The sequence below is a fragment of the Vombatus ursinus genome, unplaced genomic scaffold (genome assembly GCF_900497805.2).
Source record: "Vombatus ursinus unplaced genomic scaffold, bare-nosed wombat genome assembly UNPS02014793.1, whole genome shotgun sequence".
NCBI classification, from domain to species: Eukaryota; Metazoa; Chordata; class Mammalia; order Diprotodontia; family Vombatidae; genus Vombatus; species Vombatus ursinus.
The window spans coordinates 18,224,821-18,368,999 of record NW_020954571.1 but is presented as its reverse complement, the minus strand read 5'-3'; the positions used below and the strand labels follow the sequence as shown (position 1 = coordinate 18,368,999).

The window sequence follows — 144,179 nt, the reverse complement described above, 5'->3', positions numbered from 1 at the left end:
GAAAGGTCTGTTGCACCAGGGCAAGAGAGCATCGCCATCCCCCACAGGCCATGCCAGTCTAGACCTGACTCCAACAAATCAAGAGTAGGACTCCGGGCAACTGAATCACTGGTGGAAGTGGTGATTTCCAGACCTCTCAGACCATAGACCTCAGAGACAACTTAGAAGGTCAGCAGGAAAGGTCTGTCAGACATGAGTGAGAATAGAGCACAGTTCAGTGCAGGGTGTGGCAGCAAAGCCCCATACGTAGCAAACTAGGGGCAGGCCTTGGTAGACACTGAATCAGCACTAGCAGTGGCTACTTCCAGAGCTCTAATACCACAGATAGTAAGGGGTATTTAACAACTGGTAAGAAAAAGATTACAGTTTTATTTTGTTTTATTTTTTTTTGCACTAGCACTGAAGCAGGACTCTGTTGCTTTGCTGATACTGAGATCCAAGTTGCAGGCCTAGGTGGCAGTCCCACTGCAAGGAGGAGTACTACCACAGGAGAGTTTATGGCCACAGTGGAGAGGAGACTCTTATCACAGTTCTAGGGCAGAAGAGAGATTGTGGTCAATCACAGACCAGAGATTAGACCAGGAGAGTAGTAAACACACCTCTCCTTAGATCACGCCACCTTGGAAGAATTGAAAACTTGCAGGCTCCTAGAAGTATCTCTAAAAACAGCTGCACAAGGCCTGAAGCTTGGGACAGTGTGCCCTCCACCCTAGAAGCAGAGCCCTACCTTAACAAAGAGTTAAAAATAAAAAAAATAGGCTGAGGAAATGATCAAACAACAGAAAAGAAACCTCTAACTATAGAAAGTTACTGTGAAGGGGGCAGAGCCAAGATGACAGAGTAAAAGCCATGATTTACTTGAGCCCTCCCCCAAACCCCTCCACATACCTATAAAAATAGCTCTAAACAAATTCTAGAGCAACAGAATCCACAAAAAGATAGAGTGAAACAAATTTCTAGCCCAAGACAACCTGGATGGTTGATTGGAAAGTCTGTTGCGCTGGGCTGGGAGAGGAATACAGTTCACTGTGGGCATGTAGGCAAAGACTAAGCCTCAGAGAACCTGGAACAGTACTCAGGGGACTGAATTATAGGCAGCTGTGATGGTTTCCAGACTTCTCAACCCACAAACACCAAAGACAACTTAGAAGGTCAGTAGGAAAGGCCTGTGACCATGGTGAGAGAGAAGCTTGGTCCGAGCTCCAGTCCCAGTGCAGTCCTGGGGGTGGCTGCTTCTGGAGCTCTTGGCCCACAGACTGAGGAGGAATCGAGTACCTGATCAGAGGGGAATTGCAGGGATCTCTCTGCTGGTGCAGGATTCTCTTGCTTTGCCCGTGCTTGCATCTGGGTCACAGTTCTGGGTGGTGGTCCTAGGGCAAGGAGGAGCACTGGTGTGGTGGAGTTTGTGGTGACAGTAGAGAGGGAATCCTCCTCACAGTTCCAAGGCAGAAAAGAATGCTTGTCATCACTCATAGACCAGAGCACAGGCCAGGAAAGGAGTAAACACCTTACCTTTGATCATACCACATTGGAAGAACTGAAAATTTACAGGTCTCTAGAAGTATCTCTGAAAACAGCTACACAAAACCTCTGAAATTTGGGACAGTACATTCTCCACACTAGAAGCAGACCTCTACCTTAACAAAGAGTTTAAAACTCAAGTAATTGGCTGGGAAAATGAGCAAACAGTGCAAAAAAAAAATCTCAGACCATGGAATCTTACTTTAGTGACAAAGAAGATCAAAACATACAACCAGAAGAAGACAACAAAGTCAAAGCTCCTACATCCAAAGCCTCCAAGAAAAATATGAATCAGTCCCAGGCCATGGAAGAGATCAAAAAGGATTTAGAGAAGCAAGTAAGAGAAGTAGAGGAAAAACTGGGAAAAGAAATGAGAGCGATGCAAGAAAATCATGAAAAACAAGTCAATAGCTTACTATAGGAGACACTCCAAAATATTAAAGAAAATAACACCTTAAAAATAGCCTAACCCAAATGGCAAAAGAGGTTCAAAAAGCCAATGAGGAGAAGAATGCCCTAAAAAGCAGAATTGGCCAAATGGAAAAGGAAGTCCAAAAGCTCACTGAAGAAAATACTTCCTTAAAAATTAGAATGGAGCAAATGGAAGCTAATGACCATGAGAAATCAAGAAATTGTAAAACAAAACCAAAAGAATGAAAAAATAGAAGTCAATGTGAAATATCTCATTGGAAAAACAACTGACCTGGAAAATAGATCTAAGAGAGATAATTTAAAAGTTATTGGACTACCTGAAAGCCATGATAAAAAAAAAGAGCCTAGACATAATCTTTCAAGAAATTATTAAGGAAAACTACCCTGATGTTCTAGAATCAGAGGGTAAAATAGAAATGGAAAGAATCCACCAATCATCTAAAAGAAATCCCCAAAGGAAAACTCATAGGAATGTTATAGCCAAATTTCAGAGTTCCCAGGTGAAGGAGAAAATATTGCAAACAGCCAGAAAGAAACAATTCAAGTGTGGTGGAGCTACAGTCAGGATAACACAAGATTTAGAGGCTTCTATATTGAAGGATTAGAGGTCTTGGAATATGATATTCCAGATGCCAAAGGATTACAATCACCTACCCAGCAAAATTGAGTACAATCCTTCAGAGGAATAAATGGATATTCAGTGAAATAGAGGACTTTCAAGCATTCTTGATGAAAAGACCAGAGCTGAATAGAAAATTCAACTTTCAAATACAAGACTCAAGAAAAGTATAGAAAGGTAAACAGGAAAAAGAAATCATAAGGGACTTATTAAAGTTGAATTGTTTACATTCCTACATAGAAAGATGATATTTGTAACTCATGAGACCTTTGTCAGTATTAGGGTAGTTGGAGGGAAAAATATATATGTGTATATCTATCTATCTATCTATCTATCTATCTATTTACATAGATATAGATAGATAGATAGATAGATAGATAGATAGATAGATAGATAGATAGATAGATACATAGATACATGGATACATAGATACATAGATGGCAGAGTGTGAGTTGAAGATGAAGTGGTGATATCTAAAAAATAAAATTAAGGAATGAGAGAGGATTATACTAGGAGAAAGAGAAAGGGAGAGATATAATATAGTAAATTATTTCACCTAAAACAGGCACAAAACAGCTTTTACAGTTGACAAGAAGTGGGAGAAAGTGAGAGGGAATGAGTGAATCTTATTCTCATTGGATTTGGCTTAAGGAGGGAATAAAATACACACTCAATTGGGTATGGAAATATATCTTACCCTACAGGAAAATATCGGAGAAGGGGTAAAGAGAGGTGGGAATGATAGAAATGAGGGCAGATTAAGGGAGGGGGTAGTCAGAAGCAAACACTTCTGAAGAGAGACAGGTCAAAATAAAATCAAATCAAATAAATGGAGGGCAGGATAGGATGAAGAGAAATATAGTTAGTTTTTCACAACATGACTACTATGGAATGTTTTGCATGACTACACATGTATAACCTTTATAGAGTTGCTTGCCTTCTCAATGAGGGTGAGTGAGGAGGGAGGAAGGGAGAGAATTTGGAACCCAAAGTTTTAAAAACAAATGATAAAAATTGTTTTTACATGCAACTGGGTAATAAGATATACAGGTAATGAGGTATAGAAATCTATACTGCCCTACAAGAAAAATAGATGGGGAAGAGGATAAAATAAGGGAAGGTGATAGAAGGGAGGGCAGATTAGGGCAAGGAGTATTCAGAATGTATGCAGTCTTAGGGTTGGGGGAGGGGTGAGGTGGGGAGAAAATTTGGAACTAAAAATCCGATAGAAGTGAATGCTGAAAACTGAAAATAAATTAATTAATAATAAAAAAGAAAAAAAAAGAAAGTTACTGTGGTGACAAAGAAAACTAAAACACACACTCAGGAGCAGATAAGAAAGTCAAAACTCCTACATCCAAAGTCTCCAAAAAAAATATGAATTGCCCTCAGGCCATGGAAGAGATCAAAAAGGATTTTGAATATCAAATAAGAGAAGTAGAGGAAAAATTGTGAATTGAAATGAGAGTGATGCAAGAAAATAATGAAAAATGCATCTTCAACTTGGTAAAAGGACACAAAAATTACTGAAGGAAATAAATCTTAAAATACAAACTAGGCCAAGTGGTAAAAGAAGTCCAAAAAGCCAATGAGAAGAATGCCTTAAAAAGCAGAATTGGCCAAATGGAAAAGGACATCCAAAAGCTCGCTGAAAACAATAATTCCCTAAAAATTAGAGTTGAGTTAATGGAAAGTAATGACTATATGAGAAATCAAAAACAATAAAACAAAACCAAACGAATGAAAAAATAGAAAGCAATATGAAATATCTCATTGGAAAAACAACTCACCTGAAAAATAGATCCATAAGAAATAATTTAAAAGTTACTGGACTTCTTGAAAACCCTCATAAAAAAAAAAGCCTAGACATCATCTTTCAAGAAATTATCAAGGAAAACTGCCCTGATATTCTAGAACCAGGAGGTAAAATACAGATTGAAAGAATCCACCCATTACCTGTTGAAAGAGATCCCAAAATAAAAACTTCTGGGAATATTACAGCCAGATTCCAGAGTTCCAGGTGAAGGAGAAAATATTGCAAGCAGCCAAAAAGAAACAATTCAAGCATGGTGGAGCCACAGTCAGGATAACACACAATTTAGAAGCTTCTACCTTAAAAAATTGGAGGGCTAGGAATATGATATTCTTGAGGACAAAGAAAGTAGGATTAAAACCAAAAATCCCTAATCCAGAAAAACTGAGTATAATCCTTTAGGGGAAAAATATACATTCTGTGACATAGAGGACTTTTAAGCATTCTTGATAAAAATGCCTGAGCTGAATAGAAAATTTGACTTTCAAATGCAAGACTCAAGAGAAGCATAAAAAGGCAAACAGGAAAGGGAAGTCATAAAGGACTTAAAAAGGTTAAACTGTTTACATCCCTACATGGGAAGATAATTTTGTAACTCATAAGACCTTTCTCATTGTTAGGGTAGTTAGAAGGAGTATATATAGACAGAGGGCACAGGTGTGAGTTGAATATAAAGGGATGATAGGTAAAAAATAAAATTAAGTGGTGAGAGAGGAATGTACTGGGAGCAAAAGAAAAGGAGAGGCAGAATGTGGTAAATTATCTCACATGAAAGAGGCAAGAAAATGCTTTTACAGTGGAGGAGAAGACAGAGGACATTAGGAGAAGTGAGTGAACCTTACTCTGATTACAATTGACTCAAAGAGGGAATGACATATACACTCAATTGAGTAAAGAAATGTATCTTATCCTACAGGAAAGTAGGAGGGGAAGGAGATAAGAGAAGGTAGGTGGGTGGTAGAAAGGAGGGCAGATTCAGGGAGGAGGTAGTCAGAAACAAAACACTTTTAAGGAAGAACAAGATGAAATGACTGCTCATCAACTGGATAATGCCTGAACAAATTGTGGTATGTGATTGTGATGGAATACTATTATCCTATAAAAAGTGATGAGCTGGATCTTCTTAGAAAAACCTGGAAAGACTTAAATGAGTTGATGCAAAGTGAAATATACTGTGTACAAAGTAACAGCAATGTTGTAAGATGATCACTTGTGAATGATTTAGCTATTCCCAGCAATATAATGATCCAAGACAACTTTGAAGGACTTATGATGGAAAATGTTATTCCTTCCCAGAGAAAAAACTGATGGCGTTTGAATACAGATTGAAGCATACTTTTTTAAATTTATTTTTCTTGATGTTTTTTGGTCTCTTTTTTGTTTCACAACATGACTATTATGGAAATATTTTGCATGACTGCACAGTATAACCTATATTGCATTGCTTGCATTCTCAATGAGGTGTGGTGTGGAAGGAGGAAAAGAGAGAATTTGGAAGTCAAATTTTTAAAAACTAATGGTAAAAAATTGTTTTTACATGTACCTAGAGGAAAAGAAAACACTAACTAAAAGAATTTATTACTTAAAGAAGTATTTTTAATACAAAATATAAGCCTTCAATTTGTTGGTTCTATAACATGTGGTGTCAAAGAAAACATTTTCTGTTTTATTTTTTTGTTTTATTTCTTTTTGAGCTGAAAAGTCTAGATCACTACTTTCTTTTGTTTTTTTATTAATAAATTTAGTTCTTTTTAGTTTTCAACATTTACTTCCACAAGATTTTGAGTTCCAAATTTTCACTGCATCTCACCCCTCACCCCACTGCAAGATGGCATGCCTTCTGAATACCCCTTCCCCTAGTCTGCCTTCTCTTCTGTCTCTGCCCCCCTTCTCTTATCCCCTTCCCCTTCTATTTTTCTGTAGGGAAGGATAGATTTCTGTACCCCATTTCCTGGATTTCTTATTTCCCAGTTGCCTGTGAAAACATTTTTTTACACATGAGTTTTTAAAACTTTGGGGTCCAAATTTTCTCACTTCCTCCGACCCCACCCACCCTCATTGAAAAGGAAAGCAACTCAATATATATTATACATGTTCAGTTATGCAAAATACTTCCATAGTATACATGCTGTGAAAAACTAACTCTATTTCCCTTAATCCTATCCCACCCCTCCATTTATTCTGTTCTTTCTTTTGACCCTGTCCCTCCTCAGAAGTATTTACTTCTGATTACTCCCTTTCCCAATCTGCCCTCCTCTCTATCATTCCCCTACTCTCCTGTACCTCCCCCCCATTTTCCTGTAGGGTAACATAGATTTCCATACCCAATTGATTGTGTATGTTATTCCCTCCTTAAGTCAAATCCTATGAGAATAAGATTCACTCATTCCCTCTCACCTTCCCCCATTTCCCCTCCACTGTAAGAGCCTTTTCTTTTCTGTTATTTTTTGTGAGATAATTTACCCTGTTCTACCTCTCCCTTTCTCCTTCTCCTAGTATAATCTTCTCTCACCCCTTAATTTTATTCTCCAGATATGACCCCTTCATCTTCAACTCACCCTGTGCCCTCTGTGTGTGTGTGTGTGTGTGTGTGTGTGTATATAATTTTTTATTATATAATAATACCTACATATAATTTTTTCCTTCCAACTACCCTAATACTGACAAAGGTCTCGTGAGTTACAAATATCATCTTTCCATGCAGGAATGTAAACAGTTCAACCTTAATAAGTCTCTTATGATTTCTCTTTCCTGTTTACCTCTTCATGTTCCATGTGAGTCTTGTATTTGAAAGTCAAATTTTCTATTCAGCTCTGGTCTTCTCATCAAAAAATGCTTGAAAGTCCTCTATTTCACTGAATGACCATTTTTCCCTCTGAAGGATAATACTCAGTTTTGCTGATAGGTGATTCTTGGTTGTAATTCTATCTCCTTTGCCCTCCAGAATATTATATACCATGCCCTGTGGTCCCTTTATGTAGAAGCTGCTAAATCTTGTGTTATCCTAATTGTGTTTCCACAATACTTGAATTGTTTCTTTCTGGCTGCTTGTAATATTTTGTCCTTGACCTGGGAACTCTGGAATTTGGCTACAATAATCCTTGGAGTTTTCCTTTGGGGAAAGACATTTTCTTAAAGTGAAAACAAACCTATACGCCAAGAAAGAAGAGCCCAATTCAGTGAGAACAGTGAGTGGTTTTCCAGCAGTTGTTAAAATGAAAATAGCTCTATAGGAAAGGAATCAGTCTGATCTCTTTTCACTACTCCTGTCCCCATCCTACAGCCAAATCAAAGGGAAGCTAGCAGCTGCTGTGTGTGCATTTGACCAAAAGAACATCTCTTTTTTATGTTGTTACCATGCTATGCTTCCTTAGAAATAGGTAACTCAGATTTGATCCCTGCCAATCCTATAGGCACCTGAAAGTATGTAATTAGACCTGAAGAAAAATTCAAGCCAGAGAAAATACTACCACTTAAGTTCGCATCACAGAAGCAATCCAACCTTCCTATAGCCACCTCAGGCCAGCCCAAGAGAATTCTTATCTGTCAGTTTCCATTACGACAACTCTGAGAAAAACAATATCTTAGATTAGACATCCACAGCAGGAGTGAATCACTAGGAATAGGCTGTATTCCTTAGTGTAAACAGAAGGCCCAGTCACTGGAAAGACAAGGAGATATCTCCTTTAATTGACTGAATGTTGCAGTCATATGGCCTATTGAATCTGGAGTTCTATCAAAAGTTAATTGGGTGACCTTGGGCAAGAGGCTTCCCCTCTATGAGTCTCAGTTTCTTCATCTGTAAAATGAGGGTTATTGGACTAAATGATCTCTAAAACTTATGCCACCTCTTAAATGCTCTGATTCTATGATTCAGTCTCCTCCTTAGGTTTTCTCCTTTCCCAGAAAACTATACAGTGAATTCCTTTCCATGCCACATAGACATATTATTGCACTCTGGAAAAGCCTTATCTTGAAAATGTTAGCTCATGGCTGAGCTGCATTTCTCTCTCCTTGTTTCTTCTAACTACTAAATCCCACTGGGAGCCAAAATTTACATGCAACTCCTCTGGCTTCAGCAGTTTCCTGCTGGCCTGTAGGTCACCTTTTTTTCCTTTCTCCTACCCAAAACACTGAAGAGGGCAATGTAAGAGGGTTTTTCACGTTGAGTGGATTGATAGCTGTCAGGGGTCATTCCAGTTATAGCCAAGCAAAAAACTGATACTTCAAGAGGACAGATATTTGGGGGCAGGGTGGGGTCAAAACCATGGACAGAGCCAGGTCTCTGTGGATTTCTCATGTCCTGATTCTCAAATCACTGCTGTTCTCCTCCTACTTTTCATTTCTCATACTAATATTCTTAGTAGTAAAGGAGCTTAGAGCTAGAAAGGACTCACAAGGTTCCCTGCCTTCAGGCAAGGTAAGTATAGCCATCCCTGAAGAGTATGAATGAAAGTTTTCCCTATCAGTTATCTCTATAAGCAACTAAAGCCAAAAGAAGTTATGACTTGTATTACCTGAATTATCTGCACACACATGTACACTGACAGCCTCATATGCATAAACATCAAAGCTTCTTGGATTTTTGATACCAGATAAAAATGAATTTGGACTCAATTGTGGAGTGTAAGTGACATTTTGGTATTTCTTTCTTTTTTTTTCTAGCTCTGTGATTTCATTTGTGTATGGATGATTTTGAAACTTTCCATTACTGGCTGTCAGAAATTTGTATATGAAAATTATATAGTTTTAGCTAGTCGTCCAGGGAAGGGAGAGTTTAAGTGATTTGCCCAGGTTTACATAGTCAATATGTGTCAAGGGCAGCATTCAAACTCAGCCTTGCTTACTCAAAGGATATACCATGCTACTTTTCAACAGCAAGATTACATGTTAAGTAATTCCTATCTTCTTAGGACTTTCTCCATCTCAGTGTATATTTTTGGTCTGCTTATCCCCAAGTACTAGTACAGGTACAGCGTATATTTCTATGTAGCATTATAGAAAGAGCACTGGAATAATAAACTAATTAGAATTCAATAACTGGAAGTGTCCTTACAAATGGTTTTCTGACTCCAAGGACTTGATCCACTGTGGCAACTAAATTTGGAATCAGAGGACTTGAGTTTAAATTCAAGCTCAGTACTAACTTCTTAACTCTTGGAACTTGGTCAGCTTTCTTCATCTTTTTGGGCTTTATTTATAAAATAAAGAACTTGGACTAGACCACCTCCTAGAACTTTCTTAGCTTTAAAATTCTAAGATCTTATAATAAAGCTTTTAAAACAAATGAAAATATTAAAACAACCTTGAGATATCTTTTTATACCTACCAGATTAGCTAAAGAAGAAAGTGACAAATGTCATGGGATGATGTTGACAAATTGGGACACTGATTCAGTGTTGGTGAGATTGTGAATTGATCCAACCATTTTGGAAAACAATCTGAAATTATGTCCAAAGAGTTATTAAATGGCCTATACTCTTTGATCCAGCAATACCACTACTAGTTCTATTTCCAAATATGACTAAGGAAAAAGGAAAAGAGCTTATATGTTCTTTTTTTTTTTGGCAATTGGGGTTAAGTGATTTGCCCAGGGTCATGCAGCTAGTAAGTGTCAAGTGTTTGGTCTGAGGCCGAATTGGAACTCAGGTCCTCCTGACTTCAGGGCCAGTACTCTCTCCACTGTGCCACCTAGCTGCCCCCAAGAACTTATATGTTCTGAAATGTTTATTGCAGCTCTTTGTGATGGCAAAGAACTGGAAATTACAGGGATGTCTATCAACTGGGGAATGACTGATGAAGTTGTGGTATATGATTGTGATGGAATACTGCCATGTTATAAGAAATGATGAGCTCAAGACATCTGGCAGTGGAGCCAAGATGACAGAGAAAGAGCAGTGACTCACCTGAGTTCTCCCCCAAACTCCTCTAAACACCTTTAAATGATGTCATGAAACAATTCCTGGAGCAGCAGACCCCACAAAGGGACAGGGCAAAATAATTTTCTAGCCAAAGACAACTTAGAAGGTCAGCAGAAAAAGTGTGTCACATGTGGGTGAAATGAAATACAGTCTAGAGCTCTCAGCCCACAGATGATAAGGGGGTTGAAAAACTGATCAGAAGGAGATTGCAGGGGTCTCTTTGCTAGCACTGAGGCAGGACTCTGTTGCTTTGTACATACTCAGATCCACGTCCCAGTCCTGGATGGCAGTCCCAGGGCAAGAAAGAGCACTAATGCACAAGAACTTGTGGCTGTAATGGAGTAGGGACTCTTATCACAGTTCCAGGGCTGAAAAGAGTGCTTGTGGTCACTCACAGATCAAAGTACAATCCAGTAGAGTAGTAAACACACCTCTCCTTAGATCATACCACCTTGGAAAAACTGAAAATTTTCAGGTCCCTAGAAGTATCTCTGAAAACATCTGGATAAAACTCCTGAAGTTTGGGACAGTACATCCTTCACCCCTAAAAGCAAAGCCCTACCTTAACAAAGAGTTAAAAGTCAAAAAACAGTCTGAGAAAATGAGCAAACAACTGAAAAAAATTCTGATTATAGAAAGTTATTATGGTATCAAGGAACATCAAAACACACACTTAGAAGATGACAAAGTCCAAGTTCCTACATCCAAAGCCACCAAGAAAAGTATGTATTGGTCTCAGGCTGTGGAAGAGCTCAAAAAGAGTTTTGAAAATCAAGTAAGAGAGATAGAGGAAAAATTGGGAAGAGAAATTAGTTATGCAAGAAAATCATGAAAAATGAGTCAACAGCTTGGAAAAGAAGACACAAAATTGCTGAAGAAAATAACACCTTAAAAAAACAGAGTAGGACAAACAATAAAAGAAGTTTTTAAAAAGCCAATGAAGAGAAGAATGCTTGAAAAAGCAGAATTGGCCAAATGGAAAAAGAGGCACAAAAATTCACTGAATAAAAAGAAAACTCCATAAAAAGACTAATTGACCAAATGAAAAAGGAAGTAAAGAGCTCACTGAAGAAAATAATTCATCATAGCCTTCTCAAATGAAGCAAATGAAAAGTAATGATTTCATGAGAAATCAAGAAATAATAAAACCAAAATAATGAACAAAATAAGACAATGTGAAATATTTCATTGGGGAAAAAAAAAAAAACAACTGACCAGGAAAATAGATTCAGGAGAGATAATTTAAAATTATTGGACTACTTGAAAGCCACAACCAAAAAGAGAGCCTAGATATCATCTTGCAAAAAATTATCAAAGGAAACTGCCCCAATATTCTAGAACCAGAGGGTAAAATAGAAATAGAAAGAATCCATCAATCACCTCCTGAAAGAGATTCCAAGATGAAAATTCCAAGGGATATTATAGACAAATTCCAGAGCTCCTGGGTCAAAGGGAAAATATTACAAGCAAACAAAAGGAAACAATTTGAATATCATGGAGCCACAGTCAAGATAACACAAGATTTAGCAGCTCCTATGTTAAAGGATTGGAGAGCTAGGAATATTCTGGATGACAAAGGAACTAGGATTACAATGAAGAATTACCTACCAAGAAAAACTGACTATAATCCTTCAGGGGAAAAATGGACATTCAGTGAAATGGAGGAGTTTCAATTATTCTTGATGAATAGACGTGCACTGAATAGAAAATCTGACTTTCAAATACTAGACTCAAGAGAAGCATAAAAAGGTAAACAGGAAAGGGAAATAATAAGGGACTTAATAAGGTTAAATTGTTTACATTCCTACATGGGAAGATGATATTTGTAAGTCATAAGAACTTTCTCATTATTAGGGGAATTTGAAGGAGTATGTATAGACAAATGGCATAGATATGAGTTGAATATGAAGGGATGATATGTAAAAATAAAGCTAAGGGGTGATAGAAGAATATACTGGAAAAAAGGGAAAGAGAGAGGTAGAATGAGGTAAATTATCTTACATAAAAGAGGCAAGAAAAAGCTTTTTATAGTTGAGGAGAAGAGGGAGGAGGTGAGGGGGAGTAAGTGAACCTTACTCTCCTCAGAATTGACTTGAAGAGGATATAACATACTCACTCAATTGGGTATAGAAATGTATCTTACTCTACAGGAAAATAAGATGGGAAAGGGATAAAGCAAAGGGGGGGAGATAAAAGGGAGGGCAGATTGGGAGAGGAGGTAGTCAAAGGCAAAACAGTTTTGAAGAGGGATGGAGTGAAAGAAGATAGAGGATAGAATAAACAGGAGGGAGAAAATAGGATAGAGGGAAATACAGTTAGCAAGAGTAATTGTGAAAAAATTTTGAAGCAAATATTTCTGATAAAGACCTCATTTCTCAAATATACTGAGAACTGTCAAATTTTTAAAAGTAATAGTCATTCCCCAATTGATGAATGATCAAAAGATATGAACAGTTTTCAGAAGAAGTAATCAAAGCTATCTATAGACATATAAAAATGCTCTAACTTACCATGCATTGGAGAAATGAAAATTTAAACAATTCTGAGATATTACTTCATACCTATTAGATTAAATAATAGGACAGAAAAGATAAATGAGAAATGTTGGAGGGAATGTGGGAAAAATGAGACATTAATGTACTGTTGTCGGGGTTGTGAACTGATTCAACCATTCTTTAGAGCAATTTGGAACTATGCCCAAGGGGCTATAAAACCATGCATACCCTTCAACCTACAATACCACTACTAGGTTTGTATCCCAAAAGAGATAGAAAACAAAAAAGGAAAAGGACCTATATGTACAAAAATATTTATAGTAGCTCTTTTCTAGTGGTAAAGAATTGCAAATTGAGGGGATGCTCATCAATTGGGGAATGACTGAACAAATTGTTGCATGAAATTATTGTGGAATATTATTCTATAAGAAATGATGAGCTGGATGCTCTCAGAAAAATCTGGAAAGACTTACATGAGCTGATGAAAAGTGAAAAGTACTATGTACAAAGTAACGGAAATATTATAAGATGATCAGCTGCGAATGACTTAGCTATTCTCAGCAATACAATGATCCAAGAGAACTCTGAAGGACTTATGATGAAAAATACTATCTATTCCCAGACAAAGAATTGATGGTGTCTCAATACATATTGAAGCATACTTTTTTTAATGTTTCTTGAGGGCTTTTTTTGTCTGTTTTTTTTTTCAGAGCTTGACTAGTATGGACATGTTTTGTATGGCTGGCTACACGTGTACAAGCTATATTAAACTGCTGACCTTCTCAATGAGGAGTGCTGGCAAGGGAGGAAGGGAGAGGATTTTGAACTCAAAGTTTTATAAACAATGTTAAAATTGTTTTTACATGTAACTAGAGAAAATAAAATACTAAATAAATTCAACAAAAAGGAAAAAAGACATCTCATTTTGCTACTAGTGCTTGATGAGATGATATTAAAAATTAACTTTACTAGATAAATGTGTTTAAAAAAAGAAATGATAAGATCAATGATCTTAGAAAAATATAGGAATATTTGCATGAAATAAAGAAGAATGAAATGAGCAGAACCAAGTGAACCTTGTATACAGTAACAACAATATTGTTTTAAGAATGACATTAAGTGAACAAGTCATTTTGACTATTATAAATATCTAAATTAACTATAAAGGATATATGAGGAAAGATTCTATCTAGATGCAGAGAAAAAAGGAATAAATAAATGTTTGTATATTTGTATAGAATAATTTACATATACATATGTATATGTTTATATATTGTGTGTATATATGTGTGTATAATACACACATACATACACACATAATATATACATATATTATAACATATATGTTATTATATATTATAACACATATAATATATGCACATATAATGCACATATACATACACACACAAGTTGTACATAATGGATTTGCAGTTTCGTGTGTGATGATATTTTTATTATACTATGTTACGGAAATGCTTGTTTTATTCCATAAATTTTTTAAAAATGTGAAAAAAGAGAAAACATACACACACATATATATATATATATATATGTATTTCTATTAACAGAAGAATCTTCCAAGGGAAAAATCTGCAGAGCAGGTTTCTTGTATACTCTTAACTGCCTGCAATGAAATAACCAATGTATTATAAGCAGTGAAACCACTAGATGGCACCAGAATCACATTATGCCACCATAGGCATTTCTTCCAGAGGCTTGAGAGGAGGATGATTTTTCAAACATTAAAAGAAAATATAGTTATTATTCCATGATGATAAACTTTAAGGTGAAAGATGATCCAAGATGTAAGACAGGGGTCTGGGTCTCAAAAAAGAACATTAATCCCAGGAAGACTTGAGACCACTAGGAACTGAGGATTACAGAGAAATGTTAAAGGCACAACAAGACTTTTGAGCTTTATTCAGAGCAAAAAGAAGGAAAGGTAAGCCCCACTACTTGGAAAAAATCAGGCAATGTTACCACAAGACATAGAAAAGGAAGAATTGCTCACTTCCTGCTCTAAGTCCATCTTCTTAATAATGAAGAATGATCGTCAGATTGGAAGGTATGGATAAAAAATGGACAACGTTGAGATTTGAAAACCAAGGCAAGTAGGAATCAGTCAACAAGAATTTCTATTGTATTTACTATATGTCAGTCTCTGTGCTGTGTGCTTTAGATACAAAGACCAAAAATTAACCAAGTCCCACTTCTGAGTTTACATTCAATAGGGTGAGACAATGTGTGTATTGATGTTTTCTGCATGTATAGTACATATACAAAATCAATAAAATGTAGTTACACAGAAGACAGTTTAAGAAGGTGAGCACTAGCAGTTGGGTGGAATTAGTAAAGACTTAATGAAGGAGATATTACCTGATCTGTGTGTTGAAAGAAGAGAGAGATTCTAGGAGGTGAAAGGAAGATGGATAGTGCAGGAAGACAATACCGCTTCTGAGAAACAGAAGGCAAATTTGTCTGTATCACAGAGTTGAAAGTGGAGTAAGATACTGGAAAGACAGGTTAAAGTTAGGCTTGAAAAGGTTTTAAAAGCAAAACAGAGAAGATTATATATTTATCCTTCAGGCAATTGAGAGCTACTGAAGCTTTCTGAGGAAGGGAATGACATGGTCAGATTTACACTTAAAAAAAAATTACTTTGGCAGCTACATGGAGGGTTTATGGGAATGAGGAATGATTTGTGACAGGGAAACTAATTAGCAGGGAATTACAATAGTCTTAAAAGATTCTTAATCTTTTACGTGTATCATAAATCACTTTGTAGACTGGTAAACCTATGGATCCTTCTCAGCATATTTTTATTTATTTTTATTTTTGGGGGGGAGCAATTGAGATTAAATGATTTGCCCAGTTAAATGAACTTGCCACATAGTTAGTAAGTGTCTGAGGCTGGATTTGAACTCAGGTCCTCCTGACTCCAGGGCTGGTGCTCTATCCATTTGTGCCAACTAGCTGCCCTGCAGCATATTTTTAAATAATTGAAGGAAATGCTAAATTTCATACAGAGATTAGTAAAAATAAAGATGCAGGTTTTTTCTATCCAAATTCACGGACCCCCTAAAATCCATAAATCTCTTGGTTGTCCAAGGACCCTAGCTTAAGAACCCCTGGGAGGAGTGAAAGGTGGTGAGAGTCTGAAATAAGGGCAGTGGCTCTGTTTATATATACTATACACACACACACACACACACACACACACACACACACATATATATGCTATGTATATATATATATGCTGTGTGTATGTATATATACTGTATTTATACTGTGTTTATATATATATGCATATAGTGAGTGAGAGTGACAAGTCAGTGATAACTCAGAATGGTAGCACTTTCAACAGAAATAGAGAAATTTGAAAAAAGGGTACATTTTGGGGAAAGATATTGAGTTCCATTTTGGACTTGCTGATTTTGACATGCTTCCAAATCATTCAATTCAATAGGCAGTTGGGGGAACCAATGCTCAGGGGAGAGACTAGGGCTGTATGCAAATGACATCATAGAAGATAGTATAGGGGCACCTAACTTCCAAATTAGTTTAAATCTCTTGGCCTTGAACTAATTATGTCCCAGAATGCTGAAATAATGTATAGATGAGACTGCAGAATCAATAACTTTTGAGAAAATTTAGAGAACAGTAATGGTGCTATGAGGCTAGAGGAGAGAATGTATTTTCTCTATTTCCAAAAATTCCACAAATTATTGACTGGTTAGTTAGTTGGATATAAATTTCTGATTGACATCAGAGAAAAGTTCAAGAATGGATTATTAAAGACATCACACAGATATCATATATGTTTATTCTGAGTATACTCATTTTTATCCCTTCCTCTTCTCTACCAAAGTACAGAAACAGCAAAAAGCAAACTTGACATTCATATATAGAATTTGAGTGAGCTCTCTTATCCCAGCCCAATGACAAAGCTATTGTCAGGCAAGAAGAAAGGAGAAAAAGGGACCGAAAAGATGCAGTACCAACTTCCTTCCCAAATGTATCCCTTTGTTACACAAAATTTTGCTTACATTGAGACGCAATATACTTTCTGGGGATGGGTCCTAGCCTTAACTCACATTTAATCTCCTCTTCTAATTTACTGAACACACAGTCTCAGCTTCTTCTTTCCCCAATTTAGATTTATTCTTTCTACTCCAAAAACCCCAATAAACTTTCAAAATACCCAAGCTATGAATACTTCACACATGCCAAACTGCTTCCCTCTGTGATATTCATGCTACTATTCTTTTTTCTTTTTCTTTTCTTTTTTTTCTTGCTTAGGCATTTGGGGTTAAGTGACTTGCCCGGGGTCACACAGCTAGTAAGTGTCAAGTGTTTGGTCTGAGGCCAAATTTGAACTCAGGTGCTCTTGACTTCAGAGTTGGTGCTCTATCTACTGCGCCACACAGCTGCCCCTCATGCTACTATTCTTTACACCAAATTAAACACTCTAATCAATCTGTCTAAACACTATGTTAGCTCTCAGTACTAGCTTCTCCTTTTAGCATATACCTCTCAAGAATACTAGGGTGTAGCCTCATCTTTCCTAAATAGGCCAAGTGGATAATTAATGTCTAGGTGGTGCATTGGGTAGAATACTGGATTTGAAGACAGGAAAATGGTTAACTCAGACACTTACTAGCTATCTGATTCTATACAAGTACTTAATTATTATCTGCCTCAGTTTCCTCATCTGTAAAATTGGGATAATAGTAACATCTACCTCCCGGGGTAGTTGTGAGAATAAAATGAAATATTTGTAAAGTACTTTACAAACAGAAAAGCACTATGTAAACACTATTTATTATTACTGCTCTTTGAGCCTTGTATCTATAGGTGCATAGATATTTATCCTTTGCTAATATTCTCAGAATCTATTAAATGGGATATTTTGCAAGCACTCAGAAAATAAAGAGGCAATTAGTAGGAACCAGCACGGGTTATACTTGTGGTTACTTCTCATCTTCCATGGTGATGTTCTTTGCTGACACCTGTAGGATTGAAGCTGCTACGTAGCTTCTGCACTATAGGGAGGGTCTACCAGGTCATGAGGTTATAACCCTAGGGCTATCCTTAGGTCTTTTGTGATTCAGACCCAGGCCAGTGGCACCTATGTATCTTGCTAGAGAAATCCTTAGGCATTTTAAAACTCCAGACTTCCCATATCCAAGAAGGTGGAGAAAGTTGTGAATTGTTGTAACTCTCCCATATATACCTCTAAATAACCATAAAATAGTGCCCAAAAACAAATCCTGGAACAGCAGAATCAGCAAAAAGATGGGATGAAACAACCTTTTAGCTCAAGAAATTTGGAAGATTGTCAAGAACACAGGTAAAAGGGAACACAATCCAGGATAAGAAGCACCCTAGCAAGCCAGCAGCCACCAGCAGCAAGCCCCACCTCGGCAAACCAGAGGGAGATCCTGAGCCCCTGTGTGGTAGAGCAGGCAAACACCAACACCAAGACACCCACAATGTGCCTCAGCATAGCCAGGGGAACTGGCAGACTCCAGCTCTAAGCACCACCTCATGGGCAGCATAGCGCCAGACAAAGAGACAAATGCCAGCAGCCAGACTCCATGTGCTTCAGTGTAGCCCCAGGAAATGCAGAAACATCCCACTGACCTCAGCACATACCAGACACCAGCACTAGGACTCCAGCTCAACAACAGGTAAGCTGTCAGACCCCTACAGTCTCCAGCAGCACCAGCCATACCACCATCCCACTCCCTCAGCACAGCACCAGACGTGTGTGGGTCCCCCATGGACCTTAGGACACCGGTGCAGCATCAGATAAATAGCAAGTGCCTATAGCCTCTAACACAAGAAGCCTGAGACAATGCCCCTTCCACCCCAGGAGCAAAGATCAAATTTAAAAGAAAGTAGAAAGATAAAAAAAGAGCAAAAAAAAACAATAACAAAAAACAATCTGAGCAGAGAAAGTTATTATGGTGACAGGGAAGGCACAAACTCATAAGAGAACAATAATGTCAAAACACCTATAGGCAAAACCCCAAAGAAAAACAAGAAGTGGTCTCAAGTCAGGAAAGTACTCATGGAAGAGCTCAAAAAGGATGCTAAAATCATATAAGAGAGGTAGAAGAGAAACTGGGAAAAAGAATGAGATTGATGCAAGAGAATTATGGGGGGGAAAAGAGTCAACATGTTGGAAAAAGGAAACAACTCCTTAAAAAGTACAATTGGCTAAATGGTAAAGAAAGTACAAAAGTTAATTGAGGAAAACAATTCCTTAAAAGTTAGATTTGGGCAAGTGGAAGCTAATGACTCTATGAGACATCAAGAATCAATCACACCAATTCAAAAGAATGGAAAAAAAATGAAAGAAAATGTAAAATAACTTATGGGAAAAAGAACTGACCTGGAAATTAGATCCTGGAGATACAATATCAGAATCACTGGACTACCTCAAAGCCATAATCAAAAGGAGGACCTGGACAGCATCTTTCAAGAAATTATCAAGAAAAAATGCCCTGATATCCTGGAACCAAAGGCAAAATAAGTATTGAAAGAATCCACATATCAACTCAGGAAAGACATCCCAAAAGAAAAACTTCAGGGAAGATTGTAGCCAAATTTCAGAACTATGATGTTAAGGAAAAAATACTACAAATGGCCAGAAAGAAACAATTCAAATATGAAGGAGCTACAATCAGGATTACACAGGACTTGGCAGCTGCAATTTAAAATATCAGAGGTCATGGAACATGATATTCCAGAAGGCAAAGGAGCTAGGACTATAACCAAGAATCACTTGTTCATAAAAATTAAGCATAATACATCAAGGGAAAAATGACCATTCAATGAAATAAAAAGATTTCAAACTTTCATAAGGAGAAGACCAAAATTAAACCAAAAAATTGATCTCCAATATCAATATCCAAGAGAAACATAAACAGGTAAAAAGGGAAAACATAAAGGACTCAATAGAGCTAAACTGTTTACACCCCTACATGAGAAGATGATATTCATAATTCTTAAAAATTGTGCCAGTAATAGTACAACAAGAAGGAATATACATAGAATGTAAAGGTATAAAGAGAATTTGAGGGAATGGAAAAATAATTAAGGGATGAGAAAGAGGTAGAATGAAGTAAACTATTTCACATGAAGAGGCACAAAAAACCTATTACAGTGGAGGGGAAGATGGGAGGAAAGCAAACCACTGGTGAGGAGGGAAAAGAGGAAAAGAGAGAAAGGCCAAACAGGAGGAAGAATGTTGTTTGTTGTTGTTTGTCCTTCATTCTCAAAGAGGACCATAACATCAGGAAAGTGATGCTGGACTGTAGGGTTGAAGCTGCTGCATAGCTTCTGCACTATAGGGAGGGTCTACCAGGTCATTAGGTTATAACTCTAAGGCTATCCTTAGGTCTTTTGTGAGTTGGACTTAAGTGAGGGAGGGCTGTGCAAAATTATCAGCCTTATGTCCACTATCAGAGCCATCTGGGTCCAGTGACCAGACATAGATCAGGATGACTGGAAATGGCTCCCAAGAGGAAGAAGAGGATGGAGGGAAATGCACAAGTAGTAGTCATAACTGTGAATATGAATGGATGAATTCTCCCATAAAATAGAAATGGATAAAGTGGATGAAAAACAAGAATCCTACAATATACGGTTTATAAGAAACACCTGAAACAGAGAAACCCTAAAGGTAAGGGTCTGGAGCAGAATCTATTATGCTTCAGGTGAAGTAAAAAAAAAAAAAAAGCAGGGATAGCAATCCTAATCTCAGACAAAGTGAAAAAAAATAGACCTAATTAAAAGAGATAATGATGGAAATTGCATCTTGCTAAAAGGTATCATAGACAATGAAGCAATAACAATACTAAACATATATGCACCAAGTAGTATAGCTTCTAAATTCTTAAAGGAGAAATTAAGTGAGTTACAGCAAGAAATAGACAGTAAAACCACACTAGTGTGGGACCTCAACTGTCCCCTCTCAGAACTTGATAAATCTAACCAAACAAAAGAGAAAGAAACTAAGGAGATAAATAGAATATTAGAAAAGTTAGTTATGACAGAACTCTGGAGAAAACTGAATGAGAACAGAAAGGAATATACATTTTTTCACAGCAGTACATGGCACCTACACAAAAACAGACCACATAATAAGGAATAAAACCCTCAAGATGAGTTGCAGAAAGGTAGAAATATTAAACGTATTTTTGGATCATAATGCAATAAAAATGACATTCAACAAAGGGTAGGGAAAGATAAATCAAAAATGAATTGGAAACTGAATAACCTAATCCTAACAAATAAGTGGGTCATAGCAAGATAAGGTCAAAATGGGTACATGATTCAGATATAAAGGGTGAAAAAATAACCAAATTAGGAGAGCAAGGAATAGTTTACCTGTTGGATTTATGGAGAAGGGAAGAATTTATGACCAAACAAGAGATAGAGAACATTATGAAATGCAAAATGGATAATTTTGATTACATTAAATTAAAAAAGATTTTGCACATGCAAAGTCAATGCAACCAAGATTAAAAGAGAAGCAGAAAGCTGGAAAACAATGTTTATGGTCAGTGTCTTTGATAAAGGCCTCATTTGTAAAATATATAGAGAACTCAGTCAAATTTATAAGAATGCAAGTCATATCCCAATTGATAAATGGTCAAAGGATATGAACAGGCAATTTTCAGATGAAAAAATTAAAACTTTCTATAGTCATATGAAAAAATGCTCCAAATCACTATTGATTAGAGAAATGAAAATTAAAACAACTCTGAGGTACCACATCACACCTATCAGATTAGCTAATGTGACAAAACAAGAAAATGATAAATATTGGGGATGTGGGAAAATTGGAACACTAATGCATTGTTGGTGGAGTTGTGAACTGATCCAACCATTCTGGATAACAATTTGGAACTATGCTCAAAGAGATATAGAACTGTGCATACCCTTTGATCCATCAATACCACTACTAGGTCTGTATCCCAAAGAGATCATAAAAAAGGGAAAATGACCCACATGTACAAACATATCTATGGCAGCTCTTTTTGTGGTGGCCATGAATTGGAAATTGAGGGGATGCCCATCAATCGGGGAATGACTGAACAAGTTGTTGTATATGGGTCTCCTTTAGCAAGCGGTTAACTTGCTTTTCATGATGTTCTTGCATCACTCTCATTTCTCTTCCCAGTTTTTCCTCTACTTCTCTTACTTGCTTCTCAAAATCCCTTTTGAGCTCTTCCAAGGCCTGGGACTGATTCGTATTTTCTTGGAAGTTTTGGATGTAGGAGCTTTGACTTTGTTTTCTTCTTCTGGTTGTATGTTTTGATCTTCTTTGGACTCTTTTTGCACTGCTTGCTCATGATCCCAACCAATTACTTGAGTTTTAAACTCTTTGTCAAGGTAAGAGTCTGTTTCCAATGTGGAGAGAGTACTGTCCCAAGCTTTGGGGGTTTGTACAGCTGTTTTCAGAGATAGTTCTAGGGACCTGAAAAATGTCAGTTCTTCCAAGGTGCTATGATAAAGGGCGAGGTGTTTCCTCTCCACAGCCATGACAAGCTCCACTACACCAGTGCTCCTCCTTGCCCCAGGACTTCCCCTCAGAACTGTGACCCAGATCCAAGTACCGGTAAAGCAAGAGATTCCTGCCTCAGCCCTGGCAAAGAGATCCTTGCAATCCCTTTCTGATCAGCCACTGGATTCCCCCTCAGTCTGTGGGCCAGAAGCTCAGAAGCCAGCTGCTGCCCTCGGGGCGGCTGAGATCTAGCTTCTTCTCTCACCGCAGTAACAGACTTTTCCCACTGACCTTCTAAGTTGTCTTTGGCATTTGTGGGTTGAGAAGTCTGGAAACCACCACAGCTGCCCACAATTCAGTCCTCTGAGGCCTGCTCCAGGGTCACCGAACTGTGCTCCTCTCCAAGCCCGGCGCAATATACCTTTATGATCTGCCATCCAGGTTGTCATGAGCTGTAAATTTGTTTTACTCTGTTTTTTTTGTGGGTTCTGCTGCTTTAGAATGTGTTTAGGGCCTTTTTTGTAGGTATTTGGAGGGGTTTGGGGGAGAGCTCTAGCAAGTCACTGCTTTCCCTCCCCAAGTTGTTGTATATGAATGTGATGGAATACTATTGTTCCATAAGAAATGGTGAGCAGATGGACTTCAGAAAAACCTGGAAAGATTTGCATGAGCTGATGCTGAGTGAAGTGAGCAAAACCAGGAGAACACTGTACAGAGTAACAAGAAAACTGTGTGATGACCATCTTTGTTCGATTTACTTCTTCTGAGCAATGCAATGATCTAAGACAATTCCAGGACTCATAATGAAAAACGCTATCCACATCCAGAGAAAGAACTATGGAGTCTGAATGCAGATTGAAGCATACTATTTTCTTTTTCTTTTGTTGTTGTTTTTTTAAATTTTTTTCTCACAGTTTTCCCTTTTATTCTGATTCTTCTTTCATAACATGACTAATGTGCAAATATGTTTAATATAATCATACACATATAGCCTATATCAGACTGCATACTATCTTGGGGAGAAGGGAGTGAAGGGAGAGGAGAATACTTAGAACTCAAAATCTTGTAAAAGCAAATGTCGAAAACTAAAAAAATAATTAATTAAAAACTAAAAAAAAAACCAAGCAAACAAACAAATAAGAACTCCAATTTTAGATATAACTGGATGTCAGTAAGGAAAAATAAAGCTAACTGTTGTCAAATTATAAAGATCAAACTTGATGCCCAGGGAAAAAAGATTAAAAATTGTAACTACTTTTCTTCATTAGTAGAGGTAGGTGACTATGGATTTGGAATGTTGCATATGTTGTCAAATGCAGTTAATGCCCTTTCTTTTTTGAACTGTTTTTTGTTTGCTTTTGTTTTTTAATCTTTATTGCAAGGGAAGTTCTCTTGAGTGGTGGTGGAAATGTATTTGCCTTCAGAACTCCATATCCAACATATTGCCTCTGAACAATTACTCAAGTATTCTAGGTCTCCATGTCTTCAAGTGGGAAGACAAGGAATGAAGTGCAACCTTTCCATAAGTAACTGAACAAGACTTACACTTAATTTAATTCCATAAATTTGTTGTTCAGCTATGCATACAAACTTCTAACAAGTGTGTTGGAAAGTTGTGACATCCTTTTGGAAACATTTGGAATCCTTTCAACAGAATTCATTTTATTTTAAGTCAGATCTTGATATTTTGAAGTCAGCAGCAGATGATTTTGGTTCATTTTTAAAGCTTTAAATTTTTTTTACAATTTTCCTTTGATTTCTTCTCCCTCTCCTCCAACTCTTTGATGCTTTATTTACTGTGTGTACTATTAAAATATGAGTATATTATAAAAAAAAGAACACTTAGGTCAAACAACAAATCATAGAAACAGTCAATAATTTAATTAAAGATAATGAAAACAATGAGGCAGCATATCAAATTTTGTGGGATGCAACCAAAGCAATACTTAGGGAAAATTTTATTTCTCTAAATTTTTACATCAACAAAATTGAAAAAGAACAGATTAATGAATTGGGCATGCAACTAAAAAAAAAACTAGAAAAAGAACAAATTAAAAATCCTCATTTGAGCACAAAAATTGGAAATCTTAGAAATCAAAGGTGAGATTAATAAGATTGTAAGTTAAAAAAAACTGTTGAGCTAATAAATAAATCTAGGAATAGGTTTTATGAAAAAATCAATAAGATAGAGAAGCCATTGGTTAGTTTGATTAAAAAAAGAAGAAACCAAATATCAAGTATTAAAAATGAAAAGGGTGAAATCACCACCAATGAAGAAGAGATTAAAGCAATCATTAGGAAATATTTTGCCCAATCATATGCCAATAAATCTGACAATGTGAACAAAATAGATGAATATTAACAAAAATGTAAATTACTTAGATTAACACAGCAGAAAATAGAATGCCTAAAGGACCCCGTCTTAGAAAAAGCAAAATTGACCAAGCCATTGATCAACTCCTTAGGAAAAAAATCCCCAGGGCCATATGGGTTCATTAGTGAATTCTACCAAACATTTCAAGAACAATTCATTCCTATAAACTATTTGGAAAAGTGGGCAAAGGAAGAGTCCTACAAAACTCTTTTTATGACACAAATATGGTGCTTATACTTAAACCAGGAACAGCTAAAAGAGAGAAAGAAAATATTAATAAAGCAATTATAGAAACATATCACAAGGATTATACACTATGACCAAGTGGAGTTTATACCAAGAAGGCAGGGTTGGTTCAATATTAGGAAAACTATCAACGTAATTGACCATATCAATAACAAAAGCAGTGAAAATCATATGATTACCTCAATAGATACTAAAAAAGCTTTTGACAAAATACAGCACCCATTCCTATTTAAAAGCATAGAAATAAATGGGTTTTTCCTTAAATAAATGACAAGCAGTATCTATCTAAAACCATCAGCAAGCATTATCTATAGTGGGAATAAGCTAAAAACCTTCCAAATAAGATCGGAGTGAAGCAAGAATGTTCATTATCACCCCTATTATTCAATACAGTACTAGAAATGTTAGCTATAGCAATCTGAGAAGAAAAAGAAATGGAAGGAATTAAAATAGGCAATAAGAAAACAAAACTATCACTCTTTGTGAATGATATGATGGAATACTTAGAGAACCCTAGAGAATAAAGTAAAAAACTACTTGAAATAATTAACAACTTCAGCAAAGTTGAAGGATAGAAGATAAACCCACATAAATAATCAACATTTCTTTATAACCAACAAAGCACAACAACAAGTGATAGAGAAATTCCATTTAAAATAACTGTAAACAATACAAAATACTTGAAAGTCTACCAATGAAACCAAGTTTAGAAGAAAAGCAGAAAGCTGGAAAACAATCTTTACAGCAAGTGTCTCTGATAAAGGCCTCATTTCTCAAATATATAGAGAACCGAGTCAAATTTATAAGAATACAAGACATTCCCTAATTGATAAATGATCAGAGGATGTGAATAGGCAGTTTTCAGATGAAGAAATCAAAGCTAGCTATAGGCATATGAAAAAGTGCTCTAAGTCAGTATTTCTTAAACTATGGCTCACAACCCCATATGGCACTGTGTAACTGATTGTGGGAGTCGTGAAAAATTTGGCAACAACAGAAGGTTTCTGAATATGCAATGACCAAAAATTAATTCAATACCAAACTCGTAATGTTTTCTGGCAGCACTTGCTTGTGTTGTGTCAAGCAACTTCACTGCATCCTTGTTTTTGAACATGCAACATGCACACTTTATACTGCACATGCTGTCATGCCACACAATGCCAATGAATGCTGCCTGAAATACCTTGGCTCTGATTTGAGATTATTGTATGTTATGAATTGCAATGTTTTTACTGCACACACAAAGTTTTCTGCTCTTATAGAAACATAATAGTTTAATTACAGAAAATAAAGACTTTTACTATTTTCCTACCATCATTCCTCAGCATGTAAGTTTCAAATTAGTATATCCTTCTATTGTAACATGTTAGAATGTTTGACTTTAAAAATTGCTGGTATCTCCTTTTATAGAAACATAAGTGTTTAATTGAAGCAAGTAAAGACAAAAGCCTTTTAATAATATTTCTCTACCATCACTGCTGTATGTGTATGTGAAAATCAATATTTTAAATTAAGCACAAATAAATGTAATTTTATAAGCTAAAGATAACATTTATTTGAGAAATTATTAGCAATATTTATTTATATTTTAGGACAAAATATTTTTTGGTTATGGAAAAGTGGCTAAATTTAGACAGATGAGGCAAAAATACTGATGGTGATGCAGCAGTCTTTGCTACCAGGTTGTAGTGCACTTAAATTGACAAGAAAAAGAAAATATGTCAAATCATTTTTGCAATATGGATTTACTTCTAATAATGATGGTGGTGTGAAAAAAACCTCTTCTCTTAATTTGTAATGAAATTTTGGCTGTGGAGAGCATGAAGCTAGCCAAACTAAAATGACATCTTAATGCCAAGCATGAAGCTTAATGCAATAAATCAAAGGAATATTTTGAACAAAGAGAAGAGGAAGTGCTGATGTCTTGGTAATGGAGTTTGCATTATTAGATTACAGATTGTGAGGCAAATGGGTGTGCTAGCGCCAACTCAAATCAGCTTGTGACTATTTAACTGTTGTTAAATTTTCATTTTGAGCATTTATACCTCAGGAATCTACAAATGCTACAAGTTAGAGTTTGATTTATTGTTTTGTTGATTTTCTAGATTTACAGTGACAGAGAAAATGTAAATAATGCAGATTAAACTTAAAAGCATGTCCTGTCAATGAGAAATGGTTGTTAGACATTTCCCAGCATATCACTGACATACACATATTTTTCTCTAAAAGTTGTCATCCCTAGGATGAGGTGGGAGGTAGGGAAGAAAAAAAGGGGGAAAAAAGAAAGTTATATGATAACTTTATTATATATTTAAAAGGAATAGCAAGTTCATAATAAATTTGCAGTTTGAGGTACAATCTTTTTTTTTTCTATTCTACTTTGTTATGGAAATGCTTGTTTTATTTCTTAAGTACAGAATAAAATAAATTTAAAAGTCCACTTAAATGGTTTGGAGTAGCTAAGAATGCAATATCTGAAATAATAATAAAAAAAAGACATCTAGTACAACTCCTTCATTTGACTGATGAGAAATAGGAGAAAAGAAGTAACTTGCTCAAGGTCATATAGGGAGTAGAAATGAGACTTGAACCCAAGTCCTCCATTTTTAAGTTTAGCTTTTTTTCCACTGAGCTATTTCTTCTCATAATATTAGTCCTTTGTAGATGAGCAGAACTTTCAGGTAATGGGTATTAATGATGACTATGTTATTTTAATATTTAACATTAAGGGCATATAATCTAATATGTTTGTTAACTTATTGAAGTCAAGAGAGAAACCAAAACTGTGTAATAGAAAATTCTTATAAGTTGCTGCTAGATTTTGTGCCTTATAGGACTGCTGATGTTCTATCCATTGTAGTGCACTCTGTGTGCACCAGGTGGTAGGACTTCCTTCCTCATTGTATGAGGCTGCTACACATTTGGATTTGTGAATCAGTTAAACTGACTCTCTCAATCTGTCTGTCTCTCACACAGACACACACACACATGCATACACATGCACAAAAATACACACATATATTCATACAAGTGCCTAAATTTTAAAGGGAATTTTAAATTAGAATATCATAAGATTTAAAGATGAAAGAATAAAGCATCTCATGATGTAATAGAAAGAATACTGGATTTGGAGTCAAAAGATCTAAATTCAAATCATAGGTTGGTTACACATAAGTTGACTTCCATGGTTGGAAGAAGTCACGTAGTCTAATCTCCCAATGAATCTTAGGGCAGGCATTTAACCTTGCCTTTAAGATCCCCTTCAAGATGCTTGGTTCGTTTCATTATTCTGAACTCAAGCCTCTTCCCCCTCCTGTATGTAGTTCCATATATAGAGTAGAACACAAAATAATATTGTACATTAAACTTGGAATCTCCACCTGATTGCTTGCTTTTTATGTATATGATAAATTCTACATACTACTTTCAACTTATCTTGCTTGTCTGTGTTTCTATCTATATTTTCTTCTGTTCTTTTCTGTGCATTTAAAAAAGTGTTTTGTTGTCTCTATTTGTTCTTTTCTTCTCTTTTTTGGTATTGCTATGGTTAGCCACACCTTATAAAATATTTCTTCCTCATTTAAAAGCAGAAAAAATTTCTTTTAACATGTAAGCTTAATCAACTAAAACATATCCACTTGTGATCATATCCAAAAATTATGTGTATTTGTACCCTTTGAGTCCATTTTCTCACAATTAGGAAGCTTCATGCTTTATCACAGATCCACTAGGTATATGGGTAGTCATTGCTTTGGTCAGACTTTAATCTTTCAAAATGTTTTTTATAATAGTATTATTATTGTATAAGTTGTTCTCTTAGTCCTGCTCGTTTTATTCTATATCAATTTCTACAAGTCTTCCTAGATTTCTCTGAAAACAATCTTTCTTACATGTCTTACTGTAAAATAATATTCCATTATATACACACACCATAATTTTTAGTACTTCAGTTGATGGGTGCCCCTTCAGTTTCTAATTCTTTCCTACAATAAAAAGAACTGCAATAAATATTTTTGTACATATAGGTCTGTTTCCTCTTTCTTAAATGTCTTTGGGGTATAGATCTAGTAGTGTTGTTGCTGGGTCAAAACAATGGGATAATGTTCTGGGCCAGATTCCAAACTGTTTTCCAAAGTGATTGGTATAATTCACAGTTATGCCAACAATACATTATTATGTCTGTTTTTCAAATCAATTGCATCTAGTATATCTTACATTTTCTTCCATTTTTCTATTTTTATTTTGTTGTAATATTTCTTTTTTCCTCCTAGAGACACTGATTTTTGTTTGGTATGTTTTAATTTTCAGTATCTCCATTATTTGGGTAAGATTTACAATTTTCTAAGCTATTTATTATCCTTTCAATTCTTTCCTATTTTGCTTTTTATCTCTTTTTTTCTTTTAGGCACTCATGTAATTCTTTTTAAAATTTTTATTTTAGTATACAATGTCTTAGCAATACAATGATTTGGAAATATAAGTGGTTTCTACTTATAATTCTATGCACTTATATTACTAAAAAAAATGCTCCCTTTTCATTCCCAATAACAGTAATATCAATAGTTGTCCTCCACTATTAAGGCTAACTACCCCAAAGAAATATTCTTTTTTTGGTAGCAAGACAATGCAGTGTATTTTCACTATTCTTCTTTGGCAATGTGATTAAATGCCTTAGTTTAATTCATTGCAATGCCATTGCACAACAATAAGTTAAAATAAAATTAATGTGGCATATTCTAGCATAAATATACTTTTCCTCCAGTTAATTGGTCCCTCTCAGTATCTTCTTCCCACTGGGCATTTTTTTTAAAGAAAGAAAAATGAAGCCATCAATACCTACATGCATAGTCCATTAAAACAATTTTTGCAATGGCCACGTTCAAAAATATATATCTCATCCTGAATTTTAAGTTCACTACATCTCTGTCAGAAAGTGAGTGAAATGTTTTTCTTCATTCTTTGAGACTTATAGTCTATGATTACATTAGTTAAAGTTCTAAAATCCTTCAAAGTTGTTTTTCTCTGTAACATTATTATTGTATAAATTGTTCTCCTGATTCTTCTCTCCTCACCCTATATCATTTCATAGAGGTCTTCCAGTTTTCTCTGAAACTGACTATTTCATCATTTCTTATGGCACAAAAAATATTTATATTCCACAATTCATCTAGCCATTCCCCAATAAGAGGGCATGCTCTTAATTTCCTTTGCTATAACAACAAGAACAACAGCAACAACAAAATATTCTCTAAATAATTTTTGTATATATGGATGTCTAGTTTGTCTATGATATATGGAATAATTTTAGAGACCAGATCTGTGATGTGATTGGTATAGGGAACTTTCATGTGAGGAAACATTATCTACCAATGCAGGTCAGCACTTCTCTGTAATTTAAAGTCTTAGAGACTAGCCTAGAGCACTAAGAGGTTAAGTGTCCTATCTGAAGTCATACAGTCAGTAGGTATTGGAGATGGAATTTTAATGTAGATGTTGTAGGAGCAATATCCTAATCTCTCCCCACAATGCAGGTTAGGCTAATTTTTCTTTTATACATGTTGGGACAATCCTTTAGATTTAGTTGACCCAAGGATAAAGACTTCACTCTACTGAAATAATTTCTTCATCCCATGAGTACAAAGTACCCACAGGAAGCTGAATGGGCCCTCCGATGTTAGTGACAAATCAGCTTAAGGGATTGCCTATCCTTGTTAATTATCCTCTTAAAGTAGGAGCAAATCCCCTTTTGTTAATGGTTGAATGGTTCACAAATGTTTCATTTTGTTCCAATATTGAATCAAACTAAACTAGTCTGAGTCATGTCTATACTAGAACAATTGGCATAGTCTTTCAAGTTTAGAATATTATGAGTTTCTTGAAGTGAGGGATAGGCAGTGCAGAAGGTCAGCCCAGAACGGCCTTCTGGCTTTCATGCTTCTTTTTTGTGTTGCTTCTAGAAATGGTGGTTGCTTCCTATGGGGCACCCCTCCCTATATCCCCTCTCCTGCAAGTCTAGAGAGTAGACTTCCTATAGCCATTCAACAAGAAGAGGACAATATAATTATGCTCTGAGTCCTGAAGAACCATACCATCAAGATGATTTTGGTAAACTGTGTTTTAGGCTGTATGGCTTTGTTTGGGCTTTCTTGACTGGTAATTAAAGCCTCCCCAAGTTCTACTAGGGGGTCTCACAAGAACTCAATTTGTTTCAAAGCAACCTGGAGGAACTGAACTTTTGGGATCAAGAAAGAGATTTTTCTCTCATTAGGAAAGAACAAATCCAAAGGAACTACTTGTGCTCAGCTATCATTGGCACTGGATGTCTTTGTATTTTTAATGATCATTATCACATAATTACTTTCCTGGAGGTCTCTAAAAAAGTCCCCCACCCTAGTTTTAATGGATTTACATGTATGCAAACTATTTAATTTGAATAGATTCTTGGAAATGGCAATGCAACTGTACAGGCAGTCTTCAGTACTATAATTACAGTCAGCCATTGAGGGATGGCATGAGGGACTTCAACAATGGGAACCAAGGAAAATCCCTGAAATTGTAGAATTGCCTAACAACTGAGCTGAAGAAACTGAGTTTTGTTTGTTTACTTTTTAATTGGGAATTAAGAGATCCAATAACAATTTTTAAAAGATATTTTTATTTACTTCATTAAATATTTTCCAATTACATGTAAAAAATTAAGATTCTTCTTTTTTTCAAATTTTGAGTTCCATGTCCAAAAGGCTATAAAAATGTGCATACCCTTTGACCCAGCAATACCACTTCTAGGTCTGTATCCCAAAGAGATCAAACAAATGGGAAAAGGACCTACATATGCAAAAATATTTATAGCAGTTCTTTTAGTGGTGGCAAAAAATTGGAAATTGAGAGGATGCCCATCATTTGGGGAATGGCTGAACAAGTTCTGGTATATGAATATAACAGAATACTATTGTGCTATAAGAAATGATGAACAGGCTGACTTCAGAAAAACCTGGAAAACTTGTGTGGTCTGATGCTGAGTGAAATGAGCAGAACCAGGAGAACATTGTACATAGTAACAGCAATGTTGTGTGATGACTAATATTGATAGACCTAACCCTTCTCAGCAATACAAAGATCTAAGACATCTCCAAAGGCCTCATGATGGAAAATGCTATCCACATCCAAAGAAAGAACTATAGAGTTTGAATGCAGATCAAAGCATACTATTTACTATTTTTTCCCTCTTCCATTGTGTTTTGTTTCATCTTTCTGGTGGTTCCTTCTATTGGTTCTAATTCTTCCTTACAACATGATTAATGTGAAAATATGTTTAATAGGAATATATATGTATAGCCTATATCAGATTGTGTGCTAACTTGGGGAAGGAGGAGGGGAGGGAGGGAAGAGGGGAAGGAGGGAGAGAAAAATTTAAAACTCAAAAGCTTGTGGAAGTGATTGTTGATAATTCAAAACAAATTAATTAAAAAAAGAATATTACTAAACCTAACTTGTGGAAAGAAATGGCAGAGAAGATATCATCCAGGAGTGTACGATCAGAAAAAGACATGGGTCAATCATAAAATGTGAACAAGGGGTAATAGATGGCCAACCTGAGTGCTATATTTATATAGCTGCTCTCAGCATGTAAAAAGACCTAGACAAAAGCTTCTGGTATATTGGAAGGATCCTCTGTGGAGAATTTATGGGAGGAGATTGACATTAAAAGAGCAGAATAAAAATATATAGATGGGTTGTGATCAGTATTCTGGGTGGGGTCTATATCATGGATCCACAGAAGTGTTTAGTTCAAAGACCTTTGATGACAACTGAAGTTGAAAAAACACTACCCTGGAAACCTGGATGATAATATAATTAGGTAGATTCTCAGATGGGGAATAATTGTATACTGTGCCAATTACTAGGTCATATTATTGTCAGCTAGAGATAGTACCAAGTAGTACCAAGTAGGACTGGCTTCTTTTTTTCCTGCCCCAGAAACTACTACCAATATTCCTGCCAATCAATCCTTTCCCTTTTTCACTTCCTGGCTGGACACTGACTTCCAGAGAGAATCCACAATCCCCTCCCCCTATTTCTTTCCCCACCATCATCATCAGTTGCTACTCATGGGGCAGGAAAGACACCCTGAGAGAGAGCCTGAAGACAGCACATAGCAAGTAAGTCAAACCAAACCACCTTCCCTTGGACCCTGGTGAAGACAACCCAGTACTTAGAGCTCCAAAGCCCCAGGAATTGCAGTGCCTCCAGTCCCTGGTCCTGCTTCCAACTTAGCCCCCACAGCCTTCATCAACCTCACAACCATCAATACCACCCACTGACCAGCTGCAACTGACAGAAAAGTAAGACCCACAGCCCTGGGAATAGCAAATACCTCCCTACAACCATCATCAGGATCAGTTCTTGTGAGATTGGACCTGTCACCAGTCTCTGTATATCATGCAGACCCTTACTCCTAAGCAGCCACAGCTACTGAAGACCAGGAAAAGAAAGTTATTTCCACTAAAGACCTTGGCATTGTCAAATGGTTCAATGTCATAGATAGATGTGTTTTATATCAATGGAAATGAGATGAAAGAAGATGCATGACCCCTTGCTTTACTGTTGCATTTGAAGGACCACTGGGCCTTTCCATTTGACTTGAAGTTGAAACCTTCAATAAGTGTTATTTCATGTGAGCTCCTTGAAAACAGGGCTTGTCTTGCTTTTCTATTTGTGTTTCCTGAACTTAGTAAAGTGCTTTATGCATAGTAAGCACTCAATAAATTAAAAAAAAATATTTATAGCAGCTCTTTTTGTGGTGGCAAAGAATTGGAAATTGAGGGGATGCCTATCAGTTGGGGAATGGCTGAACATGTTGTGGTATATGAATGTAATGAAATACTACTGTGCTATAAGAAATGATGAGCAGACAGACTTCAGAAAAACCTGGAAAGACTTATATGATCTGATGTTAAGTGAAGTGAGTAGAACCAGAAGAACATTGCACACAGTAACAGCCATGTTATATGATGACTAACTTTGATAGACTTCTCTTCTTAGTAATGCAAGGATCTAAGACAATTCTAAAAGACTCATGACGAAAAATGCTGTCCACATCCAGAAAAAGAACTATGGAGTCTGAATGTAGATCAAAGCATATTATTTGCTCTTTCTCTCTCTCTTTTGTTTCTTCTTTCTTGTGGTTTCTCCCATTGTTTCTAATTCTTCTTTACAACATGACTAATGTGAAAATAGGTTTAATATGAATCTATATGTACAGCCTATATCAAATTACATGCCATCTTGAGGTGGGGGAAGGGGAGAGATAGGGAGAAAATTGGAACTTAAAATCTTATGGAAGTGAATGTTGAAAACTAAAAATAAATTAATTAATTATGAAAAAGAAAAGAAATAAATAATGAGGAAAAAAATAAAAGTTTGAGTTCCAAATTCTCTCCTTCTCACCCATCCTTCTTCTTTGAGAAGGCAAGTCATTTAATATAGATTATACATGTGAAGTCATGAAAAACATATTTCCATATTAGCCATGTTGCAAAAGAAAAAACAGACAAAAAAGAAGAAAAATAAAGTTTAGAAATATGATTCAATATGCATTCACAGTACATCAGTTCTCTATCTGAGGGTGGATAGCATTTTTCATCATAAGTCCTTTGGAATTGTCTTGGATCATTGTCTTCAACAGAGTAGCTTAGTCTTTCAAAATTGATCATCCTTAAAATATTGCTGTAATTGTGTACAATATTCTCTTGGTTCTGCTCAATTCACTTGGCAACAGTTCATATGTCTTCCAAGGTTTTTCTGAAATCATCCTGCTCATCATTTTTTCTAGCAGAATAGTATTCCATCATAATCATAAACTACAACGTCTTCAGTCATTTCCCAATTGATGGATATTACTCTGATTTGCAATTCCCTGCCATCACACACACACACACACACACACACACACACACACACACACACACATGCAAAGCTACTCTAAATATTTTTGTACAAATAGGTCCTTTCCCCTTTTCTTTGATCTCTTTGGGATACAGATATAGTAATATTATGGCTGGGTCAAAGGGTATGCATAGTTTTATAGCCCTTTGGGTATAGTTCCAAATTGTTCTCCAGAGTGGTCGGACCAGTTCACAACTCCACCAAGAGTGCATTAGTGTCTTCCTATTTTTCCAACTTCCTCTCCAACGTTTGTTATTTTCCTTTTCCCTCATGTTAGCCAATCTGATAGGTGTGCAGTGCTATCTGGAGTTGTTTTAATTTTCATTTCTCTAATAAATAGTGTTTTACAGTATTTTTTCATGTGACTATTGATAGTTTTGATTTCTCCTTCTGAGAACTTCCTATTCATATCCTTTGTTCATTTATCAACTGGGGAATGGATCTTATTTTTATAAATTTGGCTCAGTTCCTTATATGTTGTATTTGAGAAATGAGGCCTTTATTAGAGAAACTTGCTATAAAAACTATTCCCCCCAGTTTCCTGTTTTCCTTCTAATTTTGACTGCATTAGTTTTGTTTGTGCAAAAGCTTTTTTTATTTCATGTCATCAAAATTATCCATTTTGCTTTCTCTGATCCTCTCTATCTCTTGTTTGGTAATAAGCCCTTTGCTTATTCAAAGATTTGACAGGTATATTTTCCCATGCTCCCCTAATTTACTTATAATATCACCCTTTATGTCTAAGCAATTTAACCATTTTGAGCTTATCCTGGTATACAGTATGAGATGTTGGTTTATGATTAGTTTCTGCCAGATTGCTTTCTAGCTTTCTCAGACTTTTTTTTATCAGATGGTTAGCTCTTACCCCCAAAACTTGAGTCTTTGGATTTATCAAACACAAGATTACTCTGGTCATTTACTATTGTATATTTTGTATCTAATTTATTTCTCTGGATCCATGGCTCTATTGCTTAGCCAGTACCAGATTGTTTTGATGATTACCACTTTGTAATACAGTTTGAAATCTGGTACTGCTAATCACATTTTTTCCATCAATTCCCCTGATATTCTTGACCTTTTGTTTTTTTTTCCAGATGAATTTTGCTATTATTTTTTCCAGCTCTATTAAACAATTCTTTGGTAGTTCAATTGATATGGCACTGAGTAAATAAATTAATTTAGGTAGAATTGTCATTTTTATTATATTGGCTTTGCCTATGCATGAGCAGTTGTTTGTATTTGTTTTTATTTGTGTGAAAAGTGTTTTGTAATTCTGTTCATATAGTACCTGAGTTTGTCTTGGCAGGTAGACTTCCAAGTATTTTATATTGTCTGGAAGTATTTTAAATGAAATTTTTCTTTCTATCTCTTGTTGTTAGGTTTTGTTGGTAGTACATAGAAATGCTGATGATTTATGTGGGTTTATTTTATATCCTACAATTTTGCCAACGCTGTTAATTGTTTCAATTAGTTTTTAGTTGATTCACTAGAGTTCTCTAAGTATACCATCATATGATCTGCAAAAAAAAAGTGATAGTTTCATTTTCTCATTGCCTACTTTTATTCCTTCAACTTGTTTAACCATTCCTCAATTGATGGGCATTCCCCATCAATTTTTATCCTTTGTTTTTTCTTTTCTTATCTTATTCCTGCATCTAGCATTTCTAGTACAATGTTGAATAATAGTGGTGACAATGGACATCCTTGCTTCACCTGTGATCTTATTGAGAAGGCTACAAGTTTAGCCCCATCACAGAAAATGCTTGCTCTTGGTTTTAGATAGGTACTTCTTCTCATTTTAAGAAAGGCACCATTTATTCCTATGCTTTCCAGTGTTTTTAATAGGAATGGGTGCTATATTTTGTCAAACGCTTTTTCTGCATATATTGATATAATCATATGACTTTTATTGTTTTTGTTATTAATATGGTCCTTGACTATTCATTTTGCCTTACCCTATATTAGTTTTCCTAATATTGAAGCAACCTTGCACTCTTCGTATAAATCTCACCTGTTCATAGTGTATGCATATTCTTTGTGATATATTGCTGGAACCTCCTTACTATGTTTTACTTAAATTTTTTGCATCAATATTCATTAAGTAAATTTGTCTATAATTTTCTTCCTCTGCTTTGGTTCTTCCTGGTTTAGGTATCAAAAACTTATTTGTGTCATAAAAGAGAATTTGGTAGGAGTCTTTTATCTATTTTTTCAAATAGTTTATTATAGTATTGGGATTAATTGTTCCTTAAATGTTTGGTAGAATTCGCTTATAAATCCATTGGGTCCTAGGCATTTTTTCTTAGGGAGCTCATTGATGGTTTGTTCAATGTCTTTTTCTAAGATAGAGTTTCATTAGTTGAGAACAAAAAAGGTTGCTGCACCAGTTTAAAAAACTTCCACTCTCACACCAAAGGTGTGAATTGAAATTTTCTCTCCCGGAAGCTTGGGAGGGGCTGTTGACATAGGGAGGGCGAGGGCACAGAAACTCAGCAGAGAACTCAGGCTCCAGAGTATTTGCCTAACCCCAGCAGAAAAGGCCATTGCTTTCACCTGAGAAATGTAACTCTTATATTGTCCGAGAGGAGTTGGGCCTAAATCAACTACTCAGACAACTGGCATTTATTAAGTGCCTTCTTTGTGCCAGGCACTGAAGTAGCATCCATAGTGTTCCCACTGAACACTGGCAGGCCCCTAGGAGCCTTCTGCAGGGGGTAGGGTAGGCTGGAAACAGGCCCTAGTAGTGTCAGCACATTAGTACTCAGGCCTATAGTTAACACTGCTCCAGTATAGAGCAGAAGAGCTCAGGTACTAGAAGTGGCCATTGTCTTGCCTGGGTACAAGAGGTAGCAGTTGACCCTTGCCTGGCAGCAGCAGACTCGGCCCCAGGGCCAGCAGCTAGCAGCAGGCAGTGGGCAAAGAAGCAGATTCAGAGGCAGGAGTTAGCATCTGGCAGAGACATGGGCCTCAGCAGTGGTGAACGATAAATGGGCTTCCAGCCACAAGGACAGACCAGTGGTAGGAGAGTAGGCACTGGAATATTCATTGGCAAAAGGCCAGCTGACCATAGCCCATTGCTTACTGCTACACAAAACTAATTGGCCTCTCCACATTGGGGGCCGTACAACCTCCTGTGATGTTTGTAGATTTTTCCAGGGTGGGCTTTGGAGGACCAAGGGATGGCACTGGAAGAGAGCTTTCTTTATGGAAATAAAAAGGAGCTGAAAGTGCCTAAGGAGCTCCAACAAAAAGAAGAGGAGCAGCACCTCAGAAGGCTCTCATAAGGCAAAGATTTTGTATTGAAACCTTCTCTCCCCAGCTCCCTTTCCCATGAAGCTCCTTGGGAAAGGAAAGGCCTGGCTGGTAAGCCAGAGAACGCCAAGTGGCTTGTGGTACAAGGATATTCTCCATAACCTGGAATAAAGATTGGGGACTAGGCAGGAAGTGTCATCATATTTGCAGTAGCCCTGATGTTCATGTAGCTGCTCTTGCTTTTATGGCAAAAGATCCACTGTAAACTGCAAAGATTAGGCATCACCCACATGAACCTGAACGTTTAGACTCAGGTTTCCTTGGACTCTCCCAAATTCAGTAGCTTTTTCAGAGAACTGTTACATTCCTTGTTTTGGTTATGTTTCAGTTTTTCTCTTTCTCATTGAATGCTGCTTGTATCAAACTTCTTGATTACTAGAGGTCAAGATTATCCAATAAAGGGTCTATAGTCATTTGAACATTGGAAGGTCCTCTAGAAGACCTTTAAGAAATTTGTCACTGCAGGGTAGAGTGTGTTGGGGAAATATTCTAGCTCAGGGGATTGGCCAACAATATCCTGAGGGCCATATCTGACTTATTTTTGTGTGGTATGTGAGGACTAGATGTGACTCTCAAGTTGTAATTTTCTGACCCCTGTCCTAACCTTTTCCCCTTTCCACCTCTCACCATTCAGGTTAGGTTAATTTTTTTTCTTAAAATATACTGAGATTCTTTGAGATCTGGTTGATTCAAGCAGACTGTGTCACTTTCTCATCTCCTGAAAGCAGGCATGAGGAGCTGGAGAGGTCCTAGATACTTGGCTGATGAATCACAATGGGAGTTGTGCTTGGCTGAATCAATTCAAGGGATTCTCAGTGCCTCTTGGTTTTAATATCCTCTCCTGCTAAGGCAGGAGTTAATCTATTTTTGTTATCTGTTGAATGACCTGTGACTGTTTCATTTTGCTCCCATATTGAACCTAAACTACCAGAACATTGACCTGAGTCAGAACAGACCCAGAAAAGTAGATCTTCCTGGCTTTGAGGTCAGTTCTCTATCCACTTCGTCAAGCTGATTATTTAAGGCTGCTTTGTATATTTAAGTCATTTATACATTTGGAGCTTGTCTTGGCTATTGAACATTTCCAGTTGGGTATCTCATAGGCATCTGACACTCACTGTGTACAAAACAGAATTAATTGCTCCCCTTCATTTTTGAGTCATTTTCAGTAATGTCTGACTCTCATTGACCTTATTTGGAGTTTTCTTGGCAAAAATACTAGAACAGTTTGCCATTTCCTTCTTCATCTCATTTTGCACATTAAGAACAGAGGCAAACAAGGTTAAATGACTTGCCCAGGGTCACACAGCTAGTAAGTGTCTGAGGCCAGATTGGAACTCAAATACTCCTGACTCCAGGGCTGGCACTCTATCTACTACACCACTTAGCTGTACCTTTCTCTCCCCCTACCCCCTGACAAAAATTTTTACTTTCCCTATTTCTGGCAAGGGCACCACCATCCCTCCAACCAGCTAGGTTTACAACTTCGTAGCCATCCTTGACTCTTTACTCTTCTTCATTCCCTATAAAAAACAGTTGCTAAGACTTGTCAACTCAAACCCCAAAACACTTCTCCTACTTGTTCCCTTCTCTCGGCTCGTATTCCTCATTTAGGACCTCATCACCTCTTACTTAAACTATGGAAATAGCCTAATTGGCCTCTCTACCTCAAGGCTTTCCTTTATCCAAACCATCTTCCACATGGCTACCAAAGTAATATTCCTAGAACATATGTTTGGCTATGTCACTCCTCTGCTCAATAAACTCTAGTGGCTCCTAGCATCAGGCACACAGGATTAATAAGTGCTTTTGGGATGAATGAATGAATGAATGAATGAATGTGGAGCAGAAAACTGAGGCCCAAAGATGTAGTAATTTGTCTGAAGTCACCTACATAGTAGGTATCAGAGTTGACTTTCAAACATAGGCCCTCTGACCCCCAGATCCTGTTCTCTGTCCACAACACTACTGGAACTACGATGCATACATTATTAGGGAAAATAGAATGGATTGTCATAATAACCATAAGTATTTCTTAGACTAAAATTTAGGTCATAAAGGTGGCCTAGGCCTTGGTTCAGGATTGGCCCTCAGCCAAACAATGCAATGGATAAAATTTATCTTCCATGTAATTTCAGTCAATTTTCCTGCTTCCCAATCACTTCCCTAGGTCCAGAATTTCCAACTTCCTCTTTCCATAGTCAGAGTTTTCCAGTGTAATGCCCCAAAGACCCAAGCAGTGCTTCATATATGACCCCCTCTTATTGCCAACAAAATTTAACAACCTGTGTCTCCTGCATTTAGTGCCCACACTCTACCTAAACAGCTTTATCAGTTGGTTTCTGAATCTAATCCAAGTCAGAACAACCTGACTAAATTTCTTTAGGGATTTGCTGTCCATCTTCCCTTTATCAACACTTCCACAGTTTAAAATCAGTTGGCACCCAGAAAAAAAAAAATATTGAGTCTGAATGAAGATGGAAGCATACTATTTGCTCTCTGCTTTTTCTTTGTTGTTTTGTTTTATTGCTTCATTCTCATGGTTCCTCCCATTAGTTCTAATTGTTCTTTATATCATGACTAATGGGAAAATATGCTTAACATAAATGTATATGTAGAGCCCAAATTGGATTGTGTGCCATCTGGGTGGGGGGAAGAAATGGGAGGGAGAGAAAATTTAAAACACAAAATCTTATGGAAGTGAATGTTGAAAACTAAAAATAAATTAAGACAAAAAAAAGTCATTTGACTTTTTCTCCAGAGGCCAAGGTATGAGATTTTACTTCTTGGGAGTGGAGTTTTGATGATTACAATAACTCATATTTCTAAAGTAACCTAAGGTTTATACAACTTCTTCATAACAATCTTATAAAATAGGTATTGTAGTGGATTTCAAAGGACTAATGGTGGAACATATCTTCCCTTTCTTGGCACAGAGGTGGTGGATTACAAGTGAGGAATGAGGTCAATGTGTTGACTCATTTTTGTTTTTTTGGCTGGGATACTTTGTTAACATGGGAAGATTTTTCTGGGGATAGGAGGAGACTGAATGGTCAACGGAGATTATTTAAGAAAGAAAAAAGCATCAATAATATGTTTAAGTATTATATCTATTTTACAGATGAAGAAACTGAGGTTTAGAGATGTTAAGGAATATGTTCATTATCAGAACTAGTAGGTACAGGAACCAGGATTCCAGTCCAGGTTTTCTTACTCTTGAGTTTAGTGTTCTAACAGCTCCAATAATATCTATGCTTTCATGGTTACAAGGAATGTATTTCTATCTCCTTTGTTAACAGAAGTTAGACTTGTGTTAACTCTAATAACATAGAAAAAATACTTTATTTGCTAACCAAACACTTAGTGGTTTGGAATGCTCAGTTGTGTTTCCCAACCTCACATTCCAGCTTCATTTGAAGTCCTTTCAGTTGGAAGGCTCCTGTCAAGGGCATTTTTTTGCCTTCCCTGGAAATAAAGAAAGAAGGACCATGCATTTTCCTTCTCTTGGCACAAGTAACTAACTCCATTTTAGTACTAGTCTTTACTTCAGCTTAGATTGAGCAAATCTACCCTCATTTCAGTTTTGTTTTGTTTTTAGTCAAAGTTCAGCATGGAGAAAGATTGTCCCAGATAATCATGGGTGAAACAAGTTGCTTCTCCACCCCCTACCCCCAACCCAGTCCTATCTTATAAACTTTAGCGAAAATAACTTGTCTTGTCCTGCCTATAGGCACTTTTAAGAATAGATTGTCTTTCTTGGTGCATAAAAAGTCTGCTTTCTGCAATCTTCAGTAGGACCCCTCTACTTTCTTCCCCATAGCCATGCATCTCTAGGAGTAGAGGTGAGGAGAGAGACTTTGCTTTAGAGTCTTTCCCATAGCTTTGTGTCTCTCTCTGAATAAATTTCTTCCTGGCAATTATTTCCCTGATTGTTTTGTTAGGTTGCACATTTTTACCCCCCTCCCTGCCCAAATCTCCAAAGCAATGCTATACTCCAGCAATTCCATTGTGAGGATACCTCCCCCTCAATATTTTTTTCATCCTCTTCTGCCACCCCTCTTGTTCCTCCTCCTCCTGGCTTCTTGCTGCATCCTCTCAGAGATTATGGAGCAGCAAATAGGTTTCAGGGACATCTTCAACTCTTTGAAATTCTTGCAGAAGAGAGTAAAAGACTCAGGATTCTTCAGTGTAGAAGGTCAGAGGCTGAGACAGTAATGACTGAATGCTACACAATCATGAGGAAGAAGAAGTAGAGAGAAGGAGATATGGCTTTGCTTAGTAGATCCTAAAATACTTTAACAAAGGGGCCCCTTCTTGAAGTGGAGAATCTATAAGATTTAGAGATCAACTTGATTGTATAGGCAAAAAAACTGAGATCCACAGAGGTTGAATGACTTTCCAGCTAGTAAATGGCAGAACTGGGATTCAAATCCAAATCTTCTAGCTACAAACCCAGTGTTCTTTCCCTTACTTCATAACACCCTACTTCATAAACTTTATGGAACTCAATACCCTAAGAAAGAGTTTCCCAAACTTTTCAGGTTCATGCTACCCTGTGTGTCTTAGTATTTTTTCATAGTGCTCCTAGAATAAAACAAATACTGAATATTTCTATTTATCAAATAGTTAGGTCTGAGAAACTCAATAATAACTAATAGCTAACATTTATATAGAGCTTGAAGAATTACATAACCCATTTATAAATGCATAGCATTTTATCTTCATGGCAACTCTGAGTGGTAGATACTATTATCATCTTTATTTTACAAAAGAGGGAGATAAGGCAAATAGAGGTTAAATTACTTTCCCAGGGTCACACATCTAGTAAGTGTCTGAAGTCAAATTTGAACTCAGTGTTCCTGACTCCAGATCCCAGTGCTCTATCTACTGCATCTAAATACTTAGGAGCCACATGAAAAAAATTTACATGTAAATTGAAAGAAAAATAATACTTTATTTCATTCTTAAATTACCACAATTATTTACTAAGAGGACTATTTCTCAAACCTTGGAATCAGATTAAACATGACCAACTCTCACCTGTTCCACATTTATTTTCATGTTGCTTTTTATCTCTGAAAATCCAGTCTTGTCTAAAGATATGATGTTGTGAGCACCAAAGTTTGGAGAAATTACTAATTTGTCAAAAGTATAAATAAACAAACATTTGAAACAGGGAAAGAAATGCAGTACAATCTGATGTTGAAACTGTGATTTAGGAGGGTGGAGCCAAAAGGATGGTGGGAATTGAGTGTTTCTGCTGAGCTCTCCCAACCCAAGTTGCTAAATAACTTGTAAAAAATGCTTCTGCACAACAATGAGCACAGCAACAATACTGTTATAACAATAAAATTAATAATAATAGCAGCAACAGCAACAAGAACAGTTACAGTATATTTTTTTTCCCCAAGCTCAGCCCAACCCAGCACAGCTTAGGAGAAACAAAAGACAATGAGAACAGGCAGGAAGATATGAGTGAGTAATTTTGTGTTCACACATCAACGGGCTGACAGACTCACAAATTTAGGGTTGGGAGGGAAGCGGAAGGGAACGAGTATTTATTAGGTATCTACTCTATGCCAAGGACTAAGTGCTTTATAAATATTATCTCATTTAATCCTCACAACAACTCTATGAGGTAAATGCAGTTATTGTCCCCATTTTACAGTTGAGGAACCTGAAGCAAACAGGGTTAAGTGACTTGCCCAAGGTCACACAGTTAGTAAATGTCTGAGGCCAAATTTGAGCTCAGGAAGGTGAGCCTTCCTGATTCCAAGTCTGATGTTCTGTTCACAATACCACCTAACTCCCTAGTCATAGGTAGTAAGCAGAAGATAAAGAGCCTAGACCAAGGGTGGGGAACCTGTGGCCTTGACGCCACATGTGGCCTTCTAGATCATTAAGTGCAGCCTTCTGACTGAATCTTTTAGATTCAGTCAGAAGGCCACACTTATTTATATTCAGTCAAAAGGCCTCACTTAAAGATCCAGAAGGCCTCATGTAGCCTCAAGGACGCAGGTTCCCCACCCCTGACCTAAACTGAAGTCCTCTGTCTCCAAATTCATGCTCTTTCTTTAGTATCACAATGGTTATGGCAGTTATGATCAATTTAGGGATCATCAGACTTAGAAAGAACAGCTGGAGAAGAAAAGGAAAATTTAAGTGGGGAGGCATTTGTCCCAAGGATTGGGACAATAGGACTAAAAATTCCAGCAGCAAAATAAAGGGGAAAATCTTAGAATGTGGGGACATGTGAAAAAGGTTGAAAACCTGTTTTCTAACCTAAGGTTAGCTGTCATTGTGGATAGAAGGCTGAACTTAAAGTCAGTTTAAATGAGGCTTCAGTTCCTTACTAGCTGTATGTCCTCAGGAGAGTCACATAGCTTCTCTTAGCCTCAGTTTCCTCATCTACAAAATAGAGATAATAATAAACACCTACTTCACAGAGTTGTTGTGTGGATCAAATGAGATAATGTGTTTAAAGTGCTTTGCAAATCTTAAAGTACTACATAAAGGTCAGTTATTATTATTATTAGTAAAGCGAGATAGATATAATTGAAATTTTACTTAGTGGAAAATCATGTAAAGAAAATTGTAGTTTTTAAATATATATCCATAAAAAAGGAGGAGTCCTTTCTAATAATGATTAAGTTCTATTTCACAGGGGCTGTGAAGCTGGTATAGAATCAGAAAAGTTGGTTATGTTTATCATACTTAAATACCAACTAGATTTATATTTGTCTAGGGATTTGGCACCATACTTCGGGCAAATGATTAGGAGGAAAGCTAGTGTTTGTACACTAAAACACAGAACTCAATGTTAAATCTGTTGATAGGTATGTGTATCAATCTACTGTTTAAATACATGTATAGTAGTGTATCAATGTGGCATGGGAAAATATGATATCTTTCAAAGATAAATGTAAGTGAAATCAGAAGTTACATGTGCTATCAACCATGTGTCTGTGTGTGTGTATGTGTGCGTGCGTGTGTGTTTGTGTGTGAGAAAGAGAAGATTGGTGAATATTTTCAGTGAGCAGGAAGGATCAAAAATTTAAAAAAATGAAGCAAAACAAAATCTAGTATACTTTCATGAAATTTTTGCAGGGCTGCAGTGGAGGCAAAGGGATATTTGAATTGGAAATCTACTGATCTTTTCAATTTGATAAGTAGGAAATTGGTTTTGGAATTTTAAAGTTTTAACTGATTTATCTCTTTGTAACAGGCTTATGATCATGTTTCAACCCCTAAATTAATTGTGAAGGTATATGTGAATTTGTTTCATCTGTTCATTGGGATATGAATTTGTCCATATGAATATATTTTCCCCACATAAGGGGCCAAGGACCATCTAAACCTTTAGCAAACAGGATGGCTTGGTATATATCATAATGGCTTCATTTTAAAACATATTTTGCATTTTGGTTTTATAATTCTTTACTGGTACAATTTAGTTTACAACTGCTACCTTCAATAACATAAGGAAGTTCTGCTTCTTGATTTCCAGTGGTGACTGGTCCTTACTTTTGTGCCAACTCTAGAGTTTCTTAGCAAATAATTATTGAGAGCCCTCAGTAGGGCATGGGAAGAGACAGTGGTATCAGTTCAAGTGGTAGAAATGGCCTCACAGAAATTGTTATGCAGTAGAAAGTGTTCTATATGGAATCAGAGGACCAGGGTACATGTCCCATCTCTCCCCCTTCCTATGTGAGTTTGAGTAAATGTTGTGGGTATGACTCAGGCTGGTCCTCTAGGATTTGGGGGAAGGAAGTGAGATACTCATAAGTCATGACACTTTACTAAAAGTAACTTTGCTTATCCATAGCATAGAAAAGGTAACTAATAAGGATGAATCAATGTCTCTATACAGAAATGGAAATAGTTTGGTCAACAAAGCAGAAAGTCTGAAGGTCTGCACCTGCAGGTGGGCCTTTTATGCCCTGAGGTGACCAAGAAGTCACATGAGCATGACTTGAGATCACTAGGAAGCAACAGCAGCTATGAGACTCAGCACCTTGGATTAAACAAGTCTTGTAGACAGCTTCTTTGCCTCTAGGGAAAGAACTAACCTATGTGGCATATTGCGGAGGGCAGTGGAGATGAAGAAATGGAAACCCTGGTTGACATTGATCCTCTCAGTGAAAGTCCCTTAACCTATCTGGGCCTCAGGGTCTTAATTTGCAAAATCAGGGGTTTATATCATAACCTGGAAGGTACGTTCCAGCTTTAATATAGAAATGGCATCAAGAATGCCATTGGATTTGATTGAGGTTGGAAAAGTAAAAGAAGAGGAGCATGGGAATGCCATAGGTTCAGGTTCATGAAATTATGACTCACAAGTGAGAAACAAAGCTGGGCCATTGGTTAAAGACTATACTTCATGCAATATATGATCATCAGGAATGCAGAAAGCAGTAGAGATATGGAGAGAATCTCAGACACATCAGAGAGGGAAACTGAGAGGTAAACAGTGATGAACACCAAAACCTGGGGGGTCCCCAAGATTTGGAGACTAGTTGTATCATTATTGTAGAGGTTTGAATTATACCAGCAACCAGGATTGCTTTCAGTGCCACCTTTGAAGTTTTATGGTGTTTTCCCCAGACAGTGAGCTGATTTCCTGTGAGTAGAGATGAGCATAAATCCTGATAGATTTTCTGGTCAAATAGTGATATTAAATAATAATCAGTCACTGGATATAGTGGTCCACAATTGTAACTCCTGCTTCTGGAAGACTTGAGTTTGTGGTTAGCTGGAGTTTGGGAATTCTAAGCTGCAGCAGAACTAAAACCAAGTGAGTATATCTGCAGTAAGTCTGGCACCAATATGGTAAGTCCTCAGGAGCAAGGGACCACCAGCCTGCCTAAAGAGGGGCAAAAAACCATGTTGAAAAAGGAGAGGGTCAAATCTCCCATGCTGATAAGATCAAACATGTGAATAGGTGCCTCATTCTCCATAATAGTAATAATGATGATGATGATGGTCATGATGATGATATTGATGTTGATGATAACAATAACAACAACAATAATAATAACAATAACAATAAAATAATAATAAATCAATGTATCATAGGTTTGGAACTAGAGGGGACTTCGTGGACGTATAGTGCAAATTCCTCATTTTACAGATGAAGTTGAGACTCAGTGAGGTTCAATGACTTGTCCGTGGTCACATATTATCAAAAGAGAATTTGAACCCAGGTATTCCTGAATTCAAGTTCAGTGCTCTTTCTACCATATTATTTGTCTGTGTGCCTCTTGTGATTCATAGGCATCAACACAATAGCATGAAAATGTCTGCTAGCATGTTAGGTTAAAATCTCATCGAGGATTTATGGGCAGACGTGGAAAGGCACAGATGATAAGAAGGTATAGTTGGATTGTAATCTGCATCATAGAAAGGAATGTCTCATTGATGAGATAACATTCATAAAGTCAAAGTAAGTCTATATCCATAGCTTTTAAAGGATTAACAAAGATCAAAAGCATCTATTTTTTTCTACTAGTCTTGTGTGTCCAATATTTAGCTATTATGTAGAAATTTACTGAGAGTTGATTTGATTTTAAAGTTATTCAAGGCTTCTAATAACTTGTATGGAAGCATTACTATCCCATTCCACCTTTGTTGACAACAAGCTAAGGACATTAAACTGTACGTAGTAACTCTTAGAATTGACACAATTCACAATAATGGGAGATACCTGGCATACAATGTAAGTATAAAATTGATGTCATCGGGCCAAGCCTGGAAGAAATTGTTGGTATCATCACTCAAGAAGGCTTGTGGTTATTTATTTGTCTTTCACAGTGTCTAGAAATAGATCATGGTTTTCAGGAAGGGAATAAAGGAATAAGTACTTGTATAACACCTAATATGTGTTATGCTCTGTGCTAAGCACTTTTTACAAATATTACCTCATTTAATCTTCATAATAATCTTGCAAGGTAGGTCCCAATTTTGTTCCCATTTTACAATTGATGAAACTGAGGAAGCAAAAGTTAAGTGACTTTTTCTAGGGTCACACAGCTGGTAAGTATCTAAGGCTGAATTTGAACTCAAGTTTTCCAGATTCCAGACCCAGCTTTCTATCTATTGTGCTTCCAGATGCTTTAGGAGAGGCAGGAGAAGGCAATTTCAAGAGAACCTGGCCTACACTGTGATATGAAATGTAAAGCATCATGACTTGTGAGAGCCAGCGTGAGAACTGATAATGTAGAGATATTGTGGGAAACTTATGCAATGTGGACTCCTGGATGTGAGTGGTTGGATTCCACTTAGTGATATCTTGCAATGGTGGTGGGGGCAGCTGAGCTGTTGGGCAGGGTTATCACTCCTTCTCTGGACTCCCATACTTATGGGCAACACTCCTACTTCCCAGTAATTCCCTCAATTTCTCCATATAAGCACAACTTTCTTCATAGCCACTTTGACTCTCAGACATGTCCTGACTTTCCTTTCAAGCTGTGAATAGGAAGAAGAGACAATGGAAAAAAGAACTGGCCAAGGGCCACCTCCTATACCAATCCCAGTTCATCATAGCCTTCTCACAAACAAAGTTACTGATTCTTTTAATTAGAAATATCCATATCAGTTTATCTCTTAATTTTCTCTAAGTCATCAGTCAGGAAAATTGCCTTGGTGAATAAATATCACAGTTGTAAAATCTATTTTTTTCTCTCTCTCCCAAATGCCTCCTCTATTGTCTTTCTCAGCTGCATTTGAGCTATGAAATGCAGAAATCAGTCATATAATGGTTAACTATTTATCTTGATCAAACTAATTTGAAAAATAAGGTAAATAGGAAGATATGTTAACTTTAAAGAAACAGATAAATTTCATGAGCAAATGAACATTGTCTCTTGAGAAAGAAGAGGCAACAGAGACGTGTGGGCAGGAATACCTAGCCTTGAGTCTGTTCCTCTGGATGAGCCCAGCAAAAGCATAATCTCCCCATGCACATCTCATGGCCCCCAGATCTGTGGTGGCTATTCCATTATCATAATTCTGCTTCTTCCATGACTGTGGTTCTTTGCAGCTTTGCTTTCTCACTCTCCTACTCTACTGTTTGTTGGGGCTACTCTCCCTGGGTTCCTTCTCCTTCTCCTGGGTGGCTTTTCTCATGCTGGGGACTAGTAAGAGTTTACCTTAGCTTTCATGAGAATTGCATCATCAACTCCTTTAGAAAAAGAAGGGGGTTGCTTGTCAATCAAGTTCTGGCCACATCAGTCCAGAGCCAGGGAAGTTTCCCAGGGTCTCAAACAAGGGGTGGGGGGACATTGATTGCAGTTTTTGTTTGAATCAGCAGACATTGCTTTCCAGAGGCCATATTTTTATCATAATCCCAAGAGGTATTATTAATAGTAGTAATAAAATGTAAGGTCCTTGAGGGCAGGGTCTGTCTCTAAGCTATATTGCAGTCATAACACAATGACTAGCACATAGCATTTAATAAGTACTTGCTACTGTTGTCTATACTGGTGTATCTTAAGTGTTATTGTTTTACTTCTTGCTGTTATGGGTCTTACACTTAGGTTTGGTTTGGTTGGTTTATTGTAATTATGTAAGAAATCATATTTGAATGAAATGTAGAGCTGAAGAAAAAAGAATGGAGCTGGAATCTTTGGCAATACCTGGTTGATTTGTTGACATATACTATTCTAAGTATGACAGCCAAGGCACTAGAATTCAAAGAAAGTATCTGCAAGCAAAGAATGGGCTACAGTGAAACTTTGCAAATAAATTACAATTTTCTTAAATAGAAATAAAAATAGGCAAGGAAACTGATAGCAAAAGAATGAAGCTTGGTTAAACCTAGCTTGGATGATCAAGACAACTCTGTGTAAGAACTGGCTTAGATCCGAAACAGATGTGGTTTTGAGTGGAAGTGGTATAAACTATTCCTCCATTCCTTCTCCAACCTCTGCTTTGTAGAGAAAGGGTCATCATACTAGGGATTAATTATTTGCTATTTTGGACCAAGATGGACTATTCCAGAAATAGGAAGAGAAAGAAGAACAAATAATGAAGAACAAAGATTGCTGCCTCTAAGAGATAAAGTCAGAATCAAGACAGAGAAGGTTGAACATAAAATGTATCAAAATGACCTTAAAGTTTAATGCATGTGTGTGGTATGGAATCTTGCTCCTACATTATGGTGTGTGGGTAGGGGGCTTTTTGGCAAAGGATAGTGATGATATAGGGATAGCCTGGATAGGATGATGCCTTTGGTCATTGTAAAGAAGGAGAAGATAAGAAGTTCTGTACAATTTCTAGCCAGTTGAATTAGATCATGAGCAAGAACATTCCTGTAACTAAGACAAGTCACCCTGATCAATAAAGCAACCTAGATGTGCCAATGCCAATCAAACTAGATATTGTACCCTCAAGGATTTAACCTTTTCATTTCCAAATCTCCTATTCTGATTGGTGAATGCCTCATAGGGCCCACTATATCAGGTCAGCTCTACTTATAGTTCATTTTACTCTCTGGCCATCTGTTCAACATACACCTTGCTGCTGCTTGTATAGCTTCTACAATATCCTTCCTTTGCCTGTCTAATTCTTTAGCCATAATTCATTCAGTACTACTATTGTTTTTGGAAAGGATGTGCCATTCTATTCCCTTATGCCTTTACTCATCACCCTTGTTACTTTCCGAACCAAAATACCCCTCCCTGGCCACCATTCCCCTTTATTTGTGCTCTCCCTCTATCTGCATGTAAACTGCTTTAGGGCAGGGACTATGGCTATGATTAGATATGTTCACATCTGTTATTGGGTTTGGCTTTACTCTTGTATTTGCAATCTAGTGCTTGGCTTGTAGGAAGCATTGAATAAATGCCTTTTAATTATTTCATTCATTAATATCTTAAAGTCTGAATCTATATGTATTAAATTGTAAACCCAAACCTCTAAAGTATATAGCAAAGACCATGACTGGGCATGAAGGATAATAGCTTTATTTCAGGGAAGGACTTATTCATCTCAATACCAGGGACCAAGACACTGACGCAGGCAGCAAGAATTCCAAGTAAAGTGGATTTTATTTAGTATGATACAAAGCCAGCCTCACCCACTAAAAACATTCAGAAGAGAAAGTAATCTTTGGCTCCTCATGGCCCCCAGTGCTTAAGTTGTGTTTCCTTCCTTTTATCAGGCTGATGTATGGCTATTTCTGTTTCTATTTCTTTTTTTTTTCCCCTCCACCCATTCTTAGGAGCTCTCTGACCACCAAAGGACTAGGCATCCATGCCAAGTAAAACAAAAAACTCTTGCCATTGAGGTCTACTGAGGCTTCTTTACTATGTGATGGCAGACCTCGCCAGATTAAAGCTCAACGTGTTCTCTCTTCACCCCAGCTGGCTCTTTTGACATGACCTCAGTCCAAAATTCCACTTCTTTCTCCTTCAGATTTTTGGCTGCTTTGGGGGTGATGTTAATTTGGAGGTAACCTTCATTCTGATCATAGCCAGGCCACTTTGGCAGTCCTTCCCCATTAGGGTTTCTGAAAAAAAAATCAATATTTTTAAAATAAAAATACTCATTGAATCAGCGGTGGTCGTTCAAAAACAAAAAAAAAAAAGGAGAGAGAGATACCTACAAAACATATTGAAGCAAAATCCCTAGTAGTTTCCCTGTGTTACCAATCTTACCCCTTCTTAGCAAAGTTGGCCCAATATTTCATCACGGTCCTGCTAAGTCTCTTCTCTTCCTCTGGTGAGCTTGCTGAAAATGAGAATTAAAGACATTAGAATGTGACTACAATATTTTTAGGGATAAAATTGAGAGGTACATACTCAGTGCCCATCTCATGCTCCTTTCACACCCATTTCCACTTGTGAGCTCTGCCATGACTCCTGCACTTTACAATGTTGCATACATCCTGGTGTGTCCTCCCCAGATATTGCTGTGACCCAATATCTCTCTATTTCTTTAACTTTTTTTGCTAATCCTACCAAGATTTTACTTTCCTTTTCTCTAGAAGTAATTTTAAGAAATAATCAAATAATACCTAATAAATGCCAGTACACGGGCATATATATTTAGAAAGAAGGCACTAACTATAAAGGAATTAGTCTCTAATGGTGGAATTTCAGGCATAAGCAATAGCTTAGCAGGAGAGAGCTTTTGGAGAGGATAATGAATACTAATAGCATCTAGGATCATAAAATTTTGCTTATAGGAACCATCTACCTTTCAATGAGAGTCAAAGGGCCACACTTGAGGACCTAGAAGGCCACATGTGGCCTTGAGGCTGCAGGTTCCCCACCCTTGGTCTAGACCCATCCCTTTATTTTACAGATAGTGAGGCTAAAGACTAAATGACTTATCCAAGGTCATATATGTAATAAGCAGCAAAGCTTAGATTTGACTTCTTCCTAGGCCTTCTGACTCCAAATCCATTTCTTTTATGTTACCCTATTTCCAGCTTGGTATCTAAGTCCTAGGGATCCATTGTGTTGAACATTCAACCTCAAAGCATTTGCTGAGAGTGGCATTTAAAATGTCAAGGTGGTCTGCATTCAGATTCTCTCTCAGAGCGGGAAATACGTAGAAATCCTCAGGAAGCCTAGTAAAGGTGGCCAGAACTGGCTGTGCTTGAAAGGAAAATGGGCATCCAGAGCATAGACCAGGGGTGGGGAACCTGCAGCCTTCAGGCCACATGTGGCCTTCTAGATCCTTCACAAACCCTTTTGTTCTATAAAATCTGGATTTAATCCAAAGACCACACTTAAGATCTAGAAGGTCACATGTGGCCTGAAGGCCACAGGTTCCCCAATCCTGGGTTAGACCAAAGCCCCTAGATGGAAGGATTGCTGTTACATGGTCATCATATAAATTAACCTTGAACACACTGGTTAACGTTTTGATTCTGTGGTACAAAGACTCCTCTAAAGTATATCTTTGCTATGCTCATGTTACTATGATGAGCCTCTAAAGCAGGGCAGACTATCAGTGAAAGCTAGGCTCCAGAAGCAGAGCTATATGAATGCTCTAGTGACAGGATATAAGCTTATTTTTGTCTTTGACCCCAAGTGTCTACTTCAGTGCCCAAAACATAACAGACATTCAATAAATGCTTATTGATTGATTGATTGTTCATGATATTCTTTCACTGCGAATGCTCTCATAATCAGAATTGGAATTTAGATGGACTTTGGATGAAGAATACCTAGTTCAACTCATCCTCAACAGAAATCTCTCCTACAACATTCTTAACAAGTGATTATTCAACCTTTGCATTGTTGTGGTTGTTGTTATCATTTCAGTTGTGTCCAACTTGTCAAAACCCCATTTGGGGTTTTCTTGGCAAAGATACTGAAGTAGTTTACCATTTCTTTCTCCAGCTCATTTTGCTGATGAGGAAACTGAGATAAATAGAGTTAAGTGACTCGCCCAGGGTCACACAGTTAGTAAGTGTCTGGGTCAGATTTAAATTCAGGTCTTCCTTATTCCAGGGCCAGTGCTCATCTACTGCACCCCCTAGTTGCCCTCAGCATTTGATCTCATGAAACAGAAGGACACTTTGGGACATTTCTAATCATTAAGAAATCTTCTTCACATTAAGCTGAAGTCCATCTCTCCCTGTAACTTTCATGCACAGCTCCTAAATCTCCCCAAGCAGAACAAGGTTAATCCTTCAAAATCTTGAAAAAGCTGTCAGATCCTACAAACTCTTCTCCTCTTCAGGTCAAATATCGTGCTTGTTTGCTTCAAGCATTCCTCATATGACAAATTCTGAAGGCCCCTCACTCTCCTGGTTCCTTTCCACTGGATGTTCTCCAGTTTGTCAATGTCTTTTCAAAATATGGTACCAGGACCTGAGCACAATATGCCAGATACCATCAGAACAAAGAACATTATAGGAATATTATCATCTCACTAATTCTATACACTATGCTTCTGTCAATTTAGCCCCAAATGCCATCTACTCTTTGTGGCAAGAAGAAACCCTTGTTCAGTGATGACACATATGACTTAGGATACATTGCCTAGTGAGATGAGCCTGGGGTAGAGAGTGGGGAGCCAAAAGACCTTCATTTTAGTTCTGGTTCTGCCACTAAATTTAGGGAATGCATTTCTTTTCTCAGGGCCTGTTTCCTTATCTGGAGGGAATGGCTAATAACCATTCCCATTTAAGAAACTCTAGTTGCTCTCTATCATCTCCAAGATCAATATAAAAATTCTTTGTTTGGCATTTAAGGCCCTCATTGCCTAGCCAACTCTTACCTTTCCAGTTTCCTTTATACCTAAATCTCCGCCCACCCACCCACCCACCCACCCCTATTTTCTCTGTGATCCAGTGACACTGGTCTCCTTGCTGTTCCTTGCACAAGACCTTCCATCTCTCTCAACAGTACATTTTCATTGACCATTCCCCTCCTATAAGTGGAATTCTCACCCTCCTGATAACTGCTTTGACTTCACTGTCTTCTTTCAAGTCTCAGCAAAAATTCCACCTTCTGAAAGAAATCTTACCTGGTCCTCCATAGTCTTAGTGCTCTTTCTCTGAGATGATCATCTCTAATTTACTCTATCTATCTATCTAGTTTGGATATAATTATTTGCATGTTGTTTTCCCTATTAAACTGTGAGCTCCTTGAGAGCAGGGGCTGTCTTTTACTTTACATCCTTCCCTCTCCATGCACCCCTCAGTGCTTAGCACAGTGCCTGGCACATAGTAAGTACTTAACAAACTCTTATTCACTTGACTTGACTTTCTGCTTCATAGAAGATTCTGTGAGAATCAAGTGAAATGATTGATAAATGAAAAGGGTTAAGTAATTGTTTAAGTTAAATATAATTTTCCAAATAACTAGTAAATAATGTTTTGATAAGGTTTTTGTAGCAAGCAGATATCAATCACCTTTCAAAAACGGAGCCCCAAAGACAGAAAGAATTTCATCCCCATGGTCTGCCTTCACTGTCTCTGGTTTCAGGTTGGTTGAGAAGCTTGGCCGATGCTGAAATTCATACATGTATGTTGGTGCACCTGATGCTGAAAGAAAGAATAGTAGAAAATTCAGTATATCAAGTTTTCTACCTCAGATGTATTTACTTACAAGGGAGTCCCTAGGGGCTGCTTGGTAAATATGAAAGAATTTTGCTCTGAGTTCTTAAGTTAGTTTAATTAATAGGGGACTCCAAGTTCTGGGTATATAAGAGACCTAGAGGAGCTGACAGAGATATGCAGAGTGATGGCTGGTATTGATAGACATGATTTTCCTAATGTTGAAAACTACCTTCAGTTCAGTAAAAGATCTGCAACCTTGATCATAGTATTTTAGTTGTCCAGGACCATCTAGTTCAGTCTTCCCTCATGTCCATCAGATGGTTCCTTATTCCTAGGCACATGGTAACATTATTCTACCCCAAGATGAATTAATGCTCCATAGAAGTTCATAGCTGAAAGGAACCTCAGGAGCTTTCTAGTCCAACCTATACTTGAAAAAGAATCCCACAACAGCCTAACCAACACATAAGCAACCATCATCTGCTTAAAGACCTTCCGTGAGAGGACTCCACTACTTTTCATGGCAGCCCATTCATTCCACTAGTTTATAATTCTCATTGGTAAGTAGTGTTTTATTTTTACATTAAACCTAACTTTCCCTTTTTGTAACCAATCCTTCACTCTTAACTCTTCCCTTTGCGGATAAACAGAACAAGCCTAATCCTTGCCTCCCTCCCTCCACCAAGATACCCTTTTAAATACTTGCAGAGAGATATCATGTCCTTCCTGAACCTTCTCTTCTCCAGGATAAAATCACCAGTTCTTTTAACTTATTTTCATATAGTTTAGATTTGATCTGTTTCTCAATGTTCATTGCCACTCCTGGAATATTCTCCAATTTATTAATGTCCTTCCTAACTGTGGCATCTAGAAATGAACATGATAATCTACGTATAATATGACCAGGGCAGAATATAATGGAATTAAACATTTTGTTAACTTAACTGGGCCCTCATTTCATTAAGGCAAACATTCTTTTTCTAGATGCTATTGATTCACTATCCCAACATTCTCATCACTCCTCAAGCCTCCCACATTTTCACCTGAAGACCTTGACTCTGGCTTCACTGAAAAATATTGAGAATATTTGTCAAGAACTCCTCCCTTCTCCATTTCTTCTTAAGTCTCACATCACTTGAATATCTCCTTCTACTTCTTTTTCACTCTGCTCTCAGATGAAGAAGAAGCTCTTCTTGCCATGGCAAATTCCTTTACATGCACCCTCAATTCCACCCCTTCAAAATTCTCCAGAACATTGCCTCCCACTTTTATCCCCACTCTCGTCTTCCAATATGTCCAGGTCTCTTCCGTCCTTAAAAACTAAAATCTCACACAATCTGATCATTCTCAGTAGCTATCATCTTATATCTATCTACTCCCTCATGACTGAAGTCCATGAGAAAGAAGACTACAATCAATGCCTCCATTTCCTTTCCTTTCATTCTCTTCTATACATTGTACAATCTGGCTCCCAACCTCATAATTTAACTGAAATTGCCCTTTCCAAAGTTTTGAATGTTCTCTCAACTGCCTATGAGAACTGGCCTTTTCTCATTCTTGATCTTCCTTGTTATCTCTATAGCATTTGACATGGTTGATTGCCTTCTCTTCTTGGATAATGTCTTCTTAAGGCTTTAGTGACACTGCTCTCTTCTAGTTCTTTATATCTGACTGTTCCTTCTTATTCTTCTATGCTGGTCACACTTACTAGCTTTGTGGCCTTGGGCAAGTAACTGTAATATCTGATCTTGGAGTTAATTGGGAGTTGCTGCAGTTTACTGAATAGGGAGATTACCTAGTCAGACCTATATTCTAGGATAAGCACACTATATCACAAAAGCAACATTTTAGGACATAAAGAATATATAAAAATAAAATGTATCCATACCTTTATTTAATCTAGAATTTTCAATGAATCAAAGCAAACTCATGGATTCACAATCTGAAATTATAGTGTGGCCTATCTAGGCCAAACAGTGTCCTTTGCTCACAAACTGTTCCTCTCCCTTACATCAAAAAATATATTGTCCTGTATCCTAATAGGAAATAGCAGAGTCAGAATTTGAATCAGATTCTCTGAATCTATCATTCTTTTTTGAAATTATTTTTATATTTCATTAAATATTTCCTAATTGCATGTCAAAAAATTTTAACAATCACTTTTTTAAACTTTTGAGTTCCAAATTATCTCCCTCCTAACCCTTCTCCCTCCATGAGAAGGCCAACACTTTGATTTTGATTACATATGTGTAGTCATGCAAAATATATTTCCATATTAGCCATGTTGAAAAAGAAAACACAAACAAAATAAAATAACAAAAATAAAGAAAGTTTAAAAAGTATGATTCAATCTGCATTCAGAGTTTATCGGTTCTTTCTCTGGAAGTAGATGACATTTTTCTTAAATTTCTTTAGAATTGTATTGGATCATTGTCTTGATCATAGTAGCTCAATCTTTCACAGTTGATCATCTTTATAATATTGCTGTTACTGTGTGCAGTGTTCTCCAGGTCCTGCTTACTTCAGTTTGCATGAATTGTATCCCTTCAATTTCTATTCTTTGCCACCACACAAAGAGTTGCTATTATTATTTTTGTACAAATAGACCATTTCCCCTTTTCTTTGATCTCTTGGAGATATAGACCTAGCAGTGGTATGGCTATATCAAAGGACATGCATAGTTTTATAACCCTTTGGGCATAGTTCCAAATGGTTCTCCAGAATAGTTGGACCAATTCACAACTCTACCTACAGTGCATTGGTGTTCCAATTTTTCTACATCCTCTCTAGAATTTGTCATTTTGCTTTTCTATCATGTTAGCCAATCTGGGGATGTGAGGTATCTCAGAGATGTTTTAATTTGTATTTCTCTAGTCAATAGTAATTTAGAGCATTTTTCTTGTGACTCTTGATAGCTTTAATTTTTTCTTCTGAAAATTGCCTGCTCATGTCCTTTAGCCATTTATTAACAAGGGAATGAATCTCATTTTCATGAATTTGACTCAGTTCCCCATGTATTTGAGAAATGAGACCTTTATCAGAAAAACTTATTGCAACTTCCCCCCACTTTCCTCTTTTCCTTCTAATTTTGCCAGAATTAGTTTTGTTTATGCAAAAGCTTTTTAATTTCATGTCATCAAAATTATCCATTTTACTTACTGTGATCCTCTCTGTCTCTTGTTTGGTCATAAACTCTTCCATTACCCATAGATCTGACAGGTACACTTTTCGATGCTCTCTTAATTTACTTAGGATATTACTCCTTATGTCTAAATCACTTATTCATTTTCTTCTTATTTTGGTATACAGTGTGAGATGTTGGTCTCTGTTTAGTTTCTGCCAAACTGCTTTCTAGTTTTTCCAAAATTTTTTTGTTAAACATTGAGTTCTTGGTTTATCAAACACTAGATTACTGTAGTCATTTACTACAGTGTATTGTGTATCTAATCTCTTCCACTGATCCTCTACTCTTTTTTTTTATCAAATACCAGATTATTTTGATGATTACCATTTTGTAATATAGTTTGAAATCTGGTACTAGTGGGCTACCTTCCGTCACATTTTTTTCATTGATTCCCTTAATATTCTAGACCTTTCATTTTTCCAGATGAATTTTGCTACTATTTTTTCTAGTTCTATAAAATAATTTTTGGTTGGTTGATTGGTACAGTACTGAATAACTAAATTAACAGGTTGAACTGTCAGTGAACTGTCAGGTATTGTAGTCCAATAATTCTTAAATTAGCTCTCCTCAACATATTATCTAGGTCAGTTACTTTTCCAAATAGATATTTTACCTTTTCTTCTATTTTTCCATTCTTTTGACTTTGTTTTAAAATTGTTTCTTGATGTATCATGGAGTCATGAGTTCTCCTTGCCCAATTCTAATTTTTAAGGAATTATTTTCTTCAGTGAGATTTTGTAGCCTCTTTTTCCATTTGTCCAATTCTACTTTTTAAGGAGTTACTTTCATCAGTGAATTTTCATACCTCTTTTTCCATTTGTTCAATTAAAATTTTTTTAGGCAATTGGGTTAAGTAACATGCCTAGGTTCACACAGCTAGTAAGCATCAAGTGTTTGGTCTGAGGTTGGATTTGAACTCAGGTCCTCCTGACTTCAGGGTCGGTGCTCTATCCACTGCACCACCTAGCTGTCCCTTCTTTAGGTTATTTTTGTGCCTCTTTTACCAAGTTGTTAATTGTCTTTTAATATTTTTCCCCTTTGCTTTCATTTCTTTACCTATTTTCTTTCCCTACCACTCTTATTTGATTTTGAAAAAAAAAAATGATTTTTCCACGAATTCTTGTTGGGCTCATGTCCAATTTACATTGTTTCCCCTCTACAGCTTTGCTTGTAGTTATTTTGATTTCATTGTTTGTTCTAAATTTGTGTTTTGATCTTCTCTATCACCTTAGCTGCTTTTTATGGTCAAGTTCTTTTTTTGTTGTTTGCTCCTTTTTCCACCCTATTTCTTGATTTGAAATTTTATGTTAATGTTGGGTTCTATTCTAGGCATGAGAGTTGGGAGGGGCTCTCTTTCAAGCTTCAGGCTTTTTCACACTACTGTTTTCATAGCTAGTTCTGGAATTTGGAAGTTTTTGGTGCTTCAAAGGTGGTATCATCTGGGGAGAGGTGTGGTAGTTGCTATCTTGGTCTGCACCCTAGTCTTACCCAGGGAGGGCCCCTGATCCCTTGGGATTACAATCAGTACTGATCCTCAGGGCCTCTCCTTCCATGGGAGTAGAAATGATACTGCATGTCTGGGTCTCTGATCTCTTGGGGTCAAAAGTGATACCTAAGAGTCGGTATCACTTTTGGCCTCAATCCCTTCTAGCAAAGAATGCTGCTCTCTGCCCTTGAACTTTGACCCTGAAGTGGGTATATGCAATGGAGTTGCCAAGCAACATCTGGTCTGGTATCTAGTGCTATCACAGAGGTACCCTGTAATCTCTTATCATTTGCCAGATCCTCGTACCATCTCTGGCTTAGGAGAGACTGAAGCTGCTGCTGCTTCTGTCTCCACTACCTAGTCCAACTAGTAGCGTTTCATCCACATGGTCTCCAAGCCAGCCTCATCCCCCATGTCACAGATCTCTCTTCCCAACCTCTTATGTTGTCTTGGCCTGGAAGAATATGTCACTTTGACCTTTTTTTCTTTTTTGGCTCTGCCACTCTAGTATTCAATTTGAGGTATTATTTTAAAGTTGTTTGGAGAAGAATGTTGGGAGAGCTCTGCTGAGGGCTTTTCTACTCCATCATCTTGGCTCTTTGCCCCTGAAAGTCCTAATGCTCTTTTTACTAAAAAGAGAGTCTCCTATTTATTCTGTCTCTGGGTAGGGTTTGAATATTGAGTATTCATCCTTGCCTAATTATTGGGATGAATAAGGTTGACTGTGTTACTACTTGCTGTTACTCAGGAACTCACCCATATGAAATCGAGCCAACCTCACAGATGGAATTCCAAATACCAAGTCTCCTAACAATTTTGTAAACAGTTCTTTCCTTTTCATAGGATCATTTGTCATTCCAAGATATTCCTTAGTTAAAACAGGAGTAAGGTCTTTGGGGATTTTCTGAAATGATAAACAAAGAAGTAAAGAGGAATACATGACTGGCTTTTCATGCATTCATTCATTAGTATGCATCACATAAAATTGTACTAATTAACACGTTTTCACAGCAACATCATTATATCATAACCAACCTGTACTATAAAGTTGTTACTTTGCTATAACATCATTTAACCAATGCCTATTTATAACACTGCCACTGAACTAAATGTCCTTTGAAATACTGTTTCACCTAATATTATGTTTCTATAAAAACATTGTTAAATTTTAGGTGAGATATCCTATTTTAAGTACTTGTATAATGTTTCTATGTTATGCATGTTAGAAGTTATAGAAGTGAATAAGATAATTCCTTTCCTCAAAGAGATTATAGTCAAACATATAATATGACAAGTATATAAGAGAGATGTAAACAACATGATATGGGGGTTCTTCAGAGAAGGATTAGAATTCTTCCATCTTAGGGGAAGAAAAAGATTGGAGAAGGCTTCATTATTTCACTACATGCAGTCTTTTACTGACTACTACCTTACAGTGAGGAAAATTATGCTAAAGTTTTCTACTTCTTAACCAAAGGAGGGAAATACAAAGTAGAGTAAAATTCGGTCTCTTTGAGTGATTTTTTTCTGCCTTAGGATGCTAGGCATCATAGTGAATTGAAAATCATATAGGATTAGGTGTGAGAATACTTTGACTTAAACCCTGGCACTACATATACATATACATACATACATGCATATATATATGTGTGTGTGTGTGTGTGTGTGTGTGTGTGTATGTATGTTTGTATTAGATTCTATGATCCTTTCTAACTCTGAAATTCCAAAGTCTAAGTTCCCTCCCAGCCCTGACATCATAAAGTTCTAAATGTCTTACAACAAGTGGGTAGGAGCTCCATAACAGTGCTGTTGCTGTTTCTTGGTCTGGTATGCCTTCTGAGAGAGGGAACTCCATCAACTGCACCAGTCATTTCACATAAAAGAAATAACAATTAACATATGAAATAAAGCAGGTTTTATGAAACAAGCAGGGAGAGTACTCATTTTATTTTGGTTTAAGTTGAGTTAAGCAGTGAGTTTACCTGGCTTATTAAATGTCCTAGGAAACATCTAAAGTGAAAATCAGGAAAATGTTTTTAAAAGTATGAAAACAGTAAATGCCTCACTTCTACCCAGCCAACAGGCATATCCATTAATATGAAGATCTCTATGGTGCTCAAATAATCAGAAAATATGAAGCTTCTAGATTCCTGTTCATCAGAGTTTACTTAGGTAACTAGGTAAGGGGGGAAACTGAACCTGCAATCGTTTTAGCAATGCCTTTAGAAGTCTCCCATGTGCCGTTTGTGATTCCTGAAATTCTGGCATTATTACAAGATTGTTTCCAAGTAGAATGTAAATAACACTGAGAAATTTACCTCTTATCATAAGCCATTTAAATTTGGGAGGATAAATTCAGAAAAGGATTTGGAAATAACCTCTAAGATCTCCTTGTTCAATGATCTCATTTTAAATATATGCATATAGCCCTGTTATGACCAATTACATAGAATAAGGGCAGAGACACTGAAATGTAAAGGGAAGGACTTTCAGGTGTAAAGGTAACATTCTGAAACTTGGATAGGATGGGAGGTGAAAATAGCATGTGAAGAAGCTATCAAGATAATGAATTTATCCTGAGAGCACAGACTATTTCAAAAGCTCTGTTTCCAGCCTTTCATCTTCATGAACTGGACTCTGGGGAGTGTAACGTGGCTGATCATAAGTAAAGGCAGAACTCCTTACTGAGAGAAGCCATCTTTGAATCAGAGAAAATGGTCGGTCAGAAATGAGTAGACCTCTCTACCCCCTGGCTGGAGGTCACAAAACTAAGACCTAAAGCTCTGAAGGAATCAAAGGTAAGAGACTTCTTTCAATCTTAGGCTAAGGGTTGTGGCCCTTGCTGAAAAGAGCACTGAAGTGTTACACTTCAGCTGAGAAAAGTGTTGTGACATAGCCTGAGATTGTTGAAGATTGCAATTGTCCACCAAAAAGCAAGCACAGGAAATACAGAAGATAGAACACACACAGGAGAGCCAAGCTCTGGGAAGAGTACAGTGGTCTAGGGATTTGCCTTACCCAGACCAGTAGTAGCTGATATTTTATTTACTTACACAGGTACATAAATAAAGTATGTGTCCAAAAAAATACACAGTGGTTGGGGGAGGATACTAATGAGGAAAGGCATATTGAAGGATGTGGCATTTGAGCTGAGTCTTTAAGGAAGTTGGGGTCCAAAGAGGTGGAGATGACTAGGGAGAGACAGGAATAAGTAAAGCTTTTCAAAGGCACAGAGACCAGAGATGTAATATTACGCAAGAGAAACAGCCAAGTTGGCTTAAGTGCAGTGTAGAGAATAGTGGATAACTAACTTGAAAAGATATGTTGGAGCCAGAGTATGAAGGATATAAAATGCTATAGGAGTTTGTATTTTATCCTAAAGGTATTGGGAAGTCATTGAAACTTATAAGATAGGGAAATTACATGGTTAGATTTGTACTTTATAAATATCAATTTAGCAGCTTTGAGGAAGATGGATTAGAGAAGGAAAAATTCTGGATATAGAGGGACCAATCAGGAGGCTATTAGATTAGTGTCTAGGCCAGACCTCTACAACTTCTCAGTAGGTACGGGCCAAAATTAAAATAGGCTAAACTTATTCTGGCTGCAGATGGGTTTTTAGCAGCTCACTTTCCAAATAAAGGTATAATTAATGATTAAATTATTTTACAAATAAACCATATTAACAAAAGGAAATTTCAATTAATATCAATTAATTATACATATTACTTGAGATTTTTATTTATCATGAAATTGCTTCTCTAAGACTAGAGACAGACTAAATGGTTGGTTGTTGTGGGTCACATAACAAACAGGAGAGATTGCACAGTGGCAACCCACCTCCCAAGTTACATGATGGTCACAATAGTGACTAGTGGAAGGTGGCTTAAGCGGGGCATGGACAAAGCACTAGTTACAGCTTTACTTTCTTTTACATCCTCTATGTTTTTCATGGGCTGCCCAAAATCCTTTGGCCAAATATTGTGCCGGCCTGGTCTAGGTAATAGGCAACAATGTCTTTGACTTGGGTGGTTATGGTATGAGTAAGGAGAGGTAATCATGGGAGAATTGTTGGAAAGGCAGAATCTTGAGGCTTGTTATCCTTTCCCTTGGACAAGGAAAGTAAGAGTGAAGAATCAAGGATGACTCTTAGGTTTTGGATTTATAGGATTGAAATGGTGGTTCTCTCAACAATAATAGGGGGTGGGTGAGTTTAGGGGAAAAGATAGCTCTGTTTTAGATGTGTTGGATTTGAGATGCTTACGGGACATTGAGATGCAGATGTGAATCAGCCAGTTGAAGATGTTGGACTGGAACTCAAGAGAGAAGTGAGGGCTGGATATGTGGACTCAGGATCCCTCTGTGGAGAACTATTAATTAAATCCATGGGAACTGATAAGATTGCCATGAGTATAGAGAGAAAAGAAGAAGATGAAGAAAAATAAAAAAGACCCAGTGCTAGGATATACCCATGTACTAGGGCAGGCCATGGATAATGAATCTCTGAATACAAATAAGAAAGATTAGTTCAACAGGCAGTCCAATGTCACACTGAACACACACACACACACACACACACACAATGGGATGAGGAGAGATATTCAGAAGAAAGAGGGATCAGTGGTGTCAGATTCTACAAAGAGATCAAAAAAAGATAACTTTCAGGGCAGCTAGGTGGTGCAGTGGATAGAGCACTGGCCCTGAAGTCAGGTAGGACCTGAGTTCAAATCCGGCCTCAGACCAAACACTTGACATGTACTAGCTGTGTGACTCTGGGCAAGTCACTTAACCCCAATTGCCTAAAAAAAAAAAAAAAAGATAACTTTCCTTTTGGCTCTATGAGAGACTCTAGTATTTCCCAACTCTAAAAGGAAGCAGATGGAAAAGACTATAAGATCACTGGATTGTGTGTCCATATTGGGGGCAGAGGTCAGTGGGAGAGAGGGTATGACAAAAAACAGGGAAACACCTGGGTTTTAATCCTAGCTATGCCACTAACTTATCTTGTCATTCTGGGTCTCAATTTTACCACGTGTAAAATAAGAGATTCGGATTAGATGGTCTCCAAAGTTTCTTCCAGGTTTAATATTCTATTCTATGAGTGAGAGTGCCAAATATCAGGTTTGCCTTTGCAACAATTTTACTGCTACCTAGAGCACCTATTGACGAATGAAGTTTTATGCTGGAGTAGGGGTGGGGGTGGGGGTGGGTATTGTAATTAGCTCAGAACCTGCAGCAAATTATCTCTAGATCAAGCTATAGACAATTTTCCCAATTTAACTAGAAGGAAGCCCTAGTCCTACAGACTGCAGAAGGAGAAGCATGAGATTCCAGAAAAAAAAACAAAAACAAAAACTTAAACAAACAAACAAACAAAAACACAATGTTCTCACAGTTGGAATAATCCAGCCAAATTCATGATTGTTAATTCCTATGATATAGGGAACGTGATTGAACTTCTTTTCAGCCAGGAGCTCTTCAGGACTTTTCGGCAAAAATACTCCATCAATGACTCCAGGTAGGAAAGAAATTTTCTGGAAGATGATTGAAAAAAAATAACATTCACTTTCCCTTAGTAGAATGGAGAAAAATTGATGACTTATTACTATGAACTATAACAGAGGGGTACTATGCTCTCATTTATCCAAGGATAAGATCAACAAGGAAGAGGATGTACAGCTTTCCTCTGGGCTTCTGAAACACATGGATATTTGAAAGCTAGTGCAGTTATGACATTACTAAAGCAAGATACCCAAGAGAGAACTGTTAGGAAGGCAAAATTCTCAAGATTTGTTCACTGATTGCATAAGGGGAGTAAGAGTGAAGAAATAAGGATGACTCAGGTTTTAGATTTATGGGATTGGAAGAATGGTAATTTTCTCATCAGTAATAGGGGATGTCTGTGACTCACAAATACTCAGTTCATCAGTGAGCTAATTACTTTCAGCTATATTAAAACCATTTCAACACAATGACACATTTGGAAAAGTTAAATTGAATTAACATATCAAAATATATATTTTTTATGAATTTAATGAACACCCAAAAAAGAGCATTTCCATATACAAAATAGAATTTTAAAAAGGATCATATGTGAAACTATAAGTTTCTATTACATAAAACTTGCTTTTAAAAAAACATTTAACTTGTCACTTTCAAAGCTACCTTGCTTGTCTATTTCTCGCTGAACTTCTTTGCATTTGACTCTCTTTTATTCCATTTCTTCTTCTTCTTTTTTTTTTATTTTTGGCAATTCTATCACTAGCTCCCCTTATTCCCCAAATAAAAAGGGAAAAATAATCATTATAAAAAAACAAATAGGCAAGCAAAACATATGTATGTATTTGATGTGCAAAAACTAAATGCTTCATTCTGCAGCTTGGTTCTATTATCTCTGATAAGAGATGGGTAGAATGTTTCATCATCAGTCCTATGGAGTAGTGTTGTTGTCACTGACCATAGCTGTTAAATCTTTCCAAGTTGTTTTTATTTTATAAATCGTTCTCCTGATTCAGTTCAGTCCATCTACATCACATCACTTTATACAAATCTTCTAAGGCTTCTCTGAAACCATTTCATAATGTCAAATGACACAAAAATATTACATAATTTGTTCAGTCATTCCCTAATTGATGGACACCCATTAGTTTCCAGTTCTTTGCTTCTTCAAAAGAAGCTTCTGTAAATATTTTTGTAGAAATGGGTTGGTTTTTTTATTTAAAAAAAATAATTTCAATAACTTCTTATTAAGCACTTACTATGTGCCAGGCACTGTGCTAACCTCTGATAGTACATATACAAACAGAAAAATGGTCCTTGTCTTCAAGGAGCTTACATTCTAATAGAAGTAGACAAAAAATACCAGGTGAGGTCAAAGGGAAAGGAAAGGAAGGGAGTGGAAATGAAGGTTCCCAGAGCAGAGGCATTGCAGAGAAAGTCTAGAAGGATAAGTATAGCCTGGGGAGAAATTAAGATGTAGCTGGCCTGGGCCTCCCTTTCAAAAGAAGATTTTGTGAGGAACCAGTCAATCAGAGGGAGAGTGCATACTGGTGAAGGGTACTTCCAATGTGTGAAGTCCAGCAATGGGGTGAACTTTTAGGATAAACAGGTTTTTGGAATAGAAGAGTCTGGGAGTGTCAGGAGTACAGCCTGGAGGTGTTCCTTTGGGGGTACAGGACTACTAGTAGTAGCTCTGAGTAAAAAAGTAGGCATAATTTAGTGGCTTCAGGGGCATAATTCCAAAATGATTTCCAAAATGGCAGTTTCACCAAAAATGTAGTAGAGTACCTGTCTTCCCCCAGTCCGCCCAATACTGTCATTTTCCTTTTTTGTCATCTTTGCTAATCTGATAGATATAAGGTGAATCCTCAGAGTTGTTTTAATTTTCATAGCAAAAAAAAAATGTTTTTAAAAATTAGGACATAAAAACAAATCCTTCAGGGTTGGGATGGCTGTGCAGAATGATGATCATCCTAGGGCTCAATGCTTCTCAGATAAAGGTTCCCTGTCTTTACATCTCTCCAACACCAAGTCAAGCCCTATCACTCTCCGGAAAGTCTTTCCTGACTTTGCCTATACAGATCTCTTCTTTTTCTAAACTCATATAGCACTGCTTTGGAGATGAAAAGATTGCTGAATTTGGAGCCAGACCTGGATTTAAGGTCTGGCTCCAACACATCCTAGTCATCTTACTTTCCTTAATTATAAGAGAGAGAAAGACACTTCCAACTGTCTAACTCATGGAATTGAGAGATAAAAAGTTAAAAACAAAAGTAGCCTGAACCAAATTAAAATGTAATTAGGAAATATTTAACAAAATAAATAAAAATATAATAGAACATAGATAATATTGATATGCTATTATACACACACATACACACACACACACACACACACACACACACACACACACACATATATATATTACCTCATATTAACATTATAAAGTTAATCTTCAACTTTCCCAGGGTATCTTTTCTAGAAAATGGTACAGAAGTCATAAACGCTAATGCTGATACATTGAACTTATGGGAAATAGGGAGTTAGGTTCCCAGGACTATAAAAACTCATTTTTTTTTTGCTAGAGATTGCTGAAAATATACTTTTCTGCATCCAATTGTTTTTTTTCAATTTATTTGTTTATTTTTAATTTTCAACATTCACTTCCACAAAATTGTTCAACTCTTCAACCTCTCCCCTTCTCCCCCCTCCATGATGGCATGCATTTGGATTACGCCTTCCCCCAATCTGCCCTTCACACCCTCACACCTTTTCTGGTCCCCTTCCCGTTCTATTTTCCTGTAGGGTAAGATAGATTTCTATATCCCATTGCCCATGTATTTTATTTCCCAGTTGCATGCAAAAAAATTTCCAACATTCATTTTTAAAACTTTGAGTTCCAAATTTTCTCCCTTCCTCCGTCCTCACCCACCCTCCCTGAGAGGGCAAGCAATTAGAAATAGGCTATACATGTGCAATCATGCAAAACACTTTCATAATAGTCATGTTGTGAAAGACTAACTATATTTCCCTCAATTCTATCCCACCCCCTGTTTATTCTATTCTCTCCTTTGACCCTGTCCCTCCTCAAAAGTATTTGCTTTTGATTACCCCCTCCCCCTGCATCCAATTCTTTATAATAAAACATTAATTTTGATGAAATAAACTTTTCCTAACATATTAACTAATAAATAACCCATAAAATTCAGTACACAAATTGAAATTGGTAACATAAAAAACATTTTTCTCATTAGTAATTCCTCAGAATTCTGTGACTTTTTGTGCTAACATCTCAATAAAAACAAAACAAAACAAAACCTTACTTTCAAACAATATTCACTTTTCATAACACATGAAATCCATAGTACCATAAATACAATTAAGTAAAGTAAACAAAATTTTTAGAGCTAAAACAGTTTTTAACCAGAATCTTTTATTTCACTGTGTCAGATGGTGGTGTGAGGCTGTGGTATTATATACTATACTAATGTAAACCTCTCTACCTTGGCTGCATTCGGAAAACCAAGGGAAAGGTTGCTGGGACTTCAGTCACTGCTGTTGGAAGAAGATAGGACTTCCAAGAGTTTGACATCACCTTAGAGCCCAAAGACATTATGCTTTGGAGGCATAATTGCAACACAAAACTTGAGTTTTAAAGGCAAATAATGAAAACATTCAATGAATGCATAGGTACTTCTTTACAATGGTAGGGTGAACAAGATCAGTGAAATATCTAATAGAATACCAGTTGCTCTACAGATCTACGAGCATCATACCTCTCATTTTTTTCTCTACTTGCACATAGCTGCGAATGTGAAAATGAGGTCACTAATAAAATCACACTGATACTTGAAGTCAGAAAAAATTAAACATGGTAATATTAAAGATTGACTCTGTGTGTGTGTGTGTGTGTGTATGTGTATGCATTATACAGTGCAGAGGACATTCCCTCCCCCAGAAGTGCCCCAGATCAATAAAATCCTAAGTCTACCTCCTTTCTGTATCTCTACCAACTAGCTCAGGAGTTTTACTTGTGTTTATTAAATGAATGGTTTAATTGGTAAATTGATAGAAAAAAAAAGTTTGGAGTCTCAAAAGAGACAGTCACGGCAAATGGTTTTGCAAAAGGCGCTAGGTTAATACTTGGTTCAAAGCAAAGTGGTTCTGTAGCAGTTACAAGTATTCACCTCACAAATTGGTAGGGATTAACTGAGAGCTGATTGTCTGATGCCTTGGCCTTATTTCTGAGAGCTACCGAAAGGATTCATCAGCCCAGCTCATGTATTTCCCTAGAGGCCACCATGAAACTGACAAAGCCAATCATAGCCTCAAGAAAGGGCATTTTTAGCAGTGGCTAATTATATGTGTGTTGGGGAGGAGGCAAGGTAAGAAAGGAAGATAGGCTGGTAGTGGAGGAATGGAACTGAAATAATTCCATTTATACTGGGCTTCCTCTTGTCTTTAATCAGTACTTGAAGGAACCAAGATTGAAAACCCATAATTAAGAAAACAAGGATGCTTTTTTTTTTTTACCTCTGTGGGGTCTCCCAAGAAATCCAGGCCAAATAATCCCTGTGAAAACAAACAAAAAGGGTAGGTGAGAGAACTTCACATAAAGAGCGGATCATGCTTTACGTGCTGTTCAAGTTCCTTCTTTCAGTGTTCTTATGGGATTAAGTGAACAGTTTCTGATCCCTTTCACACCAGGAGCAAACTGAAGCTGGGATAGTTACTGAGATAATGACAAGGTCTCTTGGAACAAAGCTAGGAATCACCATATGAGGATCTGGGGCCTCCATTTCTTACCTATCTTTTCCCCACATGCTAGGGCTCTGAAGGAGAAAACAGGCCTGTGAATAAAAAGTACTTTTTTTACAATATTTTTGAGAACACCTAATCTGTCAGCAGGCCTTCCCTGCCCTCAACGCATTCCTAGCTCCAGGATAGAAGCTGGGGAAACAAGAATGCATTGTTCATTTATATAACTCTGCAATTAAGATCATATTTGCATTTGGTGGAAACATTGCCAGTGGGCCTGGAACTGATCTAGGAACAGCCCCTTCATTGCTGTTGCACAAACCAGCTGGAGTTGATTCCTTCATTACTGAAAGAAATCTGGCTAGAACCTTGCTCTGGATCACTAGAATTTAGATTCTCCAGAATCCCACCAGCCTTATCAACTGAGCTCATATGCATAAAGCAGAGTATTGTTGATATATCCAAGTTATGTTCTAAGCCCTGAAAACCACTTTTGATTCAATTTCCCAAAAGTGTCTTGCTTAATTGTTGGGGGCTGGAGCATATGTAGTTAAATATTCTAAGGCTGTATTTTATACTGCATGTGTGGACAGAGAATTAAACAAGTGTGAACAGATGACTCCAACTGAGTAGGCCAGAGAAATCCCTGAGAAATGGGCACATTTAGTGAAGAATTCAGGGGTTGGGTCTCCATTCCCTCAGGGATGGGTTAAATAGCTCAGTTTCTCCTGAGAGCCAAAGTATATACACACCACTGGCCCCTGCCTTTGTCTTCTCTGCAAAGATAGATTCTCAGGAATATCTGACAATGAGGTTTCCTTGAGTGGGCAGGGAATTCAAGAGTTCTTCTGATCTAGCCCCTCAGGCAGTTAGATAAAACATCAAGTAAGAATGCCCGAAAACCATTTCTCTGGTCACATCTTAATCAAACAAGGTGAGTTTGAAGGACTTTTGTGAAAATATTTTTTCTTAAAATATGGCTGTCTGCATTTTTACAGATGAGAATTTCACATTCATAGAGGGTCATTCATTCTGTCTGAGAGAACTGAAAAGTCTGAAAGGATTATGGGCATTGGCAATGGGTGAGAATCCAAGGTAACCTACCATCTTCCGACCTGCATCCAGGATTTGCTCCTCTGATTTCTGTCGCATACAGTGAACCATGCTGGCTGAAGTGACTTTTTTGCACCCAGCAAAAGTCACTATTTTCTGCAACAAGATATAACAAGGATAATTTATTCTAAAGCAGTGCCTAAATCCATGTGTTCTTGGACCTGTGACAGTACAGCATAAAGTAAAGGACACTACATTAGGAGCTCAGGAGCCCTAAACAGAGGGTTGGGTAAGTCCATGTTGTCATCAATTGGCTCTGCAACCTTCAGCAGGTTACTTTCCTTCTCTGGAATTCAGAATCCACTTGTGTAAGATGAAGGGTTTGGGTTAGATGATCTCAAAGATCTAAATTATATGACTCTTTGAAGGGAGTCAAGGGTTTGGAATAAAATATAATGCAAAAGGCCTACCTCAACTGCTGCTGTGAGGCTGGAATTGTGCAAACAATCCATTAAGCTAACTCCACTCTGAGAAATAGCTCGGTGGAAAAGGTTCTTGGTCAAAGGAGATAAAACCTAAGAGAAGAAAAGAAAAGGGAAAAAAATTACATTTCAAGAGCAGAGCCAGAGTTAAGATGGGGTCACTATGGCTCTGACCCTGAGCACTGAAATTCAGAGGGCACTGACAGCCCTAACATTCCTTTTCCTGCATTAAAAACAAAACAAACACAACCTAAGAATAACTAAGTTCGGTATGTACATAGCAATAATAATTCATTAAAATGAGAAGCTGCCATTTGATGACGATTTTCCCCAGCTACCTTACCTCAGGTGAGCTCTTTCCCCATGTAGGTCTATCCTGTTCCTTACCGTACATTAGAAGTGGTTTCTGCACCAGCCTTGAGATATTCCCAGGATTTCTCCCCACCCAAGTCCTTTTTTTCTAAGGAAACCCTTCCTTTCTCAAGTGAATTTCTCTTAAATGGTTGATTTGAGGCAATCCTGGGAAGGAGGCTAAATGAGAAATTTCCTAGGAGTAGCTCTCCCTCAATTAGATTGAATAATAAAAATAAAGAACCACAAAATGCAAAAACAAAAATCTTCAATGACAATACGAGGAAAAATGAAGGGCATCAACACAAATTCTTAGGGAAAGATAACTGGAGACCAACTTATCTGCCTCTGATTTCTCCTGCTAGCCTTGTTCCGAGAATTCCCTTATCTTACAACCTGGATGCTAGCCCAGGGTGGAGAACTGCCATGCCCATGGCTGATCCCAGAGCAGATAGAAGTCTTACCATTCTGGTCCTGCACTCTCCCACAGCTAATGTCCTGGCCTTAATAGGCCCTTACTATAGGACAAGAAGAAACATAGAGGTAGCAGAAGGAATGAGAAAGAAGTGGAGAAGAGACCTAATTACAAAGACTTTCCAAACACCTCTTTCAGCATTGTCCTAGGGGCCCCTCTCTTGACTCTTTCAAGATTAGCTCCTGGGAGTCATATGTGAGAACAAAGATATGTGTAGAGAGGATAGTGGAAACCAGAAGAGTGAAACTGGTGAAGGTGGTGAAAAGTCTCCCTTCTGTGGTGTCCCAAAATTTGTTAACTTCACTTTCTGAGGGAAAGAGACCTCATCCATATCTAGTAGTCTGAGAGAATAGAGAATAGACAGTGAGGGCTAGAGTCAGGGGATAACAATACTGAATCTACAGGATGGAAAGGATTGGTTTACTAAGGCGCACATTTTCATTAAGGACATGATAGAAAAATCAGCCCAGTGACTGATAAAAACAGACAAAAACTTATTGAATAGAAGACATAAACATTAGAAAAAAAATTAAAAAAGGATCTTGCAACAAAGGAAACTGAGTAAATAATCACCTGAGCATTATGAAGTATTAAAACAAATTGTTTGAGAAGCTCACAAGTGACAGTTGAACAATTCAAAGAACAAAATGAAAATATCATAGAAATAAGAACAGAAATTAGAAATTTTAAGAAAGAAATCAGTGTCCAATCAAAGACTAAAGCGTTCAGAACGAAAGTCAGACTTTTCCCTATAGTACATCCTCTGAAAAAGGAAAAAAAAAAGAATTGGAATGTAAAAATGAAAGAGAAGGAAAAATAATGGAGCAAAAACTTGTTTTTAAATGGGGGGAAAACCATGAAAGTTCTACAAACCAGTAATACTGAACATGAGAGTAGGTATATAAAGAAACAAACTGAACATCATAGATTTTCCAGAAACACAAACACAAACACAAACACACACACACACACACACACACACACACAGAAAGAAAACTTGAAAACTTGAAAGCCTGAATATCATTTAAGAAGTCATTCAGAAATATTGGAAGGACACAACAAAGCACACATCAAGAAAATCCATAGAACAATAATAAAAAGACCCCCACTCAACTTTAATCAAGAAATCTTATAATCAAATTTTAGAACTGTAACATTAATAAATTTTGTAGGTAGCATGAGAAAAATGCTTTACATTCCTAGAATAATCAGAATAGCACAGAATTGCTCTATGGTTATAAGAAATTAAAAGAAAAATTGGAATATATTGTGAAGAGCAAAGAATATCTGTTGACACCCCCAAAATGGTATATCTTGCAAAGGTGAATCTCAATTAAAAAAAAACAAACAAAATTGATCATTCAGTAAAAGAAAAAGAAAAAAATTCATTCCTTCAAAGGGATCTCAAAGTGAGCTGAATATTTGACATGCAAACTAAGCAAACAGCATAGTTAAGTACTTTCATACAGTAATGAAAGATTAAGAAATGAAGTGTTTGCTTTCAAGAAGCTAGGGCTAGACAAGGATGTGAAGGTAGGCAGGGAGGGTGCTTTAATTATGTGATTTAATTTAAAAAAATACCATCTGAGAGGCAGGCAAAAGACAACAGAAATATGACATAACTAAGAATAAAAGATACAAAGGGAAAAAAAGGATAAGTAGAATGAGTCAATCAAAATTTCAGGGGAAAAAATCTCATCTCCTTGCTCTAAATCAATACTAAAGGTGATGAAATAATGTAGAAGAAAACCATTTGGATGTAGAGAGAGCAAAATTAATGACTGATCAGGATTGAAGAGGAGAGATGGAAGATCTGTTCAGTATCTATTCCCTCGACCACTGAGATCATGGAAAAGTAAGGATAAAAATCAAAACCTGACAGTTTGCATAAAGTAACACATTGAAATTAATGGGAAGAAAGAAAATCTTTTATGCTTCAGCCAACACTAAAAAAGTAGGAGTTGAAATTGTGGTCTCAAATAAGATAAGAATAAAATTTAAAGCCAGGAGTGATAAATAGTGAAATAACCTCATGCTTGGTCAGTAGAGATAAAGTCTGAGAAAAGAGAAGTACGATTTAGTAGCAGAGAGGTGGAGGGTGGGCGTGAATATAGCTTTGTTCCAGAGCACCAAAATTCAGAGAGTTCTGACAGCATTTTTCATTAGCATAGCCTCCATAAATAATGAAAACAATGAAAAATAACAATTCTCTTCATCTCTCTCCCCACTTTTCTCCTCTCTCTGTCTCTCTCCCTCTCTTCTCTCTCTTTGTCTCTCTGTGTCTCTCTGTCTGTCTGTCCCTCTCTCTCTCTGTATATCCTTCTGTCTTTGTCTCTGTCTCTCTCTGTCTCTGGTAGCTTCTAGGTATTTGTTTCTAATGAGCTTTGTTGCCTATCTTCTGGTGTCATCTTTTCAGTGCCATACAAATCATATTATACTCTACTAACCAAATTCTGGAGAAGTTGCTCAATGCAATTTTTGTAACCCACTTACTGGGAAAGAGATTGTTGGTTTCTCTTAAACATGGCTATCTAATTTAGTAGCAGCTGAGCATTCAAATGAATTCTAGCCTGAACAAAAGTTAAGATAAGAAGGTAAATTCCCAGTTCTTACACCTACCTAGTCTGTATTCCTGCCTTTATAGTACATATCTACAAGCTGACTTTGCATAGAAAAAGATCCAGTAAAAGAAATTGAGGAGTGATCACATGGGTAGGAGGAAAACCAGGAGAGAGCTGTACCATGTAAACCTAGAGAGAGGAGAGTATCAAGAAAAAGGTAATTAACAGAATCAAAGGCTGCTGAGAGATCAAGAAGGCTGAGGATTGAAAAGGTCATTGGATTTGGCAATTAATATGTGATTGTTAACCTTGGAAAGAGGAGTTTCGGTTATATGATGAAATCAAAAGCCAAATTGCAAAGATAAGAGAGGGAAAGGAGAGGAAGTAGAGGCACCTATTACAAATGGCCTTCTTAAGGAATTAGTCACAAAAGTGAGGAGAGATAAGTGATGATAGCTAGCTGGGACAGACAGATCAAATGAAGGATTTTTGAGGATGGGAAAGTCACGAGGGTGTTTGCAGTCAGTAGGGAAACAATCACCAGACATGAACAGATTGAAGATTAATGAGTAAGTTGGGATGGTAAAGGGTGCAATCTACTGGAGATGTTGAAATGGAGTTGGATCATGTATTCATGTAGAAGAGTTATTTTTGGAAATGAGGAGGGCCCACCTGTTCATGTGAGACAGGGGTGAAGGAAGAGATAACTGCAGAAGGCATCTGAGTGATGAGATAATATCTCATGATAATATAATCAATCTGAGTGATAAGAGGATAAGAGGGAGCTTTAGTAAATAACCTCAATTATTTTAGTGAAATAGGTGGAAGGGGAGGCATCAGAGGAACCAGGAGGCATCAAAAGATTTGGAAAAGCCAGTATTTTGAAGAGAATAGCGAGCCCATTAGGGAGGTATAAAATGATTGCCTCACTATACCAAGATCCTCACTGAGATTATGAAACATCAATTTCTAATGAACTCTGTTGGCACAATTATAACAATGCTACCTAACTTAATTTACATACTTGATATTATCTAATCAAATTACCAAGGGCACATTTTTATAGAGTTAGAGATAATAACAAAATTCATGTGATAGAGAAAAAGGTCTAACACAGGGTTCTAAACCATTTGTGTGTGTGAGTCTGTCTGGGTGTCAGTCAATCTGGTAAAGCTTATGGGTACCTTCTCAGAATCATGTCTATAAATACATAAAATGTATAGTATAACAAATCAATTCTATTGAAATCCAGACATCAAAATTAAAAAAAAAAGTTCATGAACTCCATGTTAAGAACTCTTTCTCTAGGTACAGGGGTGGGGAATCTGCAGCCTCAAGGACACATGTGGCTTTGCATGTCCTTGGGTGTGGCCCTTTGAATTCAAACTTCACAGAACAAATTCCCTTAATAAAGGGATTTATTCTGTAAAATTTGGACTCAGTCAAAAGGCCACACCCAAGGACTTAGAAGGTCACATGTGGTATTGAGGCTACAGGTTCCTCACCCCTGGCCAATGTCGGGGGAAATCATGAGAAAGAGAACAAATGACTGGGAAATATTACCAGAACTCAAACTATACAAAGTGTTCTAAAAGTCTTAGAGTGGCTTTAAGCCACCAAAGCTTGATAGGCTTACCTTCTTAAACCTCTTAAAGCTTTAATAGCTTAAAACTGCACTGAGAGTTTGGAACACCTTCTACTATAAAACAAATCTTTCAAACTATTGGATACTGTTTAAAAAAAAAACAGAAAATAGAAAAGGGGATAAGTGGAACTAACCAGAAAACCAAGACACAGAAGCAAATGAAAATAGCATCCCAGTGTTTGATAAACCCAAGGACAAAAGTTACTTGGGGGAAAGACTCTTTTTGACAAGAACTGCCAGGAAAATTGAAAAGAAATTTGGCAGAAATTGAGTTGAGAGCAACATCTTATTCTGTGTATCATAATATGCACATGATAGACATAAAAGCTAAACATAAAATGTCATAGCACAAAAAAAGTAGAAGAGAATAAAACTATGATGAGTGGGCTTATAATTAAGAGAATTATTAGCTGAATTAGGGATAGAGAAGATCATAAAATAAAAAAATAGGCAATGATGACTACATGTTTTTTAAAATCGTACAAATAGTATATATGAAAGTATAATTAGAAGAGAAATGAGAGAGTGGGGAAATATTTAAGCATCACTGATAATGAATTTTAAATCCAAGATGTTTAGGGAATTGATAAAAATATATAACGTAAAGATGTATTCCCCAACAGAAATGTATGTGAACAGTTTTCAAAAGAACTCAAAATCAATCAGTCCATCAACAAGCATTTATTAAGTACCAGAACCCTTAGGGGTAAGATGTGGGCTTTTGGGGAATGCAAAGACAAAAGTGAAATAATCCCTACCCTCAAGAAGCTTAACAGGAGAGACAATGTGCACATGTATTGGTACATATACAACACATACAAAGCAGATACAAGATAATCTGTGTGGGGAGAGCACTAACAAGGGGAGAGTCAGGAAAGGACTCATGCAGAAAGCGATGTTTCAATGAATCTTACTAACAACTAGAGAATGAAAAAGGCAAGCAGAGATAAGAAGAGGGAGCATTCCAGGCATGGGGGACAGTCAGTATAAAGGCACAGAGATGGGTGATGTAGTGAATCACTAATAATAAGAGAAATATAAAGTTACAACAGTGAGTGGACCTCAAACCATGAAGAATGGTGAAGATTAAGAAAAAAGTGATATAAATGTTGGAAATATGGATATGGAAAAACTCATACTAATACATTGTTGGTGGAGCTGTGAAAAGGTCTAGCCATTCCTGATATTAATTTGGAATTATATTAAAAAAAAAAACCTGTCTATATCTGTGAGGGACTGTCTGATGTTGGCAGCTACCAGGTTGGGCGCTGTGGCAAGGGTAGGGTAAGATCTGGGTATTTTGGAAGTCAAGGCAGGGGCTGTGGTAGGCAGAGTCGTGCTGAACTGGGATGGGCTGGATATGGAGAAGCCCTGAGGCAATGGGCAGTGCTTTGTGAGATAAGCTGGGTGCAAGGAAGTAGCTGGAGCTTGAGCTCCTGAGGCAAGGGGTGGTGCCACGTGGGAGTGGGACGGCAGAGGACTGAGTTCCCTTTGCTTAGTCCCCTCCCTATATGCAACGTCATCCCTAGACACCTCTTGTGACCTTCCTGACTTCCTGGGTCCCTTTGTGCAGCACTGACCCCAGACCCCTCCTGAGTCTGACTTCCTAGGTCACGTACTCTTGTCTATGCGTCATTCCCAGATGCCTCCTCCCTGTATCCGGTCCTGGCCTCCTACGTCACTCCCTCCCCCTTGGTGTGCTAAACTCAGACAGCCCCTTCCGGTATCTGACCCTACAATCATTGGCTAGTAAGCGGGCTGGGGAGGAGGGGCTAGGTAGGCTTAGGAACGAGCGTGGTCAGAACGCACGCGCTCTCTCCTGGCTCCTGCCCTGTTGCTCTGGCCTTGCTGCTTGGGCTTGCTATGATGGCTTGCTGTGATGGCCTCTGAATAAAACTCTGGTGTTGGCGCCTCCCAATGGCTCGTCTCTGTGTGGTTATCCGGCAGAGAACCGAAGACTCGAGTGTGAGTAAGACTCTGGTAGTGTGCTCCTTATAGGAGGAGCGGGTACCGGCGTATGGCCGGCAGCAGGTCGGTGTGCGGACAGTATATATATCCTTTGACCCAGACCTTACTTTATTAGGCACATAACCCTAAGGGAAATCAAAGATAGAAACAAAAGTCTAGTATATACCAAAAAAAAAAAAAAAAAAAATCAAAGCATGACTTTGTGGTGGCAAAAAGCCAGCAACAAAATGTCAGTTAACTTGTGGGGAAAAAACAAAAAAAAAAAAAGACAAACTATGCTGTGTGGATGTAATAGAATGTTGCTGTGCAGTAAGAAATTGCGAAAATTAAGAATTCAAAGAAACATGGGAAGAAATATAGGAACTAATATACAAGGAAATAAGAATTTCCTTCTGGGATTTATACATAGCAGTGGGATGTCTAGGCAAAAATGGATGGATAATTTGGAGTTACTTTCTTGGCATAATTCCAAATTGCTTTCCAGAATGGATAATTGGGAAGATATTATTCAAGGAAAAAGTAGTTTCCTTTATACAATATGTGAGGAGAAAAGGAACTAGAAAAGTTGTCTTAGCCAGCAAGTGCCCTCACCATTCCCACCACTTCCATTGCCAAGCTCAATTTAGAGAGGTAGAGAAAAATGGAGAGACAAGAGAAAGAAGAGAAAGAACCAAGAGGCATAAAAGAGAGAAAAGCGATGACAGAAAGAACAAGAAACAACAACAAAGAAAATGGAGGAGAAAAAGGCTTTTCTAACCTCCCCCCCCCCCCATTGACAGCTTGACCATGAAGCCTTTTTAATCTCCTGAGTCAGTCAATAACCTTCCCATCCCCTTGGGCCTCAGGCAGCTCTTTGGTCAGCGCATTTTTAATACACTTAAATGGAATATTTGTATATTATAGTCATCTGCGGTTGGGTCTTTTCCCTCTATCTGAGTATAGGGGCCATAAATTAAATAAATTTTGCATTTTTCCCATCACCTCAATCCTATGTACACGGTAGTCACCTAATAAATGTTTGTTGAATAAATGAGAAAAGGGGAAAATAGGTAGTTAAGAGGAAAAAAGGAGTAGACTGAATCCTCCTGAGCCAAGGTATAGTACCCCTGGAAGCTCACCAATGTCGAAACACTGACACCTCCTGCTGACTCCCCAAAGATGGTGACTGAGCCTGGGTCTCCTCCAAAATTGGCGATGTTCTTCTGGACCCATTGGAGTGCAGCCACTTGATCTAAGTAACCCCAGTTTCCTCGGGCATGTTCATCTCCAGTGCTGTAAAGGAAAGGAGACAAGAGGTATACATTGAACGGAAAAGACAGAGAAGGGATGTCAGAGAAACAGCCACAAGTTAATAGCAGGGCCAATAATCATACAGGCATGACAAACTTGGGTATCAAAAATAATGAGGAATGGTGAGTTTCCCCTCTAGTGAATCCAGTTCATTTCACCCACATTGGTTTTTTTGTTTCTGTTTTTGTTTTTACATATCTGTCATATATGTGAGTCCTGTTGACTTACTAACTGTAAGACTTTTGGCAAGTTATTTAACCACTGTCTACCTCAGTTTACTTAATTGTAAAATGGAGGAATAATAGCACTTAGCTAATAAGTAAGGTAAAAATCAAATGATAGAATATTTGGGGTTTTTTTTGCTTTTTAAAATTTTTTTATTAATTTATTTTGATTTATCAATAATCACTTCCATATACTTTTGAGATTAAAATTTTTCTTCACCTTCTTCCCCACCACCCTCCCCAATACAGTGCACAATCTGGTATAGGCTATACATTTACATTCATATTAAACATATTTTCACATTAGTGATGTTGTAAGTAAAAATTAAAACCAATGGGAGGAACCATCAGAAAGAGGAAACAAAACTCAACAGAAGAGAAAAAAAATAGCAATTAGACTTCCATAGTTCTTTCTTTGAATGTGGATAGCATTTTCCATCACAAGGCCTCTGGAGATGTCTTAGATCCTTGTATTGCCAGGAAGGGTTAAGTTTATCAATATTAGTCATCACACAAAGTGGTTGTTGTCGTGTACAATGTTCTCTTGGTTCTGCTCACTTCACTCAGCATCAGACCATATAAGTCTTTCCAGGTTTTTCTGAAGTCAGCCTGGTCATCATTTCTTACAGCACAATAGTATTCCATCACATTCATATACCATAACTTGCTCAGCCATTCCCCAATTGATGGGCATCCTCTCAATTTCCAATTCTTTGCCACCACAAAAAGAGCTGCTATGAATATCTTTGTACATGTGGGTCATTTTCCCATTTGTGTGATCTCTTTGAGATGTAGACCTAGAAGTGCTATTGCTGGGTCAAAAGGTATGCATATTTTTATAGCCCTTTGGGCATAGTTCCAAATTGCTCTCCAAAATGGTTGGATCATTTCACAACTCCAACAACAATGCATCAGTGTTCCAATTTTCCCACATCTTCTCCAACATTAATCATTTTCCTGTTTTGTCATGTTGGCCATTCTGATAGGTGTGATGTGGTACCTCAGAGTTGTTTTGATTTGCATTTCTCTAATCAATAGTGATTTAGAGCATGTTGTCATATGATTATAGATGGCTTTAATTTCTTCATCTGAGAACTGTCTGTTCATGTCCTTTGACTATTTATCAATTGGAGAATGGCTTGTATTCTTATAAATTTGACTTAATTCTCTCTATATTTTAGAAATGAGGCCCTTATCAGAGAGACTGGTTGTAAAAATTCTTTCCCAATTTTCTATCTTTCTTCTAATCTTAGTTGCATTGGCTTTGCTTATGCAAAAATTTTTTAATTTAATGTAATCAAAATTATCTATTTTTCTTTTTGTAATGTTCTCTATCTCTTGTTTGGTCATGAATTCTTCAGTTCTCCATAGATCTGACAGGTAAACTATTCCTTGCTTTCCCAGTTTGCTTATAATATCAGCCTTTATATCTAAATCACATACCCATTTTGACTTTATTTTGGTATATGCCTAGTTTCTGCCATATTCTTTTCCAGTTTTCCCAGCAGTTTTTTTCAAAGAGTGGGTTCTTATCCCGGAAGCTGGGGTCTTTGGATTTATCAAATAATAGATTACTATAGTCATTGACTACTGTGTCTTGCATATTTAACCTATTCTACTGATCTGCCATTCTATTTCTTAGCCAGTATCAAGCAGTTTTGATGATTGCTGCTTTATAATACAATTTCAGTTCTGGAATGGCTAAGCCACCTTCCCCTGCATTTCTTTTCACTAGTTCTCTTGATATTCTGGACCTTTTGTTCTTCCAAATGAATATTGTTATTATTTTTTTCTAACTCTATAAAATAATTTTTTGGTAGTTTGATTGGTATGGCACTGAATAAGTAAATTAGCTTAGGTAGAATTGTCATTTTTATTCTATTAGCTTGGCCTACCCATGAGCAACTGATATTTTTCCAATTATTTAGATCTGACTTTATTTGCATGAAAAGTGTTTTGTAATTGTGTTCATAGAGTTCCTGGGTTTGTATTGGGAGGTAAACTCCTAAATATTTTATATTGTCTACAGTAAGTTTAAATGGAATTTCTCTTTCTATCTCTTGCTGTTGGGCTTTGTTGGTAATATATAGAAACGCCAATGATTTATGTGGGTTTATTTTATAGCCTGCAACTTTGCTAAAGTTGTTTATTATTTCAAGTAGTTTTTATTTGATTCTCTGGGATTCTCTAAGTATAACATCATGTCATCTGCAAAGAATGATAGCTTTGTTTCTTCTTTGCCTATTCTAATACCTTCAATTTCTTTTTCTTCTCTTATTGCTAAAGCTAACGTTTCCAGTACAATGTTGAATAACAGTGGTGATAATGAACATCCTTGTTTCACTCCCGATCTTATTGGAAATGCTTCTAGCTTGTCCACATTACATATTATGCTTGCTGAAGGTTTTAGATAGATGCTATTTATTATTTTAAGGAAGAGTCCATTTATACCTATGATCTCTAGTGTTTTTAATAGGAATGGGTGTTGTATTTTGTCAAAAGCTTTTTCTGCATCTATTGAGATGATCATGTGGTTTCTGTTAGTTTTGGTGTTAATATGATGAATTATGCTGATAGTTTTCCTTATATTGAATCATCCTTGCATTCCTGGTATAAATTCTACATGGTCAAAGTGTATTATTCTTGTGATAAGTTGCTGTAATCTATTTGCTAATATTTTGTTTAAAATTTTTGCATCTATATTCATTAGAGAAATTGGTCTATAATTTTCTTTCTCTGTCTTGACTCGTGCTGGTTTAGGTATCAGAACTATATTTGTATCATAAAAAGAATTTTGTAAGATTCCATCTTCATCTATTTTCCCAAATAGTCTACATAATATTGGAATTAATTGTTCTTTAAATGTTTGATAGAATTCGCATGTAAATCCATCTGGCCCTGGAGATTTTTTCCTAGGGAGTACATCAATGGCTTGTTCAATTTCTTTTTCTGAGATGGGGTTATTTAGGTATTTTACTTCTTCTTCTGTTAATCTGGGCAATTTATATTTTTGTAAATATGTATCCATTTCACTAAGATTGTCAAATTTGTTGTCATATAGTTGGGCAAAATAATTCCTAATTGTTGTTTTGATTTCCTCTTCCTTGGTGGTAGCTTCACCCTTTTCATTCTTGATACTAGTAATTTGGTTTTCTTCTTTCTTTTTTTAATTAGTTTAACCAAATGTTTATTTTATTGGCTTTTTCATAAAACCAGCTCTTAGTTTTATTTATTAGTTCAATAGTTTTCTTAATTTCAATTTTATTAATTTTTCCTTTGGTTTTCAATATTTCTAATTTGGTGCTTAATTGAGGATTTTTAATTTGTTCTTTTTCTAGTTTTTTTTGTTGTATCCCCAATTCATTGATCTCCTCTTTATCTATTTTATTTATGTAAGCATTTAGAGATATAAAACTTCCCCTAAGAAATGCTTTTGCTGCATCCCATAAGTTTTGGTATGTTGTCTCATTATTGTTATTCTCTTGAATGAAATTATGGATTGTTTCTACGATTTGTTGTTTGACCCAATCATTTTTTAGGATTAGATTATTTAGTTTCCAATTATTTTTTAGTCTATCTTTCCATGGTCCTTTATTACATATAATTTTTGTTGCATCATGATCTGAAAAGGATGCATTTAATATTTCTGCCTTTCTGCATTGGATTGTGAGATTTTTATGCCCTAGTATATGGTCAATTTTTGTGTATGTGCCATGAACCACCAAGAAAAAAGTATATTCCTTTCTATCCCCATTCAGTTTCCTCCAGAGGTCTATCATACCTAACTTTTCTAATGTTCTATTCACCTCCTTAACTTCTTTCTTGTTTATTTTGTGGTTAGATTTATCTAGTTCAGAGAGGGGGAGGTTGAGGTCCCCCACTAGTATAGTTTTGCTGCCTATTTCTTCCTGTAACTCCCTGAACTTCTCCTCTAAGAATTTGGATGCTATACCATTTGGTGCATATATGTTTAGTAATGATATTACTTCATTGTCTATGGTGCCTTTTAGCAGGATCTAGTTTCCTTCTTTATCTCTTTTGATAAGATCTATTTTTGCTTTTGCTTTGTCTGAGCAATCAGAATTGTTACCCCTGATTTTTTTTACTTCAGCTGAAACATAACATATTTTGCTCCAGCCTTTTACTTTTACCCTGTATGTGTCACTCTTTTTCAAATGTGTTTCCTGTAAACAACATATTGTAGGATCATGATTTTTAATCCACTCTGCTACACGCTTCCATTTTATGGGAGAGTTCATACCATTCACATTCACAGTTATGATTACTATCTGTGTCTTTTTCTCCATCCTTTTCTCCCCTATTTATGCTTTTCTTTCTCCTTTCTCCTACCCCCCCAACTAGTGTTTTGCTTTTGACCTGCGCCTCCTTCAGTCATACTTCCCTTCTATTATCCCTTTCCCTTTTCTTCCCCTTTACCCTTACTACTTCTTCCCTCCCTTCTATCTCCCCTCCCTTTTCTTTCCCCTTTTCCCTCCTACTGCCTTATAGTGCAAGTTAGATTTCTATACCTAACTGATTATGTTAATCCCTTCTTGAGCCAAATCTGATGAGAGTAAGGTTCAAATAATGCTCATCCCCCTCCCTTCTTTTCATCTGCTCTAATAGGTTTTTGTGTCTTTTCCTGTAATGTAATTTACCCTTGTCTGCCTCCTCCTTTCTCAGTACATTTTCTTAGCTCAGACTAATCCATTTACTTGGATCTGTTTAACCCACTTGATTAAATTTTTTTTTTTATCATTACATCAAAGTCAACTTATATCTACCCCCTTCATGTATACTCTTTTAACATGGTATAACAACAATACAGTTCTCAAGAGTTGTAAGTGTCATTTTCCCTTGTAGGGATGTAAACATTCTGCCCTTATTAACAACATATTGTATCTTTCTGTCCCATTCACCTTTTTATGTCTCTCTTGAATCTTGCACTTGAAGATCAAATTTTTTGTTGAGCTCTGGTCTTTTTATCAGGAAGGTTTGGAAGTCCCCTATTTTGTTGAATATCCATCTCCTTCCCTGAAAAATTATGCTCACTTTTGCTGGGAGGTTAATCCTTGGCTACATTCCAAGCTCCTTTGCCTTATGGAATATCATGTTCCACAGCCTACAGTCTTTTAATGTGGAGGCTGCAATCCTGTGTAATCCTGACTGTGGTTCCATGATATTTAAATTGTTTCTTTCTGGCTGCTTCCAGTAATTTCTCTTTAGTTTGGTAATTTTGGAATTTAGCTATTATATTCCTTGGCATTTTTGATTTGGGATCTCTTTCAGATGGGGAGCGGTGTATTCTCTCCATAGTTATTTTGCCTTCTGGTTCTAGGACTTCAGGGCAGTTTTCCTTTATGATTTCCTGAAGGATATTGTCCAGGCTCTTTTTTTCATCATGATTATCAGGTAGTCCCATAATTTTTAAATTGTCTCTCCTGGATTGATTTCCCAGGTCAGTTGTTTTACCCATGAGGCGTTTTATGTTTTCATCTATTTTTTCATTTTTTTCTTTCTGTTTGACTGATTCTTGCTCTCTCATAGAGTCATTAGCTTCCATTTGTTCAATTCTAATTTTTAACATATTGTTTTCTTCTGTTAGATTTTGTACTTTCTTCTTCAATTGGTCAATTATATTTTTAAGGGATTTGTTTTCTTCAGTGTACATTTTTTTCCAGTTGGCCAATTGTGTTTTTTTGGGGACTTGTTTTCTTCAGTGTACTTTTTTTCCAATTGGCCAATTGTACTTTTTAAGGACTCCTCTACCTCTCTCATTTGACTTTTAAAATCCTTCTTGAGTTCTTCTAAGAAGGCTTTTTGGGCCTCAGATCAGTTCATATTCCCTTTTGATGTTGCAGATATGGGTTTGATGACAATGTTGTCCTCTTCAGAATTTCTGTCTTGATCTTCACTCTTCTCATAATATGAATCTATCGTATGTTTCTTTTTACTCATGGTGTTTCTTTATTCCCTGGTCTTTAAAGAGATTAAGCTCTCCTTCTGGGGAGCAGAGGGCACTGACCCAAGCTTCTTGTGTTGGGAGCCTAGGTCTTGGTCACTGGCTTTGTGTGCTGGGGCCTCTTATGTTGGCAACTGGAGGCTGTAGGGTTCTGGCAGCTTACCTGGTGTTGGGCTGGAATCAGCAAGGCTGGAACTTTCAGGCAAATCCAGGTTGCTTTCTTCAGCTCCTTTCAGAGGAATGCTGAAAGGTGCTTATCCACCTGGGGCCCTTTGTAGTGCTGCTTCCTTTATTTTTGGTGAGGCACTGGGAGACCCATTTGCTGTAGAATGCCAAGGCACTAGAATCTCCTCCTGGTGTGCTAAAGTGGGTCTTTCCACTAGCTTACTGGTTCTGTACTGCTCCCCTTCCCCCAGGGTAAGAGGGACCTTTCCCACTAATTCCTCTAGCTACCTGGGCTACTGCACTGCTGCACCCTGTCTTTCTTCTGGTTCAGCTGTTCCAGGGTTTTTTCTGGGGTGATATTTTCTGGGTTTTCAGAGGTTGATAGGGGAGGGTGAGAGCAACTACCTTTTTACTCTGCCATCTTGGCTCCATGATAGAATATTTGTAACAAGCACTTAGCACAGTGCCTGGCTCTTAGTAGGTGCTTAGTAAATGCTTATTTTCTCCTTCCCTCAGTTTCTATTTCCTTCCTTATATGTAAATTTGCTAAGCACTGGGAATACATGCTTGATTTCCTATTAACTCCATACTCCCATATTGCCCTCTGGGGGATCTATCAGTATTGTTAACTGAATCCCCCAAAAGGGTCAAAATGAAATCTCTCTTTCTTTGGTGCTCATCTCTTTGTAGTCTCATCATACCATGCTGATGCCCAGAGTCATAACTAGCATGAGGAAAATGGTGCTTTGCCTTACTTAGCCAACATGTAGGGCAGGGAGCATATTTCTTTCCTGGGAGTGTGTGTATGAAGGGTGGGTATGAGGAGCAGTAAGAGAAGCACCATAGTGCTTAGTGAGCACCATAACCATGTCTTGGCATCTCAAGGCTTCTCTCTTCATAGTGCTCTTCTCCCAGGACCACTATTCCCCCAACTCCCTTGGGGTGAAAGTTAGTGACTATTCTCTTTGTACAACTACACCCAAGGTTAGAGCATTCTCTTAAACACCACTGTTGCCCTCCACAGACACAATGGTTTTTGCTCAAGGTGAAATAATTCCTACTTTTGACTCAGAACATGCCTTTTTCTCAAGTTGTTTTCCTGCCCATAATGCCTTCTTCTGACCTTTATGCTTGTGTTCCAAATTCTTACTACTTCAGGCCATGGTGATTCCTCCCTCATTTGAATACCTATAACTCTGGAGCTCTGGACTTGGAGTCTGATGGCCCCAATTCAATTAATAACATTTATTTAATAACCTCGGGCAAGCTGCTTAACTACTCTGGGCCTCAGTTTTCTTATTCATAAAATGAGGGGTTATAGTACATGACTTCTAAGGTCCCTGCCAGGGATATGATCCCACTTAGCCAATTTTCTTTGTATTGTTAATTTTTTTTAGTGCACCTTGTCTTCCCAGCTAAATGGTGATTTCCTCCAGGTCAAGGGATAAATCCAACATTTTTATATCTGCTTCAGGGCTTACTTCAAAGCTAGACATAGAACCTTGTATCTGGTACTTAGAATTCAATATGTCAAAAGGGCAGCTAGGGTGCGCAGTGGATAAAGTCAGGAAGACTCATCTTCCAAATTTAAATCCAGCCTCACACACTACCTGTGTGATCCTGGGAAAGTCACTTAACTGATTAACTCAGTTTCCTCATCTGTAAAATGAGCTGGAGAAGGAAAAGGCAAACCATTCAAGTACCTTTGTGGAGAAAATCCCAAATGAGGTCACAAAGAGTAAAACAGGACTGAAGTGACTGAATATTACAAATATCAAAAGAGTTGTGATTTCTACCAGCATAGACTACAACCCCTCCTCACTTTAATTTTAATTTTAATCTTCACTTGATGTCCAGCAATGGTGATTTGCCTCTCTGAATTTACCTAAATTGTTCTTTAAAACAACAGCTTAATAGGACCTGTCAGAATTTATACTACACTAGCATTCAAATTAAAAACAAAAAACATCTGTTAAGCAACTACTTCAGGGAGAGACAAACATTTATTAAGCACGTTTTATACTCTATGCCCTCCCACCCCCATCCCCCCACAAAGTCCTGCTTATTTAGGGTTTTGCTTATTTTGCTTATTTTGTATTTATTTTGTATATAGACATGTTTTCTCCTCCAATAGAATGTACCCTCCTTGAGAGCAGAGGCTGTTTCATTTTGTCTTTTTGTCCTCAGGGCCTAGCAGCACCTTAATAAATGCTTATTAATTGGTCAAGTTAATGAATAGCAGGTATGCAATGCAAAACTCTTAATTCAATGATAGTAACTGGTACTCCAAGCTGCATCTCACCAATCATAGGATGATAAGATTATAAATTTAGAGCTCAGGGACCTTAGAGGCCATTTCATCCAACCACCTCATTATACATGAGGTAAATGAGACCAGAGGAAGTTAAATGACTTGCTGAGGGAGTAAGGGATGGAGGGAGAATTTGAACTCAGATCCTCTCCAAATTCAAAGCTCTTTCTTCACTACTTCATTTGTGGACAAATAGTGACCCTGGCTATAGCTGCGGGATGCTAATGATATGATAGATGTTATGCCACAGTCTGTGACATTAAGAAGACTAAATTAGAAAAGAAGTCAAATAGGACCCATGTGTAGGCCAAGTTCCAATAAAGCACAGGGACACATAGAAATGGTCTCTACTAGGATGAATTCACCATATTCATATGTCACATGTTTCTTGAGAGTAGTTGTCATGGGAGAATCACAGCATTTCAGATTTGGATAGTGTCTAGGGTAGGTTCATATTGCTCAGTGGGAGTTCCTAGGTGGTAGATCTTACCTAAAGAATCCAAAGATTCCCAGGCGATACTGAATGGTCACCACTATGACATTCTCAAGGGCTGAGAGAGCCAGCCCATCGTAGGCTGATGCAGCACCCACCAAAAGACCCCCTCCATGGATCCACACCATCACCTAAGTAACAAAGAATGGTACTATTTATAGGGGCCCAGAGTTGAGAAAGCTCTCAAGAGGTCACTTTTTCTAGCCCTACTTTCAGGAATATGAATTAATATTTAAATCACTCAGGCCAGGTGTTATACCCATAGGTTCACAGTCTTAGAATTGGAAAGGCCCTTAGTCCAACCCCCTCATTTTACAGATAATATAACTGATGCCCTGACAGGTTAAATGACTTACTTGAAGTAACAAGGACAGTGTGAGACCTTGGATTTCAACCTAGATCCCTCATCTACAAATCCAATATTATTTCCCCTGTCTCCCTTCCAGTGACATCTAGGGTGTCAGCATGGTGTAGTAGAATGGGCATATATCTAGGAGACAGGAGATGTGGGTTCTAGTCCTAACACTCCCACTAACTTATTATATGAACTTAGATAAATTCCCTTCCTTCTACAAGCCTCATTTTATACCAAAAAGAAAATGAGAATGTTATGCTAGGTGACCTCCAAGGTTCTTTTCAGCTCAGACATTCTGACTCAGAATGTCCTCTGACAGATAGATAGAAACAAAAGCCTGCTGGTAAATGTTTCACAATTAGCTTTCCCAATTAAAAAAAAATGTACACAACACACTCTTAACTTTAATCTGTTTGATTAATGTTTTCTCCATTACTTAGATCTAGACAATCAACAAAACAATCAAGCATTGTAGCATTTGTGGATTTCTGAAATGCATGAAAATGAACAATTGGCTTCTACTAGCCAGTCTGAGCAGGCTCCAGCACACCCTGAGATGGCAGGGAGGAAGAAATACCTCTAGGAAGTAATCCCTTCCTAGACACTGTTTTCAGTGTCTTTGTACCACACCCCTGAACCAGTTTGTTCTCTGGGAGCTCTAGTGTAAGATGATAGAAAGCAATGAACAGAGACAAATGAGGCACACCTTAGCTCTATGGGCCTAATTGGAAAGAAAAACCACTGGTGATGAAGGAAAATAGAAAATAATACTGTGCTTCCCATTCAAGTTTGTTAAAGAAATGTGATGTTTAAAAAGTTTGGGAGACATAATTTCTGGGTAATTTAATCATTTTATTAATAATACCAGCATGTTTATTAATAAAAGGATTTTATTTGGCCATCTCTGTCTTAGACCAAAGACAATCATGGCAGCAGGCTCATGGTTTATATGTCCTTTGGAAGAGGAGTGCTTCTGAGGGTGGCAATCAACTCTGATTGGTTAGCAATTAATGAGAGGTAGATTTTACAAAGAGAAGTGAGCTCACTGCAATAAGGGACTGAGAGTGACATCTTGTCACTCTTGGCCAGAAACACTATCCCTATACCCAGACCACACCCAACCTTGGGCAATCTAGACAAAGAATCTATATCCTCCATCTAAGCCTGAACTAGCTGGGTGGAGTAGCAATAACTAGACAAAAAAGAATGTTAATCCTATCTTTCATCAGCCTTGTCCTTGAGAGAATGGACAAGAAAGTAGGAAGAGGAGATAAAACTGGGATCTCCTCAATTTTAATAATTGTCCATTAATATGAGACAGAAATAATCATTTCTCTCAGAAACTAGCAATGTTTGCCCTGGAGAAGACTTGGGGGGGAGGTGAGACTAGATAGCTATTATCAAGTATATGAAGGACCCCGGCATGCAGAAAAAAAATAATAACAATAAACTTGTTCTGTGTGGCCCCAGAGGGCAGAACCTGAAGCAATGAATGGAAATTACAGAGAAACAGATTCTAACTCAATGTCAGAAAAAATTTCCCAACAATTTGAGTTCCCTAAAAGGTGAATGGGCTGCCTCAGTTGATCTCTCATTTTTCCTCATTGGAGGTCTTCAGGCAGTGGTTTCTTTACCATTTTTTCAGGTATGCTGTAGAGAAGACTCCAGTTCTGGCATAGGTTGACTAGATAATATCTGAGTTAGTTCTACCTCAGAAGTTCTGTAGTTAATCTGGAGAACCTCCAGATGTTAGTGACCATGGTAGAGAAAGGCCTGAAGACAAGATATCTAGCTTGGAGAAGATTCAGGCAGAATATGCTATTGTCATGTATATAAAAGAATGGCATAAGCTCATTAGTTCTCAAAAACAGAACTAAAACCAGAGGGTAACCTTAAAAGGAGTCAAGTTTGGTCTCAAGATAGGGAGCAACTTTCTAACAATTAGAGCTCTCCAACAATGTGCTGGACCTCATGGAGCAGTGAAGTGCCGTATGTTATCTTAAGCAAAACATTTTTGATCTGTATCTCATATTTTGGGAGTCAAGGGTTTTCCAGCAATCCAAATTAAATAGGAAGCAGGTAGATGGAAACATCATGTTTCAGGGCTGTTCAGGCAGCCTATCTTCCAGATTAGAATTGGATTCAAGTTTGGTTCCAAGCTACCCCATCTGGCCTCTAGGAGAAGCCATATACCTCTATATGCCCAAGGAATGCTATTCCATTTTCAGAGTTGTACAAATTAAAAAGAATTAAACAAGGAGTACAAATTTAGACCTGAGAGGGATCTTAGAGATCATCCAGTTCAAGCCCATAATTTTACAGATGGGAAAACTGAGGCCAAGAGAAATTATCTTCAAGAAAATTGCAGAGTACTTTCCAAAGTCAATCAGAATTCTTTTAAATTATTCATGCGGCTAGTTCTCTTTCTCATTGATGTGGATAATTGACAGTTATGAAGGAGGGGAGAAGTTACTAATCCAATGCAAGAGCCTTAAACAGAATCAGGAGACCAGATCTAAAGTATTGGTGGAGGAAATGAAAATATGTTCCATGGAGAATATATGATTTGGGATAAGGGTGGGAGTACAATCACTGTCTTTAAGCATTTAACAACCCATCATGTGGAATCGATGGAGCATAGTGTACAGATAGAGAGTTAGACTTCAAGCCAAGAAGACCTGGGTTCAGGTCCTGTCTCTGATGTTCTGGCTATGTGACTCTAGGCAAGCTAAGTTGAAGAGAAAGTGCTGGCCAACACAGGTAAAGGAAGATTCTTTACCTGTAAATTCTTTATATCAGAGGTGTCAAACACTTCAGCTGGCCTGAACCAGATTAAAATAAAATTGGGAAATATTTAAAAAGATAACTATAAATACAATAGAACAAAAATAATATTAACTTTAGGGCTGTTAGGTGGTGCAGTGGATAAAGTGCTGGACCTGGAGACAGAAGACTTATCTTTCTGAGTTCAAATCTGGCCTCAGAAACTTAGTAAATGTGTGACCCTGGGCAAGTCACTTAGCTCTGTTTGCTTCAGTTTCCTCATCTGTAAAATGAATTGAAGAAGGAAATGTAAAACCACTCCTTGCCAAGAAAATCCCAAATGGAGTCATGAAGCATCCAACATGTCTGAAATGACTGAACAACAACAAAATATTAATATGCAGTTTTCTATGGCCTAGAGAGATCCTTATATATGTTTTAGTCCTATTTCTATTTGAGTTTAACACTACTGTTCTATACCAAAGCAATCATAATTCTAGTCTTTATCCTTTATCCTTTATCCTATGGGATAGGGAATAGACTTTTTCTGTTTTGTCAAAGAAAGCAGAGCTCACGATATCAGGGATGAGTTACTGAGAAATTTGGCTGCCTCAAGAAGTGGTGGGTGAGAACCCACCCACCTTTAAAGTCTTAAAGGAAGACTTTAAGCAGAGACTGGATGACAACATGTTAGAGATGCAGTAAAAATTCTTGCTCATTCATGTTTTTGAATTCATGTTCCCTGGGGTGCCTGTCAACTCAGATTCTGTGATATTGTCAGAGTTTCACCTCTTCAACAAGCAATGATGATGATGATGGCAGCTAGGTGACTCAGTATACAGAGAAGTAAGCCTGAAGTCAGGAAGATCTGAGTTCAAATTTGGTCTCAAACACTTCATAGCTGTGAGACCCTAGACAAGTCACTTAATCTGTTTGCCTTAGTTTTCCCATCTGTAAAATGGTAATAATAACAGCACCTACCTCCTGGATTTGTTGTGAGGTTCAAATGAGATAAGAATTGTAAAGTTCTTAGCCTAGTGCCTGCCACATAGTGTTATATACATGTTAGTAATAATAATAATAATAACTAATATTTACTTAGCACTTACCATATGCCAGGCACTGTGTTAAGCTCTGAAGAAATAAAGAAAGGCAAAAAATAGTCCCTATTCTCAAGGAGATCATAGTCTAATGGATGAGACAACATGTAAAGAGCAATGTATAAACAAGCTACATGCAGTATAAATCAAAAATGATTAGCAGCAGGAAGCCACTTTAATTAAAGGGGATTGGAAAAGGCTTCCTGTAGCTGGGACTTGAAGGAAGCCAGGAGGCAGAGATGAGGAGGAAGAACATTTCAGACACAAGGGACAGCCAGAGAAAATGCCTGGGGCTGAGAGATGGAGGCCATTATATCTGGATGTCAGAGTGAAGGTGGGAGGGGGTGTTGGGAGGCCACAAGGTGTAAGAGAACTGGAAAGGTTTGTGTGTGTGTGTGTGTGTGTGTCAGTGTATGTGTGTATGTGTGTGTGTGTAATTATGAAGGGCTTTAAATGCCAAATGCAGAATTTGATATTTGATCACAGAAGTGATAGAGAGTCACTGGAGTTTATTGTGTAGAGAAATGACATAGTCAGTTTTATGCTTTAGGAAAATCATTTTGACAGCTGAATGGAGCATGAACTGGAGTGGGGAGAAATGTGTGACAAGAAGACCAATCAACAGGCCAAGAGTCTATTGCAATAGACTAGGTATGAAATGATGAGGGCCTGTACCAGGGTGGTGGCAGTTTTAGAAGAGAAAAGGGACCTTGTGCAAAAGATGTTACAAAGGTAAAATCGACAAGCCTTAGCAACAGATTAGATATGAGGGGTTAGGGGTAGAGAAAGGAATCAAGGATGGCACCTAGATTGTGAACTTGGGTGACTGGGAGGATGGTGGTACCCTTGACAGTAATAAGAAAGTTAGGAAGAGGAGTGGATTTTGGGGAAAAGATAATGGGTTCAGTTTTGTCCATATTGAGTTTAAGATATCTATGAGATATCCGTTTCAAGATGCCTGATAATTGGAGACACCACTAACCAGCTGTGTTATCTTTGGTCACTCTCTGGATCTCAGTTTCCTTCTCTGTCAAGTGGAGAAAATAACATTTGTCCCTAGGGTTGAATGAAATGATGTGGATGAAAGAGTTTCACAAATGTAAGGGATGTGTACATTTTACTCTCAGTTACCACTGTGAGTTTCCTGCCACCCTCCAAGACTATATAAATAAAGATGATTGAGGTGAAGAGAGACAAGCTATGTGTCTTTAAAAGGTCACACAGCCTGACTGCTGAGTATCCAAGGGAAAAGTCAGTATCCCAAGCCCCTATTCCCCCCTCCAGACCAAGGGCTCTTTCTCTATCCTCTTCTACTGTAGATGCCTGTAAGGACAATAAACCATCATCTCCAAAGTCACAGTAAACCCCATCCATAACCTCCTTACAGGTAAGTTGGTCTTCTTTGATAGGTCAGCAGGAGTATAAATATTTAGGTATAAACAGTCTTCAGATACTTTCAAGGAAATTTTTTCTTCCCGGTTGGTGAAAAGGTCAGAGAGTAATTGTCCAGAAACTAGGTCCTGGGCACACCTGTGCAAGGAAACATGATAAAACATCATTTATTTTCAGCATCATAGGCATGGAACTACAAGAAACCTTAGAGATCATCCAGTTCAACCACTTCATTTTACAGATGGGTAAACTGAGGTCCAGAGAACATGATGGACATCTAATAAGTGCTCCTTGATTAACAAGTTGATTGCTAAGTGCATACAAATAAGTGGCATAGCAGAGACTCCTGGTTTCTGCCTCTAAATTCAAATCGTCCCATAGCAGTAGCACCTCTGAGAAATTTTACTTGAGGCCATAGACTCAAAGATCACAAATCATAATGGGTTTGAGGCTGGAAGGGACCTTAGAAGCCATCTGGTCCAACCCCTTCATTTTACAGTTGAGAAAATTAAAGCCCAAAGAGATTAAGTGATGCCTAATGTCACACAGGTTGGAGCAGAGCCAGGATGTTGAGCCAGGTTCTTTGATTCCTCTCCCAATTCCTTCCTCTAATTTTTTAATGGAAAGGGCAATTATGATTTGGCTTTGAATGATTTATTTATTTTTTTAAAGTTTGTAATATGAACTACTTACTTTCAATGTGGCCTTGGGCAGGCCCCTCCCTGTCTAGATAACATTTTCTTCCTCTGGATCATGAAGGGTTTATATTAGATGATTCCTCATGTATCTTCCAAATCTAACATTCTATAGATCATTTAGGTTTGGGGACATCAGAACAGTAAGGAGAAAGAGGATTGTAATGAAAGAGAAGGCCTGAAGATATCAGATTCCCTTGGGAAACACTGAGATATGTCCAGGGCCAGCCAAGAGCATATGTAGTAAAAAGAATTCTTCATGCCCTTTTACTCCCCATTTCTACTTAGTGTCCTCCCAATACACTTGAGCTGTCCCTAACTTCCTTGGGGATCTGTTGTCCCTCTCCCAGATACCCCTTGTGTTCTGTAGATGCCAGTGATCAAAGATCAGATCCACACCCTCCCTCCTAGATCACCTGATTTGAAGGCTAATGTCTCACGAATTAAAAACCTTTTTTGGCTCAGGAGCAGTCCTGGCATGAGAGAAGAACAGAGGTGAAGGTCATTTGCTGTTGTGCTTGGCAGTGTTCCCCTTCAGTAGATAAAATATCCACATACAAAAGAGGCAAGGGGCAGTGCCTTCTAATTGCATGAAGGAAACAAACTGAAGAAATTTTAGGAATATTAGTGTCATCTGGCAACAGTTCTCTTATTTGGTCATTTGGTTGGGATACCCCAAGGCAGGACAATCATTTCACAGCTTTAGGGAAGCCCACTGTGCAGACCTGATAGGTTCCCCTACAAGAGACCCTCCAATGCCTGACAGGGCTTAAGCTCTGGGGTGAGCAGTTTGAAGGAACAGTAATGTTTCTCATTGAGTAAGGCAGAGAGCTCTGGAGCAAAATAAAAATTATTCCAAGGTAATAATCATGATTAACTCCTCCCATCCTCAGAAGAAGCTGAAGACTGATGACTTACATGGGTGGGTAAGTAGTGGTGCTCTTCACATAGTCCCAGGGCTCTGCAGGCTGTGGTGGAGTAAATCTCAGGGGTCCAAGAGGAGCTTTGGCAAAAGGGATACCCAGGAAAACATTGACAGTTTTGTCAAATTCTTGTAAGCTCTCAAGTTTGCCTTGGACTTTTCCATACTGAGTGTCCACTACAGGTGTTGAGGACTGCTGCCCTGTGAAACATAGAAAGAGAGAGAAAGAGGAATGATTGGATTGGGGAGGTAATATGGTGGAGTGGAAAAATCACTGGACTAGGGGTCAGGAAACCTTAGTGCTAGTCCCAAGTCCATTTTTCACAAGCTATATGACCTTGGGTAAGTAACTTAATCTCTCTGGTCTTTGCTTTTTCTCCTGTAAGTGCAATACTAAATCAATAATTCACATTTCTTTAATGTTTTATAGTTTATAAAGCATCTTCCTCACAACCTTGGAGTCAGGTAACATAATTATCTCCATTTTGCATATGGAGAAACTGAGGATTCTAAAGGTTATATGATATGCCCAAGGTCACAGAGTAGGGTAATAGTTTCTTAAAACCAAGATCTGTGCATTTTATACTATGCCACAGCTCCATTTATAAGGATTGGTTGATAGGAATGCATAAATTTTTTGGTATTTCTTCCCATAAACATTTCTGCATTTATTCAGTTATTATTTATCAAAGACCTACTATATCCTGGAAGTTGAGGATTACACAGATGAATAACACCCAGTCCTTTTCCTCAATGAGCTTATACCCTAGTAGGATAGATGGCATATATAAACAAGTTCATTAAGGATGTGTGATTTTTCCAACTAAGGAACTACCAGATGGAACTCTCTCTATTGCTCATTTAGATAAGTTCTGGGATCTCATCTGAGGTACACAGAGGTCGGGTGACATGGTGAAGACCACACAACTAGGAAATATCAGAGGCAGAGTTTGACCCTAGGTCTTCTAAGTTATAAATATAGCATTCTCTCTATCATGACACATTGCTTCTGAGTACACAACTAATTAATACAAAATAGAATGAAACATATAAAGAAAGATAGGAACAAAGTGCTACAGGAATACAAATGAAAGAAATTATTTCTAGCTGGGAACATCAGAGAAAGCTCTTGGTGGTACCACATCCTCCCAGTCACTTAGGCACCCCAGAGTTATTTGATTCCTCCCTCCCTTCATTACCCATGCTCAGTTAATCCATGAGATTTATTACTTCTTGGTAGGGGTGAGATAAAATGTGGATAAAATACTCTATAGAGAAAAATCCCCATGAGGGCAGGAACTGTGTATCTCCCTCAACAATCTTGTACAGTGTACATAGGAGTCTCTTCATGAATGTTTATTAAGTTAGGCTTTCTTTTTAGAACTGACTTCTCCCATATAACTAGCCCCCCCCCATTTAGAATGTGACCTGTCCTTTTGAAGAATATTAGAAAGAGAGGAAAGATACACTTATTAATGTATTATTAATGTACTAATGTATACATTAATACACAGGTACTTGTGAGCAAGGGGACTCTGAATCCTTCCTTAGATATCTAGGGTATAATTTTTTTTTTTAGTGGATTGTGGGGGAATATGCCAAATGTAACCCTGATGGAGGGAAAAGTGCCTAGTCAGGATTTTCTGACATTACCTGGAAGGCTAATAGAATGCTTAAATAGCAGCCCAAAAGTCTTTGCCTTTAATCCTCTGAGGCTTTTTGTACTTTGAGCTATGAAAACAACTTTTAGACAAAAGTCCTGATTTGGTAAAACTTGGAGGGGAGTCACACCCAGGATTAGGAACACAAATTTGTGGGGCCTAATTGAAGAGGTTGGGCTGAAGTATGGAATTAAACAGATGGCGCAAGTTCCAGGTTGCCCAGCCATTTGGCACCTTTCTAGCTGCCTAAAATTGGTAGAAATGCTCCATAGCATTAAGCCAAGCAAAAGTGATACAAGTGGGTATCATAAGGCCTAAATTTAGTCAGAAGCCCTGGGGATTGACTTGATGTTGTCTCCCAAGTAGAATGGGCTACAGCTTGGGATATCCTGCAGAGATCTTGACCTGGAGGAAAGAAGTGAAGAGATGGGCAGCCCTAGTAATAAGTTGACAAGGACATACTAGATTGGACTATGGGACTCATAGAGCGTCTCCTGCAAGAAGTTTGAGACTTGAAATATCAAATCTTTCAGCTCCTCCTCCTGGCTCTAGTCTATACACTCTACAATGATATGTACAGTAACACCAGGGCTAACAGGTTATCCCATAGAGACTATCACTACTGTTTATCTTCAAGACACACAAGAGATTCTTGAAGAACTTGGCTGTTTAGTTTTCATTCTGGAAAGATGGTTGAGTGATAGCTTGAGAGAAACTGCATAAATACAAAAAGAGAATAAAGGGCATTTCTTTTTTTAGAGAGAACTGTTTTAACCCTGATCTTGGGAAGTAGATGAAGATAATTCTTAAAGGGCCAGAGAGATGTGGAATCGACCTGTGAATTTATTGCTAGAGTATACTCCCAGATAAAGATTGGCTTCTTCTAACCAATTTATGGTCCTAGAGAGTTGCCCAGAGCACTGAGAGGATGGTGGTATCCTGACAGAATTGAATGGCAAGATTGTGAACAGGATTGTGAAGTGTCTTTGTAGCTGGTCAGAATCACAGATTTAGAATTTCAAGAGACGATCCAGCTGAACCACTTCATTTTACAGATGAGGAAACCAATGTCCAGAGAATATAATGGGCATCTAATAAGTATTTGTTGATTTACAGATTGATTACCAAGTGCAAGGTTTCTCTGACTCCAAATTCAATGCTTTCTTCTGTTGTTTCACAGAGCAGCACCTCTGGGAAAGTAGTTGTAATTACGGCTAGAGCACTGGCTGTGAATTTTCTCAGAACTAAAACATTGTAAAAAAAAACATGCTTTTGTGTAACTATTTGTCACATTGTTTAAAATGTATAGCCAGTAATTTTTATGTTTATTTAAGCCTAGAAGATTAGAGGTTTTGACAGATAGATAGATAGATAGATAGATAGATAGACAAATATTTTTGTGAAAATAAGTCTCTTTAGTTTATTAAGTGAATAATATTTACTAAATGGGGGTGAGATTCAAAGCAAACTGGTTAATTAATGAGAGTCTTCAATTTATGTAATTATTAAGGAAATTCTCAAGCATATCCATGGATTAACTTAGAGTTCAGGATGATAAGAATGAATTTTATAAAGAGGCAGATAGTAGGCTGAGAGGTGACCACAATATATAGGTGGCATGTGGAGCAGTTCACCCCCAAATTCTGCTATACCTGGGAGGAAGGTTTATGTCTGAGATTTATATACTTTTTTCTTTCTCTCCCATGGAAAAGTTCTCATAGAATCATAAATGCAAAGTTTCTGAAAATCAGTGTTGTCAATTATTAATGATATTAACTTGCTTGTTTTACATTTTAATTGATAACTGCTATAACTATTAGTTTATTTCCTATATAGATTATTATTTAGATTTATTATTTTGATAAATTGTTCATTATATATCATGTATTATATAGACTTCATGTTAAGTAATTGGTTAGCCTTATTGGTTTTCTAACTATAACTTTAATATCACCTCTATTTCAAAATGGAATATGTAATGTTTCAAAAGTATTGTAAAGTATTTGTACTGGGAATTTATTAAGGGTCCCCTAATTTTAGGAGAGATCTAGAAAATAATAACAAGAGTGTTATAAGAATTTTAAAAGGAAAAGTCAATAGCATCATAAAAGTGGCAGATCTGGCTTGGGAAAGAGGGACACATCAATGAAGAGTCTTACAGATTTGTCTTATGGACCTATAGAAGGTATAAGATTTTCCTAGCCTGATATCACATGATGAACTTATTCCTAAAAACCTGAGAAGCATTTGGGGAATAATAAAATAGCAGGTCATCTATATGCTGCATTCCTTGAATCTGCATTTAAAAGCAGAGGGGGGACTCCCTCTCCCTTTGTAAATGCATGTGTAATTCATGTTACAGAAATTGCTAAAGAGATGGGTAACTACAAAAAAGTTTCTGTTTTTTCCTCCTTTGGGACTTAGAAGTTTACTTCTAGGGGTGATTTGTTGATCACTCTTATCATATATAATCAAGATATTCTGGCCGCTCTAGGGTTGAGGGAAGGGGACGGGCCATAATCAAGTCCATACAGGGAGGAGAATACTGACTGCAACCAGCTGTTGAGTGAGGGAAATGATGGGCACAATATAATGAAGAGAGCTGGGCCCCAGTCTCTACAATGAATTGTATGCTACAGACCCCATGATATTTCAATGATGGCAGTGCCTTCATGTGGTGCCACAGACAGAAGTTAAGGAAGAATGACCCTTCTACAAGAGATGATGTGATGGTCAGGGAGATGGCATACTAATTTGTCTAATCTCCCCAAAGGTTGAGGGGGCCAAGTCTTATGTATTTTGGGTCTGGAAGTTGGAGGAGTAATTTCCATTTATTTTACAACCCAGAGTATGAAAAGACTAAGTGGCTAGACATGAATTGGTTCTCCTTCTGCAAGTATGTTAAACAAGACCAGTAAAAAGACAGTATATACTAATGGGAACTTAATCTGAAGGCTACCTTAAAAAATGGGTAGAGGGACAGCTAGGTGGCACAGTGAACAGAGCACCACCGATCCTGGATTCAGGAGTAACTGAGTGTTCAAATCCGGCCTCAGACACATAACACTTACTAGCTATGTGACCCTGGGCAAGTCACTTAACCCCATTGCCTAGACAAAATAAAACAAAAACAAAAAAAAAATGGATAGAGATACAGATTCCATGTGCACTAATTGGCTGGACATTGTATCCTCAAAAGAAATTTGGCCCTAAGATTCTGATGAAGAAAACTGGTTCAGAGGGGTTGGCTTGAGACAAAAAAAAAATGGTGGGGGAGAAGCTAATGCCACTTTTGCTCTCAAAGGGAAAAAAAAATAGAATTGTAGTAAATACCAGGAGTTTTTCTACCATGTAAGTTAAAAGCAGAAATTCCAAGATTTTGTCCCCATCAAATGTCATTCGATTTACAAATCCCCTAGATACAGTCCTTGAAAAAGTGATATTCTTTTCTCTGAACAAAATCCTTGGTATAATGTTGATTCAAACTTAAACTTTAAAGATTTCTTTAGGTCATACAGGGGACAGAGCACTGGACTTGGAATCAGGAAGACTCTTCTTCTTGAGTTCAAATGTGGCCTCACACAAAGACTATCTATGTGACCCTGGGCATGGCCCTTAACCCTGTTTGCCTCAGTTTTCTCATCTATAAAATGAACTGGAGAAGGAAAAGGCAAACCACTCCAGTATCTTTGCCAAGAAAACCCCAAATAGGGTCATGAACAGTCAGGCATGACCGAAAAACAACTGAACAACAACAACAACAACAAAACAAAACTAGTTTAGGAGGGCTTGATCTTTTCAAGATATTATATTTGGTTGGAATTTTTTATTTTATGATTTAAAGTTTTATCGATGTTTTATTTTTACATTACAAACATTTATTTACACATTATTCCCACTTTATGAGAGGACTCTTGTAACAAAATAAAACAAGTAATATGATGAATATAGTGACCTCATCTGAAAGGGCATGTGACGTTTCATATTGGTGTCACCTCTACCTCTCTAAATCCAATAGCTCTGTCAGAATACATTTCATGTGGAATCATGAATGGTCATTGTATTGATCATTGCTCTCACAGTTTTCAAAGTTGTCTATTTTCACACTATTGTTATTATACAAATTTTTCTGCTGGTTCTGCTCATTTCCTTCATCAAATTCTGAGAGTCCTCAAAATTGTTTATATTTTTATAATGATATTATAATATAAATTGTTCTTCTGTCTCTGCCTGCTTTACTTTGCAACAGTTTACATAAGCCTTTCCATGTATTTTTGAAATAATTTGTTTCCTCATTTCTTACAGTACAATACTATTCCATCACATTTATGAACTACGACTGATTTAGGAGTTCTCCAGTTTATGGGCATCCCCTTAGTTCCTAATTTTTTGTTTTGTTTTGTTTTGCCACAACAAAAAGTGGGCCTTTTATCTTTCTTTGATCTCTTTTGGGTGCAGGTCTACTGATGGTATAGCTGGATCAAAGGGCATGAACTGCTCAGTAACCTTTTGTGCATAACTCCAAACTGCTTTCCAAAATGCCTGTGCCCATTCACAGCTCCACCAACAGTGGATGAATATTTCTGTTTTCCACAGTCCCTTGTTGTCGATTTTACTCATATTTTTCTCCTTAATTAACTTTTTTCATAATTTTTACTTTTTTTTTCAATCGAGGGAAAATTGAAGTTCAATGAGAAATGTAAAGTAGTTTCTCTGAGACTTTGAATGGCAAGGGAGCCAGTACCAAAGTATGCTACCAATCAAGGATGAAGGCCTGGCAGCCAAGTTTTCCAGGAGCACTGATCCTCTCTTGTACTTAATTGAGTATCCATCACCTGGGGAACCACCTCTGCTACCTCATGGCAAGTTGTCTATATCAATTCTCTCCTATCATTTCAGGGTATCATTATTAAGGTAAGCTATGACATTGGCTGGCCTAATATCCATAATAGATGGTAATAAACAGTCACAACTGGTATGGAATGAATGTTGATTTGTCCCAGGGCACCAAAATAATTGGCGGGAAAGGGAGTGGGGTTCATCTTTCTCCATAGAGCAACTTTTATCCCATTCCCACTAGGCTCTATCCACAAAGTAGAACCACCTAATATCCCTAGGATCCTAATTACCATGGAACCCTTCTCCTGGGATTCTCTCATTGCCACCCCCCCAATACACTTTGGAAGTCAAATCTCCCACTGTGGATGAAATATTTGTTCTTTCACCTCTCTACCATTGCCACATACTTCAGATAACCATTTTCATACCATAGGAAAATAAAGAATTGCTTATGATAGCCATTGTGTATAATAGAAATTGGTCTTTTTTCCCTCATGGGAAGCTGCAGAGGATTGCCTCTGTTGATGATGACACCCCCTTCCCAGTCCAGGATGCAATAATAGATTCATAGTCTGAGCTCTAGATAGATATAATCACATCTTAAATTCCTTGGAAGATGCAGACCTCAAGAACTTAGAATGAGCTTTTAAAGAAGTATTTATTCAACTCGCTGTCCCCCTCTTTTCTGGCAGGCTGGGGGTACCTACCTCACTGGGGCAGTCTGAAGAGTTGAACACCTTGTTCCTCTGTGGTGTCAGCCATAACAGCCAGCTATACAGTTAAGGGAGGTGATGAAAAGGCAAACAGAGAAGAGGTACAGAGGTGGCAATAATGATTTGCCCAATATCATTTACCCACTTCCTCAAACCAAAATGAAAACCAGAATCTTTAAATACCCTCCTTTGAGTTCCTACTCCAGAAATAAAAAAGCAGTAAGACTATGTCCCCAGACCAGAAGAATGGGAATACTAAATCTGAGGGAACCCATCTTTCCTAAAAGCACAGGATGTATAGTCTCTAACCCAAAAGGATATAATTTGCTTTTAGAGTAGGTCTGGCCTAGCTGTTTGGAAAGAGTTACAGATCAATTTTGAAAAAGCTAGGGAATTAATAATTTCATGAAAATGCATTTATTAAGTACTTACTGTGTGCCAGGCACTGCAGATAAAAAAATACAGTGAGACAGTTCCCTAAGGAATGGACATTCTTTTAAAACATTTTATTATTATGTTTTGTTTTTATATAACTTAAATTTCCCATTAATCCTTCCTCCTTCCCTTTTCAGAAGGGTAATCACTGTCCTTTGTGGTAAAGAATTTTAAAAACAAACAAAAATTCTTTCAGAGAAAATTAAAAAATACATAGGAAGAATCTAACATTTTATACAGTCTTCCATACCCTAGTTACCTCATGTCTTCAAAGAAATGTGGGAGGTGTCTTCTCATAGCTATTCTCTGGGGCCAAACTTAGTTATTATAATTTCATAACATTAAGTTTCAGTTGTTTTATTTGTGTAATTTCCACTTCCATTTCAATAACCATTATATATATAAAGGAGGTGGGGCCAGTTTAGACAATTACCCCACCTTATTTAAAGTTAATGACTAGATAGCCAGACATGGTGGTGCACTCCTATAATACCTGTTACTGGGGAAGGCTGAGGCAAGTGGATCATTGGAATTCATAAGGAATTCTGAAATGCAGCAGGGCTAAAACTGATTAGATGTCCATACTAAGCCTTGTACCAATATGGGAAGCCTCAAAGAGCAAGGGGCCACCTGGTTTTCTTAGGAGGGGCACACCAGCTAAGGACAAACAGAGCTGGTCAAAATTTCTATGCATTCAGCCAACAGTGAGATTGAGACCATAAATGGCCACTGCACTTCCATCTTGGGCTTGTAAAGAAGACTCAGTCTCAAAAAAAGTAACAATTTGCTACTCCTAATGCCTTAATTATGTAAGAATGTACATTGATTGATCACTAGATATGAACAAGGTCTAGACATCTCTCTTGAATCAATAAATTAATCATGGACTTTAAACTATGTGTAAAACATCCTTGGTTGATTTAGGTGTCATTGAAAGTCATTGAATAAACTGAAGTGATGTTGCATAAGAAGTCTATTTGATTGGCTGAAGGACTTTGTTATACTCTGTGAGGCTTGTTATAAAATCACTGAGATAGATGGAATTGGAATTGGATTGTCAAGTGGTGGATTGGGGAAAACAAAACAAAACAAAACAAAACTAGAGAACTTAGGAGTTGAGTTAGAAAGAATTAGCAGCACAGGGACAACAAATAAGAAGAGAAAGAAATAGTAGGATTAATTCCTGATAGAGAAAGGAGAAATTGAAGAGGGCCATTGGTCCTAGAGGCATTTTGGAGAAGATTTGTTATCATAAAGCATCCATTGAACCCACTTCCTCAATGACTGAAGGACATTCCAGGAAAAGTTCTACTTTTCCCCCAATTTGTCCACTTGGTGCCTATCTATAACATGATTTATTTACTTCTTTACCCAAATGTTCCACATGAATTTTGCCTCAATGATAAGGAGATTAGGAGTGAGCTAGAGAGAGTAACATAACCAAACCCCAACCTAAATGTTAGGAATTTTCCTAAATGAGGACTGAGCAATTGTAATTGTACTCCTGGTTTTTCATTTAATATAAATTCCTTTAACCAGCAGAGAAGAGAACAACATGAACCTGAAGTGCCATTATGCTGCCCCTAGTATACATTGTAATAGATTATGACTGATTAGATCTCTAGAGACAAAAGGAAGAAGGGAGGGGAGGTTGGAAGAGCAGTGATGACTATCTCTGGTCACCTGCACTACCACCTCCCACAGTGATAGCTACATCCACTGTTATTACTTGCATATTAGTTTTCAGATCTCACATTGTATCAGTTCATACAAATCTTGGTATGTTTCATTGGAAGCTCCATGTATTCATGGAGCTAAACTCATAGGAAGAGATAGTAAATGTAGAGGAATGGTTGCTGGAGTATTAAATTTTGGTCTGGGGAATCACAGGGATGAGAAGTCAAAGAGATGGAGCCATAGTACTCCACTGTTATCTCCTTTCCAGAAGCAACATTAGCGCTGATGTTATTTCTGTTCCAGAACAAAAAGTAGAAAGCAAAGAGGGTGGGAGCATAAGAGGAAAGGCTGGTAGGAGTAGGGTATAAGTCAGGTAATAAGATAGATGGTAAGATATCCAGACGGATACAAAGAATGGTCAGGGTTAACCAGTATGGGAGACATTGTCTAGTCTGGATGGTGCTATTCTAGGCATGTTGGGCAGGGATAAGGGGAGGGAGGCAGTAGCAAGTCAGATTTGAAGATGTACAAATATTTTAAGGATGAATGGATTAAAATATGGTCTGGGGACAGTGAGATGTGGTTAGTTAGATGATATTTAACTCACTTTCCAATCAAGTGATTGGAAATACCCCTACTAAATGAGAAGAGGAGCAAATTGTCCAGATAGTATGGTTCAGATCCAGAGGGTAGAAAAAAAAATAGTAGTAGGCCCAGTTGTTTCATAACAACTCAAAATTATCCAAATATGGAATTGGTTGCCTTGAGAGAGGCAGTGGTTCTAAGGTCATCTGTGCCTCCAAAAGAGGCATGAGGAAAATGCCTCTTATCCTGGGACTAAAATTCATGTTTTAGATTTTCTGTTTGCAAGTCACCCTTAATGACTCTCTCTGACTTTCTGGATTTTATAAATATGCAATGAACTCCTTTTTGTCTTCACTTATTTCCAAGAACTTGGTCTCTTGTCTGCCTAGTTCCTCAATAATTGCCAGTCCTCTCTTGCCAAGTTTTGCCTCCTTGTTACCTCCAACACAGTGTGACATAGACATTTCAAGTTTTATATTTCAAGAGAACCATTGGATAGAATCGGTGAAAGAAAGAAATATTCATCCTGCTAACAAAAGGAATTAATAAGTGGTCATGAGAGTTACTTTAAGAAGCCCTACTTATCATGTTAGCTCTCAATGAATTATGTAAAAAAATAAACAAACAAACAAAAAAAAACTTAACCTAATAAATCCAAACCAAAGATAACCTCTAAGGTATTCCTATCAGGCATAATCAAAAAAACAAAACAAAACACTCTTAGTGTGTATCCATAACAGAGACCATGGGGCAAAGCCAGTCTACTCTTCTAACAGTCAGAAAAAAAAAATGGAATGCTGACTGATAAATACAACCAGCACTTAAAATAGATGCCTTTGAATTACAACTTATACCTATTTCTCTACCTACTCTTATTCCTCTCTTTGAAATTCTATTCCTGAGGAATACAGGTGTACTCTTTATTTCTGTAAAGAGTATCTAAACTGGGAGAAGAGAGGACTTCCTTGATCCCATAGAAAGAAGTCACAGAATCAAAGAATTTGAAAGTCAAAAAGAATCTCAGAAGCCATGTAGGTCAATCCATAGTTAAGAGAAATGTCCACTGTAACATAACTGAAAAATGGTCATCCAGTCTCTATCTGAAGATCTTCAATGAGGTGTAAGCTACTACCTCCCAAGGCAGTCCATTCCATTAATGGATAGTTCTAACCAATGGGAAGTTTTTCCAAACATTGAGAACAAACTCTCTTCTTTGCAGCTTCTGTCCATTGCTACTGACTTGATGCCTTTTCTGCATGACTGCCCTTCATGTACCTGATCACAATTATCATGTCTTTTTCCTTCCCTATGCTCAATTTTTCTGCAGATTAAGCATTTTTTCAACCAATCATAAAATGACATAGATTCAAGGGCCTCATGATCCTAGTTGCCCTCCTCTGGTCACTTTCCACTGTATCAGTGTTTTTCTTAAATTGCATTAGCCAGAACTGAAGACAGTACTCTAGATATGGGATAATTATAAGGACTTTCAGTTAAGATGGTGGGTAGATTACACACAAACTCAATTCTCTCTCTCTTACTTCAGCAATGGTTTAAAAAGAGGGCCAGATTGAATAACAAACAAAAAAATCAAAGAGAAACTTCAGTTCTTTTCAGTCCCCCTCGCAGCCACCTGCCTCCAACCTAGGATTATACAAAAAAGTGAGAAAGCATAGATACTGGAAGGGGTGTCTTGCCAAATAAATCAGTAAGAGAATAGGTAAGCAGACCTGAAACTTTCCTAAAGAAGAACTGAAGAAAGAATCCTAAGGTAGAACCCATCACCTTGACTAGAGCTCCAAAGGAGACAGAAGATGTAATACTCTACTATCCAGTAGTGAAGGAAGGGGCAGAGTCTGGTCCTGGCACTCATTCAATTTAGGAAGTAAAGCTCAAAAAATAATTAAAAATAAGAAACCGTTATTGATAAAGAAATGTTATAGGCCAGAGATGTTCCAGAAACAAGTCCATAAGAAGAGAATAACTCCACATTATCTATAAGCAAATATTGAATAAAAATCACAGATTTGCCACACAGTCTACTGGAATTTCTGGAATAAACATAGTACGCTTAAAATAATCAAATAATAAAATGAAAGCTAATGAGGAAAGAATGGGAAAGGAAATGAGAGCTCAGGTGGAAATAATTAGAGCTTAATTCAGGAGCTATAAAACTTTATTCAAGTAACAGATTCCTTGAAAATTAGATTGCAACAGAGTTCAATGATTCCATGAGACAGTGAAATATATCAAAACAAAATAGAAAGACTAAATAAACCCTCATAAAATGTGAAGTATTATCTAGCAAGAACAAATATCAAATAAATATATCTATGAATCATCAGACTACCTGCTAAGCCCACCAGAAAGAGTCTATCAAGAATATCACATTTCACAAATTTATAAGTGAAAACTGGTCAGACCAACCAGAACAAGAGAACAAAGTAAATATACAAAGAATGCACTAGTTACTTCCTGAAAGGAATCTCAAAATGAAAAATCTCAGGAATGTCATGGACAAAATCCAGAACTTCTAGATCAAGAAAAAAAAAGTTAACATTGTAATTAGCCAGAATGAAAGAGCTGAAGTACCATGGAGTAGCAGTGAGGATTGTGCCAGACCTGGAAGTTGCCACCATAAAGCAAAACTTGAAATAACAACAGATATAAGCTTATAACTAACAATAACACCAAGAAAAGTTGAGCACATATAATCTTTTAGAGGGGGAAAATGGATCTTAAGTGAAATAGAGGACCTCTGAATATTCTTGATGAAGAGATCAGAGTGAGGTAGATACTCTGAAATGGAAACGCAAGAGTCAAAAGAAACAAAGTTAAATACATTCAAAGAAGACTCAGAGAAACATCTCTAGCCTATAACATTTCTTTATCAGCAACAAGACTCAGAAGTTTTCCTATTCTAATGAGGAGAGGGAAAAAAGTGTCCCTTCAGAATCTCACTGCCTTCAATGGCCATAGAGGGAGAAAAAAAAAAAGAACTTTTGTACTAAATTTTGATGACCCTAACAGGAAAAATGAATACACTAAGAAAGAAAGAGAGAAAAGGAAGGTAGAATGTATTACTTCTTATAAAGGGGATATTTGAGAAAAAGACTATACAAATATGGAGAGAAGTGTGGTATGCATAAACTTTACTTTCTTTTGAACTGGAAAAGGAGAATTGAGTGTGTGCACACAATGAAGAAGAATTTGGTATAGAAATACATTAAAGTCAACAAAGATTTGGATAGGGAGAGAGGTATCAAGAGGGAGGGCTTAGGGAGAGATTTATTATGAGCAAAATAAACTATCTTCAGAGGGCAGAATGTAAAGGAAGAGAATAAAAAGAAAGAATGGTTAATTTATTTTAATATAAAATATTGTTGCGCAGTGGCTAAAACTTCGGCACTGAACCACACTGTCAAAGAGGAAAGGTAACAATACACTGCGTTATCTTGCTACTATTTACTTTTTTTAAATCAATGCATTGCCTTAATGGAGTAGAACTGCTAGTGATAGTATTGTTTTTAGAAATAAATGAAGAGTATTTATTAGAAAAAAATGTAAGTACATAGGATTTAAAGTGGATGCCATTTGCATTTTTAAATCATTGACTTGTTAAAACACATATGCTGTGTAATAAAATAAAATTTTAAAAGAAAAAAAAATTGTGACTGAGGCCTAGATGGGAGAAGAGACTAGAAGTAGTGGAATAGAAGTACAAAGCATAAAATGTAAATCACCAGTGTTGAACATATCTCTTCCAAATGCTCACTTCATTGAAGAAAGGGCTGATGAAGAGGATGAGAGGGTGAAATAAGGAGAAAGTATAGAAGAACAAGAGAAAAGAAAATGAACAATAAACAATTATAACTATGTGAATGAGACAAATTTACTCACACAATAGAATAAGGTAGTAAAGTGGATTATAAAGCAGAATCCCCAAATACTGGATATATCTAAAAATACTGTGTTTAAAAGAAAAACACTTAGAACAAAAGTATTGCTGCAATATTAATATGAGTCAAAAAAATGTATTATGCTTCTAGTATACTCAAAAGTCAATGGTAGCAAGTATGATCTTAGACAAGGCAATAATAAAAATAGAGTTGATTAAAAGAAATAAATAGGGAAACCACATTATATTTAAAAGTACCATAGATAATGAATTACTCAATACATGTGCATAAAATAGCATAGCATTGAAAATATTTCAAAGAAAAATTTGATCAATTTGCAGAAAAAAAAAATGGTAAAACCATAGTGGTTGAAGATCTCAATGGCATTCTCTTAGACCTAGACAGATCTAGTCAAAAGAATAAGAAATAAGGTAAGGCCCTAAATAGAATTTTAGAAATACTATATATGCTAGATCTCTGGCAACTATTGAATAGGAAAGAAATGAGTATACATATTTCTTACTTGTGTGTGGCATTAAAAAAAACTGACCATATATTAGCACATGTGGACGTTATAAAATTTTTTTAATTATGTACAGATCTCTGTCCACTAATCTACAGCTAAAATCTCACCATATTTTCATGATTTCCCTTGATTCTGGCTTAATAAGCATAAATCATAGAATTGTAAAGTTTATAGCTAGGACAGACCTCAGAAATTTTCTTATCTAATCACTTCATTTTACACAGGAAGATACTCTGAACCAGAGACTAGTATGAGCATAAAATAAACACCATTGTCTTTTGACTTGCTCCCCTTCATCTTACCAAATTTAAGACATTTCTTATCTTGGTCAGGAGGTTTTCTCACAATTGATCTTCTTCCAGCCAATACTGAATTATTCTTTTTCATATTAATTATTTTTATTTGCTTCTTGAGAACCTGTTAGGCTTACTGACAGTTAGAGCTGGAAAATATCATGTTAATTATCTAGTCATTAGTCATATTAATTATTATTATCTAGTTCAGGGGTTCTTAACCTTTTCAGGTCATGAACTTCTTAGGTAGTCTGATGAGCTTATGGAACTCTGATAAGAATAATGTTTTTAAATACATAAATTAAAATACACAGAATTACAAAGGAAAACAATTATATTGAAATAAAAGGTGTAATTGTTTTTCTATCCAAGTTCATAGACCCCTTAAATCTACCCATAGACCCCTGGGGTCTCTAGACCTCAGGTTTAAGAACCTCTGTTCTAGCCCAGCTCCTTCCTATTATAGCCCTTTACCATACATATGTCTTTCTTAGAGGATCAGAAAGAGAAGAACGGTTCTTTTGAACTAGAGTCTATCAGGGAACTAACTGCATGCCTGGGTTTTCCCTTTATAACCCCAACTCCATATGAGCAAATATACAAAGTGAACTCAATTATTCAGGTGATACTTAATATATCCAGGTAATGCAAAATTAAGATCCAAATAAATCAAGTACAAACATTTTCAATCTTGGTAAGTGTCAGTTTGCCATGTCATTTACATGCCTAATCTAGGCATGAAATATTTTGCCTCTTTACCCATTTAAGCCTGGCCCTGAATACCTACTCCTACTTCCAACTCTGATCACCCCCCCAGCAAATGCTTTTGCTTATTATTGAGAGCTTATCAATCAGTAGCAGGAATCTCTTCACCAATTATAGCCCACTCTGTTCCCTCACACACTCTCTTCCTTTTTTACCTATTGAAACCTATTATATGCTGTGAGCAGAGTACTCATTCTTGGGCACCTTGATCATCCTCTAACTCTACCTTTACTTGCGTTACTGATTAGGATGTTTTTAACCTTCAGTTTTAGCACAAATGAGTATTTTTGCCTATGAAGAAGGTGTAACTTTTCAACAAATTCCATAGAATGACAATGTAAAGAACAAACACTTAACCAGGTCTTTTATTGATTCTGCCATAAACTAGCTTGATGATCTTGAACAAATCATTTCCCCTTTCTAGGACTCAATTTTGTTTGTTGGATGATAAGGTTGACTTAGATAATCTCTAAGGTCCCTTTCAGCTTTTAACATTCTCTGATTTAGACTATCCAAATGATTTGGACAAATGCACAAAATACTAGCATGTACATTTTCTAGCTGTTTCAGAAAGCATTTTTTTCTTTTTTTTCTTTTCTCTGTCATTAATAAGGTATCTATTTCCAATTGTTTATGTGATTATTGAGATTCCATTAGCTTATTTTAAAGTAGGAACTTGTTTGTTTGTTAAGTGTCTTACTTTCCCAGATACTTATCCCAGCTTATCCCAAGCCAGAAACAGCACCCTGACCTCCTTAAGTAGGACACCAATTAGCCTAGAAAGAGGTGGTCCACTCTATCAGCTTTCTCACACAATTACTACCTTAATAAAACCACAGATCTCTTCTGGTAGAAAGTTATCCAAAGGCAAGTTCCCAGCTGTATCAGGAAAAACAAAACAAATCCCCCAAAAAACCAAGAAATAAAACAACCCCAAACCCAGTTGTCACTTAGTTTTCTACCAAGATAACACTACATCTTTCTTACTTTTGTAATTGTTCTCAGTTGGCAATTAAAAGAAAACAAAACAAAACAAAACAAATAAACCCTTACCCTGCACAGAGATAGCAGTGAGGGAGAAGAGGAACAGGGAAAGCAGCCACATTTTGTCTGGAGCAGTGTGTTTCCAGCTGCTTGGTACAGGTATCTGAGCTGTTCTGCAGGGTTGCCTGTGCTGTGAGCTGCACAGAGGTTAGCTGACTAGTTGACTGGCTGACTGACTAACTGACAGACCTACAGCCCAAAGGGGCAAAAACCAAGTTAGTAAAAAAAAAAAAAAGAACAGAGATTTATCTTTTTTCCAAAGATCTTGGTGAGAGCCAGTGTTGGTGCCTTGAAACTCCACCCACGAAAAAAACTTCCCCTCTTCATTTGTGTGGCTCTAATCCAAAAACACTCAAATTACAATCTCAACACCCATGTCAGTACACAAGATCAGGGTTACATAACCATGAGCTATAATCTTGAAAACTAATCTGGAGTTTCTATCTGTTTCTGGGGCTCACGATGAGAGTAAGTAGGCTCTGGAGGACAAACAGTAGGCTGGGAAAAGTCTAGGGCTGACCCCCAAGCCCAGGTACACTTCCTGTCTGTGTGACTTTGAAGAACTTTCCTAATTTTGAGTCATTTTTCCAATCATTACAAAAGGGCATGAATCTCTGACTCTCAGGGCATGAGTTCTTTACAGAAAGAATCCCTCTGATTTACTAGGAAACACTGAGTTCTGACTACAGTATCAGGAGATAGGAAGAGATCACAATACATGGAAACTTAGCCTTGAGGAAGGTCAAGTTCACTGGGAGAAGATATTCACAATTGGAAAACAAGAAGAAATAATAACATCATAATAGAAATAATCATTCTCATTTCTCTGGCACTTTAAAGTTTATAAACCACTTCCTTCACAACTGTAAGATAGTAAGGCAAGTACTATTTGACTTATTTTTAAATAATATTTTTCCATTTACATATAAGAACAATTTTTAACATTCATTCTTTAAAAATTTTGAGTTCCAAATTCCATACCTACTCTCCTCCCCTCCTCTTTCCCTGGAGACAGCAAGCAATTTGATATAGCTTATACATGTATAATCATGCAAAACATATTTCCATATTGATCATGTTTTGAAAGAAAATACAGATAAAAAGAAAAAAAAAGTGAAACACAGTATGCTTCAATCTATATTCAGATTCTATCAATTACTTCTCTGGAGATGGACAAAATTTTTCTTCATAGGTCTTTCAGAATTGTGTTGAATCATTATATAGCTGAGAATAACTAAATCATTCACAGTTGATCATCATACACTATTGTTGTTACTGTGTACAATATTCTCCTGGTTCTGCTCACTTCACTTGATATCAATTCATAAGTCTGCCAGCTTTTTCTGAAGGCATCCTGCTCATCATTTCTTATGACACAATAGTATGTCGTTACAATCATATATCATAACTAGTTCAACCATTCCCCAATTGATCAGCATTCCCTCAATTCTCAATATTTTACCACTACAAAAAGAGCTGTTATAAATATTTTTATACACATTGGTCCTTTTCCTTTTATCTTTTTTGGGATACAGATCTACTGGTATTGCTGGATCAAGGGGTGTGCATGGTTTTGTAACCCTTTGGGCATAGTTTCAAATTGCTTTCCATAATGGTTGGTTCTGTTCATAATTCCACCAGTGGGGCATTAATTTCCCACTTTTTCTACATCCCCTCTAGCATTTGCAATTTCCTTTTCTGTCATGTTAGCCAATGCGGTGGGTCTGAGATAATACTTCAGAGTTGTTTTAATTTCCATTTCTCTAATCTCTAATTTAGAGCACTTTTTAATATGACTATTGATAGTTTTAATTCCTTCTTCTGAAAAATTGCTTATTCATATTTTTTGACCATTTATCAATTGGGGAATGACTTAAATTCTTATAAATTTGGTTCAGTTCCCTACATAGTGTATTGGAGAAATGATGCCTTTATCACAGAAACATGTTGTAAACCCTGCCCCACCCCCAGTTTCTTGCTTTCCTTCTAATCTTGGCTGCATTGGTTTTGCTAGCGCAAAAACTTTTTTAATATCATATAATCAAAATTATCCATCTTATTTCCTGTGATCCTCTTTATCTCTTGTTTGGTCACAAATTCCTCCCTTACTCAGCGATCTGATAGGTAAAATTTTCTGTGTTCCTCTAATTTTCTTGTGATATTATCCTTTATTTATCCATTAATTGTGTAGCAATTTTGACCTTATATTGGTATATGGTGTGAGATGTTGGTCTATGCCTTCCCAGAAATTTTTATCAAATAGTGAGTTCTTAACCCAAAGTTTGAGTCTTTGGGTTTATCAGACTAGATTACTATGGTCCTTTACTATTGTGAATTGGGTACCTGATCCACCATTCTATTTCTTAGCTGGTACCAGGTTGTCTTGATGATTATCACTTTGTAATATAGTTTGAAATCTGGTACTGCTAGGCTACCTTCCTTCACTTTTTTTCATTGATTGTCTTGATAGTATTGACCTTTTATTGTTCCATATGAATTTTTTAAATTGTTTTTTCTAGCTTTACAAAATAATTTTTGGTAGTTTGATTGTTATGGCACTGAATAAGTAAATTCATATTGCTAGAATTGTCATTTTCATTATATTGGCTTGGCCTGCTCATGAGCAATTAATATTTTTTTCTGGTTTTTCAGATCTGATTTCATTTGTGTGAAATGTGTTTTGTAATTGTGTCATATACTTCCTGGGTTTGTCTTGTGAGATAGACTCCCAAATATTTTATATTGTCTGCAGTTATTTTAAATGAAGTTTCTCTTTCTATCTCTACCTGATGATCTTTGTTGTTAATATATAGAAATACTGATGATTTATGTCAGTTTTATGTCTTGCAACTTTGCTAAAGTTGTTAATTGTTTCAATTAGTTTTTCAGTTGATTCTCTAGAGTTCTCTAAGTACAGCATCATGACATCTGCAAAGAGCGATAGTTTTGTTTTCCTATTAGCTATTTTATATTCTAATTCATTTGATTTCTTTTTTTCTTTTTGTATTGCTATAGCTATCATTTCTGGTACAATATTGAATTAAAAGTGGTAAGAATGGGCATCCTTGGGGGCGGGGCCAAGATGGCTGAGTAAAAACAGTGACTTGCTTGAGCTCTCCCCCAAACCCCTCCAAATACCTATAAAAATGGCTCTAAACAAATTCTAAAGCAGCAGAATCCACAAAAAGACAAAGTGAAACAAATTTCCAGCCCAAGACAACCTGGATGGTTGATTGGAAAGGTATATCATGCCAGACTGGGAGAGGAATGCAATTCATTGTGGGCGCACAGGCTACAGCGAACCTGGAGCAGGCCTCAGAGGACTGAATCACTGGCAGCTGTGGTGGTTTCCAGACTTCTCAACCCATGAACACCAAAGACAGCTTAGAAGGTCAGTGGGAAAAGTCTGTGTCTGTGGTGAGAGAGAGAAGCATGATTGTAGCCCCAGTCCCCGAGGTTGGCCCCAGGGCAGAGGTTGCCTCCTGAGCTTCTGGCCCACAGACTGAGGGGGGGTTGAGTGGCTGATCAGAGGGGGGATTCCAGGAATCTCTCTGCTGGTGTAGGATTCTCTTGCTTTGTCCATGCTTAGACCTAGGTCACAGTTCTGGGTGGCAGTCTTGGGGTGAGGAGGAGCGCTGGTGTGGTGGAGCTTGTAGTGGTGGTGGAGAGGAAATCCTCCTCACAGTTTCAAGACAGAAAAGAGTGCTTGTGGTCATTCATAGAGCAGAGCACAGGACAGGAAAGGAGTAAACACCTCACCCTTGATCATAGCACCTTGAAAGAACTGAAAATTTGCAGGTCCCTAAAAGTATCTCTGAAAACAGCTGCACAAAACCCCTGAAGCTTGGAACAGTACATTCTCCACACTGGAAACAAACCCCTACCTTAACAAAAAGTTTGTAACTCAGGTAATTGGCCGGGATCATGAGCAAGCAGTGCAAAAAGAGTCAGACTATATTATCTTACTTTGGTGACAAAGAAGATCAAAATATACAACTAGGAGAAGACAACAAAGCCAAAGCTCCTACATCCAAAGCCTCCAAGTAAAATATGAATTTGTCCCAGGCCATGGAAGAACTCAAAAAGGATTTTGAGAAGCAAGTAAGAGAAGTAGAGGAAAAACTGAGAATGATGCTAAAGGAGACCCCCTCAAAAAATACTGAAGAAAACAACACCTTAAAAAATAGCCTAACCCAAATGACAAAAGAGGTCCAAAAAGCCAATGAGGAGAAGAATGTCCTAAAAAGCAAAATTGGCCAAACGGAAGAGGAAGTCCAAAAGATTACTGAAGAAAATGCTTCCTTAAAAATTAGAATGGAGCAATTGGAAGCTAGGGACAATTTGAGAAATCAAGGCACTGTAACACTAATCCAAAAGAATGAAAAAATAGAAGAGAATGTGAAATAACTCATTGGGAAAACAACTGACCTGGAAAATAGGTCCAGTAGAGAGAACTTAAAAATTATTGGACAATCTGAAAGTCATGATCAAAAAAAAGAGCCTAGATATCATCTTTCAAGAAATTATCAAGAAAAACTGCCTTGATATTTTAGAACCAGAGGGCAAAATAGAAATGGAAAGAATACACCAATCACCTCCTGAAAGAGATCCCCAAAGGAAAACTCCTAGGAATAATGTAGCCAAATTCCAGAATTCCCAGGTCAAGGAGAAAATATTACAAGCAGCCAGAAAGAAACAATTCAAGTATTGTGGAAATACAATCAGGATAACACAAGATTTAGCAGCTCTACATTAAGGGACTGCAGGGCATGGAAAATAATATTCCAGAAGGCAAAGGAGATAGGATTATAACGAAGAATCACCTACCCAGCAAAACTGAGTATAATCCTTCAGGGGAAAAAAATAGTCATTCAATGAAATAGGGGACTTTTAAGCATTCCTGAGGAAAAGACCAGAGCTGAATAGCAAAGACTTTCAAATACAAGACTCAAGTGAAACATGGAAGAGGTAAACAGGAAAGAGAAATCATAAGAGATTTATTAAGGCTGAACTGTTTACATTCCTGCATGGAAAGATGATATTTGTAACTCATGAGTCCTTTGTCAGAATCAGGGTAGTGGGATGGAAAAAAATTACATGTATGTATAGATAGATAGATAGATGGCACAGGGTGAGTTGAAGATGAAGGGGTGATATCTGGAAAATAAAATTAAGGGGTGAGAGAGGATTATACTGGGAGAAGAAGAAAGGGAGAAGTAGAATGGGGTAAATTATCTCACATGAAACAGACAAGAAAAGGCTTTTACAGTGGAGGGGAAATGGGGCAAAGTGAGAGGGAATGAGTGAATCTTATTCTCATTGGATTTGGCTGAAGGAGGGAATAACATACACAATGGGGTATGGAAATCTATCTTACCCTACAGGAAACTAAGGGGGGAGGGGGACAAGAGATCAGGGGGTTGATAGAGGGGAGGGAAGATTGGGGGAGGGGATAATCAGAAGCAAACACTTCTGAGGAGGGACAGGATCACAAGAGAGAATAGAATAAATGGGGGGCAGGATAGGATTAAGGGAAATATACTTAGTTTTTCACATGACTACTATGGAAATGTTTTGCATGACTATACATCTATAACCTGTATTGAGATGCTTGCCTTTTCAATGAGGGTGGGTGGGGAGGGAGGAAGGGAGAAAATTTGTAACCCAAAGTTTTAAAAACACATGTTTAAAAAATGTTTTCACATGCAACTGGGAAATAAGAAATAGTGGAAATGGGGTACAGAAATCTATCCTTTTCTACAGGAAAATAAAAGGGGAAGGGGATAAGAGAAGGGGGAGAGAGATAGAAGGGAAGGCAGACTACGGGAAGGGGTATTCAGAATGCATGCCATCTTGGGGTGCGGGAAGGGGGAGATGGGGTGAAAATTTGGAACTCAAAATCTTGTGGAAGTGAATGTTGAAAACTAAAAATAAATAAATTTTAAAAAGGAAATAATAATTAAAAAAATAACTTTTTTGTCCTTTAGTTTGCCATGCCACAGACAGTACCTGGCTACTCTAGCTCTACTGTGTATATGTGCAAGGCATATTACAACTTCTCCTATTGCTGCAGTCATTTTTGGTCTGAGTTTTGGGGGTACATAGGTGAAAAAGTCCAAGAATACTTTATATACCAGTGAATAATTAATATTTCTTTTTGAGCTATTGGTATAAGAATCTGTTTCATTTCATCCATAATTGCCTCATACTTATCAGGCTCTTCCTCTAACACTTTTTTCCAGAGTTGGGTGAATTACAGACTTATAAAGCTGGAATGTATTTCCATAGAGCTCTTCTACAAGCATGTTCTGCTATTCCAAAATTGCTTTGTCATTGTAAGCATATTCCACTACTGCTGATGCTTCTGCATGGTGCAACATCTTCCACACTTGGCCTTTAAAACTTTTTATTATTTCTGCAATTTTTGATTTATTCCCATACATGGGAAACTTCTTAACAACATTTCTGGAATATTTGGCCTTAATTCAACCCAATTCTTTTTTAATTCTTCAAATGCCTCTTCCCTTTGTTCCTCATTACCATATTGAATGTAACACTGGATAATAAGGGTTGAATCATGTGCAAATACAACAGTTTTAATCTTACCTTAAATAAACTTCTGTAATTTGCTCAACTTTGTTCTTTTTTCTTTCTCATGATTTTTTCTTCTTAGGTATTCCCAAATTTGCTTTGCCTTCAAAATGTTGCTGTAATTGCTTTTATCATTGAATTGTCTGCTCTGCCTTAGTTCTTTCTTTTTCTTTTTGAAGTCATCCCACTTGGGTTTCTTAGCTGCTGTCTCTTCACCTGTGCCCTCAGGTTGGAGCTTTCTTTTCATCTGCAAAATGTTTCCTTCTTTATTTTTGAACTGTTTCAGGTTAGTTTTCTTAAGTAACAAGTCCCCCTCCTGTTTATTCTGGAATTGTTTTGTACCATTTTTCTTGGGTAACATGTTCCCCTCTTGTTTATTCTTTAATTGTTTCAGGCTAATCTTCCTGTTTATTCTCGAACTATTTTGCACCAGTTTTCTTTGGCAACATGTCCCCTTGCTGCTTGTTCTTGAATTGTTTCAGGCCCATTTTCCCAGGCTTGGTGTTACTTTTCTCAAACTTCTTGGAACTGAATTTAGGTTCTCCTCCTTCATCACTTTACTCAGAAACTTCTTTGCAGATTTAGAATCATTGTCCTTTTTAAATCTTTTTTTTTCCTTGTGATATTTTTCCTCCCCTTCCTGTAAATTTATTTTTTACCTTTGAGTTCCATAGTAGCAATGCATGCACGTGCTGCCGAAAATTTCTAATATTTAGTGAGGTTTGGTTGTCCTAATTTAAATATTTGCTTATCTCTAGCTAATTCCTGACTTTTTTTTTTGTTTTAGTCAAAAATTAGCATACATAAAATTCTTAGAAAAAAAGAAGCAAGCAGAATATATTACAATGTCTGTTACTAGATAGTTATAGAAAGAAGAAATTGAGGGACTAGCAGATTTTTTTCCACACTGTTCAAGAGGTGACTACAACTGATAGTTTCAGACAGTCTTCCACCCTGAGTCAGTGAGATAACACAATGGATAGAGTCCTGGCCTTGGAACCAGGAAGACTTAAGTTCATATCAGGTTGATATACTTACTAGCTGTGTGACCTGGGACAAGTCATTTCATTTCTGTCTGCCTCAGTTTCCCAAGCTGGAAAATAAGGATGATATTAATAGCACCTACCTCCCAAGGTTGATGTGAGGATCAAATTAGATAATATTTGTAAAGTGTTTAGCACATAAATAGGTACTAAATATATATATTTTTAATTAATTTATTTATTTTTGGTTTTCAACATTCACTTCCACAAGATTTTGAGTTCCAAATTTTCTCTTCATCTCATCCCTTCCCCCACCCCAGAATGGCATAGATTCTGAATACCCCTTCCCCTCATTTGCCCTCCCTTATATCTCTCCCCCTTCTCTTATCCTCTTCCCCTTCAATTTTCTTGTAGGTCAGGATAGATTTCTATACTCCATTGCCTGTATATGTTATTTCCCAGTTGCATGTGAAAACAATTTTTTTAAACTTTTGTTTTTAAAACTTTGGGTTTCATATTTTCTCCTTCCCAACTTCCCTACCCACCCTCATTGAGAAGGCAAGCAACTTGATGCAGGTTATAGATGTGTAGTCATGCAAAACACTTCCATAGTAGTCATGTTGTGAAAAACTAGGTATATTTCCCTTAATCCTATCCTGCCCCCCATTTATTCTATTCTCTCTTTTGATCCTCTCCTTCTTTAGAAGTGTTTGCTTCTGACTACTCCCTCCCCCAATCTGCCCTCCCCTCTGTCATCCCCCTGCTCTCTTGTCCCCTTTCCCTGTAGGGCAAGATAGATTTCCATACCAAATTGAGTGTGTATGTTATTCTCTCCTTAAGTCAAATCTGATGAGAATAAGATTCACTCATTCTCTCTCACCTTGCCCCATTTCCCCTCCACTGTAAAAGCATTTTCTTGTCTGTTTTATGTGAGATAATTTACCCCATTCTACCTCTCCCTTTCTCCTTTTCCCAGTGTAATCCTCTCTCACCCCTTAATTTTATTCTCTAGACATCAGCCCTTCATTTTCAACTCAACCTGTGCCCTCTATTTATCTATCTATCTCTACATATATATACATACATATATATTTTTTCCCTCCAACTACTCTAATATTGACAAAGGTCTCATGAGTTACAAATGGGTTGCTCTCCCCTCCAGGTGTGCTAGACCTTTCTGATCAACCATCCAGATTATCTTGGGCTAGAAATTTGTTTCAGTCTGTCTTTTTGTGGGTTCTGCTGCTTTAGAATTTGTTTAGAGTCATTTTTACAGATATTTGGAGTGGTTTGGGGCTACTAAATACATTTTTAGTAGTCTTTGGTTTTTCTGAAATGTCTGTTGAAGCCCAATGACTCTCCTCTATCTCTTTCCTCTCTCTGCCAATTCAATTTTTCTTTCACTCTTGGCTCAGCTTCTTCTGGATTTTGCCTGCTGCCCTTGTTCCAGATTCTTTCCAGCTAAGTTCATGGCCTGGACTGGCCTTAGGACACTGCATCCCCACTTCTGCTTTTCAGTTTTTGAAGTCTCTACACATGCCTTTCAGTACATGTGTCACAGACTCTATGTGTCCCTTTAAAAACTCCTGGGTATGACTCAAGTGCACTTTGCATATTGTATTTGAGTACTTTGAATGATGAAAAAGTGTACATTGGATCTATTATCCAACATCTTTGGTGTTACTGGACACAAAGTTTTAATTGCTTTACCTGTGAGATTACACAAAACAGCTTATCAGACAGTTTTGTTCCTATAAAAATATTAATAAGTGATTTATTTTTCTCCCTAAGGATTTTTATATTACAGATTCTATTTTGATATCCTGTGAAATTTGTTATGCATCTATAAACCCAGAAGAGCTGGAGTCAATATTTTAGCCTATAATACTTTTAATTTGGGATATTTAAATAATATTCAATAAATAATATTTAATAATATTGAAATATTTAACAAAATAAGTAAAATACAACATAGATAATGTTTATATGTGGTTTTATAAGTTAATATATGACCCACAGGGATCTTTATGTATGGCTTAGTGGCCTTATTTCTATCTGTGTTTGACATCATTGATGGAGACAATGGCAGGTTTGAGGAAAAGTGGGACCCACAGTTAATGATGAGAGTTAATGATGCTTCTCAGAAAGGGGAGCAGAGAATTCCTGACTGTCAAGGAACTTGAGTACAACACAGAGAAGTTGTTTACTGTTTTTCTTCTTTGCTCTTTGTTTCATTGACTTAAATAAAACTTGTCCTGAAACCAATGCTGTATTATGCTAGGTGATTACAGGGGAAATATATTCTTTTTTTTTTAATTTTATTGTTCCTTATTAATTTTTTTGATTTATCAATAATCACTTCCATATGCTTTTGAGTTTAAAATTTTTCTCCCCCTTCCTCCCCAACACCCTCCCCAAGATGGCACATAATCTGATATAGGCTATACATTTACATTCATATTAAACATATTTTCATGTTAGTGATGTTGTAAGTAGAAATTAAAATCAATGGGAGGAACCATCAGAAAGAGGAAACAAAACTCAACAGAAGAGAAAAAAAATAACAATTCGGCTTCCATAGTTCTTTCTTTGGGTGTGGATAGCATTTCCTATCACAAGGCCTCTACAGATGTCTTAGATCCTTGTATTGCCAGGAAGGGTTAAGTTTATCAATATTAGTCATCACACAATGTGGCTGTTATTGCGTACAATGTTCTCTTGGTTCTGCTCACTTCACTCAGCATCAGACCATACAAGTCTTTCCATGTTTTTCTGAAGTCAGCCTGTTCATCATTTCTTATAGCACAATAGTATTCCATCACATTCATATACCACAACTTGTTCAGACACTCCCCAATTGATGGGCAACCTCTCAATTTCCAATTCTTTGCCACCACAAAAAGAGCTGCTATAAATATTTTTGTACATGTAGGTCCTTTTCCCATTTGTGTAATCTCTTTGGGATGTAGACCTAGAAGTGCTATTGCTGTGTCAAAGGGTATGCATATTTTTATAGCCCTTTGGGCATAGTGCCAAATTGCTCTCCAAAATGGTTGGATCATTTCACAACTCCAACAACAATGCATCAGTGTTCCAATTTTCCCACATCTTCTCCAACATTAATCATTTCCCTGTTTTGTCATGTTGGCCATTCTGATAGGTGTGATGTGGTACCTCAGAGTTGTTTTGATTTGCATTTCTCTAATCAATAGTGATTTAGAGCATTTTTTCATATGACTATAAATGACTTTAATTTCTTCATCTGAGAACTGTCCAAATCCTTTGACCACTTATCAACTGGGGAATGGCTTGTATTCTTATAAATTTGACTTAATTCTCTATATAATTTAGAAATGAGGCCCTTATCAGAGAGACTGGTTGTAAAAATTCTTTCCCAATTTTCTACCTTCCTTCTAATCTTAGTTGCATTGGCTTTATTTGTGCAAAAACTTTTCAATTTAATGTAATCAAAATTATCTATTTGGTTTTTCATAATGATCTCTATCTCCTTTTTGGTCATGAATTCTTCTGTTCTCCATAGATCTGACAGGTAAACTATTCCTTGCTCTCCCAGTTTGCTTATAGTATCAGTCTTTATATTTAAATCATGTATCCATTTTGACTCTATTTTGGTATGTGGTGTGAGATTTTGATCTATGCCTAGTTTCTGCCATACTCTTTTCCAGTTTTCCCAGCAGCTTTTTTCAAAGAGTGGGTTCTTGTCCCAGAAGCTGGGGTCTTTGGGTTTATCAAATAATAGATTACTATAGTCATTGACTACTGTGTCTTGCATACTTAACCTATTCCACTGATCCACCACTCTATTTCTTAGCCAGTACCAAGCAGTTTTGATGATTGCTGCTTTATAACACAATTTAAGATCTGGAATGCCTAGGCTTCCCCTGCATTCCTTTTCATTAGTTCTCTTGATATTCTGGACCTTTTGTTCTTCCAAATGAATCTTGTTATTATTTTTTCTAACTCTATAAAATAATTTTTTGGTAGTTTGATTGGTATGGCACTGAATAAGTAAATTAGCTTAGGTAGAATTGTCATTTTTATTATGTTAGTTCAGCCTACCCATGGGCAACTGATGTTTTTCTAATTATTTAAATCTGATTTAATTTGCTTAAAAAGTGTTTTGTAATTGTGTTCATAGAGTTCCTGGGTTTGTTTCAGGAGGTAGACTCCTAAATATTTTATAATGTCTACAGTAAGTTTAAATGGAATTTCTCTTTCTATATCTTGCTTTTGGGCTTTGTTGGTAATATATAGAAATGCCGATGATTTATATGGGTTTGTTTTATAGCCTGCAACTTTGCTAAAGTTGTTAATTATTTTCAGTAGTTTTTTACTTGATTCTCTGGGATTCTCTAAGTAAACATCATGTCATCTGCAAAGAGTGATAGCTTTGTTTTTTCTTTGCCTATTCTAATGCCTTCAATGTCTTTTTCTTCTCTTATTGATAAAGCTAATGTTTCCAGCACAATGTTGAATAACAGTGGTGATAATGGACATCCTTGTTTCACCCCTGATCTTATTGGAAATACTTGTAGCTTGTCCCCATTACATATTATGCTTGCTGAAGGTTTTAGATAGATGCTATTTATTATTTTAAGGAAGACTCAGAAATATATTCTTTTGGAGAGAGATTTGAGTCAGTGAGATGACTAGGGAATCCCTGGGTGAGGTTAAAATGAGGCTCCCAAACTGGGCTGATCCTATTGTAACAGAGGCAGGGGCCCAAATCTCTGCCTCTGTCTCTTCTGTCTCTGTCTTTGTCTCTTCCTCTGTCTCTGTGTCTCTATCTCTGTGTGTCTCTCTTTTTCTTCTCATCAAAGCATAGAAAAAATAATAGCAAATATTTCATCAAATTGATGTCTGTCCACACTGACCATGCAGGACAAATATATATCCAGTACAGGACTTCCTCTGTGAATTATGCATAGAACTCACTGGGGTTATTATATTTCCCAAGAATGCATGAGTTAATGAAGGATAGCCAAGTTTAGAGGATGTTGTGAAAAAGGAAGGAAGAATTAGGTCAGAAAGGGTGTGGACAGCTCTACTTACAGAAAAGTACAGGTTGTCTCTGACATGGATCTTGTAAGGACAGACAGAAGTGAGGTGCCATTCATTTACCTGATTAAAGAAGGAGAAGCTTATTTTAAGAACAAACACTGGTGCTTTAGCAACATCTTCCTCACTCATTCTCCTTTAAACAATAACAACAACAGCAGAAATGTTGGGACTTCCTATCTCATCCATGTTCAAGTGCAGGGGGCACTCACAGTCCCAATCTCACTGGATCTCTGGCCTGTTTTATTTCTGTACCTGATCCTGTTCATGTAAAATTAGTCCATTGTAGAATGCCAGAGCTCAGGAGATTGGGTAGGACCTACCTCCTCAGTAACATGGGTTACAACTGTAAGGCACCATATGTGGACTTTTCTCTTCATATTTGGAAAGCTGCCACGTGGAACAGCTGTAGAAGGGAAAATACTGTAGAAAGCATGGGTTTTGTTTTTGTTTTTTTGTTTGTTTTTTGTTCAGGCACTAATTGGACTAGATGGCATCTGAGGACCCTTCCAACACTGAGATTCTCTGACAACTCTGAGTTTAACACTTCAGAGTGCAATACTGGCCCTAGTAGAAGAAATGCATAAGGTAGTAGATTTTATTCCAAAATAAACACATGTGGAACTATGAGAACCAGCCAAAAATGTAATGAGCTACCTTGTGAGCTTCCCATCCCTGGAAGTGTTCAAGTCAAAATGGGGTGATATGAGTGACTTGTAAATGAGATTTCTGTACTGAGTAGGAGGTAAAACTGGACAGTCCCTCTCCACTCTAATGTAATATGATTCTAAGAGAATTATGCAGAGTTCTTTCTAGTTGTTTGTTATTGAAGTCATGGCTTTGGTCAAAAACACATAAGGAAACTTCTTTTTGCTTGAGGTTAATGTATTTTAAAATTATTATAAATTTCTACCAAGTTTGATACTGGGAAATAAGATGAAATAAAACTTAACTTTGATTCTTAGGACTTTTCAAAGAAAAATTTGATAAAGTAATTGTGTTCTAATATTCTTCAAATTTGTATGAAAAGTAAGAGTTGCTTTTTTCCTTGCTACTAAAGTATAAATCACTTCTGTTCCCAACTGGTAAAACAGGTTCCTTTCAAGGGCTGTGGTAGAGAGAACAGAGAATTGGATTTGAGGCAAAGGAGAGGTGTAAATCCCAATGGTACTAACTGCTGTGTTTATGACTTTGGGCAGTCATTTCATTTGTTTGGAAAGGTTTCAGCTGTATTGCACGATTTACAATATTTCTTCCAGGTCAAAAGAGGGATATAGAACATAGAAATCCTCTAAATAATGAGTCCAGGGATGTTGACATTGAATGGTTTTATCATGTTCATCAAATGAACACCAGATAACCAGTAAAGAGAAGTATATTAAGAAGGTAAGGGTTCCTTTAAGTATATTTCTAATTTACTTATTTCTCTATTGGTTATTTTATCTCTGTTTGAAAAAAATTAGTTACAAAGTAGCATTGTAGATGTAGAGCTGGAAGGGATCTCAGGAGCCATCTGGTCTGATTTCCTCATCTTATAGATGAAGGAACTGAGGTCCAAGGAAGTGAAGTGATTTGTCCAAGGTCACATAGGTGGTAAATATCACAGATGAGATTTGAACCCAGGTCTTCTGATACCATAGCTATTTTCTTTCTAGTATATTATTAATAAATACAATCAACATTCAAGAAGTAGTTCTCAAATATCTGTAGTGCCCAGAGCACTAGATTGGGTTCAAAGGAATATAAGATGGTTTAATTAAAATGTGGGCATATCCTCTTAGAGCCTACAGTCTAGTAGGAGGATAAAACACAAATCCAAATAATGATAAAAGAACAATATTATATAAGGGAATTAAAGAATTATGAAATAAAGAGCTTTTAGGGCCATCGCAGGGGGGTGGGTTAACTATCTACTGAATGGTTTAGGTAAGGCTACTTAGTATCTGAGTTGAGGTTTTTTTTAATTAATAAATTTATTTGTTTTTAGTTTTCAACATTTCCTTCCACAAGATTTTGGGTTCCAAATTTTCACCCCATCCCGTACCTCCTCCCATCCCAAGATGGCATGCATTCTGAATACCCCTTCCCCTAGTCTGCCTTCCCTTCTGTCTCTCCCCCCTCTTCTCTTATTCCCTTCCTCTTCTATTTTCCTGTAGGGCAGGATAGATTTCTGTACCCTATTTCCTGTATTTCTTATTTTCCAGTTGCATGTGAAAACACATTTTTTTAAACATGTGTTTTTAACACTTTGGATTCCAAATTTTTTCCCTTCCTCCCTCCCCACCCACCCTCATTGAAAAGGAAAGCAACTCAATATAGGCTATACACGAGCAGTTATGCAAAACACTTCCATAGTAGACATGCTGTGAAAAACTAACTCTATTTCCCTTAATCCTATCCTGCTCCCGCTATTTATTCTATTCTTTCTTTTGACCCTATCCCTCCTCAGAAGTATTTGCTTCTGATTACCCCCTTTCCCAATCTGCCATCCTCTCTACCATCCCCCTACTCTCTTGTCCCCTCCCCCCCATATTTTCCTGTAGGGTAAGACAGATTTCCATACCCAAAATTGAGTGTGTATGTTATTCCCTCCTTAAGTCAAATCCTATGAGAAAAAGATTCACTCATTCCCTCTCACTTTCCCCTGTTTCCCCTCCACTGTAAAAGCCTTTTCTTTTCTGTTTTTTTGTGAGATAATTTATCCCATTCTACCTCTCACTTTCTCCTTCTCCTAGTATAATCCTCTCTCACCCCTTAATTTTATTCTCCATATATGACCCCTTCATCTTCAACTCACCTTGTGCCCTCTATCTATCTATCTATCTATCTATCTCTCTATCTATCTATCTACATATAATTTTTTTCCCTCCAACTACCCTAATACTGACAAAGGTCTCATAAGTTACAAATGTCATCTTTCCATGCAGGAATGGAAACAGTTCAACCTTAATAAGTCTCTTATGATTTCTCTTTCCTGTTTACCTCTTCATGTTCCACTTGAGTCTTGTATTTGAAAGTCAAATTTTCTATTCAGCTCTGGTCTTTTCACCAAGAATGCTTGAAAGTCCTCTATTTCACTGAATGACCATTTTTTCCCCTGCAGGATTATACTCAGTTTTGCTGGGTAGGCGATTCTTGGTTGTAATTCTATCTCCTTTGCTCTCCGTAATATTATATTCCATGCCCTATGGTCCCTTAATGTAGAAGCTGCTAAATCTTGTGTTATCCTGATTGTGTTTCCACAATACTTGAATTGTTTCTTTCTGGCTGCTTGTAATATTTTCTCCTTGACCTGGGAACTCTGGAATTTGGCTACAATATTCCTAGGAGTTTTCCTTTGGGGATCTCTTTCAGGAGGAGATTGGTGGATTCTTTCCATTTCTATTTTGCCCTCTGGTTCTAAAATATCAGGACAGTTTTCCTTGATAATTTCTTGAAAGATGATGTCTAGGCTCTTTTTTTGATCATGACTTTCAGAGAGTCCAATAATTTTTAAATTCTCTCTCCTGGATCTATTTTCCAGGTCAGTTGTTTTTCCAATAGGATATTTCACATTGTTTTCTAATTTTTCATTCTTTTGGATTTGTTTTACAGTGTCTTGATTTCTCATAAAGTCACTAGCTTCCAATTGCTCTATTCTAATTTTAAAGAAAGTATTTTCTTCAGTAATCTTTTGGACTTCTTTTTCCATTTGGCCAATTTTGCTTTTAAGGGCATTCTTCTCCTCATTGGCTTTTTGGACTTCTTTTGCCTTTTGGGTTAGGCTATTTTTTAAGGTGTTATTTTCTTCAGTATTTTTTTGGGTCTCCTTTAGCAAGCTGTTGACTTGTTTTTTATGATTTTCTTGCTTCACTCTCAGTTTTTCCTCTCCTTCTCTTACTTGCTTCTCAAAATTCCTTTTGAGCTCTTCCAAGGCCTGGGACTGATTCATATTTTTCTTGGAGGCTTTGGATGTAGGAGTTTTGACTGTGTTGTCTTCCTCTGGTTGTACATTTTGATCTTCTTTGTCACCAAAGTAAGATAATATAGTCTGACTCTTTTTTGCGCTGCTTACTCATGATCCAGGCCAATTACTTGAGTTTTAAACTCTTTGTTAAGATAAAAGTCTGCTTCCAATGTAAAGAGTGTAGTGTCCCAAGTTTTGGGGGTTTGTACAGCTGTTTCCAGAGATTATTTTAGGGAGCTGTAAATTTTCAGTTCTTCCAAGGTGGTATGATAAGGTGGGAGGTGTTTCCTCTCCACCTCCACGACAAGCTCCACTGCACCAGCACTCTTCCTTGCCCCAGGACCACCCTTCAGAACTGTGACCCAGATCCAAGCATGGGCAAAGCAAGAGATTCCTGCCTCAGCACTGGCAAAGAGATCCCTGCAATCCCCCTCTGATCAGCCATTGAATTTCCCCTCAGTCTGTGGGCTGGAAGCTCAGGAGACAGCTGCTGCCCCAGAGGCCGAACTTGGGACTTGCGGCTGAGACCTAGCTCCTCTCTCACCATAGTGACAGACTTTTCCCACTGACATTCTAAATTGTCTTTGGTGTTTGTGGGTTGAGAAGTCTGGAAACTGCCACAGCTGCCTGTGATTCAGTCCTCTGAGGCCTGCTCCAGTTTCACTGTGGCCTGTGCACTTATGCCAAACTGCGTTCCTCTCCCCACCCGGCGCGATATACCTTTCTGATCAACCATCCAGGTTGTCTTGTGCTGGAAATTTGTTTTGCTCTGTCTTTTTGTGGGTTCTGCTGCTTCACAATTTGCTTAGAGCTATTTTTATAGGTATTTGGAGGGGTTTGGGGAAGAGCTCAAGCAAATCATTGCTTTCACAAAGCCATCTTGGCTCTGCCTCCTGAGTTGAGTTTTAAAAGATAGTTAAGAATTTAACAGGCCAGGATGGGGAGAGAAAATTATAGTCATAGGAATAAAGACAAAGTCAGAGAGAGTATATAATAACAAGAATAACAATAACAGTTGGTGATTCAACCATCCTGGAAAGCAATTTAGAACAATGCCCAAAAGGTTATAAAACTGTGCATACCCTTTGATCCAGTAAATACAACTACCAGGTCTTTATCACAAAGAGATTTTTTTTTAAAAGGAAAAGGAAAAGGACCTATGTGATAAAAATATTTATAGTAGCTCTTTTTGTGGTGGCAAAGAATTGGAAATTGTTGGGATGCCCATCAATTATGGAATGGCTAAAGAAGTTGTGGTACATGATTGTGATAGAATACTATTGTGCTATAGGAAATGATAAGCAGGATGCTCTCAGAAAAACCTGGAGTTACATGAATTGATACAAAGTGAAGTGAGCAGAGGAGAACATCATATACAGTAACAACAATATTGTATGATGATCAGCTATACATGACTTAGCTATTCTCAGAAATACGATGATCTAAGACAATTCTGAAAGATTTTTAATGAAAAATGCTATCTACCTCCTGAGAAAGAATTGATGGAGTCTAAATACAGATTGAAGCATACTTTTTAAAAAACATTCTTTATTTTACTTTTTTGGGGGAGAGGGTTTGTTTTCTTTCACAAAATGACTAATATGGAAATATATTTTGCATGACTGCATATGTATAGCTTATATAAAATTTCTAGGCTTCTCAATGTGGGGGAGAGGGAAAAGAAGGAGGAAGAGAGTTTGGAATTCAAAAAATTTTTTAAATGAATATAAAAATTGTATATGTAATTGGAAAAAATAAAATATTACAAGTGAATAGCTGATATTTATTACAAGTATTATCTCATTTGATCCTTAAGACAGCAGCAAGATCTAAATACTATTATTGAGCCCATTTTACAAATGGGGAAATAGACCCAACATGGTTAAGTGACTTGCCTAAGGTAACACAAGCAATGAGTATTTGAGGCAGGATTTAAACCTAGGTCTTCCTGGCTCCTCTCTAAAAAAAAACTCTAACTACCACAATACATTGCTTATTACAGTGGTACATTTAAAAAATAATGGTAATTGATTGCAATTAAACATAGTATTCCATCAAATGTTATACTAATTAAAATGGTTTAAGTTTCTCTTGAAAACATTGTTTAGACAGATTCTAGGAAAAGATCGTAAGTTATCAAATAGCTTACCTGTTCAATGAATAAGATGTATGCACCATCTAGAGGCCAAACAGAATAAATACTTATGAAGTGAGTTAATTGTGAAAGAGAAAACAAGCTGAAACCAAGTCTGCTGTCCAAGGATAGTATCATTGTGAATTCAAATCTGGCCTGAAATACTTACTAGGTGTGTAACCCTGGACAAATCACTTAACCTCTTATCTTGGTTTCTCATCTGTAAAATGAGCTGGAGAAGGAAATGGTGAACTACTCAGTATCTTTGCCAAGAAAACCCCAAATGGGGTCATAGCGATACACATCTGAAAAGCAACTTAACAACAACAAAATTGAAAATATATACTTGTCCTTCCCATTGGAATGTAAGCTCCTTACACGTAGAGATGGTTTCATTCAATTGTATTTGTAGCATTAATGCCTAGCATGTGCTTGAACATAATAGGTGTTAGTTGATTTCTTACGATATGAGCAAAGTACAGAATTTGGGGTTTGGAGAGTCACTAATAGAGAGAGACACAAATTGAAATGAGTCAGTGACAGTGAAAAAGAGGCATTTTGTGATTCAAGTCAAGAGAGTGGGAGACTAAACATTGGGGTAGTCCAGCTGCCTGAGCTTCTGGAGATGCAGTTGCTTCCTCTATCAGGGTCAAAAAGGACCTCTGAAAGGCACTGAAGACTTCTGAACTACCAGTGGTTGCTGACTTTGCACTCTGGAAAAGATCCCTGAAAGAGGCCCCTAAACATTTTTTTTCTGTAAGTTGATTGACATTGTCATTAATGGATACTTTGGTTTCATATTTGAACTTACTCTGAATAAGTTACACTTTGAATGTATTACTTCAATTTCTCATAGCTGCCCTGAGCCAAAGTTTCCTTACCTGTCAAATAAAGACAGTGATAAATAGTGTGGCTTTGCTGCAGGACTTCCAGCATTCCTTTAGAAACAGAAACTTAGCCTCTAATCAGCAAGAATAATTAGTTACATTAGGAAGCTACCAAAGGATTTTTCCTATCCTAAAGTGAGCTCCTCCCTAGGCCTGTTGACATTCCAGGCTCCTTTCCAACTCCTTTTCCCTGAACAAACTTCCCAACCTTATAATATCTACCTACAAGGGTCAGTGGCCCAGGCAATCTGTTGTCCCCCTTTCTCCTGTTCCCCACCACCATCAAATGGGTCTGTCTTCCAGAGTTTTTGTTTTTGTTTTTGTTCTTTCCCCATTAAGCCTTTTAGGAATACAGTGTTATATTATATGGTTCTACGAGTAAGGATGATAATTTCTGATCAATCCTGGTGCACTGGTACTTCAATTAGAAGAAAACAAAAATGAAAGAGTTTAGAAAGGCATAAAACATAGAACAAATGCACCTTAATAACAAAATGTTGTTCAGCTGCAAAGCTTTTTTTCATGGGGTGGAGTAGGTGTTTCCGGAGCTAAGAAAGATGAATAAGAAAATAATCCATCTTCTTATGGAACTTATACTGTCATATAGTGGATAACATCAAATGGAGTAAGTGTAAAGGACTTTCTAAACCTTAAAAGCAATATATATTAGCTATCATTTTGTAGAGGCTACTAGGGACATGGAATTAGGGAATCAAGAGATCAAATCCAGGCTAAGATAACTTAGTAGCAATATGACTCTGGACAAATTCCTTAAACACTCTGTGATTCAATTTTTTCTTCTGTAAAATTGGAATAATAATGGCACCTACCTCACAAGTTTGTTATGAAGATAAAGTGAGATACATTTGAATTAGTTTATTAAACAAAGAAATATTTGTAAAGGATTTTGCAAATAGCAAAATGCTAATAGCACATGAGAACAACTAATTCTAATGCAATCATGGATTGTAAGATATGGATACAAATATTTCTAATATAAGACACTCTGCAGTCATTTATTAAGAATTTATTATGTGCCAGGCATTGTGCTGTTTTTGGGGATTACAAAGGAAAAAAAAATGCAAAGTTTCTTTGCCCTCAAGGGACTCATTCTAAACAATCTAATCAAATTCACATTCTTGTTAGGGAGACAACATGCAAATAGCTATGTACATATACAATATGCACAGAGGAGATAGAAGATAATCACAGAGGAAAGGCACAATGGTACCAAATTGTCCATATACATAACTCAGAAGTAAAAAGTCACATTTTCAATAAATTGCAGGCGCAAAGAATAAATTATCATTTGGTAATTATGATTAATTGAAGAGTTCATGACTAAAAATAAATGATAAAGAGGATCACAAATGATAAAATAGACAGTTTGGCAGCATAGTAACTTTCCTCTATGATTATCTTCTGTCTCATTATTGTCATTTTCTTTGATGAAATTTTTGTTTTTATTATTTGTTTATCCTACCTATTCTTTAGAATTAAGTTTGTTAGTTTTCAGTAGATTAAGTTGTTTTTTTTATGGCATTATGATCAGTCAATGATTGGTAAGGTCTTTATACCCCAACACATGGTCCCTTTTCCAAAGGTGCCATGTACAGCTGAGAAGTATGTAAATTCATTTCTATTCCAACTGCAATCATTTAAAAAGATTAATTTTCTCTAAGTTTTATTTGGACCTTTAATTGTTTTCTGGTTTATCTTTTGGTTAGATTTGTCTAGATCTATCTAGGGCATTTTTCTAGGACGTTAAGGTCACCTAGTATACTTTTGCTATTAATGTCTCTTTCCAATATAATTAACTTTTCCTTTAAGTATTCAGATGTTTGTTTTTAAGTGCATTACACATTAACTATTAATAGTAGTTCATTATCTCTGATGTTTTTTAGCATAATGTAATTTCCTTGCTTATCACTTTTTATTTTTTTCTATATTTACTATAGTTTTTTCAGAGCTCAAAATTGCTACCCTTATCTTTTTTAATTTAACTGAACCATAATAGATTTTGGTTCCCTTTAACTCTATGTCAATATTTGTGTTTCAAATGTATTTTTTGTAAATGACATATTGTCCAGTTCTGTTTTTAAGTCCACTCTGCTGTCCTCTTCCATTTTGTGGGTGAATTAATTCATTCATGTTCAGAGTTATGACTGTTAATTTTTTATTTCCCTCAATCCTATTTTTTTTAAATTTTCCCCCATTCTTTACTCCTACCTTGAGGAAGGTAGTAGAATAGAGGAAATTTGCTTGACATTTGTGATCTTATAAGTGAAAAAACCTATTTCCTTCCTCTTACACATCTTCTCTCTTTATTCCACCTCTAGGGTTTTTTTTTCCTTCCTTTCTTTTTAACCTTCACATCATTTCCTATTTCTAACACTGGAGATTGTTTTGCTTGGAAGTATTTCTTTACTTTCTAGTCCTCTCTCTTAGACTCCTCTCTTCCCCTTCTTTGTTATTAACCCTTCCTGTTTCTCTTTTGAGCTTAATATATTCTGTACAGAGATTTCTATGTATGTGTAGGGAGAGCAGTGTGTGCGTGTGTGTGTGTGTGTGTGTGTGTGTGTGTGTGTGCGTGTTTAATCTGTCTTTATCTGATTTAGTTGAAAGTGAAGTTCATGGATTGATCATTACCCCAGCCTTTTGATCAATGGCAATACTCTTTATCACACATACCTTTATTATGCAATAATAATTTCCCTCCCTTTCTTCATTCTTTCCTCTTAAGCATAGTTCACTGTCCTTCCTATTTTTTTCTTCTCATTGAAGAAAATTGATTGATCACTGAAACAGAATAAAACCATCTACAGAATCTTCTGTCATGTTAGTTTTTCTCCATAACCCTTAAGCATGTTATTTCTGAGAAGCTATTTGTTTCTTATTTCTCTATTAACATATAAACAATTCATCCCCACATATTCCCTTTCAATTATACAAATATACATACCTTTCTTTCTTTTGGTTCCTATATTTCTATTTCCAAATGTCTACTTAATTCTGGTCTTTATCAAGAATGCTTAGTATTCCTCTATTCCATTATAGATCCATCATCCTTTGTAGGATAATAGTTTGTTTTGCCAGATAAGTTATATTTGGTTACAAACTCCTATTTCTTTCCTTCTGGAATACCATATTTAAAGCTCTCTTCTTTTTTGTAATTGCATTTGCTAAATCTTGTATAATCCTTGTTGAAGCTTCTTGGTATTTAAATGTGGTATTTAAAAATCCATTTTGGCTGCTTGGAGTATTTTTTTCTTTTAACTGGAAGCTCTACTTTTGGATATGATGTGCCTGGGAGTTTTCATTTTGGAGTTTCTTTTTGGAGGTGACTAATGGATTCTGTGTATTTTTACTTTTGCCTCAGATTCTAAGAATTCTAGATAATTTTCATTTGTAGTTTCTTGAAATATGGCATCTAGACTTCTTTTTTTCTGATCACAATTTTTGGAGAATCTGATAATTCTTTTTTTTTCTTTTAGTGAGGTAATTGGGGTTAAGTGACTTGCCCAGAGTCACACAGCTTGGAAGTATTATGTGTCTGAGGACAGATTTAAACTCACATCCTCCTGACCCCAGGGCTGGTGCTCTATCCACTGCACCACCTAGCTGCCCCCCAGAATCTGATAATTCTTAGATTGTTTTTCCTTCACCTGTTTTCCTGGTCAATTGTCTTTGACATTGTATTTCTTAAATTTAACTTCTGCTTTTATTATTTTTTAAATTTTTGTTTTGTTTTGATGTTCCTCATGGAATCATTGTTTTTTGTCTGGTCCATTCTCATTTTTAGGGAATATAGTTCTTAAAAGAGGTTTCCCATAGTCAGTTCTAAATTGCCAGTTGTCCTCCCTTGCTTTTCCTTCTGTCTCTTGTTTTACTTATCTGTTTGTTTGTTCTATTATTTTATTTAAACTGTGACAATTAACTCTTTTTGTCTTATAGTTGTACTTCATGGTTTTTTCTTGAAATATCACTCTGGTAAACCAGGTTTTGATAAAGCCCATTGGGATTCAAATGGATCTACTTGACTATGCCTTTAAACCCAAATCACTAGGGATCTCACTGATTGGCCAATAATAGGTCCCACCCCAAGCCTCACTTGCTCATTGTTTGAGTTTTGATGGCTCAGAGTGAGTGTAAATAGCAATTATTTTTGTTCTGACTAGAAACTATGAGGATCTTCCCTGCTCTGATTGATTCTTTTGTGGAGTCAAACTAGGCCATCTACTGCCTCAATTCTTACCTAGTCTTTAATCACTGAATGGGTATTGCCTTAGACAAAGTGAGACCTGAGAAAGACCTTAGTTTAAAAGGGCCAGGATTTCCCACTGCATTCAGAGCCATCACCAGTTGTCCTGACCTACTTGCCACTAGACTCTGATGCCTCTAGAGGAGAGAACAAGGCTGATGAAGTTGCACAGTTCTGCCTCACTTAAATCCAATTCATCTACAAGTTAAAACATCATCTTCCTGATGTCTTTGATCCTCTTTAAGAACAAAGGATGAACAACAACAATTTTTTATGGCTGGGTCCTTTTTATTTTCTCTAAGACCTTACTTGTCCTTGCTGTAGAGTCACTATTTTCTAGTATGGTTTTCCCCACGGACATCTCTCAAATCAAGCATGGTCAGACATTTCCTTAGTTTGTTGGGGCAGAGAGGGACTGAGGGTAAGGAGGAGAGGGGAAGGGCTGAGTTTGGGTTAAATTCTGAAATTGAATGGTGAAGAAATGATGGTGTAGGCAAGGTGTGATGGGTCCTAAGTATAGTAGACTACACTAGGGCCCTCCTTTAAGAGACTCCTGGCATCTACCTAGGGCCTCTTTCTTATTATCAAATTCTGAGATTTTTTTCTTACTATGTAGGCTATACATGTGGCCCTCCTCTACTGATGCTTCGCTGAGGGATTACTGCCTTGCTGAGCTTGCACCATAGGCTTAAGAAGCTCATTGGACTGGATTTTGCAGAAGTTTGTGTAAGTTCTACTGGTACTCTACTGGATCTTACCTTAAACTTGCCAAGGCTGCTTTCTCAGGTAGGTTAAGTCTGGGTTGCAATCATGTTGGATCTGAGACAGCCTCTGTTTCTTGGAGGTTTGCATTAGACCCAATGGAATGCCTGAAGTCTGCTCCTTCCCAAGGAGAGCTTTTGTAAGGCAGTAGATATACAGGTAGATCTGTCAGATGTGTGCAGGAAGTTTCATAATGGCTCTGCTTAGAAATTACCAGTTGCTTTCTCCAAATCCCCTAGAGTCTTGTGTAGGCTGGGTCCAATGTTTCAGAACTTAGACTGGGAGTGCCATGAACACCTTGAAGGCTGTTAGGAAGGTGTGTGTGTGTATGCGTGTGTATGTGTGTGTGTGTGTGTGTGTGTGAATATCCATATGTGTCAAGAGAAGTTAAAATGAAATTTACATTAAAAAAACCTCACAAGTACAAGATGGACAAAAGTGTAGATCACAGTTAGTGGGAACAGATGTGTGGATTGTTCCAAGTGAACTGTAAGGTTAATATCAATCAGAAATACTATACAGCAGGCAACAAGTCTAATGTATTTTGAAGGTAATAATCCCACTGGTTTTCCTATAGTCAAGGTAACTTTGAAGTATTGTGTTTAGTTCTGGGTATTATACCACTGACAGGCTGGAACATGTCCAGATAAGAATATCCAGGATGATGAGGAACACTGAGATTCTTTTATAAGAATATTGGTTGAAGAAACTGAACTTGTATGACCTATTCTGTTGGCCTGAGTTTCCTCATCTGTCAAAAAGATAGAATAATCTACCTCACCTACTTCACAGGGTTCTGATGAAGATTAAACTTTGTAATAGATATGAAAATGCTTTAGAAAAGTTGAAAGGTCCATGAGGGATTATTATTTAACTTCTGCCTATATCTATTTCAAGACCTTCCACCTCTTTCCAAATGAATGAAGCAGTGGGCAATTGCATAAGAGACCTGTTCCCAAACCAATCTGGTCCATTTAGAAACCTTAACAGGGCCAGTGCTTCAGAGAAGCAGGTCCAATGTCTCGGATCTCAATTGAGTTATAGAATCATAGGATCATAGATCTAAAACTAGAAGGGACCACAGAGATATCACCACCACCACCACTATCATCATCATCACAATAATAATAATGGCTATCATTTCTATAGCACTAATTATGTATCAGTTATTATGCTAAGCACTTTGCAAATATTATCTCATTTGATTCTCACAACAATCATGGGATATAGATGCTATCATTATCCCAATTTTATAATTGAGGAAACCAAGTCAAACAGAGGTTAAGTGACTTGCTCAAAGTCATACAGCTAGTAAGTGTCTGAGGCCAGATTTGAACATAGATGTTCCTGACTCTAAGCCCAGTGCTCTATCCTTTGTATAACCTAGTTGCCTCAACTGTGCCATCTAAATCAATCCTCTCATCTTACAAAAGAGGAAACTGAAGCCTGTGGAAATTAAGTGACTTGCTCAAGACCACATAAGCATCAATGGTGAGATTTGACCATAGATCATCCTCTGACTCCAAAGAGTACTTTTTCTTCCATACATTGTTGCTTACTTCATCTCTGTTTAGGATGAACAAGGCAGTTACTCAGAGGTCTCTGGTGATCAGATAATCTCTGGAAAAAATAGGAAGGAGCTAGTAGGACAGGGGCAGTCCAAAGTGGTTATTCATAAAAGCTTGGGGTCATGCCATAGAAAGGAAATGAATAAACATTTATTAAGCACTTATTGTGTTCTAGGCACTCTGTTAAGCACTTTACAAATATCACATTTGATTCTCATAACAAACTTGTGTTATAAGTGTTATTATTATCACCATTTTACAGTTAAGGAAACTGAGGCAGACAGTGGTTAAGTGACTTACCCAGGGTCATGCAGTTAGTAAGTGTCTAAGTTTAGAACTGAACTCAGTTCTTCTTAATCCCAGGCCTGGTGATCTATTTACTAAACTACATAGTGATAAAACAGATTGGGGAGGAAATAGAAAATTTAAATAACCCTATCTCAGAAAAATAAATTGAAGAAACCACCAATGAGGTCCCTAAGAAAAAGTTCCCAGGACCAGATAGATTTACAAAAGAAGTCCACCAAATATTTAAGAAACAATTAATCCCAATACTATATAAGCTATTTGAAAAAATAGATAAAGGAGTCCTACCAAATTCCTTTTATGACACAAATATTATTTTGATACCTAAACTAGGGAAAGTCAAAACAGAGAAAGAAAACTACAAAACTATTTTGTTAATGAATATTGATGAAGAAATTTTAAATAAAATACCAGTAAGGAGACTACAGCAATATGTCACAAAGATCATACAATATGAGTTCAATTTTAGGAAAACTATCAGCATAATTGACTATATCAGTAAGAAAAATAACAAAAATCATATGACTTAATCAATAAAGAAGAAAAAGCCTTTGACAAGATACAATGCTCAATTCTAATGATAATGTAAGAAAGCATAGGGATAAATGAAACCTTTCTTAAAACATTTACCAGTATCTATCTAAAACCAAGAGCAAGAATTATTTGTAACATGGACAAACTTGAAGCCTTCTCAATAAGATCAGGGGTGAAGCAAGGGTGTTCATTATCACCACAGTTATTCAATACTATATTAGAAAGGATAGTTATAGCAATAAGAGAAGAAAAAAGAAATTGAAGGAATAAGAATAGGAAATGAGGAAACAAACTCTGAACACAAATTAGAGATTATTTTTAACCTTTCTTTGCTTTTCTTGTTTTTTTGTCTGTATTTTCTTTCACAACTTGGCTAATATGGCAATATGTTTTGTGTGACTTCACATGTATAATTGATACAAGATTGCTTGCCTTTTCATTAAGAGGGAATGGCAGGAGGGAGAGAATTTGGAACTCAAAAATTTAAAAAAAAAGAATCTTAATTTTTTTTTCAGCCAAAGACAAAGTTTATTAGAACATCCTCCATATTGGCCAGACTCTTAAGGAATCTGAATATTAGTGAGCTATTGGCTAGATAATAAGAATAAGAATCTGAGCAGTATAATGGAGACAAGATAGACTTTATCTACAGAAATACTGTGAAAGGGATCTAGGAGTGGCCAAGTAGTTTGGGGTGACTGGAGGAGGGGTCTAAGGATGATCTGTATGGCAGTGGCCAGTAAACTGGGGTGAACAGAATGCATGGGACCTGGACCATGTGATCAAAGGAGAATAGAGATTAACGGTGGGAAGTGGCCAGGGGCCATAGGGAGGTAAGTCAATAGAGGGCTAGGCTAGGTTAAGGGTAACAGAACTGGGAGAATGGGGGTGGGTGATAAAAGGCCATTTGATAGGATATAACCTCAGGTGAATAACAGAGATTTGGCCATGTGGAAAAGTCCAAAGTTCTTCCTTTTTGGGGTGCAGATCCCAGCCTCATTATTCTCACTTGTTTATCTATTTACCCCAAATAAGGGGAGAAGGTCTTGGCTTCTGAAATTGCTTCCTGCTGTCAAGGGGCATAGAGCTGTCCCTGCCTTGAGGGGGTCACAAAGAGGAGGTTGACTGGAACCAAGCACAGGCTGCATCCAGGGAATGATGGGGTGATGTTGGCTGGTACTCCCTGTTTGCTACCAACTATAGGTGAATGGTCTGTAGTCTGGAAGACACAAATCTGACAGAAAATGATGGGGTTGGGATCTGGACTCCAGAAAAGAAAAACCCTAAACTTTCCCACATGGTAAAATCTCTGGATTTCCCCTGAGGCTATAATCCCATCAATGGGCCTTTTGTTATTATCTCCCACTACCAATCTCCCAGTTCTGTTACCCTTAACATAGATTAGCCCTCCATTGTCTTACTTCCCTATGGCCCCTGGCCACTTCCCACCATTAGTCTCCATTCTCCTTTGGCCTTGTGGTCCAGGTCCCAAGTGTTCTGTTCACAACTACTTGGCCACTCCTAGATCTCTCCCACAGTCTTTCTGTATATAAGGTCCATTCAATAAAATGCTCAGATTCTTAAAATCTAGCCACTGCTCAGATTCTTACAATCTAGCCAATAACTCACAGATGCTCAGATTCCTTAAGAGTCTAGCTAATATGGAAGATCTTTAATAAATCTTGTCTTTGGCTGAAAGAAGGCTTGAGTCGAATTCTTTCTGGCAAGACTTGAGTGTCATGATTTTGGGGTCCCAGCACCCCTAAACCACTAGACCTCATCAAAAAGACAGCAGGGCCCAGATATGACAGGATAAAACATCCTGAGCTCTGTTTGGATTCAGATAATTCAGTTTTCCAACCATGCAGTATCAAATCCATCTCATAGCCAGACTCAGGAATAGCAAGGTGGGTAACATTCCTTTTCAAAGGCACATAATAGGTGATGGGGTTGGGATCTAGACTCTAGAAAGGAAAAACCCTGGACTTTCCCAAATCTCTGGTGTTCACCTGAGGCTATAATCCCATCAACTGGCCTTTCATTGTGGCTACACCCAATTTCCCCTCCAATGTCTTACCTTCCTATGGCCCCTGGCCATTTCCCACACTTAATCCTAGCTAGGCTTCATTGTCCAGGTCCCAGGAGTTCTGTTCACCCCAGTTTACTGGCCACTCCCATCCAGATCTCCTTAGGCCCCTCCTCCCATCACCCCAAACTACTTGGCAATTCCTAGATCCCTTTCACAGCCTTTCTGTATATAAAGTCCATCTTGTCTCCATTAAAATGCTGGGATTCTTATAATCTAGCCACTGCTAAGATTCTTGTAATTTAGCAACTGCTTAAATTCTTAATCTAGCCACTGGTCAGATTCTTATAATCTAGCCAATAGTTTACTAATGTTCAGACTCCTTAAGAGTCTGCCCAATATAATGGAGGTTTTAATAAACCTTGTCTTTGGCTGAAAGAAGGCTTGGGTCAAATTCTTTCAGGCAGGTCTCGTGTGTTGTGATTTTGGGGTCCCAGGACTCCTGAACCCCTAAACCACATCAATGGGGAAACTGAGCTAGGAGGATTCCATCTTAGACTGAGGCTAAAATTGTCCTCTCAGCTTTTCCTGATGCTGACTTCCCACCAGTATCACATTCTCTCAGTAGTTCATGGCATTTCTCTCAGATGATGGGTTATTGATTATTGATGGATTATTGTGATCCATCAGACAACTCAAAATAAAATCCTATGAGCTTTTACCTCAAACAGCAAGTTTCACTAATCACAGCTTATGAAAAACTTTTCTGGGATTTTTTGTCCTAGAATAAAAAGCCAATCATTAGAGATTATTTCTATATACTTGCAAATTCTCAGCAAGACAAAACCAGAACAAGCTTTTTGGCAAGTTTGTACATTAAAACAATAAGCAACAATAGCCAAATTATTTTGACAGTAACCAAATTATGAAAAGTTGCTTGACATAACTGATACAAAATGTTCAACAATTTGAAACTTGAAACAAACCCACTACCAATCAGGTGATTTCAATTTTGTTAAACACATTTCCAAATTACTTTACACAGAGAATCAACATCTCATCATTAGCAGTTAAAACTACAACTTTAAAAGACCATGCTTACCCATGTTCAGAAGCTAACTTCTTTACCTTGGGTAGGATGTGCTGAACCTAAGTGATACTTCAAAGCAAAGGTTGCCCCAGGGCCCAAGGCCATTGCCAGAGGAGTCCATGATGTAGCTGCTGCCCGTCTACCCTCCTTCCTTTCCCCAGGTGGGAAAGAGCAAAATAAAAGGTGAGGGGGAAAGGGTAAAATTCTCTTCTCCTATGAGAAGGGTTAACAGATACCCTTTTGACTCAAACAAAGGGAGTGACCAGGGTTGTACAGAGGTATTTCAAAATTCCTTAATGATCAATCACAAAATCTCCAGAATCTGCTAACATGTTTTTAGCTGTTCTAACTTGTCCCTGTAACCTCCATGAAGGAGGATTCAGGGGTTTACAGGGAAGGGAGCCAAAAAGCACCTGAAGTTTTCCCAATTCCTTAGCACCTAGAGAATTGACAGAATTGGGCATAGGCTTCTTGATAGGGTGTTGGTCCTTGTCTTCTATGCTTCAGAAGGCATACCCAGGTACATGGCCTCAAACTGAACCAATGAACCAAGAGCCTGAGAGCATCACGCTGAGTGTGAGACAGCCTTGTAAATATCTGCCTGAAAATCAGAGCCTTCCTAGGTGCTTGGAGAGCAACGCCAACTGCAGGGCAAGAAAGAGGGCAGGAGGCTTACATATCTTCCAATCTTGGCTGGAGAACTTGGGGTTAGACAACTTCCCCGTACGGGCCACCAGAATGTAGAGGTCTACGGGTTTAGGGGTGCTGGGACAACAAAATCATGACACGTGGGTCCTGCCCAAATGAATTCAACCCAATCCTTCTTTTAGCCAAAGACAAGGCTTATTAGAATATCCTCTGTATTGGCCAGACTCTTAAGGAATTTGAACATTAGTGAGCTATTGGCTAGATTATAAGAATAAGAATCTTAGCAGTGGCTAGATTTTAAGAATCTGAGCCTTAATATTTTTTGTGTGTAATTGGGAAATATTTAATGAAATGAATAAATAGCTATATTTTTTAAAAGTCTACTTGGGTGATACATTATGTAAATCTAAGTATAAACCTAATAATTTGAGAAGGGAGAGTATACCAAGAGGAAGCAGTACTTGACCTGAACCCTGAAGGGAGATACGGATACTAAAAGGCAAATATGAAGATTCAATATCTTTATGGCATGAAAGATTGACTCTGCAAATGCACAAAAGTGAGAGATAGAATGATAAGTT

At 37.2% G+C, this 144,179-nt stretch overlaps 1 protein-coding gene and 1 pseudogene across 1 annotated transcript; both read right to left on the bottom strand.

Annotated features, from left to right (window-relative positions):
• Positions 1-51,222: 51,222 nt before the first annotated feature.
• LOC114048472 (liver carboxylesterase 1-like) lies at positions 51,223-113,008 on the bottom strand. The gene is made up of 14 exons (XM_027869391.1): positions 112,793-113,008; positions 96,343-96,547; positions 94,723-94,867; positions 89,117-89,250; positions 79,793-79,946; positions 71,663-71,767; positions 71,244-71,348; positions 69,915-69,953; positions 65,276-65,416; positions 61,660-61,740; positions 60,639-60,786; positions 55,066-55,197; positions 51,851-51,923; positions 51,223-51,702 (listed from the first exon to the last, which is right to left on the bottom strand). Exons 1-14 carry the CDS (start codon positions 112,842-112,844, stop codon positions 51,525-51,527), a joined length of 1,692 nt encoding a protein of 563 aa, XP_027725192.1. The 5' UTR covers positions 112,845-113,008; the 3' UTR covers positions 51,223-51,524.
• A 215-nt stretch (positions 113,009-113,223) lies between these two features.
• Positions 113,224-120,059, bottom strand: LOC114048434 (annotated as a pseudogene).
• Between the last annotated feature and the right edge of the window lie 24,120 nt (positions 120,060-144,179).

Excerpts from the sequence above, each read along its gene's own strand:
- LOC114048472 (XM_027869391.1), bottom strand. The coding sequence starts at position 112,844 with ATGTGGCTGCTTTCCCTGTTCCTCTTCTCCCTCACTGCTATCTCTGTG. Across the intron at positions 60,787-61,659 it reads GGAGCTCCTACCCACTTGTT|AAAATCCCCAAAGACCTTAC; the intron begins GTAAGACATTTA and ends TTATCATTTCAG. Across the intron at positions 51,703-51,850 it reads GCCAACTTTGCTAAGAAGGG|AAACCCTAATGGGGAAGGAC; the intron begins GTAAGATTGGTA and ends TTTTTTTTTCAG.